This window comes from Salarias fasciatus, chromosome 16 (assembly GCF_902148845.1).
Source record: "Salarias fasciatus chromosome 16, fSalaFa1.1, whole genome shotgun sequence".
NCBI lineage: Eukaryota > Metazoa > Chordata > Actinopteri > Blenniiformes > Blenniidae > Salarias > Salarias fasciatus.
The window spans coordinates 3,175,039-3,319,217 of NC_043760.1; the positions used below are offsets into that span (position 1 = coordinate 3,175,039).

The 144,179-nt window shown below is 46.4% G+C and overlaps 3 protein-coding genes across 4 annotated transcripts; all 3 read left to right on the forward strand.

Moving 5' to 3' along the window:
* The first annotated feature begins 6,785 nt into the window (after positions 1-6,785).
* dusp19a (dual specificity phosphatase 19a) lies at positions 6,786-12,754 on the forward strand. The gene is made up of 4 exons (XM_030112480.1): positions 6,786-7,008; positions 8,093-8,139; positions 8,842-8,994; positions 12,548-12,754. The coding sequence occupies exons 1-4, from the start codon at positions 6,786-6,788 to the stop codon at positions 12,752-12,754; spliced, it is 630 nt and encodes a 209-aa protein (XP_029968340.1).
* Positions 12,755-29,269: 16,515 nt separating this feature from the next.
* Positions 29,270-61,727, forward strand: pde1a (phosphodiesterase 1A, calmodulin-dependent). The gene is made up of 16 exons (XM_030112149.1): positions 29,270-29,742; positions 44,934-44,960; positions 51,679-51,792; positions 51,875-52,057; positions 54,653-54,719; positions 56,633-56,749; positions 56,975-57,115; positions 57,751-57,851; positions 58,508-58,633; positions 58,706-58,807; positions 59,427-59,547; positions 59,755-59,836; positions 60,144-60,264; positions 61,052-61,236; positions 61,378-61,536; positions 61,660-61,727. The coding sequence occupies exons 1-16, from the start codon at positions 29,270-29,272 to the stop codon at positions 61,725-61,727; spliced, it is 2,187 nt and encodes a 728-aa protein (XP_029968009.1).
* A 24,380-nt stretch (positions 61,728-86,107) lies between these two features.
* LOC115403507 (SH3 domain-binding protein 4) lies at positions 86,108-119,727 on the forward strand. Of its 2 annotated transcripts, none has more exons than XM_030112414.1 (5): positions 86,108-86,252; positions 103,499-103,700; positions 105,112-107,474; positions 117,121-117,309; positions 117,406-119,727. In XM_030112414.1, the coding sequence occupies exons 2-5, from the start codon at positions 103,577-103,579 to the stop codon at positions 117,628-117,630; spliced, it is 2,901 nt and encodes a 966-aa protein (XP_029968274.1). In that variant the 5' UTR covers positions 86,108-86,252; positions 103,499-103,576; the 3' UTR covers positions 117,631-119,727. The 2 variants fall into 2 exon arrangements, with proteins under 2 accessions (XP_029968274.1, XP_029968275.1); XM_030112415.1 differs by lacking the exon at positions 86,108-86,252 and adding an exon at positions 90,140-90,206.
* The last annotated feature ends 24,452 nt before the right edge of the window (positions 119,728-144,179 follow it).

A 144,179-nucleotide genomic window follows, 5' to 3' on the forward strand; every position in this document is an offset into this window, starting at 1 on the left:
AGCCAGACCCAGACCCAGACCCAGACCCAGAGCCAGACCCAGAAGGCAGACCTCCTTCAAGGCTTCCAGCTGCTTCCTTGAGTGTCATGACTCCCAGTCCACCAACTTGTGGCCCAACATGCCAACTGCATCATTTTCAGTGTTTCTCCTGTTGCCGTGGAAACCGGCACTGTTTTCACAATATTGTTGTGTAAATACAAACCAAAACTGATCTGAAAGTAAAATTTTCACTTGAAACGTCATGAACATGGGTTTGAGACAATTCAATGAGCCAGGTTCCAGGCGAGCCCTGACCAGGTGTATGTCAGTAGATATCTGTGCTTCCATTTAATCGCTCCCTTTGAATGCTCAGGGCTCTGTGGCGGTATCTGTGTCATACAGTTCTTTTTGTCTGAATGATGATGTCATTTAGAACTTTCCTGACTGAGGAGTTGCAACAATGTATTAGTTTTAAATGACATCATCATCTAATCAGACCTAGATATGCAAATGAGCAGCTATGGAAGTTAGATGATGTCATTTAGAACTTTCCTGACAACTTTCCTGACTTGGCAACAGTGTATCGGCTTCAAAGCAACATTTTTTCTTTTTTTGACAAGTGAATCATATTTAATGTCATTTAAACATTCTCATTCATTCTCCAGGAGACCCTTTGTGAGCCTGTCGGTGGGGAGCCCATGTTGAACACCCCTTGTCGTGGAAGATGAGCTGGAAAACCTGCAAGACGCTCCAATCCGGCTCGTCGAAGCTGCTGCCATGAAACCAGGACACCAGGCTGCTGGCAGGGTCGTCATAGTAACAGTTTGTTTTTGTGACAATATAGACAAACTTCAAGGTTATTACGACATTAATTTACCAGTCCAACTGAAATGATTATTTTAATCCATTTTAGAATTAAGAGCACTTTAATGACTTGGAATGATTATTAATCAACGGCAGTTCCACGCTAGCTTGGCTCTTGGTGTTCTGCAGAGTTTATAAAGTTAAATGAGGTGATTTTTTTTTTCTTCCTCATCTTTTACACCTTTGGAAAGCACTTTAAATATAGCTGATGAAATGGCTGAATAAAGATGGTGCTCTTGGTCTTAATGGTGTGGTGAGGCTGCCTGGCAGTCAGGAAACTGAGGACAACGCCAACATTCCGGATATTTTCAGAAATGTAAAGTAAAAGCATTTCTCAAATTCTAGAAATCCCACATTTTTTTGTCATCACTCTACAACAGCTATGTTTGCAATGACAGAAAAGTTAAAAAAAAATCCACATTTTAAAAAAGTTTTGGAACAAATTCAAGTGGAAAGTTTTTCATTTCAATTCACATTTTGGGCCCTAAGTGAAGCAAATGCAGCTATTAGAGAGTAGAAGATGCAGAATCTCGGCTGTATGTCGTGTGTGTGTACTGAGTGCTTGTTGCTGGATGGACCGACACGTTCAGTGGTTCAGCATTTCCCACATTCACCTTTGACCTCTGCATGCTCAGTGCATTAACAACTCTGTTATTGGGCCAGCTGAATATGACGCAGCAAACCCTGTGTGTGCGTGTGTGTGCGTGTGTGTGTGTGTGTGTGTGTGTGTGTGTGTTGGCTGTAACTCAATCCGAACATGGGAAGCTCCTCCAACATCTGACAACCATTACCGCCCATTACCGCTATCAACACACACACACACACACACACACACACACACACACACACACACACACACACACACACACACACACACACACACACACACACACACACACACACACACGCACGCCCAGGTCTCTCTGGGTTTTGTGACTCATGGATCAACAGGCAGAGAGCTGAGTCAGCGCTCTCCCCTCTCCTTTGTTGCTTCCCTCTCTCCTCTCCTCTCTCCTCCTCTGGGTTGTTTCCTCTCCGGTTCTCATGATTTCATCTCACGTCGTGTGTTTGTGTTTCTCCTGACGTAAAGACCTCCTCACCACTGGCACTAAAATCTGATCTGCACAAACTCAGAGAACACATCTTTGTCTCCCCGTGTCCTCGTCTCCTCCTCCAACATCTGCCAGCTTCTTCTCTTCTACCCCAAATGTACTTATGGACATTTCCTTTCTTTCCTTGTCTTTCGTTGAATTCACACATTTTCATTACCAGACAAACTCCAGCCTGTGATGCTCTCAGTCTGAGCTTTACAGTGAAATCACTGCGTCTCCTCTGCAGACATTGGCAGCTATTTTGCATCTCTGTTGCCATCTTTTGACTGTGATCATCTCGTCTGCTGGTGTGTGTGTGTGTGTGTGTGTGTGTTTGTGTGTGTGTGTGTGTGTGTGCCTTTCTGAGGCCGCTTTAGGCCTTTTCTTAGGTATTTATTGTCTTTCTGTTTCCATTTCTGACATGTTTGTGATCAATTCATTTTTGTTGTTGTTGTTGTTTTCTGCCTCTTTGTAGCCGTCTTGAACCTTGACTCTGTTGATGGTTGTTTATTTCATTATTTTTTTTTTTTTTTTTTTTTTTGTAAAGCTCATCTGATGTGTAAATGACTGGGTGAAAATGAAATGAGTGCAAGTTTTCTCCTCTTCAGGTATTGATGAACTGAAACAGCTGCTATATTTCAGTCGACTGAATGGTGTGGCTCCCTCTAGTGGAGCTCTCAGGAAATACATCTCCACTCAACAGGTTTTTTCACATTTCATCATTTTTGAGTCATAATTTTTGAGTCATTACTCTTTACTTAAACTTTATTTTCCCTTAAGATCTTCTCAGGATGTGTGTGTGATGAATCCTCAGATCACACAAAGAACACACGACTTTAAAATGCACCACAGATCATTTTTTAATACAGCACAGCATGTGAAAAAGAAAATAAAAGGAAGATGTACATGCAGGAGGCGGTGTGTGTTTTACTCGAGATGAAGTGGAGCTGGAGCTGTCTTTGGTTGCAGCCCAGGTGAAACTCAGACAGGCCTCAGGTTTCAGGTTACACACCTCCAGCAGAGCTTCACACTTCACCCCGCTACCGTCAGAGGGGCTCTGGGACCCGGTTCAGACCCGGTCTCACCTGGACCCGGTTGAGTCTGCAGGCAGGAGGAGGATGCTGAAGGCAGGAGTGTGTCCCTCTTCCCCCTCAGCCTGAGCGGGATCCTCTTTCCTCTCTGGTTTCCAGGGTTTAAAGTGGCAGCAGTGGAGAAAAGAGGCCATTCCGAGCCGGACGACTGAGGAAACAGGTACGACTCCAGCTTCTATCCACTGCACACAGCTGCTGGCATCCACTCTGCTTCTTTTATCTGACTGACTGTGAACATAGCTAAAAAGTACACATTCTGCAGTCTGTTACATTAAATTTGTCTCATCCATATTATTAAAGCCACCTTTAATGAGTTGCAGGCTATTCTCTAACTCCCTTTGTGAGTCACCTTTATTTTTTCTTCTTCTTAAATGGTAACAAAATATATGTTAAAGAAAAGCTAAGCGTAAAAGTTGTAAAAATTTTTTATTATTATTGCGACAATTTAAGTTTTTCCACACAGCCTGAAGACAATCAGAGATATTAACACATAGTCAGGCATGTGTTTTTTAAGGTCATTTTACAACATATTTTTTTGAAGTGCTTTGATTAAAAAACAGTGTCATAACAAGCAGTATCAACAATTACATAAAATATTATTAGTAATAATGGATTTATTGAATTTATTTAGAATAATAAACCAAAATGTGACAAATGAAAACATTTGGAGTTAATCTGGAATCAAGCTTTCTTGTGACCTGTGGCTGATAAAAACAGAATTTTTTTCTGTATTTCTGGTGAAGGATGTAGTGACAAACCAATAAAATTTCACATTCACATCACGTGAAAAAGAAGGATCAACAGAAATCCAACAAAAATAAAGACGTTTCATCATTTTTCCTCATTTGGGAATGTTCTGAACCACAATCATTGAACTGAATTGAGTAAAAACTAACAGGACTGAAATCTCACTCAAGCTAATACATTAAAAAACTCCTAAATGTAAGTACTTATTGATCCTTTATTGTTTCTGTATCAATGATTGATTGCTTGTTGATAGTAAATTGAAGTTAGTGGTATAGATACAACATATTTTATACATATTTAAATTTTTCGGAGGAACTTTTGAACCAATGACGGCAGTCTAGGCAGTCTGTTTTTTTAGGAGATCTCCAAAGTTTTGACTTCACTCTCTTATAGATGTGAATTGTAGAACCACGTTTACTGATGTTTCTCTCAATATCAACAACCAACCCAGGAGTATGAGTCAGTACTGTGATTAAGATTAATAGAAGTAGGAAAAAGGACGAAATGAACAAAAAACAGATAAAACCAAGAACAATCCAACTCAGATCAAGTCTGAACTGATGGCACCTCGTTATATATGTATGTATGTATGTGTGTGTGTATATATATATATATATATATATATATATATATATATATATATATATATACTATATATATACTGTATATACTATATATATATATATATATTAGGGGTGGGACTCGATTAAAAAAATTAATCTAATTAATTAGGGCCTTTGTAATTAATTAATCTCAATTAATCGCATATCGATATTTGACCCGAGATCAGTGAGCACCTTTCTTTTTCTAATGGATTTTGGTATAGTGAATCAATATAGTGATACATAAGCTTAAGCAACAAAACACTGTTCATTTTTTCAGCAGGGAAGGAGGAATTTAACCAACACAAATAAACCAATACACACTGATTAGTGCAACTTTTGTTGGGCTGGGCGAGGGTCCTTGAAGTAGTCGGAGTGACGTCCTCTTCCACTCTAGCTGTATGCCAGGCTTGCGTGTTGGCCGCCGCTGCGACAGGCTTAGCATTCAGATGATATAGCAGGCTCGATGTGCTGCGATGGTATGCAAATTCTTTGCTGCACAATATGCATACAGCTTTGGTTTTATCCACGCTGCCATCCGCTGGCTTTTTAAATCTAAATTTTCTGTGCACGAGACCAAGTAGTGCGCTGTAGTCGGGAGCAGTGTTGCCAACTCCCCAGTAAGGAAAGTCCCTATTGGCTGTCCTAAAAGTCGCCAGAAGTCGCTAGATGAGGTCGTTACCTAATTTGCAATTTGCATGTAATTGTAATGGACGCTGTAGGAGAGAGGAATAACGTCATGGGAGAAGCAAAATGTGAGTTAAAAAAACACCCTAAATATGTTTAGAACTACAAATGAATTTTCTTCTGTTGATTCTTGGTTTGTCAGCGAGTGAGCAGTGGCGTATTTGCGCACACGCGATTCATTTGAAGTGTGGAGGAGTGGTGTGGGTCTGCTCTCTGCTCTGCCTGCAGCAGGGGGCGCTGCTGAGACTGGCCGTCTGTGAGTGCTTTGGGACGGGGGAGGGGCTCACGCAGCACCGCAGCTCATTGAGGACAGCAGCTGCAGAACGAGACGTCCTGTCACGTCTCCAGAGCACCAGAAAAAGTCGCTAAATTTGTTGCTAGTCGCTTTTGACAAAAAAAAGTCGGCAGGAGGCTTTGGAAAGTCGCCAGATTTAACGAGAAAGTCACCAAGTCGGGAGCTGTTTCGTTGTGGTGTCACAGCGAAATATGTCCGGGTGAAACTCGTCCGGTGACAAACGTTCCGCGACAATTTGCGATAATTTTTTTATCGCGTTAAAATTTCTGTAATTAATTAATCGTAACTAACGCGTTAAAGTCACAGCCTTAATATATATATATATATATATATATATATATATATATATATATATATATATATATATATATATATTTATGTATATATACATATATATATATATATATATATATATATATATATATATATATATATATATACTGTATATATGTAATGGTTTTCACCAGCAACAAGGTCCTTTTTACATCAGCTGTGATTTCAAGGGAAAACTTTGATTGCGTTATGTTGGTTTACCAGACAACGCTGCACGGAGACCTCACAATCTCTTTGACTTTTTGTGTTTGGAGTTTTCAGAGAATCAGACACACATTGAAACTCTCTGTCACTGAGAATCCAAATTCACCAAGTATTGGATTGCTCACCCACTGAATATGAGCTGTGATGAGGCCATTAAATGTTTTTTATCCATCTGATGATGTGATCAGCAGAACCATAATTCAGACCATCTGTGAATCATTTACTGCTCTAAGTATAGTATTTTTTTTAAGTGAAAATAGAGAAAACAAAGACTTAGCATTCATTGAGGATTCAGCAGATTATATAAATTACATGGATTACGCCATCACACAGCTGAATTAATTACCTGATTTGATTAATTGATTAATCAAATCAAACCTTACATTATTTTATATTTATGAAACTTCAGACGTTAGAAGAAGTAGAACTGAATGTCATCTGCATAGAGGTGGAAGTATGTGTGTGCTTATGGGGAAGTCAATGAAGCCCCAGAACAAAACCTAGTGGAATACCACAGACTGATTTAAAAAATTAGCAAGTCTGCAGAGAAGCCTAACCACAACCTACAACAACCAGCACAAAGGTAATAAGCCTGCTGTAGAGGAGTCACCAGACCTGTGTGAAGCTGCACTGAGCTCTCTTATTGGGATTTCAGCCAAATTCTGAACCTCAGCAGAGCAATAATCTCCACTGAAAGCGTCAGAAACTTCATTTCAAGACGGGTCAAAACGATCAAGAGCCAAATGTATATCAATGACATTTTCGGTATGGCAATGAATTCAGTGTATTGGAGTTTATTTTACTTGTGTTTCCTGATAATTCTCCTCAGGAGGGACTTCCCATTGTGCTCATTCGTCTCAGCCTTTTCATTTGTTTTCAGGTCATTGCCGTCATGCAGTCCCTGACGGAGGAGATCCAGAGTTTCTCTCGGACTCGCCTGAGGAAGCAGTGCACCCGGGTGACGTCTCTGAGCGGCCGCCGGATTATCGAGACTTGGAAGGGATCCACAATCACGGTGGTGGAGGAGGCGGTCCCCCCAGAGAAGATGCTGGGCTACGTCCCGGACACTTCCTGGGATCTGCAGGTCGGCGTCGTCAAGCCCTTCTTGCTGCTGGGTGAGTCAGAGTGAAATGTAGACAGAGCAGAAAAACCAAAGACATCCACAATTTAATGTGTATTTCAAGGTAGCCACTATTGAACTGACGGCACTGACATTAAGGTTATTATTTCACTAATGTCCTTTTTCCAGGGGAAAGAGAGCTTCATTAAATCTGAATTAACTCACTTCTCCAGGTTGGAACACGAAAGATGTCCTACGACAGCTAGCATTAGCATTAGCCTGTATCCACAGCAGCTGTCATCAGCATTAGCATGCTAGATAATGGTTAGTTTCTAAGAACTACATGCTGGGATTTTATCTCAGTTGTTTTTTTTCTGCTTCATCCCCTTGTCATTATTTCATAAATCTGTTTCTTTTAAGAAACCAGATAATAGAGCATCTTCCTCCTCTAACATCCAGATTATAGAGCATCTTCCTCCCACTAACCGATGTAACTGTATCTGAGGTTAATTAGTGAATCAGCCATTAGTCTGAACCACACAGTGCTGACAGCTCAGCTAATGTAACACAGCTACACTACAATTCTATTAAGATGGTTGTCAGTGAGGGGAACTATTAAAAGTAACACAACACTACACGTAAGCAGTTGCTATTCCTCTTCAGTAAACAAGAAAGGCTTCATGCGATTAGCATTAGCGATAAGCTGTTATTAGAGTAGAGTTCATCAACATCTTGAATTCAGTCAGATTACTAGAAAGAATTGAAAGTAAAGACAAGATGCCACAAGCCCAGACACTGCCGAAGTACTGCGGAAAACAAATGACTTTAAGATGAGAAACCAAAGGGTCAGGCTCTCCCTTCGTTCCCTCCACGCCGGCTCGCCTGCATCAGATAAGCTGGAGTAACTGGAGCTGCCCGGTGGGGGAGGAGAGGGGGAGACGTGACCCATCAGGCCGGGCTGGTTCACCGCTGCTTCGACCCCGTGACCTGAGGTGGATGCTCAGCCTGTGCACAATGGCTTCCTGGGTTCCCTCGGCCTCCCCCGGAAGGGTCCCTGTGTGACCCTGGACAGTTAAAACCAACATGGGCGGAGTCACAGACGCCCGATCATCCTGTTCCGTCTTGTTCCGTGTCTGCAGGTTCTCAAGACGCGGCGCACGACTTCAGCACTCTGAGAAAACACAAGGTGAGCGTCTTTCACACTGAAGTGAAGACATGAGACACATCTGAGCAGAACGAGCCAGTCAGCCACAGCATTATGACCACCGCCGGGTGGAGGGGATTATACCAACGGCTCTTTAGCAGGGCTCCTGTTAATCTGTGGGAGAAATCAGACGGCAAGTGAACATGTCTTCATCAAGGTTGATGTTAAAAGCTGTAAAATGGTCAAAGTGTGAAGGTGTGACCGTGAGTTGCAGCTCTTGAGAGATGTTCCCATTCTGCAGCGGTCAGTGTGGATCAAACGTGGTTGAATGATGGTGTTTTATCTGAAGGACACGCGGAACAATGATGCCTTGTTGTAAGACAGTGTTCCTGAGAGGGAAGTGGACTTTACACCGGGTTCTGCTGTGAAGCGTCGGGTTCTGCCATCGGTGCAGCACATGTAGACTGTTTCTGGAAACAGTATTCGTCGATGACCTTTTTGAGACTAATACTGCGACTTTGACCTTTTATGAGAACCTTGAGAACTTCTTCTCTTTCTGAGGAGTTCGCTATTCCCTGTGTGGTGAAAAGTTTGAGACAAATGAAGACCGTTTCCCAATAATATCAAGGCTGCCAAGAAACTCACACGTCTCTTTATAGCAGATTCCTGAGTTTTGTACAGAACCTGTTTTGAGAACACACCTTTAAAAAGTTGCATTTCTTCTCTTCTCGCCGTCCCCCTCAGGTGTCTCACATCCTGAACGTGGCCTTCGGGGTGGAGAATGTGTTCCCGGACCTGTTCATCTATAAGACCGTCAGTATTCTGGATCATCCCGACGCCGACCTGCTGCTTCACATCCAGGACTGTTGTGATTTCATCCAGCAGGCTCGCAGTGAGGTAACTCAGCCACAGACGGAGGTGTCATCGGTTCATTCATTCATTTAGAAACTTTATCATTCCTACGAAAATGGATTACAATGAGCGGAAATCTGAAAGAGGAAATCTGTGACAATAAGCAGGAGAGAAGCTGAAACCAGCAGGTGTGTTTGGAGGTAGATAACTGAAAGTGACTTTTTCAACTGTCCAGTCTGCATGACAGGCCTGAAATATCTCGCTGAGTCGGTAGAGACTATATTACTTCCATATTTTGAACATCCCAGGAAGGTAGCCTGATTGGCAGTAGATGACAATAAAGTAAGGTGACTGTTTGCCTTTTGGTGGCAGTAGTGAGTCCACACTGTTTGTCTCAGATCAGCTCTTTTTAAATCTGTTTTTCAGTCTTTCTTGTGTTGATCATTAAAAGGAAAGACTAGATTATGCATTTGAGAGGCTGGACTGACTGAAGCTAGCAGGTTAGCATGCTAAATTCAGAAACTCCTAAATGTCATTGGGGACGACTTCCTCCATTGACTGAATAAATGTTTCAATGATGAACGCTCGTAAAACACTCAACAGTTGAGTATATCAGTCGTTGTTTTGGAAAGTTGTGTTTGTTCAGAGCAGTTTGAAGCCTTTACTGAAACCGTGTGAAGGTGCTGTGCAGAGTTAGCATTCAGTTGACCATCCAGTGGAACGGAGAGGCTAATTCATGTCGCTAAATGTGATTTATTGATGAGTCTTTAAAGGTTAGTCATGATGAACTCCAGACAGAGATGGAGTTTTCAGAAAGTTGTGTTTTCAGTGACTCGGTGCACCGTTGTCGTGTGGCGGGCGTCAAAAACACAACCGAGGTTTTGGGTTAGAAAGGTTGGATTGTAGGTTTCCTCCTTAATGAAATGTGACTGGACGGCATGGTCAGCTTCAGTTTGAGTCCGACTGCTCATTAGTTCCTCATCTGCAAAGAAAACTTTACTCACACAGCTCATTTAACTCACTAAGACAGAGAAACTGTAACATCACACTTTATACAATGAGAAATGAGTGGACGTAAGTTTGGTCTCTGACTCTTTAACTCTGGAAATCTGACTGAGAGATTATCAGAGTGAGGAGAAGTAAAGGCTCAAAAGAAGCATGGACGTCCAACACGTTTGAATCTTTTCTCCCCTTGTTTCCTCCCCTCGTTTCCTTGTTTCCTCTCCTTTTTCCTCAGTTTTGAATAATAGATGTGTAGTTTTGTTCATGTTTTATTAAACTGCAAACAGATCAGATCTCAGTGTCATACAAGCTTTTAGCAGCGAAACCTGGAGCTCACCTTAACATGACACCGTACACACACACACACACACACACACACACACACACACACACACACACACACTCGCAGTCGGTCATTAGGGAGTCATTAAAGGTGTTTGATTACAGGAAGTGTGTGTGCACTCATTATGATATGTTTCTCTGTGTGTATGTGGTAATTCCAGCCTCCATAATGATGCTTTTACGTAGAAATGCGGGGTCAGATTACCCAGCAGGCCATCTGGCTGGAGGTGACCATCAGATATTGGCCCCGTCATGACACCGACACGGGCCGCATCGTGTGGCGGCGGTCATGGCGGCGGCACAGAAACATAAATTACAGCACTGCACACAGAGGGGACGCACCGATACCTCTGTAAAGGAAGAATACAAGTACGAGTACTAACCTGTAGCTGATACAGAGGAGTACCGAGTAGTGAGTGTGTGTGTGTGTGTGTGTGTGTGTGTCACACAGCTGATTAAATGGCCTGTAGACTTGTAGTAGGTGCAGCAGGTGTCAGAGGTGCTGCAGTTGTAGGAAGTGCAGCAGGTGGTTGAGGTATAGCAGGTGTAGGAGGTGGTGGACGTGCAACAGGTAGTGGAGGTACAGTAGATGCAGCAGGTGGTGGAGGTGCAGCAGGTGCAGCAGGTGGTGGAGGTGCAGCAGGTGGTGGAGGTGCAGCAGGTGGTGGAGGTGGAGCAGGTGGTGGGTGTGCAACAGGTGCAGGGGGTCCAGTAGATGCAGCAGGTGGTGGAGGTGCAGGAGGTGGAGCAGGTGGTGGAGGTGGAGCAGGTGGTGGGGGTGCAACAGGTACAGCAGTGCGGCTCTGAGGTAAAGCCGTAGTGGAAAGTGGGACACAGCCGGTGGTGAGGAACGCTTCCAGCAGGCTGTAATGGAGAGGCTAATGTCCATCCCAGCAGGTAATAAACAAGACGTCTATTTGCTAAATAGCTTGTTGTGGTGTGAAATAAAAGCTGGATGGTGCCGCAGCCTGAAGCTCCATCGTGTTGGTGTACAGCTCCACTCAGTGGTGAGAGAGCCACACTGCAGGCTTGGTTCCTGTCTGGTTTAAAGCGTGCGTTACTGAAACGCTTTCCAGAGGAACTCTTCTGTTGTTACACCACACATCTAAAAGTTCTCCTTTATTACATAATCAGACTACTCTGAGGTCTCCATCAGCTCCAGATCCAACATCCTTTATGCATTACATCTTCAACACATTCTAAATCACTGAGATTCGAAAGTTAGAAAAGGACACCAAGTTGGATTGTTACTATGGCGACTGTCAACTCTAAAACTACCAAGTCCAGGAGAACATAGACCTGGACTAGGACCAGGAGAATGTGGACTATCAGTCATGACACTCTCAGGGAGGAAAACCTTGTCATCGTCCATCTACTCACCATGTGCAGAAAAGTTGCATTTTCTTGTTTCCATGGAGATGGAGTCTCAGTGTTTTCAGAATGTTGGCCATTGTCAACCTGCACCATTGTTTTCCTTCTCTACTTGAAAATGTCATGTATGGGGGCGTAATTCTGAACTCCCATGAAACAAATGCTTCCTGACACAGAAAGTGCTCATTCTTGGTTTAATGCCAGATTTCCAAAGGAATTCTACACATGAAAAGATAACAAGACCTGCTGTGACTGATGAGCAAATTATAGGCTTTTTCCTTAAAAGACATGATCTCTATTTCTATTTTCATAACTCCAGATAGTCTTGTTATTTTGTCAGTATGTTCCTTCTTCTTTTCAGGCATAGATTTTTTTATCATGTGTCTTTGACATGTTGTGATGAGCTTAATCTTAAATATCATCTGAGATGAGATTCTGTAACTTTCATCAACGGTGTGCTTCACAACAGAACACCGTCCAAACGTGTCAAAGGTACGTTGTAAAAACCGACTTGTCCGAAAACAAACGACCTGCCATTGACGTTGTTCTTCCATCTTCATCAGAAAGAGGAGCATCGTCTGTAAATTTTGAAATTTGCAAAAATATTTTGCCTGAAAAGAAGAAAACACATTTTTTAAGAACAAACTGAACTGAAGGCATCATGAACATAATAGAACTATTAAACAACTTTTTGTACAGTGGTAAAAGCAAGCAGCAGGGCCCCCTGTGGTTTTTTTTCATGTACTGCAGCCTTGTTTGAATTCAACAGAGACTTGACAATTAGCGTTGGTGTTGGTGAGGATGTTTGGTATCGTTTGTACTCAGTCAGTTTTATCAGTTTGAACATAACTCTAAGCCGACCTCTGTCTCCTTCTCCCTCCAGAAAGGCATTGTGTTGGTCCACTGCAACGCCGGCGTGTCGCGAGCTCCCGCCGTGGTTATCGGCTACCTGATGTCATGTGATGGACAGTCCTTCGAGGATGCGCTCTCGTTGGTCCGATCGGCTCGTCCCGCCTCCTCGCCCAATCCTGGCTTTGTGGAGCAACTGAGGAACTACAAAACATCAAGCATGAATGGCTCCAAACACTGAAGTGAGACACCAGTGGACAGTCGAATGGTTTAGAAATCATAGGGTGGTCTGATGGATAAGAAACCATAGAACAGTCCGATAGTTTAGAAACCCTAATTTAGTCCGAAGGTTTAGAAACCATAGGGTGGCCCAATGGTTTAGAAACAATGGGGCGTTCCAATTGTTTAGAAACCATAGGGCAGTCTAATGGTTTAAACTCCATAGGGTGGTCTAATTGTTTAGAAACCAGAAGACGGTTCAGTGATGTAGAAAACATAGGGTGGTACAAACGTTTAGAAACCATAGAGTGGTCTGATGGATTAGACGCCATCGGACGGTCCAAAGGTTTAGAAACCATGGGGTGGTCAGACAGACTAGTGACAGATTTTGGATTTAATGAGAACATCTGAAACATCGATAGGGTTGATCACTGAGTAAGATCCCGTTTTAATCAGAAAATAAAAATATTTTCAATGATCCTGAATCCAAGAAACAAACAGAAACAATCTGAATGAGTTCTTCGAGACATTGTCTCCTCCATTTATTGGTATTTAATTGTGCGGACTTCCAAAGCGGCTCTGACTCTACGAGGCATGATTTTGTATTTTTTGTTTGTGTGTTTGTCGTCCTCTTTGTGTTCTGAGGCTGTCGTCACTGGTTTCTCTTTTGTCTTTTGACTGGTAGAAAACTACAAACTCCATTGTGTCATTTTTAAAGATTGAAAATCAAATAAAGAAGTGGAAATAATTACTGCAAATGTTTGATATTATTATGTTTCTTTGGTTTCTTTGGCCATTTCACTTTTTTTTTTAATTTTGTATTCACATTACCATTTTAAAACTCCTTTTCTTTGGACAGTTTTAGTGATTTTGAGGTATCTTTTTGAAACAGTTTTAGCTTTTTGTTTTTTTGGTTGTTTCAGCAGTTCCATTTTTAAACAGCTTTTTGTCTCTTGTAAGATGCTATTTATGGCTTTTTCTCTTATCTTAGTTACCAGATTATATTTGAGTACATGTCTCTACAGTAATGCCCTGACCAGATCGATGAATATCAGATCGGTACTGATATTAGTGATTTTTTGTTGTGATTGATTGATCGGGTATGGGCAGATCCACTTGATTCTCTGTCCACTGAGCTAAAAAGGCTGCACAATGGAGGAAAAAAGGGACGGAGTTCACCACGGGGATAAAGACCTGACAGAGGTGAAGCGTTTTGTCAAAATAAAAGCCAACGCAGACAAAGCGAAATTGAAATGTAGATTTTCAAAATAATTTTTTGAATTTTCTCCATGGAATTCTGTGTTCACAATGTTATGTCAGCAATAGCAATGTTAGAATCAAAAATCAGATCAGGAAAGTCTCAGGACCCAGCGATGCTCAAATCTGAAAAGTCCGTAGTAACAAAAAGCGTGATCTGGATCTGGAGACCCCTGATCACAAGTGCTCTGGTGAGCAGGCCTTTGAAACAGGGCGAGAGACCACATCACCCCATGGAGGGAGAGAGGGAGGGAGAGAGAGAGAGAGAGAGAGAGAGAGATGGAAGATGACAGGAAGCTCAGGAGGAGAGAGCAGAGCTGCCTCTGTGCAGTATGTGGATAAACACCCGGGGAAGATGTCGGAGCTACAGGTAGGAGAAAACACAGAGCCTCCTTCCTCCTTCTCCTCCTCCTCCTCTTCCTCCACCGCCTCCTCCTGCTGACGATGGGCTCCTTCTGCACGGTGCTGGACAGCAGGATGTCGGTGGTGACGGTCACGCCGCGTGAGGACTCACCGATTCCACCAGGTCAGAAAGAGTTATCCCTCCTCCTCCTCCTCCTCCTCTTCCTCCTCCTCTTCCTCCTCTCAGGTGTGTGTAGGAGTATCTGTGGGACGTGTGTTTGTGAGAGATGTGATCAGTGTTTGTCCACAGAGGACAGTTGAATGTCTCTGTCTCCGGCTCCTCTTCAGGGCCTCCAGAGAGGAACTTTCTCAAGTGGGACGATACAAAGTGTCTCAGGTCAGACTCAGTCTGTCCTCTTATAGACTCAGTCTGTCCTCTTATGGAGTTTTTGCATAATTCCCCTCCTTTAAAAGGAGGGGTATTATGCAAAATCCCCTTTTTTTAGCTTTGTATAATGCTATAGTGTCATTTCCCCATTTAAAAGAGGCATGGAGTTGTTTCCTGAACCATTCACGCATATTTGAGCAATCCCTGAATCTCCCCCTGGCAGCCATGTTGAGCTCTGAAACTCTTGGTGCTGCACAGCTCCGCCCATAATGCATAGCTCCGCCCCAGCTCTGACGTATCTGCACAGCTCGCGCTCCCCCGCCCCTCTCCACGCTCGGAGAATGTGCATGGAGATGGACTCTGAGGGGGGCGTGTCACTAAGCTGAGGAGATTCTGAAAGAGACGGGGACTCATTTCCAGTCGTTTGAGGCAGCCTGATGCAGAGGCAAATTTGATTTAAGTTGTTTTTGACACATGCAGCTTTCACCATCCAACTTTGGGCAAAGTCGCGGGTGCTGGAGCGGCGTGTTCGGGTGTCCCTTTCTCACCAGCTCGGTGTGTGTGAGCAGGTTGTCCGCGGCAATGGGCTACTAAAGCCCTGTCTTCACTCAATCAACCTCCTCATATAAATAACTGAATCGTGTTCTCAAAACAAAACAGCTCTGACCGGAGTGGCTTTGTGTTGCCAGATTGGGTGGGGTTTCCGCCATAGCAAGTTTCTTTTTGAACACGTCGGATGGGTTGATTAAATGATTATTTGTTTATGACGTGTTTTTTAATCATACAAATACGGTTTTAACGTGCATTTTCAACCGAGATGGAGGTTTGGGCTGCTTTCTACGAGTTTCAGATTTTTTTACGGGCTAGATCGACAGATCTGGCAACCTCCTCCAGTGGACTGCACAGGCACCGCAGACGGTGCTGCGGTGATCCCGTTCTGTAGACAGAACACAGACAGAAAGGTTGTTCTGTTGTAAGTGATTTTTCTGCAGGCCATACAAATCGCCGACTTTCAGAGGGAAGCATGTGCGGTGTGTGCGCTCAGAATAACAGTTTGCATCGTGCGTTACGGACACGGACACACGAGGAAAGTGGGGAGGGAGCGACCGTTTTCTCACCGCATCTAGATGGAGCCGGGGTCGACCGCAGACACACTCTCCAAGCGGCCCCGGCTCGATCCCAAAAATCGGTCGACCCAACTGTTTTCAATGGGACCCCGTTCCCCGCGCGTGGAGTGTGAAAGGACTGATCTGTTTGCATGCAGTTCTGACTTTTCCGCACAGAAACCGTGCAAACCCGGACAGATCCGCGCCCGCACAGCCGCGTATGTGTGAATGAGGCCTTAGTGTGCTGTAGATTCTTACTAAAGGGCTAAAAAATGCACAATACCCCCCTTTAAGTCTCACATTGTAATCTTCTTTTGTTTCTTTTTTTTAAAATTTAGGGTTTTTTTTTTTGCAAAATTTTGGCTCATTGAACTATTTTTACTTCTTTTAGTTGTTTTAACTTATTTCAAATTTTTTACAATCATAGTTTTTAGTTTGTTTGTTTTTTCACTTAGCTGCTTTTTTCAACTTTTTTTAACAAACTTTTTTTTTGGCTGTTTTAATTGTCTGAGCTTCTTTTTTGCCTTTTGGTAATTTTGTAGCTGTTTAACAGCTTTGACATTTTTTTGTTGTTTTCGTTGTTTTAAACAGTTTCAGCTTTTTATTTATTATTTTAGCCATTTTTATAGTTTTAGCAGTTTTTTGGCTCGTTCAACAGTTTTAGCCATTCAGCTTTTATAGTTGTTTCAGTTAAAAAAAAAAAAAAAAAAAAGATACAAAAAAACCCTTAAAGCTGCATTAAGGAGTTTGCACGTTTTATGCGAAACAGCGCCCCCTGCAGGCCTTGGGCGTAATGCAGCTTAGTGAAAAACTCGTCCCTGTGGCTCGCGTGCACGGAAGAGGGGGACTCCGTCTTCGCTCGTTTAGAAGCGCTCAAATAAGATTTAAGTTTCTTTTCCCTGGTGGAGTCTGTGTGGAGCTGTGGCAGTGCTAGAAGCCAGTCTGTTCTTACTGTCTGGAAGATCCTGCTCAGTTGTTGCTCACTAAGCATCTGGCGGAGTAATGGAGGACAAAACGAAACCTAACCAGCCGGAGCGCTCATTACGTCATTCCTTTCAAATTCTCCCCCAAAAAATTCTGGTGCCGGACCGGCACTGTGACTTTCAAGTGACAATTTAGCGCTGTTAGAGGTACTTGTAATGAATATGTCAGGGCACATTGTACACATCATTAAAAATGTGTAACATATTTATGGTGGAAAATAAGTATTTTTAAGGTTGTAAAACTCCTTAATGCACCTTTAATACATGATTTAAGCTGTTTTACTGAGTTTTTTATGTTCTTAGTGATTTAGACAGCTTATCTATTCTCAAATGCAATGAAGCGTTTAATGAAATGAAATACACTGATCATAACTAATATGAACACAAAATCAGTAACTGATCTCTGAATCGGTCAGATAAAATTGAAACAATTTTAATTACTGAGCCTTCTTTCTCTTGTGTGCCTCCTCTCATTTTATTGCCGCTCTTCACTGATTCTGTCCAACCAGAAGATGCACACACATTTTTAATCTGTTAATTTTGATTAATTAATAAATGCCAATTTGACTTAGAATTCAAATATTGTTAAAAAAGTAATACAAAGCAAAACACGTTTTTAAAACTTTTCTTCTCATTTACTACCATAATGACAAATGAGTGATATGTGGAGAGAATCTCAACTCATGAATTTGAAATCGTGTGTTTTCATCATGTTATTGTTGAGTCCTCGAAGGTCTAAAAATAATTAGCAGAGCTCTCAGCTCTGCTGCTGTTTAGAAAGCTCTCCTGCTAACAAAGACTTGAATATATTACCACAGCACACCACACACACACTCCTGCAGTCCTCTGCATGATCAGCTTTAATTGTGTCCTCAGTGTTAATGCTGATTATGAAGAACCAATTAACAGTCAATTAGCCAGCTGGCCAATCAGATGCCCCTCTCTCACCGTGAGGGTTTTTTTTCCCCCTTGTTTCCTGATAAGAGGAGCGCCTTATTTAGTCAACATGGAGACACATGTGACTGTCTGAAGCATCAGCGCAGAGATAATCACACAGTTCGGCTCCTTCATGAGCATCATTAGAAAGGAAACAATGGGCAGCTGGATACTCACGGATGAAAGGTCGAAACATGTCGGTTTCACAACACAAGCATCAGGACTTTTCTGATTTCGGATTAAAAAAAGATTATCCTTTCCTGTTGAAGTAGTTAGCATGCCAGGCCACTAGGCGGTGCTGCTGTTTGTTTCTGTAATGAAACCACACACACCAGAGAACCATACACTAAACACCCAAAATGCTGCACGAAATCTTTCCTTTTTTACTCCTGAAAGATGCTTCAGTGGTTTGGACTCTGGATCTGAGAGCCTTTAGTGCGAGGTTAGTATGTTTCTGCAGGTGGAAAAATAGTTAAACGACTGAAAACTGGGAATGTCAAAAGATTAATTTTTAAAATCACAGTTAATCACAATATTTCCATAGCTGATCACGCTTTGAATTGCATTGTTTACATTCTGTTGTTTTGCATTTGAAGGCAGTTTTAAGCCCATAACGTAAAGCACCCATCAGTCCAAACAATCACTTCAAAAGCTGAATTTAAAGTCATTGTTGAAGCTTCAGCATGTTGACTTCCTGCACTGCCACTGACTTCTGGCCAGAACATCCTGATCGGGAATCAAACACAGGGAAAGAATTTCCTTTGGGAAGTTTTTGGATTCTCTTTCAAAATAAAGTGCGATGTAGATCAACTTAATACAATGTCTGTGTTAAAAATATAGTTTTCAAACAAAAAAGCCTTAATAAGCCTAAAGATGCAATTAATCGCTATTAGATATTTATCTTTTGTCATCCCTCCATTAAATAATCATGATTAATGTGATTAACTCTGACAGCTCTACTTAGAAGAAAACATGCAGAAAAATCATCAAACCATACTTTAAAAACGCTGACTGTGTCACAACTAACAAAAAAACAATCCTCAGCCTATCTCCGGAATTCATTCAAAAGAAAGCTTCCCTTTCTTTCCCCTCCACCAGGTGAGTCTTCACAGCTGGTTAAAGCCGCCCGGGAGCCGCAGAATGCAGTCAGGAATGGGTGCAGCAGCATCAGGCGGCGAGTCCACCGCTCATCCAACCTCTGTGCCTTCAAACGCCACAAGATCTGGTAAGAAGTGTGTTTCAGCTGCTGGTCAGCATCACCTTTAGTGGACAAGAAATGGAGCTTCCACTTCTCATTTTCAGTTCTTCAGAAATACGAGGCAGAATTTGTGGAAAGTTGGTTCGCTTTGGTCCGGTTCTGGCAGCGTTGGCTGGTACTGTAGAAGATGCTACAGGAAAACAAAGGCAATTGGTCGAGTGACCTTGAGATATTTGGTGTAAAACTCAGGCCTCATTTACAAGACAAGCTTTCAAGTGAAAATGTCTGTTTCCATGGAAACATCAGAAACTCTGAAAAATGATGCAGATTCATGTTGGGCCACCAGTTGGTGCTGTTGGATGTTTCTCTGATAAAACCTCACAGTCAGAGGCAGAGAATAATACACCATAACCGTTAACAACGGGAGAACACCGAGAACAGTACTCCATAAACATTAACAATGGGAGGACGTGGACATTCGAGTGGACAGACGATGAACTGGGTGCTGTTATGGACCGTCAACTATAAAACCACCAATCTGTCACGGTGAAACCAAAAGCAGACTGCAGCCATTCACACTTTATTCAGGCAGACAATCCAAAAGGGGGATCCAAGATGGAGTCAAGGTCCAGGCAGAGTCCAATCGTCCAGATCAGTCAGGCTGACTCTCTGATCATACAGAAAACATAGACGGAACATTAGACCCCCTAACCGATCAGATGACCCTGACCCTGACCCTAACCCTGACCCCAACCCAGACGGACAGGAGAGACAAGAGCAAACACACCGGCGAGGGGGAGGAGCCGAGACACGAAAGGTCAACTGGATAACAGGAAGAGTTAGGTGAGAGACGAGAGACGAGGGAAGCAGGGAGGGACACGGACAGGGTCGTGTGGACTGGGAGTCATGCCACTCTGCAGGCAGCCATGTTTGTTACTGCAATTCAGCTTTATTTATAAAGTGCCAATCACAGCATAGTCATCTCTAGACACTTCAACAGAAAAAAACCCAACAGATCTACATGAGCAAGGATAAGTGACTGTGGAAAGGAAGAACCCTGCAGAACCAGGCTCAGAGGAGGAGAACCCTGCAGAACCAGGCTCAGAGGTGGCGGCTTTCTGCTGTTCCAGTTGGGATGAGGGGACAGAAAGAGAAGGAGATAGGACAGACAAGAACATTTCTTGTATCTACATACATTTCATGTATAAACAGAGAGTTCAGACTAGAAGAGAAACAATGGTCCATGGTCATGACATGTAGTTATGAAACATTGCATGCAAGAAAGGAGAGAATTGAGGCAGAACTGGGAGCCAGTTCCACATGGTAGGAGACCGGGGTTAAAGGGCAACTCTGGTTTTTTTGACACCTGAACCTTATTTATAGGTGTGTGCATGCTCATACTCTACTCATAGGGGCTTTTGAACTGCTCTCAGTCTGGCCCGTCACCCAGGACCTGTTTGCCATGGGAGACCCTACTAGGGGACATAAAGCCCCCCAACAGTAGAGTAGAGTAGAAAAAGAACAAAGGTAGTTACGTCGCCCAATATGGCGCAGCCGAGGCCCCATCCTGGAGCCAGGCCTGGGGTTGGGGCTCGTAAGCCCACGGGGCCCGGCCGGACTCAGCCCGAAGGGGCGACGTGGGCCTGACCTCTGGGCTCACCACCCACCGAGGGAACCGTAGGGGCCGGGTGCAATGTGGATTGAGTGGTAGCCGACGGCAGGGTGCCCGGCGACCTGATCCCTGGATACAGAGACTAGCCCTAGGGACATGGAATGTCACCTCATTGAGGGGAAAGGAGCTCGAGCTTGTGAGGGAGGTTGAGAGGTACCGGCTAGATATAGTCGGGCTCACATCTACACATAGCCGGGGCTCTGGAACCCAATCTCTTGAGAAGGACTGGACTCTCCACTTTTCTGGCGTTGCCCGCGGTGAGAGGCAGCGGGCTGGTGTGGCTTTGCTTATAGCCCCACAGCTCAGCCACCATGTGTTGGAGTTCACCCCAGTGAACAAGAGGGTCGCATCCCTGCGCCTTTGGGTCGGGGACAGGTGCCTCACTGTTGTTTCGGCTTACGGGCTGAACAGCAGTGCAGAGTACCCGGCCTTCTTGGAGTCCATGGGAGAGGTGCTGGACAGTGCTCCGACTGGGGACTCCATTGTTCTACTGGGGGACTTCAACGCTCATGTGGGCAGCGACAGTGGGACCTGGAAGGGGGTGATTGGATCGCACGGCCTCCCTGATCTGAACCCGAGTGTTGTTTTGTTATTGGACTTCTGTGCTAGTCACAGTCTGTCCATAACAAACACCATGTTCGAGCACAGGGGTGTCCATAAGTGCACTTGGCACCAGGACACCCTAGGTCGGAGGTCGATGATCGACTTTGTTGTCGTGTCATCTGACCTCTGATCTTGTGTCTTGGACACTCGGGTGAAGAGAGGGGCAGAGCTGTCGACCGATCACCACCTGGTGGTGAGTTGGCGGAGGAGGAAACCGGACAGACTTGGCAGACCCAAACGAGTTGTGAGGGTCTGCTGGGAACGTCTGGTGGAACCCTCTGTCAGCAGGGTTTTCAACTCCCACCTCCAGGAGAGCTTCGCTCATGTCCCGAGGGAGACTGGGGACATTGAGTCCGAGTGGACCATGTTCTCCACCTCTATTGTCGAAGCAGCTGCCCGGAGCTGTGGTCGTAAGTTCTCCGGTGCCTGTCGTGGCGGCAACCCCCAAACCCGGTGGTGGACACCGGAAGTAAGGCCTGCCGTCAAGCTGAAGAAGGAGTCCTATCGAGCCTTGTTGGCTCATGGGACTCCAGAAGCAGCTGACAGGTATCGGCAGGCCAAGCGAACTGCAGCCCGAGTGGTCGTGGAGGCAAAAACTCGGGACTGGGAGGAGTTTGGGGAGGCCATGCAGGAGGACTAGCGGTCGGCCTCGAAGAAATTCTGGCAAACCGTCCGGCACCTCAGGAGGGGAAAGCAGGTCTCCACTAACACTGTTTATAGTGGAGGTGGGGAGCTGCTGACCTCAACTGGGGATATTGTTGGACGGTGGAAGGAATACTCCGAGGAACTCCTCAATCCCGTCTCCACATCTTCCGTAGAGGAAGCAGAGGCTGAGGTCTCAGAGGTGGACTCGTCCATCACCCAAGCTGAAGTTACCGAGGTGGATGGTAAGCTCCTCGGTGGCAAGGCACCGGGGGTGGACGAGATTCGTCCCAAGTACCTTAAGGCTTTGAATGTGTAGGGACTGTCTTGGTTGACAAGTCTGTGCAACATCGCGTGGTGGTCGGGGACAGTGCCTCTGGGTTGGCAGACCGGGGTGGTGGTCCCCCTGTTTAAAAAGGGGGGCCGGAGGGTGTGCTCCAACTATAGGGGGATCACACTCCTCAGCCTCCCCGGGAAAGTCTATGCCAGGGTACTGGAGAGGAGGATCCAACCGATAGTCGAACCTCGGATTCTGAAGGAACAATGCGGTTTCCGTCCTGGTCGTGGAACACTGGACCAGCTCTATACCCTCCATAGGGTGCTCGAGGGCTCATGGGAGTTTGCCCAACCAGTCCACATGTGTTTTGTGGATTTGGAGAAGGCATTCGACCACGTCCCTCGTGGTGTCTTGTGGGGGGTGCTCCGAGAATACGGAGTCCGGGGTCCCTTGTTAAGGGCCGTCCGGCCTAGGAGTCTGGTCCGCATCACCGGCAGTAAGTCGGACCTGTTCCCGGTGCATGTTGGACTCCGGCAGGGCTGCCCTTTGTCACCGGTTCTGGTCATAATCAGCGTTAACTCATAAAAATGTTGCATGTAGCGCCTCCTCCAGGTTGACAGTCCTTCAAAGCAGGAAGTCGACCTTTCCATCTTTTCCTTAGAATTGTCGATTGAGTTGTATTACTTTTTTTGCAAGATATCATGCGCATTGTTCGTAGTGTGTGTGTGTGTGTGTGTGTGTGTGTGTGTGTGTGTGTGTGTGTGTGTGTGGTTTCATTACAGACCCCCCATTGCACCAACTCCTGGCCTAGCATGCCAACTACATCATGTTTCTGCCGTTTCTGTGGAAACAGGCGTCATTTTCGCAATGTTGCCGTGGAAATGGGAAACTTTCCTGAAATGATCATGCAGAAAAGGAGGTTCTTACTGCTTTTGATTTGCAAATGTGCACATCACAGCCATTTGAACGTATTGGATGAATGTTCTAATAGTTTAACAGCCGTTTGATTAACTATTTTTGTCATCTTTATTTATTTGTTGTGTTTTTGTATTTTTGGCGGCGGGGCTTATTTTCCGAAGCCTGCTGAACGTTAGCATGTCCTGGAACATTGTGTTAGGACTCCTGTGGGTGTTTTCATATCTGATGCCTGAATGGATTCTCAGTGTTCCAATAGGCATGTTCAGGTGTGACAAAACTAAAAAAAAAAAAAGAATGGCTGTGCTTCAAAAACTGTTTTTTGTTTTGTTTTGTTTTTTTTTTTCAATCGTCGTAACAAGCTCCATCCATTCTCATCACTGGGACGTTTGTGGCATCCGGCCACAGGAAAGGCAGCTTGGACCTGTTTGGTTCACTGTGTAGTGGTGAATATGGCGAATGTGCGGAGCGCCACATGTTTCACGCTGGATTAGAAACGACAGGCTGACTCTGTACAAACAGCCATTGTGTCGTCTGAATGCACAGATCTCTGTGGGTGAATGAACTCTGATTGGATGAATTCTCAGTGCAGCTGAGCTCTCCGTCGTTTACGAGCACATGTGCAGGAATACGAGCAGATTACCTCCCTGGGAGGGAACGATGTTCCTTCAACAAATGTACCGAACAGTGAAATTGAGCCCTCGGTCAAGTGGTGCAAAATGACCCAAATCAGGCCCGACAAGACCACGAAGCATTGCTCAGACCTTTTCAACCATCAGTGCTGTTAATTTAAGGTGCACTTCGTATACCTGCTTGGGTCTGATATTTCCAGGTTTAGTAGGTTTGAAATCCTGCATGTGAGTCTTTTGTCTCTTTGGTTCGTTTCCCCCAAATACATGTGTTGTCTTTAAGAAACTGTTCATGTATTTATGCAGCAGCAAACTGAATCTGTGATCAAGAAGGATGTGATTCATGGTGCAACTTAATTTTTAACACTTTACGGAACAAGTCAGCAGATCGGGTTTCTTATCATCCTTTTCTTCGAAAAAGACCATAACAGTTCAGTAACATTCCCAGAACAGCCATGTTTCTGATAAAAACACATTCAATGAGAATTTCATTCAGTTCAGAGACTTCTGGTAAGTTTCACACTTTCCATCAGAGTTAGTTACAAATAAATAACTTAGTTTTTTAAGATTCACTCATAATATCAAAAGTAAAAAACTCATGAAGTGTTGTTAAACAATAACTGAGAGTTTAAATGCCGAAAGATTTCAGTGAGTGTCTGATGAAAGGTTACACTAAGAAGCTGCATCCAGAGCTGCTTAATCAGTGTTTCTGAACAAGTCCAAGAGGGTGATGGATAATGGATGGATGTATTGGTGGATGGAGAGATTCTACTCTAATAGGATGGATGGATGCGTGGCTGAACTTCAATAAGGTGGATGGATGGATGGATGGATGGATGGATGGATTAATGGATGGATTCTACTGTAATTGGATGGATGGAAGGACTCCAATACGGTGGATGGATAGATTGATGGGTGTATGGATGGTGGATGGACTCCAAGAGGATGGATCGACTGATGGATGGATGGATGAATGAATGAATGAATGAATGACCACCATCCCTCTGGGTTATGACAGTCAAGACTCTGGATAAAAATGAATCTCGATGAAGCACTAAAGATGAAGAAGCGCTCCAGGTGTTGGTTGAGTGAACAGCAGCCCCGGGCCGGGCTCCTGGACTGTGGACGGGGTATAACTCAAGCCAGGAGCCAGGATGAAGGAGGCCTGGAGCCCGGCCCGGGACCTGGCGGAGGGATCGTATCTCTGGAGGAGGCTGTGGGGAACAGTGCTGTCTGCAGCTCTCTGCTGCTTCGCCGCCATGTGGACAGAAGATGGAGAGAAGGTGGGGTGTAGTGTGACTGCTCCACGCCTCAGACCGTCAGTCCAGCTGACGGAGACGCTGCCTGGGTGGGAGCAGATGTTGTTGTGAGGGCTCGCTGTGTTTCTCAGCATTGATGGGGCTTTTCCAGATGTGTGAGCTGCCCACGTCATGGACACTTATGTAACTGCGTCCCGTCAGAGACGCAGGCTTTTGAACTGCGAGTGGGACGGTCCTTTTCCTCCTCGCTTGATTCAGCTTCACGTTGTATTGAGTGAACTGTGTTCACGTACAGTGGTTCACGGAAGCCTTTCTGAGCCCATGCAGTGGTTTTCAGTCCAGCAACTTCTCTGTTTTTAATGCATTACTGCCTGAGAAGAAGAAAATCACCTGCATCCATCACCGGTCTTCAGTCTTTAAATTTTACAGCAACAAACATTATTCTGAATTTGTTTTCCAGCTTCCAGATTTTGTATTTTCCCATTTTCACTTCTGAGTGACTCTTTAAAATAACAAAATACAATTCTTGGGATATTTTCTTGACCATGTTTTTCCGTTCTTTTCATTTCCTCGTCCCAAAACCTCCTCCTTCCCGTGAAATCCAAAAGAGTTGATAAAAGAGGAAAACCGGTCACAGTGTTTGATACGTATGTTTTTATGGTCTTTTCGAGGGAAAAAGATGAAATTAAAAGTAGGCGACAGGAACATCCTGGAATGTGAACTGACGACCACGGCTCCAGAAAAACACCAGCAGCGAGTCTCTGCAGAATCAAACGTGGTTTGAAAGTTTCTCTGGATTCTCTGATCTCCTCCAAAATCTTGACATTGACAGACGTGTGTGTGTGTGTGTGTGTGTGTGATAAATTTGTTTCGTGACCAGGGAGACAGCGAAGACGTCTCCAAGGCCTGCTGGAGGGCAAGGTCTGCTGGAGGGCTAGGAGACTGAATAACCTGAGTGGAGTTCATCCATGAGTTATTATCAATGTAAAGAATCTTCACCAATTAACCAGAATTTATGAACCAAAATAAAATTCCAGCACCGCTGTGGATTCCTCATTGAACTGCAGTCTGTCTAATTTTATGAGCATAAATGTCAGTGATGTTATATTCTGGATAACAGACGTTTCACAGATTTGACTCCTCGTCCGTCTTTCTTGGAGTTTGGATCGTACTGTATTTCTGTGCAGATCAGGGTTTTGGTCACACTTGCAGAATCTGTTGATGCAGAGTCAAATACAGTTAATTCAGCCTCAGTCTGTGGTTTTATATAATTTACAAAACTAATTCACATGTTTGATAATCTGAAATAAAACAAGCAGAAAAGGAAGAAAGAAAAGGTTGTTTTCAAACACATAAACCCAGCAGATGTTTTCTGTCGTCACTCTTTAATCCTGACATCAGGATCGTTCACTGGCAGGAGATGAAGCTGTGGCTGGTTTCATACATTAGGAGCTTCGTTTCATGACGATCGTTTCCACGCAGCGTCAGTTGCTCCAAGACTCCATTTCTGAATAGTTTCCCAAACGAACGCGACACTGCAGCCAACACGCTCCTGAAGATTCACTCATTTCAGCCAAATCCCAGACATTTTAGCTCATCGTTTGAATTTCAAGTTGAGTTATTCTCCTGCTGAGTGAAGAAAAATGAGTTCCCTCTTTGTAAACATCTAATAATAATATCTAATTAGCTCAAATGGATCTTTATGAGCTGTAAAATTGCTTCACTGTAGAGACTTTTCCATTTCCACAACGTTTACTTGTTGTCCTGTTGCTCAAATAGTTTTATCTTTTTAGGGGAAAACAAAGAGAATCGAAGAACCAATAGTTTGATAACTTGTCAATAGTGTAACAGGATATTTTAGCTCTCATCGACATGAATGAATGAATGAATGAATGAATGAATGAATGAATGAATGAAGGCATTTATTTCGAGACACAAAAGTAACATAAAAAAAAAAAATATATATATATATAGATACTGTACAATTCCAATATGTTTGGTGAACAAAAACAACATTGTACAAAATAGTATAAATAAAAAACATAAGAGAAAAAAGGAAAAAAAGAAAAAAAATGGACATTTCTTGGATGCATCTCGAAAAGGAGTGGGAAGAAGACGACTTATTAATTCCCACCCCGAGTCATCCTATACATCTCTAGTTAGTTACAGTGAATGAATTCAGTGCATTTAGAGTAGACATATATTATGGTGATAGATGTAGCAATCCCAAGTGATGGAACATCAGGAAAAAGGAGCAGAGAAGCTGGAGAAATACCAAGGGTTGAGGGAAGTGATAGAGAGAGTGTGAGGCGTGAAGGCAACAGTGATACCAGTAGTGATCGGGACACTGGGAGCAGGAACCCCCAAGCTGGGAGGATGGCTCCAGCAGATACAGGAACAACATCTGAGAGCTCTGTTCAAAAGAGCACAATCCTAGGAACAGCTAAGACCCTGCAGAACCCTCCAGCTCCAGGACTCTGGTAGAGGACCCGAGTTTGAAGGAGACAGACACAATACCGCCGGGGTGGCGAGAACACAGTTTTTTTTTTTTATATTTATACATATACATATATAAATTTTAATTCAACATTAACATTTGAACATAACATTTTATCAGTGATGTAGTCATTTTTTTTAAGTAAAGAGCATCACTTTTTTATTTTTATTGCACTAAAACTAAAACTGTGATCTTAAAGCGCTTTACAGAGAAAACAACACTTTCACATCAGCAAGTAGTGGAAAGAAAAACATGTTTTAACAGGAACAAACCTGCAGAACCAGACTCAGAGGAGACTTTCTGCAGAACCAGACCCAGAGGAGACTTACTTTGAAGCAAACAGACGTAAATCCACTCACTGTAAACGTCATGCGATTATTTCAGCGTGTCAGATCTTGAGTAAATTGTAAACTGTAACGACACATCAACATGACGGCACCTCTGAGAAATAAAAACTGGTTTTTGTACAGATTGCTGATCAAAAATATTTATAGTGATGGAATAGTAATCGTATTGATTCATTGAGTATTCGTGTGACGAAGCCACTGCTGTCAGCTGATTGTGTCACATCTCAGATATGTTGATTTTTTTCTTTTTTTTTTTTTTTTTAAACTATTGGCAGGTTATTGCTCTGTTGGCAGTATTAAAATCAGAATGGGCTAAATTTTTTACATTACTGGCTATTATTACATCAGTCGTTGTTCCAGGAATCCTATTGGGAAATTGGCCTTTGGGAACCACTTCTGAACCCAGATTTCAATCCCAGCCTTTTCATTCTAGTGTTTCTGTGGATTTTATTTAATAAAAAGAACAACAAGAACAACAAACAACTCCTTTTTATATTGAATTGGAGTTCTGTTATTGATTGATTCTGAACATGATCTACATTTGGCAGCGGTGTTAGAGTGGGCGACCTCATCAGAAACGTTCCCTCGGGGCTCTAATCTGTCTAATCCGTCCATCTCTTTGATTTGGTGGCTGTAATGAAGCGCTGCGCCTGACGGGGGCGCTCCGCACACTGCTAATGGCTGCGCGGTGGAGCCTCTTGAGTGGAGAGGATCTGTGACTCTCATTTTCAGGAACATTACATCATCATGGTCTAAAGACCACACACACACACACACACACACACACACACACACACACATACACAGGCTTGTGTTGGGCGCAGCGTGCGAGCGTAAAGTTATGTGTGTTTGAATTGGGGAGAAGAAGACGAGGAGGAAGAGGAGGGAGGTCTGTCAGCTGCAGGATTCCATCACTCTTGGCAACCGTTGTTGAGTTACCACGGAAACGCTCTCCTTTGTCCTCCTCCATCACTCCTCTCTCTCTCTCTCTCTCTCTCTCTCTCTCTCTCTCTCTCACTCCATCCCGTCTCTGCTGGTTGAGCAGGATGGTTTCAGCTGCCGCAGTGTCGGCGCGCAGAGCCCAGCTCGGAGTCAGCTGAGTTCTCTGTTTTGGTTTCCACTTTCCTCTGACCTTTAACCCCTGCGCTTCCCCTCACGGATCGGACCGGACGCCGCGGCTCGCGATTGGCCGGGCCCGCCTGGTGACATCACAGGAAGTTGGATGAAGTTTGGTGGAACTCGAGTGCTCCCGGGCTGCGATTGATGTTTTCACGACTCCGTCGTCCTGAGAGACGTCCGGACTCCAACAACTCTGCTCCGTGAGCGCTTCCACCGCCGGCCGAGCCAGATGAACGAGGAGGTGGAGGAGCCGTGGCTGCAGGAGGAGGAGGAGGAGGAGGAGGTGCAGCAACAGGAGGGAGACAAGGTGCGGCTGCAGGAAGAGGCTGCTCTGCAGCAGTGTGAGATGCAACAGGAGGTCGAGGAGATGCATGAAGGAGGGGAGCTGCAGCAGCCGCAGGAGCAGGAGGAGGTGCAGCAACAGGAGAGCGTGCACCAGGAAGAGGAGGAGGTGCAGCAACAGGAGAGCGTGCACCAGGAAGAGGAGGAGGTGCAGCAACAGTTTGATGAGGTGCTAAACGGAGATGAGGTGCAGGAGCTGCAGGAGAAGGAAGAGGAGGAGGAGGAGGGGTTGAGAGCTGAGGAGATGCATCGGGAAGAGGAGGTGCAGCGATGTGAGGTGGAGGAGGAGGAGCAGCAGCAGGAGGAGGAGGAGGAGGAGGAGGAGGAGATGCCACAGACTGAGGACGAGCAGACGGAGGTGCAGCAGCAGACTGAGCAGCAGCAGCAGAGACAGAAGGAGGAGCAGGAGGAGGCGCAACAGACGGAGGAGACACAGGACTTCGAAGACGCTCTGGAGCAGAACCAAAACAACCAGGTCCTGATCCGACTGAGAGGAATGTGAGTAAACACACACACACACACACACACACACACACACACACACACACACACACACACACACACACACACACTCACACACACACACACACACACCGATGTTTCACACGATGATGTAATAGCTGCGATGATGAGAGGTGATCATGTTGTGTGATGGACAGAAAACGAGCAAGCGTGTGTGTGTGTGTGTGTGTGTGTGTGTGTGTGTGTGTGTGTGTGTGAGAGAGAGAGAGAGAGCCATCTGATGTTTTCTCGCTGCAGAAACGGCATCGCCGCATCTGTGTGAATTTGAGGCTACGGCAGCAGAATTGAGAAAAAAAAAGAGAAAAGAAACAGAGAGAGAGAGAGAGAGAGAGAGAGAGAGAGAGAGAGAGAGAAATCAAGCGTGCTTTTTTTGTTCTTCATTGTTGCCATGGTTACGGCAGAGCGTTGCGATGCAGCAAAACTCTCTTCAAAGACGAATGAAGGGATCGGCAGCGAGACGGAGGGAACGACAGGGATGAAAAGGAGGAGAAGACAAACGTGTCTGATTTAACGTCCCGTCGATGCTTCAGTTCGGCAGCTTCACCTCCGCTCCTGCCGTTTCCCGTTTCCTCCCCATCACAGCGTTTCCGACGTGATTCCGTCCACCAGTGAGGCGGACGCCGATGGGACTCTGACACGCAGTCAGCAGCCGTGCCTTCATGACCGCTGTCAGCTCGATAACCAATCCCGTCTCCATCATGAGTCCTGCTGGGCAGGAAGTGAAGATTTGATCCTCAGAGTTGATGTCCACAGCAGAAAAATGGACAAGTGTGAGGGTTTGAGTCAGTCTGACAACAGCTGAGTCAGAGCATCTTCAGACGTGCTGAGGTGGTGAGGTCTTGGTTTCAAATGGTTCATGTCTGTTAGAAGGGGAAGAGATGATGGACGCCGTGACCCCTGACCCGCCAGACGAGCTCCTGGAGTTCAGATAGGAAACTCAGAGCAGCAGAGCTGCAGTGTGTGACCTCTGTCCACCACCAGGGAGCTTCAACCACTGACCTGAACTGGTTTTTGGTTTGGAGTCACATTTTCCAGATCATGGTCTTGACTGGGACTTGAGTCCTGAAGGTTTTGGTCTTGTCTTGGTCTTTCCGAAGCTCTGACCTTGATATTGACTTGGACTTGACTTTTCCTTGCTCCTCAAATCTTGGTCCTCCTAAAGCCTTGGTCTTGTCCTGGTTTCTTTAAATGTTGGTCTTGACTCTTTAAGGTCTTGGTTTAGTCTTGGCCTTGATTCTTCAGAGGCTTGCTCTTGTCTTGGAAATCAAGTTCTTGTCTGGGTCTTGTGATGCTCTGGTCTTGGTCTTGACTCAGTATAGACCCCAAAAATCTTGGTCTTATCTTTATCTTGGGTTCTTAAAGTCTTGGTTTTGGCTCCTTGAAGTTTTGTTACTTGTTGGTCATGTGGTACGCTGGTCTGGGTCTGAACTCGGTCTTAGCTCCTTAAAGTTGTGTTCTTGCCTCTTTAAAGTCTTGGTCTTGGGATGTTCTGGTCTTGGTCTTGACTCTGTCCTGGGTTAGGTGGTCTTGATGATATCATTAGGTGTGTGAGCTTGGCTTTCCTGGGGAACACCAAGGTGCAATATGGGAAGAGGGTCAGCTGGTGCAGCGGCGTGAGGCTTGGGGAAATGCTCACCGTGTTTCTGAGAGATGCTCCACCTCTTAAAGTACTGCTACAGACCATGTCCACAGATTCATGTGAACATTTTTCACTGTTTCGTGTCTTTCAGCAGCCAGACATTTAGCTAGCGTCCTTCAGGAGTGGACACGTGTTTCATTGGCCTTCAGCGTCCTCAGATTCCAAGCTAGCTGCTACAAGTCACCTCCAGACGTGGATTCATGTCTGGGTTCTACTTTAAGACCCACCGAGACCATATTAGGCAGGCGGTCATAATGTTCTGGCTGATCACGTGTGTATTATAGCTCAGAGGCACACACCTTTCCTCATCCTAATTTCAATCATTTTAAGGTTACAATAATAATGTCTCAATAATGAAAGAATTATTGAGTATTTGACGCTAAATTTAAATAAACTGTGAAAGTAGAAATCCAGCCTTCAAATATCTGAACTTAAATGTTGTCCTCTGGTTTGTCTCCTTAGGATTGTTCCTGTTTTTAGTCTCATGAATAATTGTTGTTCTTTTGGATCTTATCATTTTGCTCCAGCATTTTGAACCCTAGTCATGAATTATACATTATATAAATTAAAAAAAAAGAAAAATAAAGATGAAGCGGAGGCTTGCCGTGTTCCAGTCGTATGACTCTTTGCTCTAATGAGTCTCAAATGAGGGTTTTTTTCTTCATTAGGTCCCTGCAGAGCTTTATGGCGACTCTTTTCATTAGATTTGTGTGTTGGAGCAGGAAACTGCAGGAAACATGCTGGAGTGCAGCTCACCCACAGCTGGGTCGGGGAACTGTCTTTCAGTCGCTCTGAGGAGGAAAGAGGCAGGTTCTCCTCCTTTAACTGAACAGAAAGAGAACATGCTTGGACTGTGTGAGAACCCCCGTGTATGCACATGCAGGACACGCAAACATGTACTGCTCTGCTGAGCCTCTTCGTTTCTTCAGTTTGCTCCGTCTGAGGCTCTACATGAGGCTCTACTCACAGGGGTTGGAGGATTTGGTCCAAAGTTAAGTAGAAAAGACTGTGGTTGTCAAAAATATGGATCTTTACACTTTTCCACCTCCCCGAGACCGAGTCAAGACCAAGACCAAAGCAGAACAAGACCAAGACAAGACCAAGACTTAAACTAGAATCCCAAGACCATCATGTTAAGGGCCAAAGACCACGACCAGAGTCTGCCAAGAGCAAGACTAGTCCAAGACTTTAAGGGGCCAAGACTCAGTCAACCAAGACCAAGACTAGACTAAGAGTTTCAGCAGCCAGGAACTAAGCCAAGACCATGAAAATGTAGTCCTGAGACCAGCCAACCTTCAGAGCTGCAGAAAGTGAAGCAGATGCGGTTACAGAGTGGAGAGGTGTTTGGGGAGTCTTGGTTGTGGTGTGCTTGCTCTTCTTCGGCTTTCAGACGGCAGTCAAACGTCTTCATCGCCTCCCAGGTTTTCTCCACAGCACAGCGTCTGCCTCCATTACGGTGAATCTATTAAAGTCAGCGCCGCTTTCAGCCTACAACAAGCTGCTGTGACAGCTCTTTGTTTCTGACAGGTCCCCATTTAAACTGAACCATGTTGAAGTGTGATGTCTCCTGTGTTTACAGCCGCTCTTTAATGTCAATCTGTTCAGCTGCGACAAAGACAAACCTGCAGTCCTTGGGGGCGGCGCCCTGCATGTTTTCGGTCTCTCTCGGTTGTAACAGCTGATTGCAGTGATCGGCCGCTGATTGGGCTTTTTTACAAGCTTGAGGACGACATCAACATGAGATTCAGGTGTGTTGAAGCAGAGAAACTGAAGCAACGTGCAGGGTGCCGGCCCATTTCGGAGTCAGTTATTCAGTTAGACGAAACTTTATCTGCAGATCACTACACAGGCCAAAGAAAACCAGTAATGAAACATTTTCTCGGATTTGGAAACTGTCTCGTGCTCCTGGAATCTTCTGATTTTGTGTAACATAAGAGTGGATGTGTTTTTATGTTTTGTCAAACTGGTGATCGGACAGAAGTTCTACAGCTCCTGTTTTTAAAGGCAAAGGGAAATCTAGATAATTGTAGTGGCTAATTCAACGACACGGGGCTGAACTCAGTGACGCAGCGATTCAGACAAGTTGAAAACTGATATCCAGGGTTTTTCCGCTTAAAATGACCTTGATGCTAACATGACCCGGGGCAGGAATGAGGGACGAGGACCAGGATGTTTAAGCTAAAGATGCATTTATGAGCTAACATGAAAGTCTTTGCCAGTTTATAACAGCCACGTGTTTTAATGTGTGCAGTAATGCAGTGCAGTGAGAGAATCTAAATGACTGTGACTGGTTTGTGCGTGTGTGTGTGTGTGTGTGTGTGTTTTGCATCGTGGATAATGCCGTCCTCACAGGAGGAAGAATAAACAGAGGGGAGAAACAGACCTCTGGTTGTGCTGCATTGATTTTTGCTTCATATTTTTCTGACCTGTCCCCAGTGACGATCCGGAGCCTCCAGCCTTTTGGCAGCAGTTTGTGTTTGTTCCTTTCCTGTTTCAACATGACAGTGCCCTCCTCCACATGAAAAACGAGCCAGGCGTCCCCTCGCTGTCAGGCCTCACCGATTCAACACCTGGGCCGAACACTGAGAGCTCGTCCTCGATGAGCTGCCTTCATTTCTCTCCCGGTCACACATCCTTTGATTTATTAGCGAAAGCTTTGTCTTCATGGTCACTTTACTCCCGATCAGAAGGAATTCTTTCAGTTTGAGAGATCAGATTGTTCCATTTACATGAACGCTGAATAGAGTAATCAGACTGATGTGCAGGTTCAACAAAATCATCCCATTCAATCAGTGGATCTATCCCATAATGCTTTGCACTCTGGGGTTTGGGGCTTTTCCCCAGAGACCTGTCAGGATTAACGGTAGGTTTGTTCCCTCCAGGTAGCTTCTCATGAACTTGATCTAATGAGTCCTTTTTGTGAATCTTATGTCCACTGAGAGTTTTAACCTTTTTTTTTAAATTTTGAGAGCAACTAACATCACATGGCAGCTCTGGACAGAAAGCTTAGAGACTGGGGACTGATCCCGTGTGCCGTTTACATGGATTCTGATCAGATCAGGAGTAGTTCTGTTCTTAAGACAGTCTTGGCTGCTCTCGTCTTGGTCTTGACTTGATCTCAGGCTCTTAAAGGTTTCGGCTGGGCCGACACCAAAAGGTTTTCACAGTCTCAAAACTGAACATCTTTTGGAATCTAGACTGGAGTCTCAGTGCCCTCCCTGCCTCTCCATCGTTTAGTTTAAGCTTGTAATCTGAGCTGTTTCATCGTTTCCTCGTCTTGGCTTTGCGATAATACCAAACATGTTTGGTATTGAGTCTTTGTGAAATCTCCGTCTGAGACTGGGCCGTGACTAAAAACTCTAAACACTTGTCTTTAGAAGTGAGCTGATCATTTTCCAGGAGTCTTTTCAGAGTCGCCTGATGTTTGGGTGGCAGTCGCTTTGAGACGTTCTGGTCTTGCTGTTGAGTCGGTCTTGAATAAGGTGGTTTTGACTACAGCACTGATCTTACACAGAGCTGCACCACCTGATCCGATCCATCTCCTTTTCACTGGTCGGATAGGATCTGATCAGGTTCATGTGTCTTTAACGTTGCATCTGTTGGAGTCAATCCCTGCTAAGTTTGGGTTGAAAGCAGGTTCCAGCCTGGACTGGTCACCTGCCCGTCACTGTACAGGCGGAGACACTGATCCAGGACACCTATAGGCCATTTACAGTCATGGATTAGTCTAATAAGCTTGTTTTGAGATTGTGGGAGAAACTGGAGTCCCCTCAGAAAACCCAAATATCAACAGATGGAGCATGAAAACTCATCAGTCATTCTAAAGACCTAGAATCTAACGCAGGTCTTTTTGCTGTGTGGCGAGAATTCCACCCAGTAAACAACCAGATCAACTGTCCAAGTAGAGGAACCCAGAAACGAGTCTGTGTGAATCCATTTCCGCTGTATTTGGCTGCACTGCATCGCAGTGACCACGAACAGGTGGCGATTCTGCAGATTGACCAGCTCATTAGCTGAATTTTGAACGTCAATAAATCCGGTGATAAAACCCGATGAGGGAGGTTTGGATTGTCTGTTTTTTTTTTGTTTTTTTTTTTTTTTCTGTGATGCACTTCTGTTGTTTGCCAAGTGAAGAAAAAAACAAAAGCATAAAAACAGTTGTTGTGCAAGGAGATCTGGGAGAAACACACATGGCTGGACTGCTGGGCGGCCAACTGGTGTCTTCTGTTTCTGATGTGCTAAAAATCAGTGGTGGGAATATCCAGTTTTACATGTGCTGCCTCAGTAACTTTGATCCCGTTTGGTTCAAATATCTGGAAAATGGTTCGAAACACCATAAAGAACAACAGGCTTTTCCCATGATTCAGCTTTAACTCCACATTTTGAGTAACTCAAACTACAGAAACCAAAAGCAAAAACACTGACACATTAGTCACTGCCTCTGTCGGACACTAGGTGGCAGTGTTGCCGTCGATCCCCACTCATTTAGCACGCCTGGTTTGCGAGCATTATCGGAATGGAAAACATTGCACTATAAAGTTAATGAATCAATATAAGAAAATGAATCAATGTAAAGTTTGTAAATAAGAGTTGTGGCGAGCCAGCTGAGGAAACGCCTCCCCACAGTGACAGCAGCGTCAGGTTTACTCCTCCTTTTAAACACTGAACAGAGGGAATAATAAACCTTGCAAAATGCGTTCAATCACATTGTCACTTTTCGTGATTTTGGTGATGTCCACTGATCCATATTCATGAAGGCAAACACGCTGAAATGCAGTCATCATTTCTGCCAGTTTTTTGAATGCAAAAGTCAAGATTAGAACTTTCAATTCAAAATTCATGGCCGGACATTTAATTGAGCTTCATGTGTGTGATGCAAATCCCACTGGAATCCTCTCCACAATTGTTTGAAAAAAGAAAAAAAAAAACCCATGAAATCGTCCAAGAACAAGCGTAGGTGACAGTGGAGAAAACAAAAGTAGCTTTCAACAGGCAGAAGCCTCCAGCAGAGCCAGACTCAGGGGTGGAGAACGTCTGCCTCCATCAGGTTTGGAGCAACAATCAAATGAAAGAGTGCAGGACGATTCCCATTAAAGTCGCACGCTGCGGTCGATACCGCTTGGCAACCCTCGCGACTCTTCTTAACAGGCGCTGCTTGCTGTACAGCATCTTGTATTAGTAAGTAACTGGCAGCAGAGCAAAAACAATCGCGGAGAAAAAAAGCACAGAAGTGTACCAGCAGAAGTTGGTGTGTTGGTTGAAAGGGCTGACGCCAAGACAAGTGTTCAGTTTTTGCCAGATCCTGTAATAAACATTGGCAAGTGAGCGCGTTCGCTGTCAGCAGTGATTCAATGAGAGAGAAACACTGGAGGTGTCAGAGATAAAGATTCAACACGCTCGTGCTCGTCGAGTAACCTGAAAAGACTGAAGCGGGGGGGTCAGAGGAACTCCGTGATTGGGGGTGAACGCTGTCCAAGGTTTGTTTTATCAGAGGAGCCGTCTGCTCGGCGAGAAAAGAAAGTGTTAGTATCCCGGCTGAGCTCTTTATTACCATCCGACTGGTGAGTAAATGAACTGTTTGAGGTATGCAAACACGGGTCCCTGTGTGTGCAGAAGCTGTGAGCGCCCGAGGCCACTCCCGTGTGAAAAAAGCGGGATAATCGGCCGGCGCCTCTGAGCTCCGCCGCTGTCGGCAGCCTCTGACCTGCCAACCTGTGAGGCCAAGCTGAAAAGAGAATAGCCAAACAGGAGCAGGCGTCAGCTCTGCAGGAGTAAACAGGGAGAGAGGAGTCAACTGACGGAGGCACAAAGTCTGTCTGGACTGAAATATCTGAATTAGCCTTGAAGACTACCTTCAGGATCACCAAGAGGTTTCTAAAAGTCAGAGAGACAGAGTGTGGTAGATTATGGTCGGTTTACCTCTGAAATGGAGCCATAATAAGCAGCTTCATTGGTAATTCACCGTGAAGCATTCTTTTCAAGACCTTCGAAGAAGCATCCAACCATCTGCTTCCCATCTTTTCCCATTGAAGGCCCGATGTGCTGGACTGTAAACGCACAGACGGATAAAACCTGTCTGGGTTCTGGGTTCTTTACACCAGTGTTTCAGGTGAAAACGCTTCGTTTTTACATCTTGGATTCAGAAACGATTCATAAAGACAAGAAACAAAACGTCTTAAAAACGATTTCAGTACTGAGCACCTGCAGAACAACTATTTACGACCTCTGTCTCTTGGTCTTGACTCGGTCTCGGTTCCTCACAGTCCCGTCTTGATCTTGGGACGCTGTGGTCTTGGTCCAGACCTGGTCCCGGTCGGGTGGTCTTGACGACCCTCATCGCTGGTCGCTGCGGTTCCTGTGGAGGCGGGGCTGGTGTTGGCCTGGCCGCGCTGCGGCAGGTATTTGTATGAACGGCACAGCCGAGCTGTGATATCCCTCCTGCCATCCGTGACCTTGCCAACTTCTGTCCTCCGTGAATTATGGGACGCCGTCCTGTTCTTTAATGAGAAAAGCTTAGCGACAAAGCCTCCCGTGTTAACATTCATTCCACCTGCAGGCGAGCGGCGCCGGCGGCTGCAATTACAACTTTTCCTGAATGTTAATTGGTAATTTGAGTGTACGGCGTCGGCGGTTCACCTGCCAAGTTTCACTCCAATTAATGAAAGTGCAGCGTCCATACAGCTTTACCCACAAATAAATCTCACACACGGAAAGACGATCCGCTCGGCTCCTCTGTCCCCTCGTCACATCGTGTGTGTGTGTGTGTGTGTGTGTGTGTGTGTGTTTGGTGATTGTGGCTTGAGCCACTAAGTGCCTTCTTGTGGCTTTATTTTTATCTGGATTGGTCGAATTAATTCTCCCTGACAGATGAAAACCTCAGATGAACCCGAGATCAACACACAGCAAAGGTCTGCGCTGTTTGGAGGGAAAACAAATAAGTGTAGAGGTTTTCTTTTTTTTTGTCATCCTCCCTAGTTTCCGTGGTAACGGCAGAGCATTTTGATGCAGCAAACTCTCCTCCGAGGAGCGAGGCAGAAAGAGAATAGCACAGCTTCTTCTTTATTTCTTCATTTTTTATACATACCGTGCAGCAAATTTGAGCAATTTCTTTTTTTTTTTCCTTCTTTTTTTTGTTAAATTACTATTTTCATTGGTTAGATTTTGGTAAGATGTAACACTTGGAGAGAAATCCTATACAAAGTGAAGCAGAAAGATGGAAAATAGGCTCCAGAGAGGTAATCAAACGGGTTCTTGAAGCGTAAAATTGAGCAGAAATCAGCCGCAGAGGTTGAGTTACTCCAGGAAAATAAAAGCTGAAGACGCCCTGGAATAAAAAACCCTCCACACACATTCTAGTCCCTCATCCAGATGTCAAAGATCAGGATTTTCTACATCAGATATCCTCCAGTCTGATGACTCACCTGTGGTTTTGGGGCGTGGCCTCGTCCTTCAGCCAATAAGAATCTCTGCTTGAAATTGGAGAGAAAATCAGAGTTTCAGTGACTCTGAGCGCTGTTGTCGTGTAAATGATGCCCCAAAACGCTGCTCAAGTTTTCTTGGCTCCAGGCTGAGCAACAACTGATGGCTCAACAGCGTGGATCAGTCGTTTGACTAAAAAGCAGCTGACAGATGAATGGATTATGTTCAGCTGAAGGCGGAGGAGCAGCTCATGACTGAATCCTGCAACACAGCAATGGATCGGAGTAACGGCAGATAAACTAAATCAGCTTTTTAAAACCTTTGTTATAGATAAAGCGGACGTTTCCATGCTGCAGCAGGAACTGATTAGATTTATGGAGTAACTTTAAGAACGATACACTGGAATGCTAACAGTTTATACATGAATAATTTATAAGAACATGATTATTTTCATCATAATTTAAATGAGTTTCACCATAAATCATCAAATTTTCTGTTATTTCTTAATTTCTTCTGTAAAAAATTAAATATGTGCCTCTGAAAAACAATCCTTTTTAGTAGAAATCTGTAGATTGATGTAATTGAGATAACACTCGGCAGGTTTTTACGTCGCAGTAGTGCGTCCAGTCTCTTCAAAATGTGTCAAAATGAGCAGAATAGGAGCTCAGAGCGTGAGGACGGTTTATTAAAGACCGACTTTTCATATCCGCGCTCGTTGTTCCGCTGCAGAATCAAACCGGGAGCCATCAAACGGCGTGCCGGATCAGACTCCGGAGCCCAGAGACACTGCAGGGGTTGCTTTATTATCAAACTGCTCCGTCTTTATCGGCGGTTCAGCTGTTTCTTCAGGTCAGGACGCCGGGCCTGCACGTGGGCGCTTCAGATGGCGTTAACCATTAAAACCAGAAAGCACTAAACGCACCCCGCGGCGCCGCGGCGCAAACAGAGCTGGATAAATCACATTTCAGGCTCGGTGGCAAAAAGAGGTGAGGATGAACGAAGAGGAGGAGGAGACGGAGGGAAGTTGATGAGGAAACATGCAGATTTCCTCCTGGAGAAGTCATGACTCATTCTGCACAAACCGCCGCGTCCGTCCTCACCTGTCGCCGCCGCCGCCGCCGCTCCACCAGAAAAGACAAAAAAAAAAAAAACTCACAATGCAGGAAGAGGAAGCCGCGGCAATTCAGCCCACGCAGGCCGGCGTGCAATTACCATCCGACCATGAAATAACAGGTTCCCGCCGTCGCTTTTCAGAGCCGAGACGTGTCGCAGCCGTGATTAGCTGTTGGGGTCACATTCGACAGCTGCCGCCGGCTAATTTGGGACCAAATGAGGCGTTGAGATAACTGTGGTTTACTGGTGGGGTTGATGTCTGCGGTAAAGACCGACTCCGCCGGGGACTTTCAGCTCCTCGTCCTCCGATACGTCGCTCCCTGCAGTTTATCAGAGGAATAACCGCAGATGTCCTGATCCGCTCGCCGCCGCCCCGTCCTCGTTTCAACCTGATGAAGCAGGAGTGATGAAGCTGTGACCCTTCACTTCGCTCCAGATTGGATTAGCACGTTTAATGAACTAGAAAAATATGGAAATTACCATTAAGTCTCGTTACTACAACCATTTCTTCTTTAATCAACCCTCTAACTCCTCGGCCCTGACTGGAAAGGGTTATTTTATGCACTGACAACACCAAATCCGCGTTTTAAAGCCTCACATTCCCAGTTTTTATAACTTTTCGTCACAAGTTTCTTGTTAAATAATAATATATATTTTTAAAAAGACATAAAATGTCAAAAAAAGATCTCCAAATGACCACAAACGAACCCAAAAAACACAAAATCAATATTTAATGGAACACAAAATTAAACTTTTAAACTATGAAGAGACACAAAATCAGTAAAAACGGATTGAAAAATGTCCATAAAATGTCTTAAAAATTATTTAAAATGACAAGACACTAACACAAAAACGGCACAAAATAAGTAGAAAGGCAGTCAGAAGAATTTCAAGCTCCAATAAAATGGCTACAAACGGACCTGACATGACTTTTAAAGGACACAACATGAATGCAGTCACTGCAAAAAGAGTGAAAATGACAACATGAACCTTACATGACACAAACACACATCAGCGCATCTTGACAAAATGTTCACAGACTGTCAGAAAAGTCTGGCAAAATTAGAGAAATTGATTCCAACAGGACAAAATAACTAGAAAGAAACCCAAAATTACATAAATGACATAAAATGAAGTTTAAAAGACAGAAAACAAACAGAAACAGCAGTTTAATGAGCGCAGAGGCTGAAAACGGCGCAAACTCCCCAAATACTGTCACAACATGGCGAATGAAAAGAGACAGAAAACAAGTCGCAATGAAAGAAAAATAGTAAAATTGACTCACAAAAATTAACATTCTGACACAAAATGCATGCACACACAAGGTGAATGCATAGAAAAATACTGTAAAGGGAAATTAAATTACTATAAAATCACATAAAACTAATACAAAAAACCATGTGAATGATAAGAAACCAAGTGTAAAGAGGAGCCAGGTGTTTTGAGCAGAGACAAAACGTTTGAGAAAATAAGACAAAAAGTTAAAACAGTTGTGAAAAGACTCAAAAACACACAAAAAAAATTAAAAGTACTGAACTTGAAGAGAAACGCCAGAAGAGACCCAAACTGACCAGAGGAGACAGAAAGCGACTATTACAATAAAATGACACAAAACTGAGTTGAATAGCTTTAAAATAACACAATATTATTAAATGACACAAAACATGTACATAAAGGAGCCAAGTGATTAAAAAGTCACATGGTTACGATAACATGACTCAAAGTAAGTGTGAGCTAAATTACTCAAACTGATAAGAAAGTGAGATTAAAGCTACAAAAAGGCACAAAAACTGCAAAAAAAAAAAAAAAAAAAAAATTGCCGCCTGACAACAGGAATGATCAGAAAATGAGACAATGGAAACCAATGCATCAAGAATTGATCAATCCAGAGAAAGTGAGGGACACGTTGGAGTCGGTGCAGACCGACGTGATGGAGACATCCGCTCCGTCCGCTCGGCTTTCAGCCAGAAGACGTCCTATTTAGAGCCGCCGCTCATTAGTTGGTCCTCCATCTCTGTGCAGCAGTTTTGCCGCCGCTGGCAGAGTCTCGCCGAGACGATCTGTCTCCGCTCGGCTTCACGCTCACTGCGGGAGGGAAGACGACCCGAGAGCGCAACGGCTTCGTAGCGCCGTGAAATGAACAGACTGCACGACGTGGATTCTGCTCCGCCGCACGGGAAACACGAGATAAAGAAATCTTTCCCTTTGACTTTTCAGCTTTTCACAAACACCGATACCAGTATGAGGTCTCCAGTCCATGACTGAAGTCCGATACCTGTGATGCTACATGCTATAAGCTACATGCTAAAGAGTTCCAGGGCTCACCCCCCAGCATGCACTGCTCTGTCCTGTAGGCTGCGAGGCTGTCGGAGGCGGTGTAGCGTCCCTGCAGAGGCTATACGGAGGTGTTTCACAGCAATGCATCATGGTTCTCTGCATATGGTGTTTGTTACGTTCTCGTATCGGTCTGTAGCTTCAGACTCGTCCTTTAAAAACACGAAGCCGTTTTGTTTCTTTACTGAAGTAGCTTTGAGCCGTCGGCTCGGGCCGGAGGCGGAGAGCCTAAAGTCAGCCGTGCTGCTGACAGGAGGCAGGAGCAGAGTTCAGTTCTGTGATGCAGTGAAGAGAAGCAGGTGAGCAGGGCGCGCCGTCCTTTCTTCCAGTCTCCGAGCTGGTTTTTCTTTTTTAATCTTCCCAAACTCTGCCTGTTTACTGAACGAGCTCATCCAGCCTCCCATTACTTCACATGTCTGTTATTTCTTGTTTTACCACTGCTGGGGGGATAATAAGCTGTGGAGCCACCGCTCCCATTATTCGGGGGCTTTGAGGGACATAAAGAGGAATCATGGCGTCTCGGCGGAGCCGGCTAATGAACTTCAGCTCCTCTGCTTCCCTCCGCTGTGGCAAATTAAAAGTATGCTGAATTAGCTATTAGCAGTGCGTCTTTGTAACGCTCCTCTGAATCGAACACGTGCACCGCTGGAAAACTGCAGGAACTCTGCTATTAAGACCTCATGCAGCAGTCGTCCAGAACATTATGACCACTGACTGGAGGGGATAACAGGGTGAGGCACAGCGGACGAGTGGAAATATCTGATCAGGCTGCAGCGTCTTGGTCTCTCTGACAAAATTTATTGTCCTTCAAGTTGCCTTTTTCTCGTTTCCACTGATTCTGAGTGTCTTTATTGTGTAAACGGGTTCTCGCTCTCTTCTTGTTTCAGAGAACTGCTGGTTTCCTTCTGGTTTCCTGCTGGTTTCCTGCTTGTTTTCGGCTGGTTTGATTGTTTCCACCTCTCCTTATCCCCTCATGTGTTGATAAAATCCGTCACACTTGGTCCACAGCTCATTTGTGCTAACATGCGTGCCAGAGGACTCCCGTTTGTCATGTCATGATCTGTAAAGTTGACTGCTTTAATCAGAGGATTGACTTTAACACTTTGTTCAGTCCAGAGAGAAGCAGGACCGTCTGCTGCTGGAGGTTTGATTGAAGGCGATCCGGTGGAGCGGTGCGATGGTTTACACACAGTTCTGTTGGGAAATCTTTGGTCCTCAGGTCCACGTGGACGCTCTTTTGACACATTGCAGTTATTATTAAAGGCCATGCTCCTGCTTTCATGTATTCCCTGATGGGCTTGTTTCAGCTGGATAATTCACTCTGACGCGGTTTGAAGAACAAAGCTCCAGGATTCTGCTTTAATCTTTTCTGGAAAAGAAGGTTTTTACAGCGTCGGTTTGACTCGACGATGTATTCCCGTCTTCATTGGAAGCGAGGTCTGGTGGTGTGTGACGTGTTATTTCATCAGCTGCCGTGTGACCGATCTGTCAGAGGCGGCCGGTCGGTCACGCCCCGATGAAGAAGACGGAAAAACGCTCTGGAAACGCGTGAAAGGTGAAGTCTGATCCATGGAAGCTCCAGGACGGCGGCGATGCTCACTGCAGCAGGTCTCTCAGTGGTCATAATGATGTGGCTGATCGCTGATTGATGTGGGAGATAACGCCGTCCTGGTGATGATCACACTGAATTTGACAGCAGGTCTATAATATCTGTGTGTTCATGTGGCGCTTCGCTGTGACTCAGACAGGAAGCAGGAATTTTCATGCAAATTGCAGCAATCAGGCGGTGAAGTGTTGGAAGGATCCGGACTGTCGCCGTGAGCCGTGACGGCCTCTGACCGGCCGGTAGAGCCGCCGTCCTGCACCGCCTGCCACCTCCACCTCCACCTCCTCCTCCTCCACAGCCTGCTTCCCTTCCCGTCTCGGCTGGAGGAGTCAGTCTGGACGGGTGCTGACGATACAGGCGACACAGGACGAGACGAAAACAAACCAACAGCGACACAGCCGGTGCAAAATGACATTTTAGGCTTTATGTGAGTCTCTGAAGGAAGATCATGTAATTCTGCAGCTTTCTGAGCACGTTCAGTAAATACGCAGATGACTCAGTCCTTTTTTCATATTAATTCATGTAAATTGAATTAGGATTTCTTGGTCTGTTTTGCTCTTGCCTTGTTTTAGTTTTTGCTTCAAACACATCATGTGAGTCGATCCTAAAAATACCACAGAAGGCTTGATGTCTTTGGGACAGATATAATTTAGGCGGAGAGATCTCCAACTCTGCCGTACCACGCAGGGTTGATTTTACCCTCATATCTTAGGCTTTTGGTCTTTTATCTGGTGACGACTTGGTTTTAGATCAAACAGGAAGTCAGTCGTATCACACATCGCTGTTCACTAACGCCAGCTCTCAGTGATACCCGCCTGGAGAAAGTGGGTGTAGACGGATGGATGGATGGATTGTTTGATGATGGATGGGTGGATTGGTGGATGGGCTGTTCTGTGAATGGATGGTTGATGGATGGTTGGATGGAGCCAGTATCCATCATGGTACCTCATGTCTCATTTGTACCAAAGTGTTCGAATCACTCTTGTTGTCAAAATTGAATGAGGACGATCGGTCCGTTTGAATAATTCCTGTTTTTCTGTTGTTTTTCTTTTACAGGCAGAAATACAAAAGTACATCGCAGAGGTAAAACACACACACACACACACACACACACACACACACACACACACACACACACACACACACACACACGGTGATGCATGAAAATCTGCAACGACAAAACAGAAAACCAGCTTTGAGAACTTACAGTTTCCATCTGTTTTTCATTGGACTAAAAGTCACATTTTCAGCGTTGAGCCTTCCTGCTGTCGGTGGTAACCATGTTTTCATGACCAGATGATTTCTGTCAATCTTTCACCACTAAATTACCAGATGTCTGAGTAACTGATTCAAGGCCTGTTGATGACTTTAACTGTTAAAGAATGAGGGTCTCCCAGTTTGAGCGGGAGCTGATGTATCAGCCAGTCCCGCTCCCAGCCCGACCAAGCTGGACCGTTTCATCTGCTCCTCCGCTGTCAGGACGCTCAGGTTCTGCCTCTTTAGGGCCATCGTGACGGGAAAATAAACCCTACCAATGAGATTCAAGCGGCTTCGTGACCGCTTCTCCAGCACCCCCCAACGTTCCCCTTCGCAGCACACTCACACACCTGGACGCAGAAGTTCCAGGACGCCACACACTGCCCTCTGCGTTCGGTCGACGCTGTCGACTGGCTGCTCCTCTGGACGTCCTGACTCTGAAATGTAATACATTATGCAGAAGAAAGGAGAGTCCCGACAGTGTGTGTAAACACATTTAGGTCTCCACAGTATGAGTAATTCTAACACACACACACACACACACACACACACACACAGGAAGCCCTCAGTCTGAAGTATGGCCCTAAAGAGGCTCTCGCACCACCTACACACACCTGTCTGTCTCTTCACCTGCCGCTCTCTATTTCAGTCCCATCTGACTGGGGATGTTTGTGCTGCAGCTCGGCTCTGCAGCATTTGCTGGATGTTCTTCTTCTCTCCCATCGATCGCCCGTTTCAAGCGTCTCTCAAACACGCCGTGCGGAGCGCACGGGCCGTCCTCCGCCCGGTCCTCCGCTCTCCGGCTCCTTATTTTTCTTTCTAATTGCACGACTTTGTGTTTACAAGTGAAGAAAATATTCTTGAGCGTTGTGTAGGTGTCAGCAACAAAAGAGGAGAAGTCCGGCCTCCCGTCGCCCACACTGCTTTCAAACAGCGGCGGCGTGACGGGCTGCCAATCACTCCCAGCCCAATCTTCAAATAACATTGTTGTGCTGCCAGAAGAGAACATTTTCTTTGGTACAAATGTGAGGTACATTTCTTTCATTTTCCAAGCCTCTTTCTTCTCTGCGGTGCTTTTACTCTTCTATAATTATGTGGCCCATTTAGTCAGTGATCACATTACAAATGAAGGGTTTTTTTGCAAACAAAGCTCACAATTAGACTGTGAGCATAACGACCCGTCGTTAAAAAAAAAACACCTTAGAGCTGCGTTTTCCTCCCGCTTTCAAAGAGTTGGAGCATTTTCAAAAAGTTCCACGTTGGGAGACGTTTTCAGCACCATTGTCGTGTTGTCAGCCGATCCTCAACGCTCAGTCTATTTCTTTTTCTTGATTTACAAATGAAGTCATTTCCATCGCTATCAACGAGCAAATTATCTTCACTTGAAAAGTGTCCGTTTTGTAAGTTGAACTCCACATACTGTATTAAATTAAAGCTCTACTGATTGAGAAACATGACTTAAACTTGCTGTTTGTCACGTTTGAACCCGTCACTCAAAGCAAGCTCGATCAACATCAAAAATAGGTCCCTGTGTTTCTGTACAACTTTCTGAGCGAGCCTGGACTTGGCGAGCGCCGACGCCGAGAATTCAGCGACACAACATGTTTATTTTCCGCCGCGGGCTCGCGGTGGGTGGGGGTTGATTGACAGCAGGCGGAGTGTTGCGGGTCCATCTGGAGGAAACAGATTTTCATGTTCTGGTTGTGAGGTGTGAACAGGACAGCAGCTGTGTGGGTGAAAAGTACGAAGATCAGTCAGTCGGCAGGTGTGTGGAGAGGAGACTGCAGAGAGGAATTCTGAGGACTGCCGTCGCTCCCCGGAGCTGCAGAGGAACATCACAACGCATTACATGAATTATGGGAGGATCGCTTCAGCCGAGTGATGCTCAGAAAATAAAAGGCCATTTATTGAGAGACCAGAACAATTAAAGGGGCCCCACCAGGAAAAATGGACTTTTATGACCTTTTAACATTGTTAGTGTGTGATTCGCTCATAAAAACTTCAGTTCAGTCGCTGTTTCTCTTCATTCATGCATATTTGAGTAATCTATATGAACATTCAGTCCGAGCTCTATTTGGGAAACACTGCTTCAGGAGAAACTCTGACCTCCATAGACTTTCATGCACTGCTGCTTCACCGACAACTTCAACAAAGCTGTGTAGGCACCACAGATATACACAATGTTGACTTGTTAGGCAGTCCCTCATCTGTCAGCGAGGGGTCTATGCTTCATATGTCTATACTCATCATGCCCATGCAGTTATGCTGGTTCCGGGGTAACGTGAAGTTGAGTTGTTGAAAACACAGCGGATAGAATTACTAACATTTTGTAATGTAGAAGTACTCGGTAGTACTGTTGGTGATAAAACAACTTATTATAGACTGTAGATGACTTTAGCAGGCTGGGAAAAGCATGAAACAGCCCCTTTAAAATCAGTGGCAAAACAAAATTAAAAAGACGTTAAACACAGGAAAAACACTCTTTAAAAGGAAATAGTGGCTGCACGGCAGACAAGGACAAAGAAACAACAAACAAACAAACTTGTTGACATCAAGCAGACGTCAGAAGGTTGAGATCATGAACTTCTAGATCCACAGTCTGAGATTCTGCAGGGAAGGACAGAGAAAGAGGACAGACTGGAGAGCAAAGACAAACCGCAGGAGGGAACGACGTCGTGTCAACACCAAACTTTTCTCAACCAATAACGATGCATTTGGTTGTAAATAGAGCCTGAGTTGATTCAAGGCTTTTTTTTTTTTTATATCCGTGAAGTTTCTATTTCAACCCTAACCCTCCAGTGAAGTTCCTAAACCCTGAGTGGTCACTAACATTTGGACTAATCTCCGTTCATTTCATCACGCAGAAAGAGATACTGAGGCAGTGACGAGTCCTTCGTACAAAAGGCCAAAGCTCCCTGACGGCAGCGAGGAAGGTTTGATCTGCTCATCAGTGGCAGAAATCACCTTCTGTCAACATGGCCGTACCTCATGTTCCCTCCGTTGGCATCAGACTAAGTGGAAGTGTCAGAAGTCAGATTGTTATTCCGAGCAAAGCGGGGCTTTTTCAGCGGCGAATCACGGCTCCCGTTAGGGCTTCTGAGGTAACCGAGCCGCGTACATCTGAGGCACGATCACGCAGACCGAAAGTGAAAACACCATCAGGAGATCAATACATCACGGCGTTGTTCACTCAGAGGTGCGTTTTTTTTTCTTCTTTTTTCCATGAAAGAAAAGCAGCTTTACCACAGATTCAGAGTTTTCTAAATAAAGAACACGAACCTCCAAACAGCAAAGGTCCTGTCAAATGAAGGCTGACTGGTAGTGGCCTCAGAGGACAGAGTATCTTCAAACCACTCCTGCAGAGGTGAAACAAGGACAAAACACACACACACACACGCACACACACACACACACACACACACACACACACACACACACACTTCACTGTGGATGATGGAAAAACGCACTCTTTACTGATTGGATTGGTGATAGGGATTATAGGTACGGGTTTGTGTGTGTGTGTGTGTGTGTGTGTGTGTGTGTGTGTGTGTGTGTGTGTGTGTGTGTGTGTGTTAGAGAAGATAGTACCACAGTGAAACATGCTGCTGGGAAGCTTCTCTGTAGGATCGAATCTTCAGTTCATTAAATCTGCGAACCTGAATGGCCTCTACCTGGAGTGATTGTTAAAATCCGGACCGGCCTCCCCCAGGGGGAGAGATGACCTTTATGAGTTGCAGGAACACCCCTGAAAAAAACACTATATTCCGGAAACTTTGGCTTCAGTACTTCCATTGAATCTAGATGAAAATACAAATATCTGGTAACTTCTCTCCAGATGTGACCTTGGTGAGTCAGAGCCACCCATTCAATGCTCTTCCAGTTCAGGGTCTTCTGGGGGCTTCAGCCAAAGCCGGTTGACTATAGGTGAAGATAATCAATCAATGAATCAATGACCTAGAGGAAACCCACACATGCATGAGGAAAAGACGAAAACCACATAAAAGAAAGACCGTTCAAGCTACTGATTGTCTCACCATCCATCCATCCATCTTCCACCGCTTATCCGGGACCGGGTCACGGGGGCAGCAGTCTGAGCAGAGATAATAATAATAATAATAATGCACTGGTTTTATATAGCACTTTTCAGGACACTCAAAGACGCTTGACATTGCATTGCCTAGACTTCCTGTCCCCAGACACTTCCAGCTCTTCCAGGAGGATCCCAATGTGTTTCCAGGCCAGCCGAGAGACATAGTCTCTCCAGTGTGTCCTGGGTCTTCCAAGGGGTCTCCTCCCGGTGGGACATGCCCGGAACACCTCCCCAGGGAGGCGTCCAGGAGGCATCCTAACCAGATGCCCGAGCCACCTCAGCTGGCCCCTCTGGATGTGGAGGAGTAGCGGCTCTACTCCGAGCTCCTCCCTGGTGACTGAGCTCCTCAACCTATCTCTAAGGGAGTCCACCCACCCTACGGAGGAAGCTCATTTCAGCCGCTTGTATCCGCGATCTTGTCCTTTTGGTCATGACCCAAAGTTCATGACCATAGGTGAGGGTGGGATCGTAGATTGACCGGTAAATCAAGAGCTTCGCCTTTGCTTAGCCTCCTCTTCACCATGACAGACCGAAACAGCCTGACAATCTCACGCTCCATCCGTCCCCCACTCATGAACAAGACCCCAAGATACCTGAACTCCTCCACTTGGTACAGGATCTGACCCGGAGAGGGAAGACCACCTTCCTCCAGTCGAGGACCATGAGGAATCTAACAGGGCCCCATCCTGTTCATGACTACACTGAAAAATTCTGTCTGTTCATAAAAATTACAAACAGAACCGGTGACCAAAGGCAGCCCTGCCGGAATCATCGGGAACAGGTCCGACTTTCTGTTGGCAATGAGGACCAAACTCCTGCTTAAACTCCGTCATACAGAGACCAGACGGCCCTTAAGAGGGGACCCTGGACCCTGGACTCTGTATTCCCAAAGCACCCACCTTGAGGGACTCCAAATCTACAAAACACGTGTGGTCTGGATAGGCGAACTCCAGGCGGTCCAGGGTTCTACGGCCAGAATGGAAACAACCTGGATCCGAGGTTCGACTATCGGGCGAATCCTCCTCTCCAGTACCCTGGAATAGACTTTCCTGGGCGGCTGAGGAGTGTGATCCCTCTGTCGTTGGAGCACATCCTCCAGTCCCCCTTTTTTAAGAAGGGGAACCACCACCCCGGTCTGCCAGTCCAGAGGCACCGTCCCCGACCGCCACGTGATGTTACACAGATGTCTCAACCAAAACAATCCTTGCATATCCAGAGACCTCAGCTGCTTCTGGAGTCCCACGAGCCAACAAGACTCGATAGGATTCCTTCAGCTTGACGGCAGCCCTTACTTCCAGTGTCCACCACCGGGTTCGGGGTTGCCGCCACGTCAGGCACTGGAGACCTTGAACCACAGCTCTGAGCAGCTGCTTCAACAATGGAGGTAGAGAACATGGTCCACTCGGACTCAGTGTCTCCAGCCTGTTTCAGGAACTGAGAGAAGCTCTCCCGGAGGTGGGAGTTGTCAAGCCCGGCTGGGCCAAAAGGGCAAAGGCCCGATCACCAGGCGCTCCCATTCAAGCCCCGACCCCGGGCCTGGCTCCGGGATGGGGCTCTGGCTGCGCCATACCGGGTCCTTTTTATCGCTTTTCATAGGGGCTTTGAGAATAGAATAGAATAGAATAGAATAACTTTATTAAGCCCTTGGGGAAATTCTTGAAAATTTTTGATTTGAAGAAATGGGTGCACCTGAAACTATTTGGATCTCTTCGTCATGTAGCAATAAAAGCGATCAGCTCCTCTCAGCAGCTTGTTAAAATGAAGATTTACTGAGCTAAAAAAAACTGTTGTTTGAATAAGACACCTTGTGTTTTGATGGGATGTAATATCTCTCTTCATGTTAATTTGATCTTTTTAACCAAACACGAGTCAGTCCTGACTTTACTGTGTGCAGCATTATCAGACATGTTGTGTTTTTGATGGTTAGAAAGGTGATGGTTGTGGAACATGTCAGCGCTTCCTCGCAGCTTCAGGCTTCATTTTTCATAAATCTTTGGTCATTGATGTCAGTTTTTTTCCTTTCCAAGTTTCTTTTGACCCTGTTGACTTGTTGTGATACTTCTGTGATCACGATGCAATAACTTTGTAAAATATTTTCTTTTCTTTTCAACTTTTCAGAGTCAGTCAGATCTCCTTTTCGGCCCATTTTATCTGAAGAAAAGAATCAGCATAATAAAAGTGCAGACCTGCACACCTCCTCTGGACCCCCCATCACACATCAGCTGATATGCTCACATCCAATCAGCACTCACGCTTTTACAGTTTGGTGTTAGAAAATATAGGAAATATGTATATAAATGATGATATGGTTCAAATATGACAGACCGTTTGTAAGATGACTCTCTGACTAGGCTTTTATTTTGAAAGTTTTCCTGACCAACTCTGGCCTTGAAACAGTTTCTGGTGGAAGCGAAGCGCTGCTCTGATGGAGTGACTGTGTGTTGTTGGTGTCAGGCTGAAGGGGGTCCTGGACCAGATGGACCGGGGCGTGGTGGACCTCCAGGAGCTCCGCAGGAACCTGGAGCTGGCTGCGGCCATGCTGGACTCGGTCTACACGGACGAGACCAAGTGAGTCAAGAGCCTCTGGATCGGTTCGTCAAAAGGCGGACATCTTGGAAATGAACGTTTTGTGTCTGTTTTAACTCCGCAGGCGCCTGTTGGACACCGAGGACGAGCTCAGCGACCTGCAGGCGGAGTCGGTGCCCAGCGAGGTCCGTGATTGGCTGGCATGCACCTTCAGCAGTAAGATGGGCGTGGCCAAGCGGCGTCCGGAGGAGAAGCCGAGATTCAGGAGCATCGTCCACGCAGTGCAGGCTGGGATATTTGTCGAGAGGTAAGGGTCACTCTGATCAGTTCTAAAACCAGCGTCTTCACTGACTTCAGTGTTTTCTGCTTTTCATTAAACTCCATGAAATTCATTTAATGCTTCATTAAAAGTTTTTCCAAAACTGTAGATTATTTTTATAGCATTTAGAAAACTCCCAAGAAACTTATTTTTACCTGCTACATAATATTTATATATAGAACTGTAAATTCTAAGGTCTTGATTGTGTTTTATCAGTGTGACTATTTTACTTTTACATGATTTAGGTTGTTTATTCAAAAATATGACAGTTTAAGACACCAGATTTAACCACATGCGTTTTGGAACTGTGTTTAAATTGAGGAGGATTTGCTGAAGACACCACAGTCCCGTGCAGGACAGCAGCTGTCGGGGTTTGCTGGAAGGACTCGGTTCCACCACTGATGTGGTTTTTGTTCATTTTATTGAAATGGACCAAAATTCCCAAAACATAAAACCTGGAGATCACCTGAGAAAACGCTGAGAGACAGGAGCACGACTCACACACAGACACGCATGACGAAGCAACCATCCAATCAGAACCCTCAGAACATCCTTCAGCCACCAGGTGGAGACGATCAGAGTCCCAGACAGGTGAAACTCCTCAGAGCAGCCGTCAGAGAGGAGGACGGGACGTCAGGAGCCTGAAACCAGAGACACAAGGCATGAAGCAGCCTGACAGTGACACTTCCCATAATGCATCCACCATCAAAGCCTGCCTCATGCTTGTATCAGCCTCCACCCGGTCGCCGGATGCTGCAGGTTAAAACTGTTTTCATGTGTTTGATCGACGCTCCTGCATTTCATCTTCGAAAGTTCTAACTCAAAAATCTGGAGCAATGTTGAAAAAAAAAGAAAAAAAGATGTCGCATTATCAGTGTGACGTCAATATTTTCAGTGTATTTATCTGAGCTGCCCTCATCATCTGCACAGACTTTAGAAGGGCCTCAGGTGGCTGCAGTCCGGCTGCCGCTGGAACAGAGGGGGGGGGGGGCAGGACGGGGGGTCAGGGGTCGCTTCAGCACAGAGGGAACTCAGACAGACACACAACCGGTCACACATCAGCTCTGTGAGAGCAGGAGGTCGTCTCGTCCACATCCTCTGTCCCCGAACTGAGCTGCATGTTCACAGCTCTGTGCTGCTTCCACATCGAATACTGGATTAAGTAAATACATCAAAGATTAAAATAGTTGAGATGGTCAGACTGAGACAGAAGACTGACATGTACCATGAGAGAGGAAATCCAAAAAGTCACTCAAGACAGAACCCAAGGTCTAAAACTGATTCACTCACAACACATGAGCTTAAAGAGATAATTAACCACACGGAGATAAACACTGATCTGATAAGAAGAAGAAGACGCGTCAGAGAGGACGAGGCACCGACAACATGAGCGAAGCGTAGAGGAGCGAAGAGAGGCTGAACTCAACACGGACCAGACCTGCTCTCCTCCTGCTGCTAACAGGAAAATCTGTTCGGACAGTAAAAGGCTCCAACTATACAATGTTGCACGCCCCAGCTGCCGAACAGGACAAGGGAAAAGAAAAAAAAAGACTGTAGTAAAGTCCACTGAGCCCGGGACCGAGTCAAGTCGTTTGTCATGGTTTCAGACCAAAGGTCATTTTATGTCTTTAGGTTGTTTAAATTATATTCTCCCCAGTGGGAATCAGGTTCAGTCCAGATCTTGAGTGTGTTTGGGTCTTGTTTAGGGGAGGAAGAGCATTTCTTTAAAAAAAAAACAACCAGGAGTCGAATAAATTCACTTCTTGAAATGGGTTGTAATAAACAAGTGAAACCTTTACTCAGCTGTCAGACATGCGTTCAAGGCAGAGGTGTGTGTAGAAGCTCAGGGAGAACATGTAAACCCTCCTTTGATTCAGATGTGGAGGCTGTAATCACGCTGGAAGGCCAATTTGTCTGTGTGGCTGTTCGGTTTAAAGACCTGGAGACGATTTAAAGCGTTTTACTAATGAACAGCTTCTCCTCAAAGCCCTGACAGATGGCGGCGCGAAGCTGGAGTTACTTTGAAACGTTCAGTTATTTTTATCTCGGACGGGAATCTGGAGCACCTGCACGCTGACAGCAGAACAGCCAGGGCTTCTTTCTTCTTCTTCTTCTTCTTCTTCTTCTTCTTCTTCTTCTTCTTCTTCAAAATCAACAGCGAGAAAACATCCGGCCACCTTCGGCGCAGATGTGATTACGAGGTCGAACATGAAGTGTAACGACGTTAGCGTGGCGGCGAGCGGGAGATGGAGATCATATAGAGAAAGCATGAGGTCCGACATCATTAGAGTGTAAACGAGTGGCGCTGATAGAAGGCTATCAGTTTATCTGCCGCAGCTTAATGACGCATGAAATCAAAAAATATCTGCTGCGCCCAGACAGCGCCGCTTCTTCCTGTGTGTGTTTGGACCGCGGTTACCGTGGCAACAAACAATCCATCCTGGTGGCAAACTGTGGAGGAGGGCGGAGGGAGGCGGGGTGGGTGGGGGCTACGTGCACGCCACTGTGTGTAGCTACGTGTGAGGTCTTATATTTGTATTTATTTGTGTGTGTGTGTGTGTGTGTGTGTGTGTGTGCCAACAGGATGTACAGACGGACGTCCAACATGGCGGGTTTGACCTACCCACCCACAGCTTTGGCGGCTCTCAAGGTAAAAACTGAAAAAAAAAGCCCTGCAGCTGTTCCCGTCAGACAAAGTGACATTTTATCACAATTTATTGGAATTTGAAAGAAAGAAATCAAAGCGAACCTTTTCAGCCGCTGCTCAGTTTCAAACACGAGAGAAAATGAAAAAGATTTTTTTTTGCGAAGAATGCAATTAAAGTGAACAAAGAGAAGAAATACGTTTAAAAAAAGATGCAGGTGAAGAAGTGTTGGAAAATATAAACTGCAGATTATTGGGGATACAGGATGAGATAAGACATATAAGACAGATAAGACAGAGAGAGCTGGAGTTGAAAAGAGGAAATTGAAGAGAACAGGGAGGTAAAAGGAAAGAAAATGTAAGAAACGGACAGAAAGCTGGAGGGTGAGGACCGGGGGATGAAGGTGGACGTCTGACCCTTCATGTGGCTCCTTCTGCCTCTGAGGTGATAAACTGCAGCTGTTCTCTCCGGAGGAAGTGACGTTCAGTCATGGAACCTTCATTTATTGGAAACAAATCAAACCAAACCTTCCAGTCAGAGTTCAGCTCTGTTTTAAAACCCAAACTGCTCAGAAAAGGAGGACGGCAAAAAGAAGTGGGGAACGAGAAGAAACGGTAGAGGCAAGCTCGAGGCGTCAGGGAACAACGGAGGGAAGAAACTTCAGGGATAAAAGAAAGAAAAAAATACAGAATAAGAAAAAAGGAAAGGAAAAGAGACGAGGCAATAAAAATGAAAGGAAGTCTTCAAGGATGAAAAAGGGACAGGAAGGAGAACGATAAGAGGAAAGGAAGGTTACATGTAGAAAAGGAATGCTTTCAGTGAGAATGAAGGAGAAGGAAAATAGAAATGAGAGGGTGAAGGTAGGACTAGAGTAAATGGAAAGAGAAACTATGAGGCAGGGCTGCTGAAGAAGAGCGAAAGATGAACGAAAAGATGAGAAGAAAAAGGACAACCGAAACCCAGCTTTAACAGTCAACTAAAACACTCACATCTGGACAGGAGGGAAGAAAGGGAATCGAACCAGCAACCCTCCATTTGAGAGACAACCTGCTCCACCAACCGAGACAGGAACAGAAAAACAGAGAATAGAAATGGAAAAGAAGCATTTTGGTCAGAAAACAGGAGTGAAGTGAAGCAGGGGAAGAAAAACGAGAGAACAGGAGGAAGGATGGGTGAGGATGGAGGTGAAGGAGGGATGGGAGTGGAAAGAGATGGAGCAGAGCCTCTTCTTCTTGGTTTTATATATGAGAAGAAGAAATGCAGAGAGAAAGAAAGCTGAGAAATAAAGTTAAAGAAAGGAGGAGGCGGAATGAGAGAGGTGAGAGATAAATTGGTGATGAAGTGTGGGAGATAGTGTAAAGAGCAGAGAAACCACTGAAAGCGTAAACACATTTTATTCAGAGGTATAGATGTGAAGACGTGAGCGTAAATAAAAGAGAAGTGAAAAACAGATGGGAGAAAAGATGAAGAAATGGAGGAAAAACAATAGAAAAGATAGATGAGAATGGTGGGAATAAGAAAAAAAAAGTCTGAGAAGGAAGAGAAGAAACCAAAGAAAACAAGGAGGCAGAGAAGCTTGAACCCAAAATCAGAACGACAATAAAGAAAAAAAAGGGATGAAAATCATAAAAGAGTGGAAATGGAGGGATTGAACAAGTCTGAACGTGAAGAAAAGTGACAGGAAGATGATCCTGGACCGTCCGCTGATCTTTGGTTCAGAGAAAACCGCTAAATCAGGTCTTTCATGACTCTGAGGACAGAAACAGAGACGACCGCCTCTCCTGAATAATCCCCGTTGTTAATCCAGTCAGGTCGCTGTCCTCAGGTCGCTGTCCTCAGGTCCCTGTCCTCAGAACGCTGCCCCCGAGTGGCCCCGGGCCACAGCGGGTTCAGCCGGTGTCTGGTCTTGTGTTTCCAGGAGGTGGATCAGTGGTCCTTCGATGTCTTCTCCTTCCACGAGGCCACGTTAGACCACGCCCTCAAGTTCCTGGTCTACGACCTGCTGACCCGATATGACCTCATCAACAGGTTCAGGGTACACACAGCTCCCTTCACTCTATCAGCTTCAGTCTGTCCGTGCTTCAACAGGCTCTTTCAGGTCTTCTCCATATTCAGTGATGTCTGATTGCCTGCACAGGCTCAGTATAGCTGCAGTACCTGCAGTGCCTGTCCTCCCTGGTGTCCCCGTCCTCCCTGCAGTGCCTGTCCTCCCTGGTGTCCCCGTCCTCCCTGCAGTACCTGTCCTCCCTGCTGTCTCCAGATCCCGGTCCAGGCGTTGGTGCAGTTCGTTGAGGCGTTGGAGAACGGCTACAGCAAACACAGGAACCCGTACCACAACCTGACTCACGCCGCCGACGTGACACAGACCGCCCACTTCCTCATGCTGCACACCGGACTCATGGTAACACACACACACACACACACACTTCACTCTCTCTGAGTCTAGACTGAGGGGAGCCTCCAGTCTGAGTCCAACATGGAAACTGTCAACATTTATTCTGAGACCCTCCGTCATGCAGTCCTCAGCAGAACAGGAGAAAACACTCAACGCTGTTTGACTTTAATTAACTTCCTCCAACCTTAATATGAAAATCATCAAAATACTTTTTTAACATCCAGTGTTCAATCTGCAGAATCTGAAACTCATCTGATCGATTTAACGTCAGGCCGTAATACCACGGAGCACCACAGGGGGCAGAACTGAGTCTCTCCGATCTTCAGACAGTCCTGTGTCCAGCAGCAGCTTTCTCTCCACAGACGGAGGGTTTCTGTTGGGTTTACCGCGCATCGATTTTTAGATGGGGTGAGGCGGGGAATTGAACCACCAACCCTGACTGGCCGATGACCTGCCCTCCACTGCCTTGCATCCTCAGATCATTTCTACCAGAAATGTCCTAAAAGCCACTGATTCCGTTAGATTTTAATTCCCGTACTTTCTGTTGTCTCATGACTGTGATTCTGATCCTCGAACCCCTCACACGTGTGTGTGTGTGTGTGTGTGTGTGTGTGTGTGTGTGTGTGTGTGTGCGTGTGCAGCACTGGCTGAGCGAGCTGGAGATCCTTGCGATGGTGTTTGCTGCAGCGATTCATGACTTCGAACACACAGGAACCACCAACAACTTTCACATCCACACCAGGTAACACACACACACACACACACACACACACACACATACACACACACACACACACACACACACACACACACACTGCAGAATAAACGCTCTGGTTCATGGCGTTGCGGTGACGTCTCCATCACGCCCCTGAACGTGGCCTGGGAGGCTCATTAGCGCGGCGGTGCGGTCTGGTGTGTGTGTGTGTGATGTGTGTGTGGTGTGTGTGTTCACACACTGAACATGAGCTGTTTATCTCTAAATATGTCTCTGTGTTTAAATTTGCATGCAGATGAATAATTAAAGAGAGCGCTTTAAAGAAATCCTTCATGTTAAGAATGTAAAAGAATCATTGATCCAGATGTATTTTAAATATGTGAATAAAACTGAAACAAACTGTTAAAAGTGCTTAAATCATGCAAATCTTCTGGATACAGAATGTTAAACTTTAAAAAAAAAAAACCTTGAATAATAAAAAATGAACTAATTCTATCTTCATACATTTGGGGAAAAGAGTTAAAAAAAAAAGTTCCCACAGATTTAATTCTAAACTTTTTCTCGACTTGCATCATGAAAGTTGGCGTCTTGTCGGCCAGCGTCGTCCTCGTTCAGGATCCAGGGCCTGGTTTACAGGCCAGCGCTGCTCGGAGTCAGTGACGGCGTCTCGTCTGCCCTCTCAGGTCGGAGGTCGCCATCCTGTACAACGACCGCTCGGTGCTGGAGAACCACCACGTCAGCGCCGCCTACAAGCTGATGGCGGAGGACGACATGAACATCCTGGTCAACCTGAACAAAGACGACTGGAGGTGGGTTCCGTCTGGCTGCGGCAGGTCGGCGAGGAGCCGGGAGCTTTTCCAGACCTGTGCTCTGGTTTGCAGGGAGCTGAGGACCCTGGTGATCGAGATGGTGATGTCCACAGACATGTCCTGCCACTTCCAGCAGATCAAGACCATGAGGAACACCCTGACGCAGACGCACAGGTCAGTGCTGCAGCCGGGGCTTGACCTCCGACCCCGAACCTCACACAGCAGGTGACTTTATGAACATGAGCCGCTGGTTCTTCAGCCGTGATTCTCAGAGGAGCCGCGACTCTTAACTGTTCTCAGAATCTTCGTTTTGAGTCAAATCTCAACGGTATTGAAATTTGCAGCCGTTAGCTGTGAATGAGCCGGTGTCCTGGTCATCGGAGTGAATTCAAACGCTTTGGGCGCCCGGGTGGGATCAGGCGGTTTGGCTCCATCAGGGCTGCAGCGTGACGCTCAGACAGGCGGTCTGGGTCCGGTCCAGCTGACGGAGACCAGCAGACCATCAGTGGGAGTCTGGTGAAGTGGCACAACATAAGGTCCCGCAGGCTGCCGGGCCAGATTGCCCTCTGCGGCGTCAGAGTGAGCCCGGGCTCCCTCCTCCACCCCGGTCCCGCCGGAGGTGTGTGTTCTCACCTCTCGCTCGCGCTCGGCGTCACTGGCCTGTCCGCTCGCTGCTCTGCTGAAGCAGCCTGGGAGCTGCAGCTCGTCTTCATTCTCACGCCGTCAAACGCCGCTGCGTCCGATCAACCTGTGAAGACATCGAGTGTGTTGTGTGTTGTGTTTGTCTCTCCAGTATAGACAAAGTGAAGGTTCTGTCTCTGATGCTGCACGCGGCGGACATCAGCCACCCGGCCAAGGCCTGGCCGCTGCACTACCGCTGGACCCACAGTCTGATGGAGGAGTTCTTCAGACAGGTACCCGCTAGCAGCAGGCATTCCTGAGCTGGCGAGCTGAGCGAGCAGGAGCCCGGAGCCGCTGTTTGCTTTCTGTGTCTGCTCGGCTCAAGAGGGGGAAGTGGATGTAATTACCTCTGAGGGCTGATTTAAGTACTTCGGCAGAGACACACAGGGGTCACGTTGCCCTGGTGATGATTCCTGCTTTTTGTTTTTTTTTTTTTTCAGGGAGATAAAGAGGTGGAACTGGGCCTTCCGTTTTCTCCTCTCTGCGACCGTAAAGCCACCATGATCGCCCAGTCGCAGATCGGTAAGAACAGCCGGCATGTCGGGACTGAGTGAAGCTGATCTCCGGGGATCCGACGCTTCGCACTGAGAACAGGAAGTGATCAGACCCCCCCCCTGGTCTGACTCCTCTTTCCTACCTTCAGCCCGTCGAAACAAGCTCTCCGCAGAGCGCACATCCTGATCTGAATTCAGACTGTTTGCTCGTCGTTAATCCGTCCCCCAGAGGCCCGGTCCTCAGAAGTGGAACTGGGTTACTCCCGCGTCGTACTTCTCTCTCTCAGTCCTCTGAGATATATGTGAGATATATCTCTCTGTCTCCGTGGTAACAGGCTTCATCGACTTCATCGTGGAGCCGACGTTCAGCGTTCTGATCGACACCACGGAGAAGGTGATTGGTCCTCTGATAGAGGAGGACAGGAAGGCGAAAGAGACTGGAAACCGGAGATCGAGGTACTAGAGGCAGTATTATCACTGTCGTCAAATCAAAGGTTTGTCTTGAATGGAAAAATGAACGTCCGACCAGGAAATGTTGGTTTTATAAGATTCTACCACTGAGATGAAGTCAAAGATTACTGCGATTAAAGGGAGACGGGAGACGAGAGGCTATAATCTGCCAGGCTGTTCAGGTATTTCTCACCAGCAGTGTTGGGATAGTTTTTAGTAGAAACAAGCTTTTAACTGATTTCTGATTTCTTAAGTGTAGATCAGATTCTCGTGGCCTTTCACGGTCGTCTCATCCATGGTTTCTCTAAAAAGAAAGTTTGAGTTTCTTTGTAGAGGGAGGAGACAACAGTAACCACTATTTTCTTTCTTCCATGCTTCGTTGTAAAAAACTTTATCAAAGAGAACACAGGTAAAGTGCAGCACATGAAGATGAAAGCAGACGCTTCCATCAACATCCAAATTCAGAATCAGGCACTACTTCACATGAGGATTTAAGAAACGAAAATGAATTCATATGTTTAAAAAACAAAGTTAATCCAGCAGAGGGGAGAGAAATACGGGGATGAGGAGGAAGGCAACCAACGACTTTGTTTTAAAATCTTTAATTTGTAATTTTTTTCCAGTGGTGACTTCTGGTATTGCAGTAAAAAAAAAGTTTAGTCTTGAAGTATTTCTCTTCAGATAAATAAGGCAGTTCAACTGAGGATGACGATACATTTCATCAGCAGAACGGGCGTCTTCTACTGCGTCATCTCAGTTTGAAAAACCCAAATGAAACTCCGCTCTGCTCCAGCCTCACAGGAAGTGGGACGGTCACCGTGGAGTCGGTGCAGAGACACAGCAGCAACCGCCACGGGAAGAACGACGAAGGACAGACCGACTTCTCTCTGGCGGCCATCGACCTGCCGGCGCTGAGGGCCCACCTGTCCGGCGTCATCGCCAGCAACAAGGACCGGTGGAAGGAGCTGTCTGTGCACGGTACACACACACACACACACACACACACACACACACACACAGGTCCGCTCTGCTCTGAGTTCTGACTTTCTGACTCGTCTGGAGTCGCACCCCAGACCTCAGAATTTTCTTTTGACAGCACTGCTTGTCTGTCTCGTGCAGAGCTGGCCGATAAGGAACAGGAGGAAAACAAGAGTGCGGAGAGCAAGGTCGACGCCGACATCCAATCAGAAGCCTCGCCCAGCCGCAGCGTCCCGGACAAGCACACCTCCGACCAATCACAGAGCGAGGACAAATCACCTGACCACAGCACTTGGAACGGTACGTCGACACAAACCCAGACCAGCAGGGACTTTCCTCAGATTCACAAAAACAAACTTTCAGAAACAAAAAAGTTCATGTGAACGCACTGCGGATCAGCTCACCCGTTGCTCACGGTTACAGGGGAGGGGCCAGAGGACGGGGAGGAGGAGGAAGCGGCGGGCGAAGACGAAGTGCCTGAAAACGCCTGATGTCGCGCGGCGGCGGACCCCCTCCCCGGATCTGACTGTGGCCTCCACCACAGCAGCAGGCAGCTCAGCACCGACCCCTCAGACTCTTCTGTTTCAACACAGCGGCCCCTCGGCGGCCCCCAAAGGGCCACCAGACCTTATGTTTACATCAAAGTGACAACATGTTGCAGATCACAGCTTCTTAGCAGCTTCAGCGGCGGTGGTCGGCGTGTTTCGTGATCGTGTTAGAGACTCAGAGGATCCCTGTCTGTCGAACCATGAGCATCACCATCACAATCAGAGCAGGCAGCCGGAAACCAAAGACATGAAAATATATTGAAAAAATAAAACTAAAGAGACTGTGGGACGAATGGAGCTGCTAAGAAGCAGTCGAGGAGGTTCTGTGGAGCACAGATGTGCTCGGAGGGATCACTGCTCGTCTCGCTGTGCTGACGTCTAAACTTCATCCATGCTGCTCTGCGATCATCTCGACCTGAGCCGGGAAGGTCCGACAACTTCACACAAGTTTTCATGCACTTCTTTTCAAAAAAACAAACAAACAAACAAAAAACCTTCTTTGGGACAGGAACTTTAAAATACAGAAAGATTTATGTTGTTGATAGTATCCAGCAAAACAACAAAGGTGAACCAACATTAACATGCTAACATGCTAATATGCTAAAGCCAACATTGTACATAGGAACAGGAAGTGACGTTTTCCTTCAGCTCTTTACTTTTGATTCACTCTTGATATATTAATGAATGTTTGTGGGAGGAAGATGCTCTATAATCTGGGGTTTTATCAGTTCCACACAGTGCGCAGCTGATCTGAGTGGGTCTTTCAGTTTGTAAATCTAATCAAATATGACTATTTAAAGGTGCATTAAGAAGTTTGCACGTTTTATGCGAAACAGCGCCCCCTGCAGGCCTTGAGCGTAACGCACCTTAGTGAAACACTCGTGCCTGTGGCTTCCGTGCACAGAAGAGGGGGACTTCTTCCTCGCTCGTTTAGTAGCGCTCAAGTAAAATGTAAGTTTCTTCTCCCTGGTGGAGTCTGTGTGGAGCTGTGGCAGTGCTAGAAGCCAGTCTGTTCTGACTTTCTGGAAGATCCTGCTCAGTTGTTGCTCACTAAGCATCTGGCGGAGTAATGGTGGACAAAACGAAACTTAAGGAAATCAGGTCAGTGGGAGAGCGCATTACGTCACATCATCTCAAATTCTCCCAAAAAAGTTCTGGTGCCGGACCGGCACTGCGACTTTTAAGTGGGAATTTAGCCTGTTAGAGGTACTTGTAATGAATATATCAGGGCACATTGTACACATCATTAAAAATGTGTAACATATTTATGGTGGAAAATAAGTATTTTTAAGGTTGAAAAACTCCTTAATGCACCTTTAATCACAGTATCATCAATAAATGAGAATAAAGTAATTTTTTTAACCCTGTTGCTGAAAAGTCGTGACAGTGAAAAACACACTAAATCTATTTCTGCTCATTTTAAACGATCATCTTGGACTGTGTGTGAAACGGGAGGCTTTTGGTCAGTTTGTGGAATAAGACAGAGAAATGGCGTCGAATGGTGAATTAATGACTCCATGAATATTAAATAGTTTGGGGTTAAAAGTGACAATGGTAATATCGTCTTCATGTTTTTTGGTTTTTTTAATTCAATCAGAAGCCAATCCAATTTGGAAAAATTCAATAGAAAGTGTCGGTCCTGCGCGGCTTCCAGGGATTAGCAGTGGATTTGATGCAGAGCAGCTGGATTTAATCTGCACAGAGAGCGGCGGCATGCCGACACTTCACGGCTTCCTCTCTCACTACATGGGCCGTCTCGTCGTGCTTTGGGCCGATATATCCATAGGATAGCGTCACATTGTACTCTCCATCACTGTAGAAAAGCAGCAGAACAACAGGTCAAAGGTCAAAAGAAAATCTTCAGAAAAAAAAAGCAGAATTATCCTTTAAAACGACGGGCGCTCGGAGTGCTTCTCCCACTCTGCGACTGTCACTTCTCCTGACTGTGAATACCAGAACAACGCCCGCCGTGCTGTCGCCGCGGTGACCAGGGCCACGGCAACACCGGTTTCTATAGCAACGGGGAGGGGGGGGGCGGAGCCAGCAAGGATGGGCGAAGGTGAAAACTCTTTAGATCCTCTGAGCACTGTGTTCGTTAATGCAACGTGTGCTGTAGTCATCGTGTGCTCTCTGGCTCTGTGTGTGAGTGTGAGGGTGTGTGCGTGCGTGCGTGTGTGTGTGCGTGTGTGTGTGTTTGCACTGCATACTGTACAGCTGTTTTCTGTATTACTGTATTAAACATGCAGAACTCCTCCAGGCTCTCTGGTTTGATTTTGATGGTTTCAGCTCAGCGTTCATTATTTCACCATGAATTCTGCTGAAATACGACTCGTCACAAAACCACATGGAAGAAGCTTCTTTTCTTCTTTTCTACTGTTACTTTTCAAGCGTTTGTTCTGTTCCTCACAGCTCGTTTTCCAGGCAATTAAAGACACGTTTTCTGATCTCAGCCATCAGTCATAAATCTCACCAAAAGTGGAAAAATGAGCCAAATACAAGAAAATACATGTTTATTTCTAATAGTTTGTAACAAAGTTCTTCACAATGAGACAATTAAACACAAGACGATGTTGAAGGTGCAATAAGTAAGAAATTTACTTGTATTTATTGAAGAAACGTTCCCTTTAAACATTCCGTCTTCTCCATCAACAAAGTCTTGGTCTAGTTTTTTTCTTTCAAACTGACAGGCCTGGTGGGCGGGGCTAGACGTCACTACTTCCTGGTTCCAGAGCCAATCATCTGTGAGTTCCTAAGGTTGCCAAACAAGCAGCATTCTGTATTTTATGTCTGCGATGCTGACCGTGCACGTGTGTGTTGTGCGTGCACGTGTGGAAGAAGGGTTTTTGCGCGCCGTCTTTGACCCTCCTCCAGCGACGGACGTCAGGATCCGCCTGAACAGAGCAGCTGAGCCGTCCGCTGCGCCACACTCGGTCTGCAGGACCGACGGTTCTGGTCTCATGTTTCCAGGAGCTTCTTCTCCCGGTGTGTGACGGCCGCTCGTAGTCCTGATGTGTTTCAGCTGTGTGTGTGTGTGTGTGTGTGTGTGTGTGTGTGTGTGTGTGTTTCAGCTCTCCAGCCTCTCAGTCAGTGAAACACTCAGTTGAAGTCTGAATGTTCGACTCGTCTGTACATAAAGACGGTTCCAAACGTTCTAAACTGACATTCAGTCTGCTTCTGAAAGACTTTAAAAGAAGATTTTCTTGTGGTGAATAAAAGAGAAACAGACGTTTATTTTCATTTTAATATCAGTTACCAGGAACAAAAAATGGGAAAAAATGATTTGAGCTGTATTGAAAGTTTCTTTCTCAAGAAAACTTCAATTCTATATCTTATTATTAGAGCTGGGCAACGATTACATTTTTTAATCACGATAATTGGCACCCCAATCCTGGACTTAATCGTGATTAATCACGATTAAAATGGCTCATTTGAAGTCTGCCGATTCCATTCAAATGTGTGTGTTCCATGAATAATTTTACAATTCATCAAATATGATTTATAACAGCTTAAAATACCAAGTCTTTACCAAGATTGCCCACCAACACACACACACACACACACACACACACACACACACCACCAATAATAGAGTGATGAAAAATAGAAGTTTCTTATGAGCGGTCACTTCCTCAAACTTCATTTTATCTCCAAGACAGCCGAAATTCAGTCACGCCGAATTGTGCCTCATCCTTACCTTTATTAAACCAGGTTGTGTGTTGAAGGGAAATGTACTTTTTGTGTGTGTGTGTGTGTGTGTTTTCAGCGCCTGAAAAACGCCGAGCTGGACGAAACGCTGCACCGACAAAACACGCGATTTACGTTTCACTTTCATTTTCTTCATATTTGCGCTCCTTGTTTCAGTTTGTGCCTCATACCAGCATTTTCCTCCTGATTTTTCTGATAATTCGGCCGAGTTCAATATGGCAAGTAAAAAGGAATGGACCGTGTTTCACCGCTAAAAGCGCGTGTGTGTTTTTTCGACGCTCCGCTGGAGCGCGGTGTGACTCTTCGGCTCCGGGCACAGGACAGATTAGATTAACGGCGACATTGTTTTTCTCGCGCGATAAGACTCTCGCGATAACGCAGCACGTTATCGCCGTTAACGGATTTTATTGTATAAAATCTAATTTTATCTTCTTTTTTTTTTTTAAAGAAACAATATATTCATCATTGCAGCTTCTTAAAGTTTATTGAAACTTTATTTCAAACATGTAATAAACTAAAACCTGCTACAAACGGAGACAAAACCCTTTCAAACTCTCAGTTTTAAACTGCAGCTCTCGTCTCACATCGTAGCGGTTTCCTCTGTTACTGAGTCAGGTTAATCTAACTCTGAACAATAAGTTGTTTTTAGCTTTGTGAATCATTTCAGTAGTTTTAAATTCCACTAGATCCCTGAATTTAAAAGTTTTTGATTGCGAGATGAGTGGATTGGTCTTTTCGCAGCAGAAAATGAATGAATGAATGAATGAATGAATGAATGAATGAATGAATGAATGAAAGAATGAATGAATGAGCTTCTTTTGCTGTCACTTTTTCTTCACTCTCTTGTCTCACAATCATAATTACATTTAATAAATAATAAAATAAGCAAATAAGTAAATTCAAAACTATTGTTTCCAATATATTTTCCACAAGTCTTTGCCCTCAAGTCCTGAGTCAAGGCTCAAGTCTGCTTTGAGTTTCGAGTCATTTGAAGTCGTTTTAGCAATGAAGTAGTGAGAAATTTAATTTATCCAGATAAGTTCACATCTGGAACAAGTAAAGAACACATCGGTTTAGTGTGTGTGTGTGTGTGTGTGTGTGTGTGTTTCCCAGTGGGAACTTCCCCACTTGTTTGTTGCCTTATGGTCAGTTCATCGAGCTGCCAGCAGGGGGCAGTCTGGCTAAAGCCCACGTGCTCTCACTGGTTGGTGTTGTCATGCTGCAGATGAGCCAGCAGGGGGCAGCAGAGTCCCGGCTGAGGGCAGAGGAGCCAGTGAGGGCGGGAAATGATGAGAAGTGAGTGATGAGGACATTTACTTCTCTCAGGTCTTTATTCTAATGAGTCGTAATGATTAAACAGTAACCGCAGAGAGGAAAAGAGGGTTCTGGTGTTCAAACGAGCTTCAACCAGCCATGAAATCTGGAGGAATCAGACAAACATAATGAAGAAAGTCTGAGACTGATTGTGTTGTAAAGTCTTTTGTCGGATCCAGTTTGTTTTCGCAGAAACAGTCTGTCAGAGCCGCTTGTTCGCTGATTGATCTCATTTAGAGCCACTTAAAGCATCAGTGAGGACGATCAATGAGCTCCTGATTACCAGCAGCAGCCTCAGCGCTGCTTCCTCTCTGATCCGGAGTTTTACTGCAGATTAGGAAGATTTTATATCATGTTGGTATTAATGTCACGGCCGGAAAACACAGAGTTTCTCTTCTGAAACCTGAAGGGAGAAACGAGGGGCTTCTGAGTGTCAATCCAAGATGAGGAACTCCAGATTATAGAGCATCTTCCTCCTCCAACATCCAGATTATAGAGCATCTTCCTCCCACTTAAACTGCCTTGTCGTCAGTAATGAAACAACTTTTGCTGCTGAAGAGAATGCAGAATTAAAAACCATTTATTGTACTGAAGCTCATTAGTAGTTCCTGATAGTTTATTTTAAACCCAATATTGTTTATATCATCCAAACAGATTAGCAGGAATCCAAGTTCAACTCATAAAGTCTGTTAATAATTTAGTATTTTTAAAGCTGTGCAGCTTCCAGCTCAGTTCAGACTTTAATCTCTCAGAGCTGCAGTATTTTAATATTATCTAAAGATTTGAACATTCTGTCACGTCAGGCTCGTTTCTTCCCTCAAACTTCAATATTTGCTGCAAATCTTTTGTAGCTAATTTCAGGACCATCACTGTCCCTCTATCCCTGTACTCATCTCCCTGACGTCCTGACTTTATGCCGATAATCGGCCCGTTTATGAGATTAAACCTCATTTATCTCACTGTCAGCGGCCGTCAGTCGTCTAGCTGACAGTCCGCTGACTCAGCAAAACGTCTCCTGATCAACATCTGTGGATGAGTTTGTTTCTGTGCTCAGACTGATGAGTGGCAGCCGTGAATTCTGCCTTATAACGAGGGCGGTAACTCTGAGTGACGTGGACGGGCCTGTGTCAGCAGCGGCAGGAAGCTGCAGCTCAGCCAGATTCAAACAATCAATCAGTGTTACAATCGGAAATGTTTCCTGCATGTAAGATGTGACGAGCTGGGGCGAGGTTTCTATTAGAGCTGTGCAGACTGACCTCATGTTCCACTGGTTAGAAGCTTAAACTTTGAAAATGGCAGCGGTGAAGTCTTCGTATGAACCACGGAGCCATTCTTTCCGTTTCCATGGCGACGTGCAAACTGAAAACTTCCGAATGGAGTTTCAAGAAGCTGAAAACAGTCTGAACTTTCTGTTGAGGGGAACTACAGACAAAAAATGAGAATACATGAAACAGTGCTGCTGGTTTGAATGTCAGAGATAAAGAGAGTCGAAGTTTTAACAAATCGTCTCCTAAAGGTTTAATGTTTCCACTTCAGATCTGATGGTAAACATGAACACTGATGTTCTGCTGTTAATGTTCACCGTGTATTGTTCTCTGCAGTGTGTGTGTGTGTGTGTGTGTGTGCATGGTTTCATTTCAAAAACTAGCAGCATCTCCATCTAGTGGCCACACACGCTACTACACCATTTTCAAAACGTTTCAATGTGAACGTGAACATTTTTTGAAACGTTTGGGTGCAGATTTCTATTAAAAGTTGTAATTGTGCCTGTAACAAGATTAAATGCCGGGATGTACGATATGTCTTGTTTAGAGCATCGGTAGCCGTAGGAGTGATAACCTGCAGCTACTGACTGACACTCAGCACCAATACGAGCTCCTGTTAAACACCATCGAGCCTGATTCATTTTCTGAATGCAGACGATGTGTGGAGGCGATGCTGTGAACCAGCGTCCATGTCGACGCTACGTCACTTCCTCCATACACACAGCGCAGAGCGTAGCGTCTGTCCACACTCTGCGCCGTGTATCGGACCCGGTGTCGGTATCGGTGTGGATCCATTTAAATGTTATTCCTCCACCCTGCTGGTTACTTGTTAGAATGAAGCAGGAAGCAGGACGGCGCCCGGTGCTGCCGCTCACCTGAGGTCACCTCCTGAGGTAAACATCGATCCAAACGCCGCGAACACGAAGCCCCCGACCTCTGCTGTCTGTAAATTCCATCAGTGCTGAACGTGTGCGGAGAGAGAAACAGGAATATGGATTTCCTTCATCCCGTCTGACACCGAAGACCGTTCCTCTGTAAATAAAGACGTGTGTGAAGGAAAATCAATCCAGCGATGATACATTTACTGTTTTATTTCACTGGTTCACACGAGGCTCTGGACTGCGTCGCAGCTTTACTTTAAATGAAAGGATTTTCATTTTTAAACTCCTGGATCTGTTAAACCTCAGACTGGAGGACGAACTGTTCTCACAGGAGAGATGTTTGCTCGGCGGAGCTGAACGAGCTGCAGCGCTCCGAGTTTTCTCTTTCCTCGGCGTCTTCTCAGGCTGCTCGGAAACGAGCAGTGGACGGCGTTTCGCTTTGATCCAGTTCACTTTTAGACTTTCCTGCTTTTCCTCTAAATAGAAAGATTTAAGGTTTACTGCAGGATCATGAAGCTGTGGCCTTTCTGTTTCTTTTCTTTCTTTTCTTTCCTTTCTGTTTTTTTTTTGGGCACTTGAATCGCAGCCTTCTGCAGCCCGACGGGCCGAGGTTCCATTAGTGCCTCTAATGTGGGGAGCTGGAAAGGCATGAAGGGTTCAGATCATGTGACCCGGATCCCATCACACCCTTCAGAGTGACCTGGAAGCTGAACCACGTCTTGCCTCCATCACAGGACTTCTGTAGCTGCACTCATTAAAAAGCTGCTGCGTGAGACTGTTGGGGTCCAGAAGAACAACGTATAAGAATGAGGTGGGCTGAGAGCAGAAAGTCATTCATCACAACAATTCTATTTACATAGAGCAAGTTATCCATCACTGCAAATAAGCAAAGGAGGAGATGCAGCGAATTCACAGCCTCAAAAACTTCAGTCTGGGCCAAAAGCCAAAGCAAAACACAGAACAGGCTTCTGAAGAAAACCAACCGACCCTGAGAGGAAAGGCTCTGAATGAACACTGAAACAAGACAACGAGCTGACAGCTCAAACTAAAGCCAAAAGAAACTATTGATCAGTCAGAAACTCACCAACAACACACTGAGGATCCAAACAAAGTCCAGAGGTGAATGTCTGTGTGCTGCTGGACCGAAGTGAAGCTCCTCACTCACCCTGCAGAACGACTGAGAGACCACCAGACGACCCCGACCCACCTCAGTCCTGCTGTGAGTTCCACCTTCATAAAGAAGGCGCTGCTTCGGTGTTCTGGTGATTCCAACCGGGACGGGAGTTAATCAGCTCCTCCGGTCGGCCTTCCAGCTGCAGCCGGTGGCGTCGTGTTGCACCGACAGCCATTTCTGCTTCTTCTCCACCCAAACAAACATCTGATCCCCGGCGGTCGTCAACCGACCGTTCGGGACTCGGCTCCGTTTGTTAACCTCCTTTTTCACGGCGCCGCTGCAGGGCGGGAATTCTGTAATGAGCTTGTATGGAAAACAGTTGATGACAGACACATTATGGGAAAAGAAGCCTTTGAACAGAAAGCCATCAAAGCGGCGGGAGAGGCGGCCGCCCGCCGGTCATTTGTCCGTCTGCTCTGATGCGCCCGTCAAACAATGAGGCGGCCGCTTCGCTCAGTGTCTGTTCTGTATTTGGGCCAACGGCGTGACTAATGCCATCAAACTGAGAGGGAGGAAGAGGCCCGCCACACTCAGGGTCCTGGTAATTGGATTGTGAATACAGTCATTTAGTTTTGCAGCTGAAAGGGAAACGTGATGAACTGTGTTCGTTTCAAGGGTGATCAGAGAGGCAGCGCATCAAAACAGGCTGGAATGCATCAAGAGCAAAACCAGACGGAGGAACCGTTTCCATGACAACGGGTCCAGTGAAAACGCATCCTGTTTGCTTTTTCGTTTGGAAAAGGTTTCACGTTTACACGGCCACGTTTTGGGAATGCTGCCTGTTTCCATGGAAACAGTGTAGTTAGCATGTCGGGCCACAAGGTGGCGCTGTTGGTTGTTTTCGTGACGATCTGACGTGCAAGCTTCCAATCACAAGTCACGCCACTGCTCCAGGAACTCAATAAAAATACATGAAATGTTTAAAAAAAACAAAAAACAAAAAAAACCATATCAACTCGAATCATCTGCAGAGAACCGTGAGGAACCATGAATGGACACATCAGGATCCATCATCCAGGTTTTGGGTTTATTTTGTAGCCAAAATACCACTTTGGTATCCAAAATTTCTCCATTTCAGTCCTTTTTAATTCCATTTACATGCAGTTTTGTGGGTTTTTGTGTACTTGTATGTATTAAAACAATACTCTGTCTTCTTGCATGTTCCAGGCTCCTGCTTTGTGTCAGGCAGTGAACAGAATGTCTTTTCAAGCTTCCTGTCACCAGAACTCGTCACCTTTTGGCCAAGCGCCCCTTCAGCCTCGATTAAAGAGAAAGTCATTCCGTCTATATGTAGAGAGTCGCTTCTTCAACCAGGCTGCATGGTTTGAATTGGAACTTTGAAGACTTGGTGTTTGGTGCCAACAGATGTATGATAACTGTCTGGTGGAGGATCGAACTGGTTAAATCAATGTGTTAAAGGAGCTATCCGTGATTCTCTGACAGGTTCGTCACGTTGAGAAAACCCTCCCACTGCCCCCTCCGCTCTGCTCCCACTCAGCGTGCACGACGCTACATGAACATGCCATGCGTGCACAATCCTCCGGAGGAAACACAGCAGAAGCCACTTCGACTCTATTTTGTTCAAAATAAATGGCCACTTCGTCTCAGGTAAACCATATTTCACCCTGTCACTACATGTTCAATGCAGAAAGTATAGCTTGCAAAAATGAATTTGTCATGTTGGCTCCGCCCCCCTGCTGCTGCTGCTGCTGCTGCTGCCAGTGGAGCAGAGAGGTCGTCACGCTAAATCCTCAGGCAGCGCTTTGCGGGGCCAGATATCCAAAACACGCTGATCAATGTGTGATTTTTTTTTTTTTTTCACAGAAATATAGCACGGACTTCGTAGTACGTGATGTAAAAAGCATTTTTCTCGTCCTGGTTGAACTAAAATCGCGGACAGCTCCTTTAAGCCTCAATGTTTTGCACTGAAACTTTTGTGTACAGAGCTCAATCCATCAAAAAAAAAAAAAAAAAAGGAAAAAGATTGGAATAAGAATTGGTGTTCCCTTTTTGCAGTGCACTGCAGTGCATGACAGCAGTATGATTCTCGGCAGCAGCTTCATGTTTGGATCACTGAGTGAGGAACTTGTGCTTCGTTCTTTGTTATTTGTTGTAATCGCTCCACTAGAAGTTCTGTTCTGGCCTAAAATTGGATGCAGATAAAGACAAATGTGGTCCCAGCCTCTAAATTTCAACAATGGAGTTCAGGCATGGCGATGATTCAGAGCTGAGTGTTCTGGCAGCTGTCTTGTGACTCGTCCATCCATGTCTGATAGCTGCTTCATTAAACAGTGCTCCAGGAGGACTGGATCGGTTCTGGATCAGCAGAGTACATCCTGTACCAGCACCCAGTCGATCCCACAGCCAACACACTGAAACGCGCCATCACCCAAAGAAACGAGTCAGACCGACCCAAACCGTGGGAGGAGGACAGAAGAAAGACCGCCGCTCTGAGCCAGGAACATTCCAGATCAATACAAAGATGCCCTGGACTTCAGCACTTCACAGACTGTCAGCTGGTCTGTCGTGAGATGGAGCGTTAGCCACGGCAGCTCCGATTAGCTTTAGCAGCCAAAGACACGGAGGGTTTTTTTAATCAGGTGTTTAGAACAACTTCCTGTTGCTGCTTCTCATCATGTTACTTCATCATTACCAGGTTTATTGTTTTATTACAGCCTTGTTTTTATTTATTGTTCTTTCTTTTAAAGTACAGCACTGTGGAGATGATTTTCGTTGTGTAAATGTGCAATAAAAATAAGAGTGGACTGGATTCTATCAGAGAAAGCAAAAAAGCCTGATTGGGAGAAAATACAACTTTCTGAAAACACTCTGACTCTGTGTGTAAACGGGGTAAAACACAACGCCAGCACCTTCTCCTTGATAATGAAGAAGAATTATGTCACTAGAAACACAAACGACAGCACCACCTAGTGGTCCAGCGTGAAGACGACATCGTCTTCAGCCTCTGTCTTCACTGTGGAAACAGAAATCGTATTGTAAATGTGAAACTTTGTGATTTCACTGGAAACGTCGTGTTAACAGGGTTTTCAGGTTTAAAACGGCTGAAAATATGTTTCAGCAGCTTCTGGGTTGAGATCCAGGTTTCCTCTCTCCGGTTGGCTCGGCCAGAAGACTCTTATCCTTCAAGAGAATCATGTCAGTGGAATGTTGCCGATCAGGGAGGATTGATGAGGAGTGAAGCAGCAGGAACGTTACGTCTGGAGGAGTGAAGCAGAACAGAACACAGCCCTTCATCCAGCCATCTGCTGCATGTCGTTCGTTCGCTCCGATGGACCGAGTCGGATTAAATCACACGACCACATCAGGACGGGAAACCCGCCAAAGGTCAACGCTCACGAGACGCCGTCTGTCCTGCAGAAATACACCCTGAAGCTTCTTAAACATCTGAGAACAGATCTGCTGCAAGGCGTGAAATGATGCCGGCATGTTTAGGGTCTAAGTGACGACCTGGACGCATCCAGCACATAATGAAACATCAGAAACCAGCAATTGATGGGCTCAGAGCCACTGCCGAGAGGCCAGATAAGAGTGTGGGCGTGGGGTTTGAAAAACACTGATATGAGTCTGAAAGGTGGTGAAACCACCGAGTTTCTCCCAAAGAACATTTCAACCCGTCTGGAACCCGCTGCTCTCAGACGAGGCCTCAAACACTCCCTGAGCCTCTGTCAAAGGTTTCCTTTTAATTTACCGACTGATTGACCTAATGTATGTAAAAAAAAAATACCTGCTTACTCAACCAACTTTCATGTTTTAAACTTCTCCAATGAGAAGAGTATATATAATATAAACACTGAAACCTTTTCCTTTTCTGTGTGGATTTGCTCAAACTGAAGCAGCTGTTGGAACAAACACTTCATTCATGTTACTTGTAACTTTGTTTCCTTTGTTTTCAACAGTGATGAAACATCAAGAGGCTCCAGTGTTTCTCAGCTGTTTTTCCAGTGGATTTCAGATGAAATACAGTGGAGGTGATAGAAATGCGTCAGGCTTTGAGATTACTGTTTGTTTGTTTGCTCTGGTTTCAGGTTTTCTCTCTTCCTCCCCGCCTGCCGTCCTGATGTGTGTCACCTGTGCTGAGTGTGTGATGGTCGTCACCTGGTGTGTCGGGTACTTGATGGGCTGTCCTGAAGCGCTCTGGTTGTTAGTCAGAGTGTGTTACGGTGTGTGTGTCTCTGTCCTCCTGAGCTGCAGCTTCTCACAGCCCTTTCTGAACCGCAGACTGTTGTTTCTGTTTCTCCTTAACTGAACGACGGCTCCACAGCTATGAAGTATTTTAAATTGTAACCATTTGTCAGATATTGAAGTTCACTTGAAGGCCCTGTTTACACAATGTTTCAAGTGAAAACTCATCATTTAGATGCTTCTGAAGGTTTCATGTTTACCCAACATCCTTTGAAAAGATCTCTCATTATTCTGAAAGTGATGAAGTTAGCGTGTTGGGCCACTAGGTGGTGAATGAATATTATAAAAGCAATTAATAATTTTGTTTTGTGAGAAAACTTTTTTTTTTTTGGCATAATATCCATTAAACCAGGTTTTTGTTCAGGTTTCCACCTGGTAGTTTTTGAAATTCAGTTCTGTTAGCTGAGCTTTGACACATGCATCGGAGTAGTGGGTGTTCCAGGAAATCGAGCACTAAACGTTCCGCCCTGTTCAGAACCCAAACTGTGATTCATTTTGTTAACTCATGAACGGGTTTGTTAATTATAATTAGCACATTGAAGTCCCACCTCTAATAAAGTCAATCAAACATCCCCCCCACCTCTGTATTTTCAATCAGGCAGTCTTACTAAACGTTCCTGCTTCAGCTTTACTGCGATCCTAAAGACTGAACACACTTCCTGAATTTATTTCTCTTGCTTTTGACATCGTTTTTCTAGATTGACTCCTATTATTTCTCTTCATCTCAAACATAAAATGTGCCCCGACCCGGACTGTCGGCTTATTGAACACGCCGCTTCGCCTCTCAGCAGGATGATTGATATTCTCTCTCCGCCGTCAGACAGAGAACAGCCGCCGCCAACGAGCAAACATCCACCTGAAGAGGCAGCAAACATTTCTCCGGTTGAAGCTCTTGCCTCTCAGCCGGGACTCGGCTCGGCTCAGACGGCCGGAGGAGGCCTCATTATTTCATTCCTTCAGAGCAGGAGACTCTCTGCCTCCGCCGAGGTTCACTCTTTTCACCCAGCACTGCTGAGAGAAATCCAAGGCTTCCGACTGTGCCTCTTCACTCTGCCACATGACGAAATACTGATGTCTCCTGAATGTTTCTGCAGACGTCGACACGGATGGAGCAGAACATTCTGACCTCCTGCTCAGGATTCAGACCGTCCATCCTCTGACCTGGTGGTGTGGATATTGCAGATCTTCTTCTGCTGTTCAGGTCCAGACAGCCCGATGCTTTGAGCTGCTGGAAGCTGCTGTTTCAGAATGTTTGTAAGAAACCAAGGTTTGACTTCACTGTAATGTTTCAAGAAGCAGATCAGAAAGGTCAGAAAGGTCTACAGCCTTTCTGAGGGGAATTATGGGAGCCTTGAGGGTGGAAAAAAAGGGCTGAAGCACTGAAAAGTTAGTTAAACATCCAGCATCACTTTTGAAAAGCTGGAGCGCTTTCACAACTTGTGGCTCTGAGAAATGTTGTCATGTAAACAGACATCTGAAATGCAGTGAAAGTTTTTGGATTTACCTTGAAAACATCATGTTAATGGGGCCTTCAACCTGACACCTTCTTTATTTTCTACTATCTATCTATCTATCTATCTATCTATCTATCTATCTATCTATCTATCTAGATTCCTGCAGAATGTATACTTTGTGTTGTGTGTTGGGCACAGTAAGTTTTCAGATTTGAAATGTGAAGAAGTCAGAACGTCATTTTGCTGATTCCCTCCTAACGAAATAAAGATCATTTATTTTGAAGAAAACTGAAACGCTGAAGCCGATCTGCATTTTCACTTTAGCTCGTCGAAGCTACGAGACGGAGAGGAAATCTCAGTCCATCATCTGCACTCGTGGCTCGTTTGGGACGGAGCGTCGAGGGGAGAGAGAGAGAGAGAGAGAATAAATATTTGATGGAGGGGAGATTAATTAGAGCTCACTGTATTCTGGGAGTTTGAACTGGATGCATCAGCAGCATGTTAATGTCACGGCGGCGTGCTCGGTCGTCGCCTCCGCTCATCAGAAATGTTTGATCTGTGGGATGATTTTTTCCCAGAGAAGCTCTCGGCTGGCGCGATGCAGCTCACCGGAGGAGGAGAGTCTGAGCGAACGTGAGCCAGCAGACTCAGATCCGTGGGTTTATCTGCGGCTCGGGAGGATTTCTGCTGACACACTGACACCGATCAATAGGAACACATCAATACTCCCACTGCGTCTGGCAACGATCAATGATAACGATCGGATATGAATTGAGTGTAAACGTGTTTTTAAGTCCCCACAGAGGAAGATGTTAGACGCCTTTAAACGACATACATGACTCAGGTGTTTAAATGAGAGGTGGAATCAGTCAATCAAGGGCAGGTTGATGCTCATCCAGAGGAAGTTGACTCCTTTCATCAACTCTTCTGATGCAAACATGTCTGCTAACATCAGCGCACCATAACACAGCTAATTACTGTATGCTATTTCAAAACTCCTTGGGATGAAACTGGTTTGTCACAAGTTCGTTGTAGAAGTCTGTTATTAGTACTAGTTCTATGCTTCTTGTCTGTTTTCTACTCTATGAAAGTTAACATTAAAGTTTGATCCAACTCAGGCCTGTAATCTGGATACTGTTGGTTCGACTCCGTTCTCCTGCTGTCCACAACGTGCCCATGGGCAAGACTCTGAACCCGGAACGGCCCCCAGTGGACAGATTGAGCGCCTTGCATGGCAGCTGCCTCCACTGGTGTGTGAATGTGTGTGAGAATGGGTGAATGTGATGATACAGTGTAAAGTGTTTTAGGCTCTGCTGGAGCAGCGTGGAAAGCACTATAGGTGTAAAACATCGACCATTAGAGTAAACTGAAGTGAAACTTTAACTAAATGTCTGATAAATACATGAACAGTAAAATCTTAATTTCAGTTTAGAAGCATACTGGATAAACTTCTTTTTCATAAAGAAACCATAACATGAACTGTATATAAACAGTTTTTTCTCTCCTTTGTCATCTAACTGACAGTAGATATTTGTGGAATAAGAGACTCAGTTTATTTTTTATGAGAATAAATTAGTGTAATTTGAAATCCTTCCCATTTTTTCAATTGATTTTTTTCTTTTTATCTGTCATTATATGTCAGCGGTCTGCAACTGTTTTTGCCACTTTCAACTACATGAAATTCTTAATTGTTCCACAAAACATCTTGAAGACACTGATATCACATTTTTTTAAAGAATGAGTGAAGTACGAGTGCTAACTTTCAGCTACTCGCCGGTATCGAGTAACTAAACAAGAACTTATTAAAGATCATAAAGCCTCATTTATGCTCTATATGCAAACGAGCACTGGCGCCCGTCAGGACGTGGCGGTTACCTGACGTGGTTCTTCCAGGCTGTTCAGAGCGATCTGCAGTGTTTACCCTCCTTCCTCTTCCTCAACAGCAGCACCAGTGATTTCTGAGGGGCGGCTCGTTAAATATTTAACGCTGTTTTCAGCACATTTCCTTTCATGCAGACGCGCCGGCTGCTCCCGCTGCTGGAATGAGAAGTTTGTCAGTGTCAGCTTCTCTCCACCACGAAGTTCTGACAGAGGAAGCGTTTCCTCTCAGGAATCGGCACTTTCATGAGGAATGTTTACTTCCACTCGCCCGTCCTGCAGCGACGAGACTCCGTCTGATTCTAAACTCAGATTTCTGGAGCTTTTTCGACTTAGCAGAATGCAGAAGACATTAATGTGTTTGTGCTTGAAGATGTATTCCTCCAGGTAACAGTTTTATCATGCAAGGTTTCTGACTGACTCTGGTTCTGCAGGTTCCTTCCTGTTAAATGAGTTGTTCTGGTCACTATATAGTATAGTATAACAGTCTGGTTCCTCTGATTGGTGAAATGTGTCGAGCATGTGAAGCCGCCAGCCCAAACTAAGCCCCAGAAGAATTACTAACCCGTCCATCAAACGTTCCAGTTTTCATTTCCTCCCCAAACACTGACCGACTTCAGAGCAAATACAAGCTGAAGCGTTTGGATCAGCGCTGCACACAGGCTGACTTCCACTCACACTATTTCATCTAAATGAGCTTTTAAAGGGCGGTTCAGGCAAACAAAGAGTTTGCTGGACGTCAATAGCAGCTCGGAGGTTGCTTTTCCTCCCTTTGTTCGGCCGCTTCCAGCCTTTCTTCAGCGGGAACAGCTGGGAGCGACATCTGCAGCCCCGGAGCCGAGGCCGGCCTCATTCTGCTGGACCGGGCTCCGGCTGCTGACGGAGGCAGTGTGTCAGTACCGCCACCATCACACACTGTTCGCTCTGACTCTGCATATTTTACACCCGGACAGTTTTCATTTGCAGAGATAAGAGTGGAATTATCCGGATCTTAATTCATTTTTTATCAGCTGTTGCTCTGCTGCAGTTCAAATGAAGCACGAAGCTCTGAGATCTCACATTTCAACGCAAAATCATGAGCTTAACGGCTGAGGCTTTGTTCAACAGTTCAACATGCAATCTGTTCTTCAAACAGTGAAAAACGTGGGAAGCAATTTGTGCTGGTCGGTGAAGGTCAAAGGTCTTGGACTCCTCGAGTCACATTGTGACTTCTACAGATAATTATTTGTGTTTCTCCAAACGGACACACGAGGGGAATAAATGGTGTCTGGATTCTCCTCATCCCTCGAAGAAACAGCCTGAATAAATCAGATGAAATGTGGAGATCCTCCAAAAGCTCATCTTGAGAAAATGAACCTGACTTCACGGGAAATGAAGCCGTACATCACGTGAGCAGACGGACGTTTCAGCTGCTGAATCATCTCGATCTGGCAGTGCTTTAGTGATGAACAAGTCCAGCAAAGTCAGAGGACAAACTGTCCTTACAATCAAATAAAACCTATTTTTTCCAAAACAAACCTCTGATGAATATCATATGAGTGTACTGAAATGAATGTTACACTCCACACAGAGAGAGAACCAACGCTTCACTTTAGAAGAGCTGTGTTTTGAGCTATGTGAAAATTTTCTGTGTTCTCTGTTGTCGCTGCCATCGATGTTCTTCCACTGTTACCGTTTGTTTCATGTTTTTCTTGAATCGCCGTGACCAGGCCCGGCCTTAACCAATCTGGCGCCCTTAGCATCTGCCTATACTGCCTATGCCACGGGCCGGCTCTGGCGGTGACTGATCACTTTCAGTAACTGTGAGCAGAAGAAATCTCTCAAAGGTCTCATCAGGCACATTTACATCCCACAATAGAGAAACAGAGGAAAACCAGCAACAGGAAGTCAGTCGATCAGTTATCTTTTAACAAGGTGAGCGTAGCAGAGACGGCGGAGGAGGAGCAAAGTGTCTGTTCATGTTTGAACATGCTGCTGTTACTGATCTGCTCCTCCAGATACTCACACTGTCATCTGTCTTCGTGCTCCAGCGTCGTCCCATGAAGCCGGAACCAGAACTCCTCTAACCGAACCACATATTGGACTTTTAGAATGAGATTTCAGATCAACAAGGTGTGTTTAATGTTCCTGAAACTAAAGTGAAGAGACAGAAAACGTCTGTGAGGCTCAGAGACCAGCAGCATAAAGAACGGCGTCGTCGGCGTAGAGGTGAAAGAAACAATCTGCAGCACTGCATGGAGAAACGGTGGGACCTAGAATAGAGCCCAGGGGCACACCCTCCATGACAGAGTGAGGTTAAGACAGGAACCCGTATGATTTCCCACAATGCACTGTCAGTGATTTTATTTATTTATTTAAGAGAACCTGATACACCTAAGTTGATTAATGCTGTCCATGTCTGGAAATCTGAAAACTTTATTTTAAATTGGAACATTAGAGGAAATGTCACGTGACAATCGCAGCCTGAACACAGAAATCAGAGATTTTAGAGAATGGAATTCACTTGTTTCCAAGTTCCTCTAACAGCTCTTCGTCACAGGACAGAACTGAAATAGGGCAACAATAATAACCATCTCCTCACTTAATAAGGAAACAACGACCCTTGTATTCATGCTGAGGGGATTTCTGCTGTGTGGAGTTTTAGGTTTAAAGAGGTCTAGGTGAGTGTGGTTCTACCTGCAGACTGAGGGGCGGAGCTTCACGCTGTCACTCAAACTCCAGAAGACAGACTCCATGCTGACCTGCCTCTGAATGTGCTGGCTGGGGCCGAATGTTGCCCTCTGACCTGACAGTTCCCTCCTCTGGTTTACTGCAAAGCTTTTTAGGAAGGCAAACATTAATCCGAAGACAAACAAAGTGTGCAGCTCGAGGGAGAGTGTTCGTTTAGACACAACTGCGTCTGGAGAGCAGGCAGCTCCACTTCAGATCGAAATGACTTCATTTGATGTGATTAATCTGATCTGAAACTGAAGTAGATTTAATCACTGAGCCGGGCCGGGTTTCACCCCCTCCGCTGAAAGCATGAAGAAAGACAAGGATGTGTTGACTGAAGGTGGAGTGCACACAGTTTGTAATACAAACTCGACACGTCTGGTTTGCATGCGGTGTGTTGTTGAAGATGAATTACTGCAGAAGCATGAGAGGAGCAGATGGACGCAGCGTTTCCCGCTGCTGCTCGGCGATCGCTCTACATTGTGGTTTGATTCGTTTCTACCGCCTCAGCAGAGAAGTGCATCGAGCAGGACGGCAGATTGAAACATGTGGTGTGATTTAACGCATTATGCAAGATCCATAAACATCACAGAGTGCTGACAGCCAGGAATACGGCGGCGTGCCGCGGCGCCGGCCGCGTTTACACACCGTGTTTCAGGTGAAAAGGCTTCGCTTTTGTTTACACATCAGCATTTTGAAAGTGTAAGAATGTATTTAGAATGGCAGCGCATGAATTGGTTTGTTTTGTTTTTGTAATGAAACCACACACACGCGCTCGTAAAGAGAAACACACTATACACATTAACAATGGTGTTTCCCCCCGTTTCCATGGAGACAGATTCAGAGTGTTTTGAAAAAAGTGTATTTTCAGTGGCTCCAAGCACCGTTGCCGTGGAAACGGACAGGTGAATGGCGCCTTGGTGGCGCCCGCTCTGGGCTCCAGGAGTTCTTTTGGCGACTGTCAGTGATCAGATCCTTCGTCTGGTTTGAAGGTGTTGAAAAAGGGAAATTTAGAGATTTTAGAGTAGAACTGCTCGGTACCGTCTCGGTGTGTCGGTGACAGTGGGCGTGTCCGCCAGTGATTGGCTTCACTGTTTACATGGGTCCCAAAATCCTCTTTATAATGGGATGGAGAGGCCGAACGGAGTGTAAATGTCTCACAAACACTGATTGTCAAATGCAGTCTGATCCGCTTGTGCCTCATATAAACAGTCTGCTCATGCGCTCCCTCGTACGTAGAGTCACGTAATGACGTCCGCCCAAAAAAGGAATTCTAAACTTCAAAACCAAAACAAGCAGAAGAACTGGATGGTGGCTGGGAAAAACTTTTTCAATAGATACTCTGAGAGAGAAAAACATCTTGTGTTTAGAGGCGAGATGACTGCAAATCAGGTAACAGCGAGTTCAAACGGCTCCATGATGGAGGATCAGCGGCGAATCACAGAGCTGTCTGAACGACTGAGCAGATAAAAACACACTGATGGGCGCTGAAGACTGCATGAAGCTACAGATCAGGACCTTTAGATCACATCACAGATACTGAATAATCGGTTTCATCCGGGGTCCGTGGAGATGAGGCCTGAATATGGATCACTTTATTTAGCGTTCATGTATACAGATCTTTATAACTCAATTGCTTTCAATCAGACTGAAAAAGCAAACAGCCATGTAAACAGGGCCAGTGTCAGCTTTTGGCAAAATGAAGAGAAGGTGCATCGAGTACTTTCAGAAATCTGGAGGAGGCTCAAGGAAAAAGGTTGGTAAGCTCAGCAGACTTCATGTTCCAGGTACATTGACCATACACAGGTCAGTATCGGTGGAGAATACCTTAATATTTCTGTTTGACTCCTGACAGCTGCTGTCAGACCTTCTTGTTCTGGTTCCAAACGATAATGTACTGCGACTGCAGTGAGATGTTTGGGGTCGTTGACCTGCTTCAGGATGATTTGAGGGCAATGTTGTGACAAATGATAGTTATAAAAACACAGAGAGAGCCTGGAATTCTTCCACATCTCTTCTTATACTGTGACAAAAGCCAATGCATATTATCAGGGAGATGTTTTCACTGAATATAAATGAAGGTATATCCGTCCTGGTTGCTTGCGGTGGGAATGGAAGACGTCGGAGTTGGCGTTCGCAGTGTTTATTGGCTGTCCGATCTGCTGTGGCTGCTTGTTTCTCCTGTCGGGATGCGGTGCCAGATATGAACCCAGACTGCAATATATCACAACCAGCAGCCGGAGGCGAACAATGCTTACATCTGTACGCCGTCATTTATCACACGGCCCGAAAGGCTTGAGATGACAGTGCATAAGCAGAAATCACTCATGCACAGAGGATTGATCTTTCTGTGCGGAGGTTTGTTTTCCAGAGTCAGTGTTGGTCAGTCAGCTCGCCGTGACCAACGATTTCTCTGACGGTCCGTGTCTTTGGAGGAATCTATTCGGCTGCTGTCTTTTATTGAGATCACCACAGTTCTGGACGGTGTTTCTGCTGCGACTGGGGTTCGAACTCGGGTCTTTCCACAAAAGCCATGCGAGGTTAATCAATAGACATCATTTTGAGTGCATTATCAGCAACATAGAGTTACCTCGGACTGGCTGCAGTGGCCTGCCGCTCTGGACTGGATACAGCTGTCTGATGGATGGATGTGGATGGGTATATCTTTATCAATCATTTTTCAATAGCATGCTTTAAATGTCACAGTCACTGTCCCCTTTAAACCCAGAGCTAAACTGAACTTCCTCTCATGTCCAGTTTTCAAGTGAAAATGCATCCTTTTATCTTTTCCTTTCAGAAAAGTTTCATGTTTGAACTGCAATGTTTTGAAAATGATGTCCGTTTCTATGGAAACAGCAGAAATGCTGAAAACGATGCAGCTCGCATGTTGGGGGATGAGTTGTGTTTTCAGTGGCTCTGAGCAACGATGTCATTTAAACGGACGCTCAAAATGCAATGAAAGTTCAGTGTTTTCAGATGAAAACGTTGCATCATCTGGGTCTAAATCTGATTTGTCCACGTCCTGGGGACCAACTTTTCTCAGATGTCTCGTTTCCCTCATCATGCCCTCTTGAAGATGTCCCTTTGTCTCGTCTCGTCAGGAGTCTTTTCGTCCTGTTCTGACTTTCCCTGCTGTTCTCTTCCTCACTGAAACCGACCCAAACAGCTATGAATGAACCTGAATCATTCATTCATTCTGGTCTCCATCGTGCCTGACTCATGTCCTTTAAGCTCTACTAACATCGACTTCACTCTCCTACGTTCACTGCAGGTCAGATCTATTTCTGACTAATGTTACCATCAAGGCGAGTGTTCTGGCATCGAACAGTTCACTGGGTAAAAGTGCAGCACAGATTATCAAACTTGCAATTTTAAATTGAAACAATTATGAAAAGCATAACGTAGAATTAAAGGCTGTTAAAGCCAGAGGAGAAAGGCCTCACTTTATTCTAATGGAGCTGAAGCATGAGGCTGCAGGACGGCTCTGACGAAGCTAATGTGCAGAATTATGACTCATTTCATGAACAAATCTCTGAACTCTGAGATGCTCGAAAGGTTTAATGCCTACGCAGAGCGGATGATTCAACAAAACAAGAAAATCACTTATAGAAAGTAAGAATGACAGGAGAGACTTATCAGGTGAGGAAACAAAGAACCTTTGATTTGAAGGAAAAATGTCATGAATCTCTCTAAAGCAGCATGTCAGGACTGGCTTCGCAGAGAAATTACAATGTTTTTGGTAAACCCATAGTGAAAACTGACAAATGCAAGTTTTTGAAAATGTTCCGACACTGTGGAAAAGAGGAGAATGCAAACTGAGGAAAATGCTCATTTTTAAGAACGCCTGGACTCCGCCGGCGGCCATGCTGCTGCTGGTCCTGCCTCCACAGCTGTTCTGCACATGCTCAGTAGAGACAATTAGAACCATGTTCTCCTCCAGAGTGTCAAGACTCCCAGTCCAGATTCTCCTGGTCCTGGACCTGGTCCTGGTCTCAGTTCATACTGTCCTGGACTTGACAGTCTCCATAATAACAACTTGGTCATCTGTTTACAACACATGGTTCTCTATGAACAAACAGCACCAACTAGTGGTCCAACATGCTAACGCCATCATTTTTCATCTTTTCTGTGTTTCCATGGAAACGGACATCATTTTTGAAGCGCTACCCTGTAAATCCAAATCTTTTCTGAAACGAAAAGGCAAAAATGATTTTTTCCCTTAAGATGTTTCGTAAACGAGGCTGAATTCTGCTTCCACCTGTGTCTCTTCAGGCCCTCCTGTTGTGTAAACGGGTCCATACGAGGCGTTCAGGGTCAACGCTGCCCAGCCTGTGCAGGAAGCCAGATTATTTCTACACTCCACTCACAGACAGGCTGCACAGGGGATTTTTTTTCTGTGCAGCAAATTGAATGTCTGCAACAAATCAGTGCTGACTTCCTCACACTTCAGGAAACAGTGGCAACGCCACATGAGACGATATTAGCAGCATTGTTCAAGCGGGGCAGGCTTCTGAAAGTGTACAAACACAGAGCGCTCTGAAAACACAGCACAGCGTCCTGAGAGGACGCCGCCGGTGAACCGCAGTGCCGCACGACGGCGGTTCTGGAGAGACAACCGAGTGCCGTGTTTTTCAGAAGAAGCTCTGATGGAGGAACGTCTCGTGGCAGAGCGAAGCGATTGAACTGCCACTCATCGCTGGTGATCCACAGCTTCATGGCAGACTGTCTGCAAGCCTCAAAATGCTCGTCACGAATTGGTAGTTTCACTTATCAGAGAAATTATTTGACATTTCACCAGAAGAATTTTATGTTTTTAAGCACAGATCATAGCTATTTCAATCTTTTAGCCTGAAAATGGTCAAACTGTCTTAATAAACCTTGGAATCCTTTTCAATCAGAATGTAAATGAGTGTGTTGTGTTTGTAAATGTTGGTGCTGGTTTGATTTCTGGGACAACTTTGAACCATTAAAGTAACATTATGTTCCACATTTAGGGGAATTTCTCCCCAACAGAACGTCATAACACAGTATTTATCTGAATTAAGCAGTATCTGTGGGTATTGTTGCTTTGAGCTCTGAAAGATTAGTTTTACAGCAGATAGGTTTCATGAATTTGTCAAAATGTGTCCAACGTTCTACTGGGACATAATTTATCACAGTTAGAGGAAGATATTCTTGTTGCTGTCAACTGGTAACTTTCCCAGTTTAGTGAATGCACCGAATGGATTGTTTCTTTTTATTCCCAAATCTCACTAGCTGTGTATTTCAGTGGATTTGTATGAGCTGTGACAGTTGATTTGAGATCTGGGTCCAGTGCTGTGACTTTATTTTCTTTCTGGGAATGTGTAAAAAAATCCAATGACAGCAGCTGTCAACTGCTAACTTTCCCAGTTTCGATAGGTCACATGAATTAGTTCCATTTCTTCCCCAATTCTCTAAATTCTACATTAAATTAAAATCTGTATGAGGCCTTATAAAAGAGCTCCGGGTCCGGTGGAGCACTATCTGATGGAAATGTGTCTGATTCCCGGTGACAGCCTGTCAGCTGGAAACTTTCCCAGTTTCATGAATATGTCAGGAATTGTTCCCTTTTTCGTGTGTTTTGTATTTGAATGTGTTTTATAAGTGATGGTGGAGCTGCGGATCCATGGATCCAGTGGATCCAGTGGATCCAGATCCGTGACGACACGTGCTGACGGCCGGGCCAGGCCCCTCCCTGCCCGCTGACATCAGCCGGAGCTCGGCTGTTTCCTCCAGGAGCCCTCGGCGGCTCACACACGGACATCCAGCCGGAGAGGGAGGGAGCTCCCGGGGAACGGACCCGCTCGGACGGCTTCATCTCCTCTTGTTCACGGGACGAACCGGGACCGGATCGGCGCCAGGTAAGCCGCCTGCCGCCGGTGCCTCCTCCGCCCCCCGGTGCTCCGAGCGGCCGTCCTCCCCCGGATCCCCGCCGCTCCACCTGGGAGCCACAGTTTCTCCGGGCTGCAACTTTTCGCTCCTGGGATCGGGGCAGATTTTCTCGGCTCGGCTTGCTGAGGAGCGTCGGGTCGGTCCGGTTCGGGTGGCGCCCCGCCGGGCTGCACGGTCTCGGTTCGGACCCCGGCGGCCGGCCGGGCTTTTATTCGGCACCGCTCCGCTGCTCGTTGGACCGGAGCTCCGCTGTGGGTGGAACGGAACCGAACCTGCCGTGAAACTACGGGAAAGCTTGTTTAGTGGGTCCAGGTGTGGAGAAAAGTCCGGACGGGAAACAGTCCGCCGGTACTAACGGACGAAATGACGAGTAACGGTTCATAGAGCCGGAATTTATTCCGACTGTATGCTAATGCTGTTAGCTGGAGTGTGTGTGTGTGTGTGTGTGTGTGTGTGTGTGTGTGTGTGTGTGTGTGTGTGTGTGTGTGTGTGTGTGTGTGTGTGTGTTTGGGGGCTTTGGTTGCCTTGACATCACATTTAAACAGCCTGATTTCACGTCAACATGGTTTTCATGGTTACATGAAGCCCCTCCGCAGCTGCTGGGCCCTTCAGGGGCCCCTGATCCTCCTTCAGGGGCCGCTGGCCCCCCCTCAGGGGCCGCTGACCCCCTTCAGGGACCCCGAGGGCCCTGCAGGGGCCCCTGAGTTCCTGTCAGGGGCCCCTGATCCTCCTTCCAGGGTCTCAGTGACACAATATTTCTTATTCTGTGAGGTTTTGGCTCAGTTTACATCACACTGTGTTTATGTAAAAACATGAAACTTTCTTTGGTTTTGGGGTCGGTTTACAAAACAGCGCTCGGTGCCGGGTTTTGGAAATGCTCTGATGCCGTGTAAACGAGGGGAAAACACTCAGACTCCGTCTCTGTGGAAATGGGAACGTGCAACTTTTTGAAAACGCTCCAGCGCCATGGAAACGCGATGAACTCCGTCTCCTTAGAAACGAGGCAAAACGCTCCGACTGTGCAAATTCGTAAAAACAACTTTTCACAAACACTCCGACTTCACGTGAATTTCTGAAACAAGTTTTAGAAAATGCTCAAACTCTGCATTTATTGAAACAACAAAAAAGCAAAAGTGCTTCAGAGTGAAATAAAGGCTGAGTTGTGTGAAGGGTTCCTCTCTGTGGACGTCAGACTATCTGCTCCCTGGAAACGGTGTTTACTGTGTTTCTGTTGTTTTCATCCTTTCTCTGCTTACATTAGTCACCGTGAATTCTCGTTCATTGTTTTTAAAATTTACCCACTTGATTTTAATCTGCCTTACTTGGTATTCGGCTTTCTCTCTGTGTTCAGCGATGTGTTTCTGTTCTATTAAAAAAGTCAAAACTGTGTGAAAAGTTGTAGAAAAGAAGGATAAAACGGCTCAAATCAGGAACAAAACCTGCAAAATGTAACTGAAGGTTTATAAATGCAACATAAGCTGAGGCTCCGCCCCTCTGGAGGGAGAAACCCGTCAGAACATGACGGCGGATGGTCGCTTCCCATTTGGACACTTTCGAGACGTGCCGTCTCTCAGTATTTGCGGATCCACATGAGGAATACTTCTGAAACAGGAAGGATAAACCGTCACGTGCCGACGAGTCACTGGGACGTGGGAGAGTTCGGAGGCGGACGGCGGACGGGCAGGTCGCTGCAGCAGGAGCGCTGATGACTGTAATCACGGGCTGAGATCACTTCAGCTGTTGTGGCATCAGTTTTTAGTGTCGACACTCAGAGAAGAGCCGCCTGGAATTATGGGTGATTACGCGTTGGATTTGGGAGAAAAGGACTCGCAACAAGTTTCTTTTACACGATGATCTGAACTTCTTATGGAAGGAAAACCCGTCTCACACGCAGAGCCGTGGAGGTGTGTATTTCTGGCAGTGTGTCGTGGGACTGCTGTAGAAATACAGAAATAGAAGAAGAAGAAGAAGGAGGCAGGATGCAGACGGATGAAGACGATTTGAGTCAGAAAGCTGACAGTTCAAAACAGGCTGTGTGGACTCAATTTAAAACACAATAAAATGATTCAAATCTTTTATTTTATGAACTTTGATTTTTTTTTAGAACATTAACTTTCAGACATTGTTGATGTGAAACCTTGACTCTCAGATGACTGCTGCCCGAAACCAAAACAGACACACGTCTTCACATCGAGTAAGAAAGTCCAGAAATGTAAACTGTTTCCAGCCAAACTGCAGAGGAGACCGTTGGATTGTGGGTCGTGTCGGACTGCAGGAACAGGCGAGGAGGAGGAAGATGAAGCGCTGGACTGTAATGGCTGGAGGATGGAGGACGATGACTAATTCCTGAGAGCAGAAGCACATCTATCAGCGCTGGAGTGAGATCGGAGAGGATCTGGTCTGGACCGGGTCCAGGAGGGTTTCTGTCCTGATGAGACTCCAGGCCTCCTGCTTCCTCATCGCTCCTCCTCTGCTTGTTGTCCTGGCAGGACAGAAGGAACGGTGGCTGTGAACCAACCAGCGGCTTTATTCAGCTTATTAGAGGATAATTCCAGTTTGTTTCAACACAGTTCCTCCTCTCTACAGCAGCTTTATTCAGGAGGAAACGGAAGAAAACACGTCTATTTCTACGATGAACATTGAAAACGGTTTTCTGGAAGCAAACCCAGCTTTGAGCTGCTTGCTGGCGTCTGTCGTGGAAGTGGAGCAGAGTGGATCGCCGGCTGCAGGTTTCCTGTGTTTTCTCCGAGGTGGAGGATCACTGGAGACGTTTCATCACTGAACTCCATCCCCCGTTAATCTACAGCTGAGTTCTATCAACAGATGAAGCGTGACGCAGGGCGGCGGCGAGGCTTCACGGCTTTATGACTGCTCTGCTCGGACGCCACGCTCGGCGCCGCTGCGTGGAGTTTGCATGTTCCGCTGTTGGTCAGCTGCTGGCATCACCTCAGGAAGAAAAAGAAGTTTAATTTGACACAGAGGTGAAAAGACCAGAAGATAGCGACTCGGTCAGAACTGAAGACTGGACGACCTTTGAGCCACTGTCAGCTGCGATGGTCTCCGGCTCCCTGCAGCTCCAGGAAGCCAGTCCTGAGGAAGATGACGGAGCGACTGCCGCCGGCTCACACTCGTCCCACATCTCAGCCCGTCGTGACCGCCGACTGGTTTTCGTGATGATTTCTGAGCTGAATAATAGATGAAGGCGTCTCGTCAGGATGTGAGCGAACGGCGGCCGTCCCTCACTCAGCGGCACAGATTCACAAGATCAGAACGTCTCAAGTTTCAAACTACAGGCTGGCTGAGGTTCCGCCGGGTAACGGCAGGCGCCGCTCTGAACAGAACGCCTGGCTGCCGGTCCAGAAACCTGCCGACGTGTGGAGGTAAAACTCAAACGAGGCTGAAGGCGGGAATGAAGTGTGTATCCAGTCACACCTTTCCAGAGAGTTCTTTACTGCGAGCCTTCAGCAGAGGAAGCTTTGAGATGTGAGTCCTGAACGCTGTCGGCTTCTCTTCAGCCTCTCATCTTCTCATCGTTCACTCTTTCATCTGCATTTAAGAAGCCGCCGTTACCTTTTAGTAATTGGAGCTTAAATAAATGGTTTATAACTGCGGGAATGAACACAGACTGTATGAATGCACCGTGTGACCGTGTGTGTGTGTGTGTGTGTGTGTGTGTGTGTGTGTGTGTGTGTGTGTGTGTGTGTGTGTGTGTGTGTGTGTGTGTGTAAATATTTAGCTTTGCGAGCAGATGGTGTAACCACACCTGGTGCGCACACACACACACCCACACACACACTTTTTTGGCCTTGTTTACATGACGGCTTTTCAAGTGTGTTGCTTTTCGTTTTCGTTTCAGAAAAGTTTTGCGTTCACACAGAAACATTTGGAAAACCCCGACAGTTTCTACAGAAATGACAGAAACGGTGAGAATGACGTGGTTATCGTGTTGGGTCACGAGTTGGTGTGTTTGTTTTTATAATGAAACACACACACAAACACACACTCTCTCACACAAACACACACTCATACACACACTGCAGAGAACAATACACTGTTAACATCAACACTGGGAGAACACAGACATTCATGTGGACAAACGACCACGTTGTATTGCAGTGACTGTCAACCCCAAAACCACCTAGACCAGGAGAATCTGGACTGGGATCAAGACCAGATCCAGGAGGATCACACACATGACACTAGTGCCATTAAAGCTCGGGCTGGTCTCAGTGGTTTTGGTAGTTTCTGGTGGTCTCAGGTGGTCTCAGGTGGTCTTGGTGGTCTCTGGTGGTCTCAGGCGGTCTCAGTGGTCTTGGTGGTCTCGGTGGTCTCTGGTGGTCTGGAGTGGTCAGGGTCTGTTGTATTTGTCTCTTTTTCAATATGTGGGTTTTCGACTCTGTGATTCTTCCTCCAGCAGCCCAAGGAAGGTCGTGTTAGGTTAATGTGTGACTCCAGATTTTCCACAGATGAATGTGTGTGTGTGTGTGTGTGTGTGTGTGTGTGTGTGTGTGTGTGTCCCCTTCTCTCACAGTACAAAAACCGACCAAACCCTCCAATCAGCTCCGGCCGTCTCCGTCTTCTTGCCGTCTCGTCAGTGATTGCTTGCAGAGTTTCTCCCTGTCAGTTGGTTCTGCCCTCATTTTCCTGACTCTTCCCCCGAATTCCCCCCCCCCCCCCCCCCCTCCCGTCCCGGACTCTGGCTGCTGCTGGCCTGTCGCTGCAGGTCTGTGGGTCTCTGGATGCTCCGTCCCTCCATCACCGCGGCCCGGTCTTGTGTTTCAGCTCGACCTGAATGGACTTCATTGTTTGAACCGACGCATGTGATTCCAGATAAGCGCGCCCCCCCCATCCCCCCTCCTCCCATCCCCCCTCCTCCTCCTGAACGTACGAGTCTTGGTGTCGCTCGGTTCCAGCTGATTACAGCGTGATTCATCCCGTATGGCTGCGGTGGACGTGAGACGGACCGGGACCCGGCGGAGCGGCACTGAGCCATCCTCCGACCAGGGAGCAAACAGAGCGTGGCTTTCTGAGCCTCGCCAGGGCGAGAGAGAGGGAGAGAGAGAGAGAGAGAGAGAGGGAGAGAGAGAGAGAGAGAGAGAGAGAGAGAGAGAGTCTGGCTTCACACTGTGAGCAGAAGGACCAGAGGTTTTCTTGATGCTGGACTTTCGAGGAAATGTCAAACCTTAGCTTGAACTTTTCTAATAAACGTCCATACTCCCTCCTCTTTTCACTCTTCTTATGTTAACTTAAGTTATTCGCACTTTTAGAAATGATAAAACAGCAAAAAATATCAAAACGTTTGCTGCCCAAAATACATATATGAGATTCTTAGTCCATTAATGACATTATTCATAGTTCACACATTCACTTGATTCCACAACAGCTGGGAGGAGGCTCCGCTGGAGAGACCGTTGCCATGGTTACATGGTGGTTTTTAATTCCGAATTACTTTATTCTGAATTAAGTAATTCAGAATTACATTTGGCATGGGAAGCACATTTATTCATCTCCATTTGATTGCACGTCAACTCTGGGGGTTGTGAAGGGTTCTGATTGGACAGCAGGAGGAAGTGACGTTCTCACGTTGACCAGAAGTGGACAAACTCCGGTTCCTGCGTTCGGTAATCGGTATCAGTCAGGATTTTCATATCGGCGCGTCTCTAGTTGTGACGGTTTTATTTCTCTGCTCCAGTCGTCTCAAGATGAAGCTGCTGTTCGTGACTCCTGAACTGAAACGCTCCTGATTCAGTTCCTTTGAGCCAATCCGCCGCCGGCTCAGTCGTCCTCCAGTGTCTCAGTGCGCGGCATTAAAAAGAGTGTGTTAGTTCATTCAGTGAATCCATTAGAGTGAAGCGAAGAGCTGCTGGCAGCCGGACGCTGCGGTGGAGGCGGGCGAGCGGCCTTCGCTTCAGGATGGAACCCTCCACAGCGCGACGGAGGCTGAGGAGGGCCGGACAGAGACGCATCCTGACGGTCTGAGGCCTGGATCAGAGCTGTAGAACTGAAATGCTTCCAGGCGACCGTTCCGGGACGTGGAGGAGTTTGTGGAGCGAGACGGAGGCAGCGCCGTCATAAAGCGCCGCCTGGACTTGGCCGACAGACTCCAACCGCTTGTCTCGTGATTGATGGCGACTTTGGCGCAGAGGCACCAGGGACCGAAAACAAGAATGTAAATAAACGCTGACGGATAATCTTATGTAATATTCCTAATAACGACTCCATAAACTCTGACAGATTTACGCCCTGAAGTGAGAGATTCCTCCCGCCTGAAAATAAACTCGTCCGAGACGTTCGGCGAACAAATTACGCAGCGGAGACATTGTTGTTAAATGACTCATATATTTGCATCGACTCGCCTGCAGACATGAAAATATATCTGCATAACCTGATAGCTGGCGCCTTTATCAGGTTGGCTGGAAAATATGGCAACAACATCCAAAAGGAGAGATTCGTCTTCCGTTTGAGACCAGATGGAACAGAATGACTGAGCTGCGCTGCGACTGAACCTGCAGGCCGGACTCAGGACTCCATGTCTCGGTCTCGGGTCTTCAGGAGCTTTATCTGGTTCAGTCGGCCACGACTTTGAAGGTGACGGATCAAACCCGTCCCCAGTGTGTTCCTGTTGGTAGATTCAGTCTGTGGGTTTGGAGTTTCACCTCACAGTGAAGGAAAGGAATTGTTTTCACCTCTTCTTAGTGAACCAAATGAGTGTGTGTGCTGGGTTATAATAAAACTCTGTCCTGAACGACCAGGGCGGATCTCTGGTCCGTCAGCGGTTGTGTAATCCAGACGGAGGTTTATCACCTCGCTGCCAGAAAGGCTGAAAGATTGTGGAGTGTTCCTGCTGGAAAAGCAGCAGAAGGTGTCGTCCCGTCGGATCGGGGTGTGTGTTTGTGCGTCGCCACCATTGTTTTCGGGTTCGTGACAAGACTCTCAAGGTTGGGAAGAATTTCCCGATTAAAGCGCAGAATGACAGTCCGACCTGATCTCTACCCTCGGCTTTGTGAGCAGAAGAATGATGAACTTTTCCGTTTCCCTCTCTCCTCCTTCACTTGAATAATGCATGGTTTCATTTGGAGCTCGGGGCATTCCTCACATTCCTCTTCTTTTTTTCCCCGCAGCCTCATTCCACCTTGGTGTTTATATTGCGGAGTAACAGATTCAGCACCGACTGCAGAAATAAGAAATAGTAGGAAAACGCCGGTAAATCCACCGGGTTGAAGCTGTGACTGACAGAAGCAGAGGTGAGCTGCTGCAGCATTCACAGTTTTGCCCCCGGGGCAAAAAAGCCCAGCTGTTTGAGAAGAGTGGCAGGCAGCAAACAAAGCCCGAGTGGACTGGTTTGTGGGTTTGTTCAGACCCGAGGGGTGGACTTCAGGCGGTGCTGGCGGCCAGAACAAGTCAACAGTTGGAGACGGACGGGGAAAACGAGCTGCTCTGGTCTGAATGAGCGGGAAACTGGTACTTTACCTCCGTCTGTGTTCAGCCGTCACTCAGGGCATCAACCAGCACCCACTCCAATGACGGGTTCAGTCATTTAACAGGATCAACACCTGAAATCTCCCCTCTGGTTTTTATCTGAACGACAAAAACGAAAACAGGATTTGGAGCCGACTTTTATATTCTGGTCTACTGAGAACCAGTGAAAAATACGACTTTAATTCCTGGTTCAGGCACATTTTATTCATGACTTTTATATCATACTAACATAGTTATAGTTTCCCCGGAGGTACGCTGACTTTCTTTTTAATAGAATTAATAAATTATTACGAGACAATAAGAAGAAAAACTGTGAAACTATTTACGCGGCGGTGAAATCAGGGTTTTTTCTCGCTCCAAGAAATGAAGATTATGAAGCATCGGAGTGTGAGATTAAACGCCCTGCCTGGGTTCTGACCAGCTGAAAGTCAAGCCAAGCTAAAACCAAGACTTTAACACTGGATAAATTCACATTAATCTGTGTTTGCTGTTTGGACGTGTCGCTGGCCGGGACCCGGGCGGCGGCTGGGTCGGAGGAGCGGCTCGGCCTCGCCGTGGGCCCTGAGATTCTGCTGCGTCGACTCCGTTTGTGTTCCCAACGTCTCTCCTGGGCCGCCGCCTGAGAACCCGGCATCTGGCTTTCCCTCATTATCTCTCAAACTCCGCCGCTAACTCAAGGTCTGCGCGCCCGTTTGGCCGCCCACGCTCATCCCGGCCCGGTCCTCGCTCGCCGGAGACAAACACAACATGTTTGTACGATTCAGAGGCAGCGTTCGACTCAGATACTGCTCACTTCTTGTTTGCTTGGAAAATAATTACCAAATGTTCATTTAAAAACTCTAAACTGCCAAACAAGAGCAGCGGCGCTGCTGTCTGCAGCCTGGACGCAGCTACAGGTGGCCGTTTACCCTCGTGTTCCGGCTTTCAGAAAAGTAGATACAAACAAACATTCTTGTCTCGTTTTGTTTTATTTGACTCCAGAGTATCTTTCCAAAAAGCTCATATCTGGCCGTTAAAGCCCAAATTGTTACTTTGAACTGCAGAGTTCGGTCGTGAAGAAATGAGGATAACCTTTTTTTTTTTTTTTTTTTTTAGGTTTTTTTTTTTGTAGTCAGAACTTATAAAACTAAAGCCTGTAAGTTGAGAGGTTTGGGAAATTCAACCCCAACAAGTTTTGTAAAGTACAACTTAAAAGTTTCATAAACTGAAATCTAAAGGTTTCTCTTATTGACCTGAAAGTCTTTTATACAATGTAAAAAGTGTCCCCCAGTCCCCCCAGTCCCCCCGGTCCCCCCGGTCCCCCCGGTCTCCCGGGTCCTCGGCATCGTCTGCCCGGACTCGCCGGGGCCGGGTAGCGCGTCCGAGGCGTTGCTGTGGAGGAAATGCAGCAGGCGTGGAGGGCCGGCACAGATCTGCCTGCCTCTCATCACAAAGGCATTTCCTCCTCCTCGGCCACTTCCTGCTCAGAAGCGCTCGTCCTGAAAGCCTCGGCAGAGGTCCGGCCCACGCTCACAACTCGTCCTCCGGTCATCTGGATGCTGTTACTGCTGCAGGGAGCGCTCTCACATGTCCTCCACCTTCTGCTGCAGGGCAGTTTATAGTTCCAGCTTCATTCATGTCATCTGCTGCGTCTCCTCGACTGGACAGACTTTAGCTGAGCTGCATGAGGACGAACAAAGGAGGAGGTGGCGAGAAATAAGTCTGATCACAGATGGACAAAGAAAACATCTGCTCTGACAGCCAGCCGTAAAGACACTTTTCTATCTAATTTTGAACTATGGAGAACATGGAAACCCCACATTTCACTGTGTTCTTAATTCAGTCAATCCTCCTGCTTGACTCAGTTTCATATAAGCACTAAGATGGTATGGATGGACAGACGAATGGACGGGTAGATGGATGGATGGGTGGATGAACGGATGAGTGGATGGATGGATGGATGGATGAGTGGATGGATGGATGGATGGCTGATGGACGATGGATAATGTATGGGTGGATAGATGGATGATGGGCTGATAGTAAATGACAGAGCTGTTGAATTATCTCAGATGGAACTCAGTGAAGAAAACACACACATGAACACACGTTTCAGTCGGTTGTGTATTTGCAGGCTGATCAGCTGGGATTTGCTTTGTGACCTTTGACCTTTGACTGCATTTAAAACCCTTGTTCCTGGATTCCTCCGAGGTCTGTTTAGCCTCCGGGTTGTTCAGTTAGATGTCGACATTAAACACCTCTGAGCATGTTTGGACTGATTCCAGTCGGAACTTTCCAGGCAGTCATTTCGACTCTCCTGCGGTGTTTGCAGCTAATTGTTCTCTCACGTCAGTTAGTTTTTGTTGTGGCTTTTCTCATGTTTGTGCTGTGATCTGTGGGTTTGTTTAGAAGTATACAGTCTGTTATGTGGCTCCCTGTGTTTACTGGGCTGAACTCAGCCTGAGGTTTTCGGACTGTCTCGACCAAAAGCAGCGAGTGAGGCAGATTCAGGATGGACGGATGTTTCCTGAACGTTCAGATCAGGTTCAGGCCTGTTAAACCTTCATGTGGCTCTTTGAAAGCTTCTCAAACTGAGTCACTTCACTGTTTTTGAGGACAGTGAGATCATGTGATCGCTGCAGCTCCTGACTGAAGTTGAATCCTATTGGTTCGTATGCGTTTGGGGGCGGGGCAGCAGGGTGGACCATGAAACTTTACTGTGCACTGTGAACATGGCACTGAAATTTTATTTGAAGAAATATCGCAGATCAAATGGAAGTCGCAGTATTTCCAAAAAAAAAAAAAAGTTGTTTTGGAATATTATAAAGTCAGTCTCAACGTGGTTGGATTCCCCCTTAGACGTATTGAAAAAGCTTTTTTTTTTTTTTTTTTTTTTAATTTCATTCATTTCAGGCGATTAACACTGCAAAACAAAAACAAAAGCTTGATTCATCCTGTTTTCTCTTCCTCTACACTGTGTAACACTGTGTAACGGTCTAGAATCGGAAAGCATTTTGAAAAATTTTGTTTTCAGCGGCTCTGATCACCGTTGTCATGGAAACAGACGCTGGAAACACAGCAAGAGTTTTCCTTTTTCACCTGAAAACGTGTAAAGGTGGATTTAATAAAAAACAAAGTAAATCTGTTGACTCATGATTGGGGGCGTGTCCTGACCATGCAGCCAATAGAAATGCATGTTGACCCATGAAGCCCCACCCCCTCCATGCTGACGTTTTCAGAGCAGGACTGTGATTGGCTACTCATGTCAGTCACCCGCTGGCCCCGCCTCCTCCTGACCTGGTGGATGTGCAGTGGAGCTTTTCCTCAGCGGAGCCCAGAATGAGACGTCAGACTGAAGCTCTGGGCCTGTCTGGGGGGTCGAGGACCCCGCCGTGTCCTCTGAGGCGGGGATGCTCCGTCCTCAGCCGCCGCCGTCCATTCGAGTGTGGAAATATTCTCACGGCGCCTCAGTGAGGTCAATCCCCCGACAGGAAACCAGCGCAGACTGTGGACAGGGACAGACTCATTCTGATTTCATATTCAGGGCTGGACAGTGCTGTGGGTGTGACGGCGGGGCGTCCGTCCTGTTCTTTTGTCCTGCTGCAGACACCGAGGGACGGAGACGGAGACGCAGCCCGAAGCCGGCTGAATCTTAACTGAGCCGTATTGAAAACACCTCTGCAGAGAATGGCAGCAAACAAAGGAGACGAGCGAATTATCTGCCAGCTCCGCTCGGCACAGCACTTCAATCAGGAGCCTGCTAAATGCTCTGTGTAAATAATTCAAGGTTTAATGCTTCTTCTGTGAAGATGCATCTGATATGTGACTCTTAAAACCAAGCAGTCGTTAAATGGAAGATTAGACTTATTTAAACATGCTTACAAAGCTTTTATAAAGTTATTAATCCTCCAAGCTTCATTATGATTCTGCTCCTTATTTGCGTTTAAACCAACCTACATAATGTGAAACATTCACAAAGCACAAGACTCCTTTTTTTATTCCTGCACCGTTCCAAAAAAAGGAAATAATGGAAATAATCCACACGTATTGTGCAACGTTTGAGACACAGCTCGTCAGCGAGCTCTGCAGCGGCCTGATAACGACTCATTCATGAGAATCAGGTGTTACGAAGCAGGAAGACCTACTGAGCCTCTTTACAACGCCTGTTTCTCCTCTTCAACCAGCGACTTAAAACTTCTGTTACATCCTGATAAAACTGTAATACAGAGTGTTGTCGGTGGTCATTATGTTGTGGCTGGTTGGTTTCCTGGAAGCTATCTGATGGGTTTGTGGCTGACCTCTGGTTTTGATGGGTTTGTGGCTGACATCTGGTTTTGATGGGTTTGTGGCTGACCTCTGGTTTTGATGGGTTTGTGGCTGACCTCTGGTTTTGATGGGTTTGTGGCTGACCTCTGGTTTTGATGGGTTTGTGGCTGACCTTTGGTGACTTTATCCCCTTACCGATCGGCTTTTTTGACTCCTTTCCCACCGCCTGCAGACGCGGGTCTAACCGCCTGCTGGCGAGCCGCATCGCTGCATTTTTCCCGCGCTGATGGTGTCCCACGTTGATGACATCATCAGCGCGACGGAGCAAAATGCAGCAGAACACAGTCCCTGTTAGCTGTAGACGAATCTTCTCCTCCCCACGGATCAGGAGAAGCTCTCTGGTCTCGCTATCTTGCCACTGCTGGGTCATCTTGATGAAGGAAATCTCACGCTGTGTCCAGAAACAACAACTAGTGTGCTAACGTAGCCGCGCTGCCTCGACGTCATCATTTAAGTTCCCGGATGTGTCCCTCCCACTAAAAGCCGGTAGAAAGCTGACCCGGTAAATTCCGGGGTCGATTGCAGCGTCGATTGACCCGGGTTGAAATGCCGGTTAAACCCTTTCCCACTGCCACGAGGAGCCGATTGTTAGCGGGTTTAAACAGGTTTTCTGGCCAGTGGGAAAGGGGTACTAGTCTGCAGTTGTCTTGTTTCTGTGAGAACTAAAGTGGGTGACGTTCCCTCTTCCCCCCTTGAGGAAGTGTGACCCACGCTCACAGCTGAACGCCCAAACTGCAGAAACGTCATTAAAGAAGTCCAGAGGGAGAGTTCTGGCACGCCGTGACGCCAGGCGCCTTATTACCAGGCAACATGTGGCACGATTTGCATGGCGGAGGTTCCTCCCGGTTGTGCCTCCTCACACGCCGGCGGGCCTCCTCCCACTGCTGTTTCTGTTTTGGATTGGTCAGATGGAGTCAACGCTGCAGGTTCTGCTGCTGGTTCTGCTGGTTCTGCTACCGCTGCAGACCACCCAGAGTTTCCCCGTGACCCCGCCTCACCTCCTCCTCCTCCTCACTCTGCTTCAGAGGGATGAGATCCAGGCCCGCTGCTGTCACTGAGCCCAACGCTAACAGTGTTATCACTGCTGGATTACAGTCAGCAGCATTTCTCATTTTTATGGATGCTACCGTTAACTAGGGCTGGGTTTAAAAAATCAATTAATCGATTTTGAATCGATTCTCCTTTTAATAGCCCTATATCGATTCATAAAACCCTTGAATCGATCTATTTAATGCGTCTTCTCCCCCCGTAGTGTCATGTGACTTCTCGCGTGACACGAGATCTCGCGCGACTGGTCCATAGTGGTACAAAACATCATGGCGGAGGCGCTGAAAGCACCAGACCTGCCAACCTGTACACATTTTGCGTAGCAGGTACGTAATTTGACATCAAAATACTCTGGTACGCTCCGCCTCATTAAAGCTAGGGTTGGCGATCTGAATGAGATACATCTTTTTAAATACTGGTTAAAATTATCTTTATGACCCGATGGGGAGCAATTCATAGCATGTTTTTAAAGTAGTCTGGAAAATATCCGCTATCTACAGCAGGAGTAAAACAGGAAAAACAGCAACCAATAGTCTTGAGGGGACACCTTTTTTTAAACCAATCAGATCCCTTCGCCGTTCTACCTGCCCCCTGCACGTACATGTCAATGGCGTGCACTGACCTTGGTTCAGTGCACGCGTAGAAGGACGGAGCGTCGTGGCAGAATGGCGGAGACGAACGTTTGGGGGTTTACTTACCGTTGAGTACGCCATAACTTGGCGTAGTGCAAATAAAGAAAAACGAAGAAACGAAGCGCTGAGGGCGCTGTAACAGCTGAGCTAGCTAAGTGGTACTCTAAAAATTTCACCAAAGTTGGCAGGTCTGAAGCACCAACAAAAAACTTACAGGCAGATTTCTGGAAATACTTTAGATTTCATTTTGACCCCACAGGTAATGTGCGTGCAAAATTAAAGGGGCGTGGCTTGGTAGGTCACGAAAGCAGAGGGAGGGTGGAACCTTGAGACGTTGGATTAAAAAAAAAACTCTTTCTTTCAAAACTCTGGACACGAGCTTTAACTGAAAAAAAAAATCTGACAAAAGTGAATCGAATCGAAAATTGTGAATCGAATTGAATCAGGCCCTTTTGAATCGAATTGAATCGTTTTCGGAAATTCAAATCGATACCCAGCCCTACCAATCCATACGGTAGCTTGAGTGCCGGTACCAGGACCTGGTGCCTGGGAATTGGTACCGGTGTTAGATTGTAAATTGACCCCCATAGAATATGGACCCGGGATCCATGGGGGGGGGGCCATATCCCGCTGCGGAATCTGGACCCCCGGGTCTATATTCCATACTACACCGGCACTCAACGGTACAAATTTTCGGTACTTTTGTGTGTGTTTATGTGATCATAAATGTTAATTTGTTGATGGGTGCAGGTGAGTCGCTAATGGATGGTAGCATGCTAACAGAGGCTAGCGTGCTGACGGATGGCGGGGTGCTAATGGTGCTAAATGAACGAGTAGCTGTAGATCTGAAGCCATTGAAATTACTGCACTCCTTAACCTTTAGAAAAATCTTGGGCTGAACCAGGAGCTTCCTAATATTAAAAGTATTATTTGGAGTATTTGGAGCGCTTTCCAGTCCCACTTCCTTTGTTGACATGCTAGCTAGTCATTACGCTCTAGTACGTGCGACGCTGCATTCAGGTACGTCATGGAAAATTCTCTACTCTTCCACTCAATCAGTCACAAGGATGTTCAGGTACTGAAACATGGTGCCTTTCAATTTTACATGAATCAGTACTTGGCAGTGCCGACGGAATTCAGTTGGTACCATAAAAGTACCGAGTTCTGTGCCATCCCTGCTCATTTTAGGTCCTTCAACTGAGAGAATTGAATTTATTTTGTCTTTCAAAATGACTACAGTCCCTACTTTACATTCTACTGATAATGTTGTTTCTTGCTTCTTGTTTGCCTGTTTTCATGCTGATTTTGTGGAATATTGGATGTTTTGTTGTTGATGTTCATCAATCAGCTCTGCCCAGAACGAGCCATGTCTCAGTAGCAGCGTATCATTGATGACAAGAATAAAACTTGAAGAAACTCTTAATGGCTTGAATTTGAACGGACCTGCTTTGTGACGAAGTCTGGATACATTTTGCTCTGATCGTCTGATCCATCCCAGGTTTTTGTGGCCCGGCTTCATGCTGAGGCCCTCCTGAAGTCTGCAGCTAATCACCACACAGGATTCAGATCAAAACCTCCATCAACAGTCCTGTAAAAGTTCTCCACATGCTGACAGCCAGCTGGAGTAAAGCTGTGAGCTGCTTTTAGGAGACAAACACCATCAAACTGTGTGTTGGTAATGAGAAACCTGCCTCGGTGGTGTTGTTTTCATCAATCTGCTGGTGTCAGAGTCTTTTATTCTGCTTTCACCACTCAGTTTCTAAAACACGTCAGCATGCAGGGATCGCTTTCACAGTGAGATTGATGGATTCATTTATTTTCTGGAATATTTTTCATTTTGTTGAGCTATTTTCTATGGAAATAAGAAGACCAGGAAGTATAATAGATTGAGAAATTAAACCATTTTAATTTTAACTATTTCAAAGCTGGTGATGACAGGAAAGAAGTCAGAGGCATAAAAATAAAGGGAATTGTCACCAATTCAGGGGCAAGAAAAGAGCACTGGTATTTTGAAGGTGAATCTCAAAGCTTGCTTCATGTTGGCTCAGCTGATCATCTGCAGCTGGACTGGTTAAATCCATTTCCGACGCAGGTTGGAGTCGGTTAAGTATCCTCATACGTGAAAGTTTGGTCTTTCTGTTTTAAGGCTTTGTGTTTGACACGGAGCAGAGTTTAGCAGCGCAGCATATCTCCGCAGGAGGAGACATCTCCCTTTTATTGTGAGATTCATCTTTAATGGATTTTCCAGCCTAATTCAGCTCAGACACTTCACTCACTCGTGCATCTGTAACGTCGCTCCCCTGCAGCTTTTATGTTCCAGCTTCAAAATTCATCTCCAGTGTGTTATCATCTTTTAAAGGAGAAGTCCTAAATGTCAGCGGGAAGCTGTAACGAGGAGACTTCTCCATTCTGAAGCCCTTCTTTGTTCATATTTACTGCAGCATCTCTTTGTTCTGTGTAGTTAGTGGTTCGTTAGGAGAAGTGAGAAACACTTCCCGTGTTGGACACGCAGTTCATTTGAACCTGGAACTGAGTGAGAGCTTCTGTTTCTGTTGGTATAGCTTCTAGATGGAAATATGAACATAACCTCAGATTTTCTCTTTCTTCTTTGAATTTCTGAATCCTGTCCATCTGTTCAGACAAAATCCTCCATTTTTGATTTGCTGAAACACACAAATCTGTAAAAACTGCTGCAGAAGTGTAAAAACCCGACATGACTGAGCATAGCCTGTGAGCTTTTCTGCACAGCTGGTCACTGTGGCCTCGACACGTCTCAAACAAGGCCACACTTCAGTTCTGAGGCTATTATTAGCTGTGAATTAATCCATGTTCGGTCCTATTCAAGGGTACTTGAGAGAGAAGTCTTTTCAAAAGGCTGATTTATAGCCTGTAGTAGTTCTGACTAGAAAAATGTCTTTCACCATTTAAATGGCTGAATCATTCCTGCAGAACTGAAACCTCCCAGTAAAATAAACCTTCATCTGCGTACGATAAGATCCTGTTAAAACGATAAAAATGGAAGAAGCTTCGTGTGTCTTTGTGCTCTACCTCCAGTTTCTGCTGCTCCGAGGCGTTTAGCTTCACTGTAATATTCTGGGGAATGTTTTATTGGATAATTTCAGTTTCTTGGTCTGAGCCGTTGTTCTTAAGTCGATGAAAATAGACTGAAAAAGAAAATGTGTGTTTAGAAACCCTCAAACCTCAGTGTGTGGACTTCTTTTCCTGATTCTCATGTTTTTGTAAAGTTCCGACAAGAAATCATCATGAAGCAAATATTTGTTCTTTTGAAATACACATTTTAGAAGTGAATGGAACATAAAAAAGCAGCAAATATTTGGAACAGACTTGAAAACAGCCTCTTTTGAGACCAGGCTGAAGAGCTTTCTGCCTCTTTCATGTCGCAGTACTTCTCCTTTTTAATCGTTTCTTTCCCATTGACTCTGCTCGCATCAGATGTTCATCTTTGTTCATGTGAAGCACTTTTAATACAGAAATTGTCTTTGAAAATAAAGCCTCCGTGCTCAACAAATGTTTTCACCACATGAAGCATTTATTTAAGAAGATAAACAAAGGCTGGATGATCAGCCTCTCACCTTGTCTTTGTTTTTCTGGCTTTGATAACTCTCCAGACGAGGGACTGAGACTTTCATCCGGCTTATACATGTATACATCGCTGCTCAGAGGCTCGTTTAATGTTGATCAAACAGGTTGAAAGGTGTGTTTCATCTTGTGACCTGATATTTCCTGTCTTTCAGAGATGACGGGCGCATGTTGACGGTCTGGTAGCTGAAGACGACGCCGAGCAGCCGGAACCCAGCCAGACGAGCCCCAGCATGGCGGCTCACCGGATCAGAGCCACCACCAACAACAACGCGTCTCTCCCCCGCTGCAAGTCCGAGGGGACGCTCATCGACCTGAGCGAGGGGGTGTCGGAGGCCACGCTCACAGACGTCAAAGGTGAACAGCTCACGCTCTTCTCCATGCATCCGCAGAGCCGATTTGAATTTCTTCTCAGAGGACTGGTTCCTCAAATCGTCGGTTCAGTTCTCTGTGAACGCCAGCTTTGTGTGGACGGACTGCATCAACGCTAACTGCCTGGCAGCTGGGAAGAGGATCCTGGGTGGGCCAGGGACCTTCTGAAGACGGCGTCTCTCAGTTGGTCTCTCAGTTGCTTGATGTCTCCCAGAAGACTTTGATTAGGTTCTTAGAGAGATCTGTAATTTTTTTTTTCAATCAAAATGAGCCCAAACATGAGGAACTATAAGTGTCCTCTAACAGAAGTCTCCTGTACTTCCTGTGTCGGGGTCAGGCACAGGTTACCGTGTGATGTGTCATGGATGTCGCGTACGTCTTATCTACACCTGTGATTTTATTTCCTTTCATCTGTAAGCAGCTTTTTGTAACAGCATTGACGTCTCTGAGGAGGGAATCAAGTGATTTTATCTTATTGTAATTCGAACATGTGATTTACCAAGTCCCAGCTTTGAGTCTGGCCTTGGGGGTCTTCCTATGTGGAGTTTGTTCTTAGAGACTGCAGCTATGAAATTGAACCAGGGGACTGTGTTTTATTTGTTCATGTGTGAAACAGAGCAGAATGTGTTTGTGCAGAAACACGGTGGGCGGACGGTCGTGCTCTGCTCAGTTCAAACATGTGGTGGTGACGGCTCAGAGCTGCCTGTTTCTAAGATACAGTCAAGACGCTGTGATTTAATTACTGGAAGCACGGCAGGAATTTTTCTGAGCTCAGCTGTGTTACATCCGTCGGCCTTTATTTGAATCAATGTGAAATGGATTTGGTCAGAAATTAATACATACTGTAGTGATTTTGAGGTCCGTCTTTATCTGCTAAAACTGCTCTGATCGAATGAACTTCGTCTCCAGTCACAAAGTTCTTCATACTGTTGACCACAAATGATTTTCCTGATCAATAATATCTTTATTGACTGAATGGAAATTTTAATTAGGATCCATTTGAAGCCTTTTAATCGGAATCTTCAGCAACTGCAGGAATCTGAATGTTAGCATTCAGTCCCGACACTGGATTCAGGCTAAACATCTTCCATGGAAGCAGGTCCTGTGAAATGAGGTGTAACTGGCTCAGACTGGACAGAAAAAAAATTTAAACAATGACAAACTGGGCGCAGGGACTATATTGTGGTGCAGCTTGATATGCAGGAGCTTGAGTTGATACGATCTCCTTAAACCCAAAGCAGTTTAACTCAGAAAAATCCAACAAGACTGTGAACCACATCAAGCTACAGGTTTCATTCCATCATGACAAGAATTGTGTTTTCTTTAAAATAATCAAAGATATGATGACGACTCCTCATTGACCACCTGTGCCTGATCGCGTTTCTGTCTTTTGCAGTGCCTTCCCCCAGTGCCTTACGCCTGGATGCGACCGCCTCTTTCGGCACAGCCCGGGAAGTCGTCGCCATCAAGGACTACTGCCCGTCCAGCTTCACCACCCTGAAGTTCTCCAAAGGGGACCGCCTCTACGTTCTGGACTCCTCCGGAGGGGAGTGGTGGTACGCGCACAACAACACCGAAATGGGGTACATCCCCGCTGCCTACGTACAGCCCGTCAACTACAGAGACTCGTCTTTCAGCGACAGCGGGATGATCGACACGGTGGGAGACTGCAACGAGGAGGCGGCCAAAGAAATGGACCTTCTGGGCGAGTGGGCCGGAGTGATTCTGAAACCCACCACCTTCCAAAACGGAAATCCCTTTGCAACAAATCATACCTCGACAAACCCGTTCCTCAGCAGAGGTCCTCAGAGCTCTTTTGACCAGAACACTTCAGAGAAATCAGTCGACCTGCTTCTGTTTGATACAATCACTGAAACGGCGCCCGACTCCACCAGCAGCACTGCCGACGTCAACGGTTTTGGCAGCAGCAGTTTTAACTTGAATCCTCTCAGTCCCGGCGTTGGGGTGGGGCAGACGCTGCGCAGGGACAACCCGTTTTTCAGAAGCAAACGTTCCTACAGTCTGTCTGAGCTCTCCATCTTGCAGGCTCAGTCGGACATGCCTCAGGCTTCCAGTGGTTTCTTTGGAGGCCTTAAAGCGCCGGCGCCAGAACAGTTCCAGAGCAGGGAGGATTTCAGGACTGCGTGGCTTACTCACCGCAAGCTGGCCAGGTCGTGCCACGATCTGGATTCACTGGGCCAGAACCCGGGCTGGGGCCAGACGCAGCCGGTGGAGACCAACATCGTCTGTCGGCTGGACAGCTCAGGAGGCGCTGTGCAGCTTCCAGACACCAACATCAGCATTCACATCCCCGAGGGCCACGTGGCTCCTGGGGACACCCAGCAGATCTCAATCAAAGCGCTGCTCGACCCGCCGCTGGAGCTCAACAATGACCGCTGCACCACCGTCAGCCCCGTGGTGGAGATTAAACTCAGCAACATGGAGACCAAAACCACTGTTACTCTGGAAATGAAAGTGTCTGTAGTGGTGAAGATGGAAAGCAGAGGGACGACCGAAGTCCTGTGTGTCAGGAGTGATTGTAAAGAGGGACCTTACTCTCCCGTTCCTCAGGCGTACATGTATGGAGACACAGTCCAGGTGTGTCTGGATAACCTGGAGCCCTGTATGTATGTGTGTGTGGTGGCTCAGGCCCAGTCCATATCTCCAGACTCCACAGTCTGGGAGCATGTAGTGAAAAAGATCACCTTGGGCGTGTACGGCCCCAAACACATTCACCCGTCCTTCAAGACCGTGGTGGCCATGTTCGGTCACGACTGTGCCCCTAAAACCCTGCTGGTGAGCGAAGTCAGTAAGCAGGTGCAGTGTGCTCCAGCAGTGGCGCTGCAGCTTTGGGGAAAGCATCAGTTTGTGTTGTCCAGACCGCAAGACCTTCGCATGGGAGTTTACTCCAACATGGCCAACTACGAGGTGAAGGCCAGCGAGCAGGCCAGAGTGGTGCGAGGCTTCCAGGTTAAACTCGGCAAAGTCAGCAGACTGGTCTACATCATCGCCTCACGCAACCCCGACGACGTTTCGGATTTTACCTTGAGAATCCAAGTCAAAGACGACCAGGATTGTATTCTGGCTCAGTTCTGTGTCCAGACGCCGACGCCGCCTCCCAAAGCAGGACCGAAGGCGTCGGTGCAGCGGCGATTCCTCAAGAAGAAAGAGGTGGGCAAAATCGTTCTGTCTCCGCTTGCCATCGCCACCAAGTACCCGGTTTTCCAGGACAGAAAGATAAACAACCTGAAGTTTGGAAAATTAATCAAAACGGTCATCCGGCAAACCAAAAATCAGTACTTACTGGAGTACAAGAAAGGAGATTTTGTGGCTCTTCTGAGCGAGGAGAAAATCAAGCTGAAGGGTCAGTTATGGACGAAGGAATGGTACATTGGATATTATCAGGGCAAAATGGGCCTGGTTCATGCTAAAAACGTGCTGGTGGTGGGAAAAGTGAAGCCCATTTACTTCAGTGGGCCCGACCTCACAACCGTATCGCTGCTGGAGCAGATACTGAAGCCCTGCAAGTTCCTCACCTACATCTACGCCTCCGTGAGGACGATACTGATGGAGAACATCGGCAACTGGCGAGCCTTTGCCGACGCCCTCGGATACGTCAACCTCCCCTTGACACACTTCTGCCGTGCCGAGCTGGACAGCGAGCCGGAGCGAGTGGCGTCGGTGCTGGAGAAGCTGAAGGAGGACTGCAACAACGCAGACAGCAAAGACAGGAAGTCTTTCCAGAAGGAGCTCCTGACGGTAAGTTGCGGCGTTGGCATCAACTCTCTGTCGCAGTGACTCAGCGTTTTCTACAGGCCATATATTTTAAAGAAATGCTAATTGTTCCTTCCTGTGTGAACCTCGGCGCCTCACTTGTGGTGCGGGTGTGCTTTGTCGAATGTTAAAGCCATATGTTTCTGTCTCCTCTTCATTTTTTTTTCACTGAATACAATAGTTTCCTGCGATTCTTCTCTTTCTGGGGCGTTAATTTGGAGGCTTTCAGCTGATTTCTGTTGTGCTCCTTCTGCTGGGAGTTCAGTCGATTGCTGCTGCGTAGGCATTGAGTTCTAATCAGGAGCTGAGGAACTCTTTGTCCTCCAGTTAGTGCCTCTTCCTCCAGTTACAGTGGGCAGTGTGAGCACGGCTCTTGTGAATGGCTGTTGTGGTCAGTTTTGAGTAAATAAGTAGAGGTAATAAAAGAGTAAAATGTACTGTATGTACCTTTATTTTTTACAATATACCACAGACAAATTTAAAACAAGTCCAAACTAAAAGTCTTCATGGATAGTGTGTTTGGGTTTTGAGAAGCCAAAATGCTGAGCTGTCTTCACTGTCAGTGTAAAATCCACCTGGTTGTGCATGGAATTGTGAATTTTTTGGTTTGAGTCTCGATAAGTCCCACGACTTTCTCTCTCTGATCTGAACTGATCGAAACACCAAACAACCAGCGTCTTGTGCAGAGCCGGGCAGTTGATTTGAGAAATTGGGGCTACTATTGAGGGCTGAGGAAAGATTTGACTTGAGTTTTGCTGTCTTGAGAAAATGCCATTTTTATATGGTACTTTGCTCCATGTTACTTTTTCTCCAAGTCCCAGTCTGTGTCTGGAAATCATGATTCCATTTTCCTAAATTTCAAGCTGTTTTTTGTCAATTGGGTGCTTTTATAGCCAAGGTGCTAAACACAACACATAATCTAATAATATCCAATAACGTGAAGGATTTGACGGGTTTAGATGTAATAAAGCCAATAATGACAGTAAATTTCATTTGATCCAGGGTTTCCCTGGACCACCTTGAGGGTTGTACAAGCAGAGCTAAAGGCCCACACATGGCCCCCGGGCCTTATAGTGTCCAGGTCTGGTCTCGTGGGGCGGTGCATCAGTAACAGAAGATATTGACTGAAGTTATCGATACCTCTGTGTGTGTCAGGACTATGAGTCCCCGGTCCTGGGGCCGGTGCAGAAACTTTTGGGGTGATGATTTGCAGCGCTGAACATACAGTATGTGACTGGATGGTTGTTTATCGCCTTACGTTCATTACCTCAGCTTTCTTTGCATAATCCTCCCGAGGCTTCAGGAACCTGTTTAGCACCTTGATCTGATGCGCACTTTGGTCCACGCGTGCTTCAAAACATAACATTTTCATTTATTTTACAAGCCCGTGTCTTTTTTTAGAGTCCTACTCTGGCCTTTAACCACCATTTATGTGTTTTCTGTCGGTGCATCATCCAGCTGAGACGTTGTGTCCAGAGGTCATGAACGCAGCTCCAGACCGGACTAACAGCAGCGCAAACACTGTCATTTACACCGGGTTGTAAACACTAGTTAGAAGCACTTATAGCTGGAAAAAAACCGCTGCATGAAAAAGAAGGCAGTGAATGAAAATATGCTGCGCTGCAGTGGGAGTTCAGGCCTGCTGTTATTTTTGTCTGGATTACACTGAAACTGCCGGTTACTGCAGGACAAGCAAAGCAAACAAATGTGAGCTGGAGCAGTTTCTGCTGCGTGCAAACATCGCTGGAAAGTCCATTTCGAAGGCCTCAGAATGAACCCAGCCGCCGTAAAAGCCGTCAGATGGAATCATCCCCTCCTAAAAATGCCGTTTTGTGTGTCTGGGAGGAACCGTCTCAAACAATTTACCCGCGTGGCGTTTGACATGAGCGCAACTCTATTTATAGAGGGAAGACGACCGAATCAAAAGAAGCGAAGAGACGCCTTTGTCGAGGCGTTTGAACCCACACTGCTCTGCTTTTATTGTTCCAGAGGAGGAGGAGCATCAGCGCTCCGGATTCACTCGCTTATTTTATTCTACAACTTCCCAGAGTCCAGTTACATGAAGAAGACACGAAACTTTAATTGCATTTTAGTTTTATCATCAGTGACATCTGGACATGGACAAAGAAATGTTCTGATACTCCAGTAACATAGAGTTAAGTTATTTAACAGAAAATAAATGTAATAAATAATTAATAAATGTTTATTTTAGAAACAGCTGAAGCGGATTCTGCCTTTGGTTGATTTTTAGCCTTATTTCCTGTAACATTGAAGCAATATAGCTTCATGTATTTATGTCATATCACTGCATTCCCATCAAACACAGCTGTTACATGAGTTTTAATCAGTGTTACAGGAAGTTTCCTTCCAGCAGCAGCAGGCATGCAGGGACAGGTCCCAGGCTTCAGGTGGAAACGCTGCTCTCCATCCCGACATTTCCCTTCATGTGTCACCGCCTCCTCCGCTCCTATACTGTAACACAGAAAAAAATTAAATTTCAAGGTTATTTAGACTGTATTTTACCAGTCTGGCCCACTCAAGATTACATAATAATAATGATAATAATACCACAGTTTTTGATTTTCATCAGTTATCATCCATCCGGTTCATGACCACAGGTGAGGATGAAGCTATGGAGAGTTTTTCCTTCCTTCCAGCTCCTCCACCCCAGCAGCCCGGTACAGACTGCATCACCACAACCGTCTGTCTCAATATGTGGACCATCTCATGGTCCGTCCTCCATCAGTCGTGACGAAGACCCTGAGATACTAACCCGGATATTCTAACCCTCCACACTCACCCTGATACACTAAGCCTCATAACCCTAACCCTGATACACTAACCCTGATACACTAACCCTGATACACTAACCCTGGACGCTAGCCCTGCAGGCCCTCATGAGATGATACCAAGAGAACATCTTCTGTAAAAATCAGAGCTCACAAACCATTACTGTCATTCGCTTTTGTTCAGATTTTCTAGATGATTCTAAGAAACATTTATTTTCTGATGTTAATTAAATGGTTTTTCTGGCATTAGTTCATAAGTTTGAGGAAGTTTCTCCTTTCCACTTGCAGACTTTCCGACAGAAAGTTGAATTCTTGCCCTGTTTTGCTCTGGAAGTCTCCTCGGATCACCTGTCTGCATCCCGGTGTGTGTGTGTGTGTGTGTGTGTGTGTGTGTGTGTGTGTGTACAGGGCTGCTTCGTCAGGACGTCTGACTTGTCAGCGGCTGGAGGAATGGCTCCGGTGTGTTTGTTGGTTTCAGGCCTGCAGATGTTTCCTGTCTCATTGTTCAGCAGCTAAACAGAAGCTGCGGTCGGTGGACCTCCAGGCGCCTGCTCGCCGGACCACCTCTTTGTCCTTCCCATAATCCTCCTTGACCCAGACCCCTCTGGCTCAGCCCCCCTGATGTCAGCAGGTGGATTATTTTCCCCGATATTTCCAGTACGTGTGGGGAAGAGTCCCTCCTCCTGCGCCGACCCGTCTGTCTTCTCCAGCGCTTCATTCGGAGCGTCTGTTAATTAGAAACTGTCTGCAGGGTTATCAGCATGTCCTGTTTTATCAGGCTGTTTGAGAAAACATCCAGCGAGGAGTTTCGATGACCTGAGTGGAAGTTTTCCTCCTCCCAGCTGCGATTTCGCTGCTGCTCTGCCAGTATTCTGATTTCAACACTGTTTCAGTCGGAGCTGTTTACATGATGAAGGAATTTCTGGACAAGTCTTTACAGGTCCTCCAGCGTCTGACTTTCAATCTAAATGAAAGTAACTCACCTCCAGAGATCCTGTTTTCCTCTCTTTACCAACCACACCGTTGCTTGTCGGGGTCATCAGTCAGGCTTCGTTTCCAAAGGTCTGTTTACATGACAACAGTGCCGAAGAGTCACTGAAAAAGCAGCTTTTTAAAACAGTCTGACTCCATGGAAAGGGGAAATGTCACTTCTCTGAAACACTCCTAAAGTGTTTTCAGAACCGTGAAACCGACAGGTTTTCCTGGACTCAGAGTCCAGAATATACTGATCCTGGAGTCAGGACTCTGGTACCTTCCTCTATTAGAACCATGAATCCTGAAGGAGGCCCGACACGGTGGGGCAGCGGCCTGCCCTGTCACATCACTTCTTAAAGATCGTGTTTGAATGTTATCCTGAGGCCCTTCACAGTGAAGTCTACATGTTCTCCCTGTGCTTTACGCCTTCTTTCTGGTCTGTGACTGATCGATGGCCTTGCTTCAGTCCTGCTCCTGTAGACCGGAGCAGCTGTAGGCTGCAGGTTAAACGTCTGGGGCGTCACGGGACCACCGATGGGGGGGTCTGGCTGCATCGGAGCTCTAAAGCGAGGACTTTATTCTCACCGCGCTCTGACCCTGCTGAATTATTTGCGGAGAGATGAGTGTGGCAGATAGAGCCTGGGAATAATAACATCCTATTTCTGGAGGACGGCTCTGAATACTGGAGATGTGATTAGCTCGCTGCCTTACCATTTTTGTACACAGATGTCTTTTATTTTTATTCAGCGTGTGCAGCCTCCGCTCCCCCCTCTCTGCTCGCTTCCTGCCCTCCCCTCCTTCATCCTTCAGTGGTTGGGTGTGGTGAGCTGCTGCTTTTGGAATAATTGACTGAACAACAGATCGCTCCCTCCCTGGAGAGCCGGCCCTCTCGGGCAGCCGCTTTTTGAAGATTGAGGAGAGTTTGTGTCCAGGTTCAACCCTTTGCAGCGGCGCTCGCCGATCTCCCACGGATTTGGTTTTGAGGTCGAGGTCAGGAGGCAGTGCCGACGCCAGGAGGGAGCATTTAATGTAAAACCGGGGAAAGGAATGAAGCTGCGAAGCCACAGCACGGCGAGCACGGAGAGGTGGAGGAAGTGAGATGGAAAATGAAGATGAGATAGAAAAATAATAAAAAGGAGATTGAAGTGGAGAGATTGAGTGTCAGGTCCGTTGCTGATGGAAAAACAGAACGACACAAACAAGTCATTCATCACAACCTTCACGATGGGTCTGACAAAGGTTCCCCTCACCCATTTTCTACTAATGTGAAAATGCTGGTACTGTGTGTGTGTGTGTTTGTGTGTGTGTGTGTGTGTGTGTGTGTGTGTGTGGCCTGGTATTCCTGCCTCTGTGGGGCCTGTCAGCTGGGATCATGCTACATGTGGGGTCCAGCCTACCTGGAGGAGCCACACAGACTCACAGTTACTTCAGGGTTGGGCTGGATTACTGCTGCTGGGATCTGGGCTGGGAGGAAGTCAGTGTGTCAAAGTGAACGGCTCACCGAGGCTTCAGGGCTGAGGGTGAGCTACGAGGATGACTCTAATGACTGTGGGCCAGCTCTCACGACCCACCTCTCTTTCCGGTGATGCACCGATCCAGATTCCCCAGTTTCTAACCGGAGCTGCGACTTTGAGCATCATCCGGTACCGATCCGATACTCGGGTTGTATATCTTTACACGGAGAGAAGAACCGTTTTACTACCACCACCCCATGACATTACAAACTGCCGTCGGGGTCGTCGGAGTGTCCAGTGTGAAAAACTTCCTCTCAGCAGATTCTGTCCTTCGCTCCACAACAGAAGACGTCGTCACAACAGATTTCAGGGGAAAGGAACAACTTAGGTACAAGATTCATTTTATGATACCTGATCCATATTTTGATGATATCGGGCCGATATTTGATCTGAGTCGTGACAGATAAGGTGAAGAAAAGGATGCAGGATGCCAGAGGAAACAGCTTCAAGACTTCTAGGATCCGACCGACCCTGTAGAACCTCAACACCTGACAGCAGTGACAGTCAGCAGGGGAAAAACAGGCATTCTTTCTTCAGTCTGTGTCTTTCGCCTTTTCCAGTGACTGCATTTCAAACTGCAAAGTCTGGACTGAGGGACGGGCAAAAACACAGCTCAACACTCTCTGGGTTCAGGGTGGAAATTAGCCAGGAAATGCATTCTGTCAGCGGGAAGTCCCTGCACAGATCCTGTGTGTGTGTGTGTGTGTGTGTGTGTGTGTGTGTGTGTGTGTGTGTGTGTGTGTGTGTGTGTGTGTGCGTGTGTGTGTGTGTGCGCCATATTTTGGTCCGTTAAGCTTTTAGGGGATTGGATTACATCAATGAGAAGGAAGCACAAAGACGTCGCTGCAGATGTTTAAGAAGTCCAGTTAGAACCCGGTTCACCCTGTGAAGGCCCCCACAGTCTGCATGTTTTGTTTTCAGGGTTGATATATATTGTTTCAGAGACCAGGTCACAATCCGGTCAGGTTTAGATTGGGGATTAGAAGGTAATCCGGTTGAAGCTTGGAGTCCAGTGACTGGACGGTGTGTGGTGGAGACTGAGAGGAAATGAAGACCGCCGCCGGTCCAGACCGCCGGGGACTCGGTGGACAGTGACGTCCGCTCAGCGGGAGCCGCGTGACGACGACGGACTGAAACATCAGGATCCAGGCACTTCGTCTGGAGTTCAGGTTTCAGTCATCAGGTGAGATTTCAGTCTGGACCCAGAGGAAGTCAGAGCTTCGGGTCTGTCTGAGGACAAAACGTCAACGTGAGCAGAGCTTCAGACATGGATTCATCCAACGGCGCACTTCCTGCAGCCTTTTTTATTCTGCACCAATGCACTGAACAGCCTGTATTTTGAAAATGCAGGAAGTGTGGTGAAGGAAGAGCAGTGTGGAGGTCCAGCGTTGGCTGTCCTGCTTTGCTCAGGACATTTGATGGAATTTTTCTGGAAAAATACGTTCTATAACTTCAGACACACAAATAGTTTACACCATTTTTATGACGGATGAACCGATTCCTCTTTATTAAAGAACGAAGTCAGTCAGACTTTAGCATGTAGCATGTAGCATGTAGCACAGCTCTGGGTAAAATCTTCCTGGATCCAGTGAGGACTGAAGTGGCGGCTTCACTCGTTTCCAGTCTGCAGGAATTTTCTCCTGGTTTTGACAGCAGATGATTTATGAAGGGGGGGGGGGGGGGGCACAGCTTATTGCTGAGCTGCTGAAACAAACTGTGACATTTAACTAACACACACACACACATAGACAGACACACACTCTCCCTCTGACCAGCTGACATTTTGGAAAGCGCAGCGCGGCGTCTGGTTCCCCCGCTGAGACTCGGAGCTTCGCCGCGTCTCGCAGAAGCCGTTGAAACGGCGGTAATGACGGCGCGGCCGGCTCCGTCTGCTGCAGCGCAATTATTAGTTTAAAAATCAGACTGGGAGACTCGCCCGGCACGGCGCGCTGCGATAAATACTTTACAAGATGCCATCAAAGATTTACAGCAGCCAGAATCTTTCCGACCGCCGAGGCGTGCCAGGAAGGGACCGGAGTCTCCGCTCACACGAGGAAGTAAACCCCGTGACTCCAGCCAGCGCCGTCCGCCGTCTCCAACCGGCTTCACTGCTGTGATATGATCAGGAGTTCCCAACCGGTCGTCCTGAAGGCCTCCGATCAGCTTCAGGCTGCCTGGAGGGATGTCCTGATCAAACTTCATGACAGTACTCAACCGATCCAACACGTACTCTGCTATGTTGTGAAAATATTAAAGTTGCTCCTAAGTTTCATTGGAAGAAGCCTCGCTAGTATTGTAAACGTCACTTGTAGATTGAAAATTCTTCTCAAAATGATGAAAAAAATCTGTTTTTACTTCATTCAGTTACAACAAAAAACATCCCAGTTCTACTCTGAAGAAGAGAACGATCCGCCTAGAAACTGGTACAAACTGCTTCACCTGAATCGTGTCGACAAATTAAAGTTCCTCAACATGAATCCAACTTAAAGGTGAAACCGTTCAACTGAAATAAAAAGTGTAATAAACTACAACATGAGTAGGATTCAGGAGGTCCTGATTCCACATGAGAAGTTGTCCGTGAGCCTCTTCTTTAGCGAATGTTTAGCTTCAACACGTCTGATCAGATGCGTTGTGTTGAACATCCTGAGACTGACTGTCAAACATTCCAGCTGGGTGCCGAACTTTTTTCGTCGACACGCTCGCCGCCGCTAACAGGCCAGGGACGGGGCTCAGTGGGCGGGGCTCCATATCCCAGCTGGTGTCTGATTTGGTGAAGCAGTGAAGGCGCCGGACGCAGGAGTGGACACACCAGTGGTCATAATGTTATGGCTGATCAGCTGTTCCCTCAGCTTCCAGAAGGTAGTATTAAAGTTTGAAAGTTGGGTCAGACAGGAAGTGCTGTCCTTTATCGCAGCAGGGACTTCCTGCCGGAGGAAACAGGTGTGGGTTTTCTTCATGAGACGTGGCGTTCTGGCAGCTCCGCTATCTGGTCCTCCGGTCTGAATCTGGGCGTCGGGGGCTGCTGGAGCACGGCATCCGCATTCTTCACCCCCCCTCGTATCCTGCCGTTCCACACATTCCTGCTCCTGCGAGCTGAGGCCCGGTCACCTCCACCCCGCCGGCTCAGCGCACGTTAGCAAGTTAGCAAGTTAGCAAGTTAGCACTTCAGCAGCAGCTCCTGCAGAGACAGTTACTGTTTCACTAAACTCCAGTTCACTGAAGGGGTTATTAACCCTGAACTCGCTCAGTCCTCCAGGCAGCAACATGACAGACGTCTGGTATCTTCTCTTGATCCAGAGTAGCTGTTGGAATTGTTAGCATGAGTAAATAGCAGTTAGCTTCATTTACTAAGGGTCAGTTTACTGAACAACATCACTTTCTTTTAAGAAGAGTGAGCGTCCAGATGATGGAGCATCTTCCTCCCACTAACTTGTGTAAATGAATCTGCTCTTTGATGAAAATGTTTTTTCATCTTTTTCATTTTTTTAAACCGACGACTTCATGAGGAAAATTAAATGAATCCACTTTTCTGCAACACTGCACCTTTAAAGAGAAACACCTCAGTGTGTGTGTGTGTGTGTGTGTGTGTGTGTGTGTGTGTGTGTGTGTGTGTGTGAACCCTTGAGAGCGCAGGCCGTCGGTTTTTCAAACGAGGCTCCCTGAGACTCCTTGGCAGCTCTCAGTTCCCACAATCAGCCCTGGCGGAGCAGAATGGAGGCAGACAGGGAGGCAGCAGGGGCTGATGGGAGGAGCCGGGCGCCCATCCAGACCAGTTAGACCCAAACATCGAGACGCCCTGGCAGCGGAGACGTGGAGCTGCTCTTCAGATGGAGCTGGACTGTCAGTGAGGAGACGTTAGAGGCAGCAGGGAGAGCAGGACCACAGGATGAAGCTCTTTCAGGAAAATCCGGAGGAACCGTTGATAAAACACTCGGTGTTGCTCCTAACGACTCCTCTCTACCAGAAATCTTTGGCCTGTTGGGCTCCTGGTTCAGGATTCAGCTGCAGGAGACCAGTCTGGATGTTTTTGGTAGACTGAAACAGTTTGACTGGTAATTCTGATCAGTAAACTGCGTGTTTCATGATTTGCTGAAATGAGGCACTTCTGCTTTTTGGAGGAAGGAATGAAGGAATTATTTCTGAATATCAGCGAAGCCGCTCCTGTCGAGTCTTTTTCCTGCTTCCAGTCGGCTGTGAAGCAGCTCCGACTTCTGGCTCCAGCACAAAACATCTGAAAAATGCACAAAGCTGAGATTTGCAGGATTGAGGAGGCAGGCGGTGGAAACCGAGGCGGGACTCTCCTCAGCCTCCATGTGAGCCGCTGACAGGCCTCCTCTGGTCTCTTTCCCTCAGGCTCTGCTGAAGATGGACTGTCAGGGCCTGGTGGCCCGGCTGGTCATGGACTTCGTGCTCCTCACCACGGCCGTGGAGGTGGCCGGGCGCTGGAGGGAGCTCGCCGAGCGGCTGGTCAAAGTGTCCCGGCAGCAGATGGACGCCTACGAGGCGCCGCACCGCGACAAGAACGGGGTCGTGGACAGCGAGGTTCGTTCTCGACTCACACGGGCTTCGGTTAAATGTGACATAAATGCCCCTGTAAACAGTCTCAGTGTGTGTGTGTGTGTGTGTGTGTGTGTGCAGGCCATGTGGAAGCCTGCGTACGACTTCCTGGTGACGTGGGCGGCCCAGATCGGGGACAGCTACCGGGACGTGATCCAGGAGCTGCACATGGGCCTGGACAAGATGAAGAGTCCCATCACCAAGCGCTGGAAGCACCTGACGGGGACGCTCATCCTGGTCAACTGCCTGGACGCCCTGCGGGGCTCCGCCTTCAGCGCCGCCGCTCAGGACGACTACGCCATCTGAACAGATGTCGTACTTGTCCGTCTTCTTCTCAAACGTCTCTTCCCCAGAAGCGTCTCCTCCCAACTGCCCCAAAGATCTGCCCCCGAAGCAGCCCTTCACACTCTTCCTCCCCAAGCATCTGCCCCCAAACCCCTCTCCCCAGCCGCCCCCCTCAGGTGTCCCCGCCCAGCCGTCCCCCAGCCGTCCCCCTGCCGTCCCCCTGCAGCGTGCCCAGTATTCACAGAGACTCTTTCTTAGCTCACAGTCTGTATTTTTGTACTCTTTCTTACGGCTCAGCCTTTTCCTCAGAGCAACACTTTAAAGCGTTTGGTTACGAACTGTGGATTTAATCCTCACAAAGACACTTTTCTAAAACACGGCAGATATTTTATCCTGGTTATCGTAGCCTCGTGTGTCAAATCTATTTATTTATAAAGCTGAGAGGAGCGTTTTCACGTCTTCTCCTTCGCTGTCGTCCTTCAGATATTTTCAGGTCAGTCTGTTTTTTAAGATTTCAGACTGAAGGAAACAGAACTTGTTGATCTTTAACACCAACAGTTAATCCCACACTTGCTGGAGGAGTTTTTATTCATGAACAGATTCAGGAATTTAATTTCAATCTGCTGTTTTTCTCACTTTTGGACCATCATGAAATGAGGATTTTAGTTGATAACCAGAAAAAAAATGTAATTTGGAATTATGATGAACATTTTTTCTATTTTATGTTATATTCTTATGTTCTATTCTTTTTAATTTCGACTTTATGAGCAACTGTTGGCAAAATTCCATCAAATTTCCTGCTGATGAAGTTAATCTGGATTTTATTTCACACATGAACAGTTTGATCCGTTTGTCTCGAAGCTGGGGATTCCTGGCAGGAAGATGTTGCTTCCTCCTGGAGTTTCCAGGCAGGAAACAAGGAAGCTCATCCAGTCGTCTTTACAAATTATGACAGCATATTAAACTTGGAACTTCTCACCCAAAACTACGACAGAGCTACATGTACGAGTCGTTAAGGCGATTCAGAAAACCCTAAAGTGCCACCGACGTCCTGGAATCCAGGAGGCGGGGCTTATAGATGATCGATGATATGATACAGATGATTTTTGAGTTTCAGCCTTTAAAAATGATCAAATCTGGAATCCAGAGTTTCTGGAGGTGTGGATTTCATAAATTTACACCTCGACCATTTCTCAAGCCGCTGTGAACTCCCAGTTCCCAGTCAACGGAGCTTTGAGAACTGTTGGTCTAAAACTGCAAACAGCAACCAAGTGAAAGCTTTTGGAACTACCTGTGAAAACTAGGAATTCCCAGTTTGAGAGACAACTGGAACGCTCCGGTTAATGAGTGTGACGATGTGGTCAGTGCCGCTTCTGAAAGGTTTCTACAGGAAGTGAGTCAAGTCACTTCCAGCTGAGTTTGTTTGGTTTACGGTTCTTTGTGGCGACTTTCAGGCCCCGTTTACACGACGACGTTTCACAACTTTCGTATTTACTCAGCAATGCTTTGGAAATGATGTCCGTCTCCACGGAAACGTTAGCGCGCACACACACACACACACACACACACACACACACACACACACACACACAGGCTGCAGAGAACAATACACTTTGAACATGGACAATGGGAGAACACCGACATTCATACGGACACAACACCACGTTGGATTGTTTTACGGTGACTGTCAACTCGAAAAGAAAGTGTTTCAGAAAAGTTGCATTTCCGCCGTTTCCACGGAGACAAGTCAGCGCATTTTCAAACACTTGCACCTTGGTTCTCACAAGGCTGTGCTTTCAGAGACTCAGAGCACCGACGTCTCATGAACGGACTCACGGAACGCTACGGAACGTTGTGTAAACGGGGTTTCAGTCGTCCCTCCACCTCTCACACTGTCACGTCTCATTTATCCACTTTTTCTTCAGTTCTTCTTCTCTGTTTAGCCAAAGTTTGCCAAAAGGAGGCGATCTCTCCACAGCTGACCGTAATGAAACCACTGCTGTTCCGACACTGTCCGTCGAAGCTTCTGCTCGGCTGTTTGACTCTCAGAGCCTTTCTGATGGTCGCTGCGTACTTTTTGTGGAAAAGTAAATAAATTGTAAATATTTGTACACACTGGATGTGAGAGTCGGCCTGCTGTCGCCTGCACAAACACAAACACTGGCTGAGCACAGCGTCACGGCCGGGTGGGCGTTTCTTATCGGAGGCCGGCATGTTTCGTGTGCGATATCAGAGCTTCGATTGTGGCGCAACAAAAAAGAAAAACTGGGGCTGCATATCTGTGTGTGTGTGTGTGTGGGGGGGGGGGGAGACTGATCCGAGTCCAGCTCGTGGATACAGACACCAAGGTCAGAGGAAATGAAGAAGATTAGAGAAAGAGACGGATCCTGGAGGGCGGATTAGTCTCGATGACCTCCAGGACTTCGTCCACTTATCTGCTCGCTCCGTCTCTCGTCTGCCGGGTTTGAAGGGTTCGACTCACACGGCCGGTAACACGAACTGACGGACACGTTTCACAGCTCAGATGGAAACGTCACCTTTAGATTAGCGGTCAGGGAATCAGTCGCCAGTCTGAAAACAGCGAAGAATCATGTTATTAAAGGTCACATGTCCATATTTTAACCTGCTACTGTGACTCATTACACTGATTAGTGGAGGAAGATGCTCTATAATCTGGATGTTAGAGGAGGAAGATGTTGATGACTTTCTTCTCCACAAAGCTCCAGGTTTTAGAAGCTGTTTTGTGAAGGTGTGTTTGAGCAGACAGAAAACTGAAGCCTTGTGTAGAAATGAGGATCTTTCCTGATCCCTGCAGGTGTTAATGAAGCTCAGTCTGTGTTCTGCTCTTTCCCATGAGTCCTCATCTAAACCTCCATCAGCACAGGGGACGTTGTCTCCACCACCAGCAATGGACCTGTCAGCTGGACTGCTGGCCCCCCACGGTCTGCTGGTCCTGGGTCTGCTGGTCCTGGGTCTGCTGGTCCTGGTTCTCCTGGTCCTGGGTCTGCTGGTCCTGGGTCTGCTGGTCCTGGGTCTGCTGGTCCTGGGTCTGCTGGTCCTGGGTCTGCTCTGTGAGCAGCTCTTTAGGGATCTGAAGCCTGTCTGCCTCTGACTAATGGACTCCTCCAGGCTCGTCTTCTCCTCCACTAATCAGCCTTTTGATTAAAGTCTGGTTTTAACTGACGCTGTTCAGACGCCGCTGGAGGGAAACGTTAGCTTCAGAGGACTGATAGTGAGGAACGTTTCAGTGGACTGACGGCGACACACTCCTTCAAACACAGACACTGGGATGTCGTACAATAAGGAAGAGATCATGAAATACCGACGACTAAATTAAGTACAAGGATTCTCACACCTTCAAAACGAACCCTGACCAGACAGGCAAAGGAAGAAATCCAGTTCATCTGATTGGTGCAGACCAAAACCAGAAGTCCCGCCTCAGCAGCCGGATAGCAGCTAGCGGCTAATGGCTAATTACAAACAGTCACGATTTGTAGTCCATCTTTCAATGAGCCTCCAGACAGTTCCTAACTCTTTCTTCTGACTCACTTCATTCATTTTGATCTGAAATGCACTGAGCTTCACGCGGCGTGCGCTCACTGCAGCCGCTGGATGGTCTGTTCAGAGACCGGCAAATTCAGGAGGTCCAGAAAGGTCTGGATGTTTGATCAGGGGAGCTCCAAACTGCATAAATGACGAGGATTTCCCCAGAAAGTCCAGATTTAGTCTAAAATCAGGATTTTGCAGGGCTGGTGTGAAGGGGCCCCCAGTCTCTACTCGAGATCCTGTCATCTCCATGACTTTGTCCTTTTGTTTGATTCCATTTTGGTTTTGGAATGAAAACAGGGTCCTGTTCCAGTTATGATGGAGTCTGGTGTCCTCTGTCAACTTTAATACTGCCAGGACCAGGAGGATATGGACCAGGACCAGGAGGATATGGACTAGGACCAGGAGGATATGGACCAGGACCAGGAGGATATGGACCAGGACCAGGAGGATATGGACCAGGACCAGGAGGATATGGACCAGGACCAGGAGGATATGGACCAGGACCAGGAGGATATGGACTAGGACCAGGAGGATATGGACCAGGACCAGGAGGATATGGACCAGGACCAGGAGGATATGGACTAGGACCAGGAGGATATGGACCAGGACCAGGAGGATATGGACCAGGACCAGGAGGATATGGACCAGGACCAGGAGGATATGGACCAGGACCAGGAGGATATGGACTAGGACCAGGAGGATATGGACCAGGACCAGGAGGATATGGACTAGGACCAGGAGGATATGGACCAGGACCAGGAGGATATGGACCAGGACCAGGAGGATATGGACCAGGACCAGGAGGATATGGACCAGGACCAGGAGGATATGGACCAGGACCAGGAGGATATGGACCAGGACAGCTCTGCTCAGACTGATTCTAGAAGGACTCCGGGTTTCTCTGACTGTTTCTTCTCTACAAACACAATGACTTTGTTTTCTCTCTCAGAAGAGACGTTTGAATAAATTCATGAAGGTTCAACAACTGCTTCAGCGAATGGAGACAGAGACGTGACGGACGAGGCGGAGAGAGACAGCAGCTCTGTCAACAGGAAGCTCACCATGATAAGAAGCTTCTATGAATGTGGAAACATGCTAATGCTAATGCTAGTGCTAACGTCTCTTCATAACATGCTGAAACATGTTGACGTGTTTCATGCTGCTGCTTCAGGTTTGGACCCTGTTCACTGCTTCACTTTTGTTGCACGTTCCATTTACACCACAGCAGTGATATTCTGACTCTGTTTCCATGGAGACAAGGGAAAACGCAATGTTATGAAAACACTGACTATCTCCCTGGAGACAGGGGAAAACGCAAGTTTTTGAAAATGGTCAAACTTTGTGGAGACACGGGAAGTCACTGCTTTGAAAAACACTGACTTCTCATAGAGAAAGCTGAAAACGCAATTTTTTAAAAATTGCTTTGACCATGGAAATAGGAGTCAAAGTTTTTTTTTTTTTTAAACTTTCCACCATTGTCAAAATGGGAGAAAATGCAATTTTTTGAAAACACTCCAACTTTGTCTCCATAGAAATGAGGGAAAACGTAACTTTTTGAAAACGCCGTGACTCTGTATCCATGGAACCAGGAGGTAATGCGGTTTATTTAAAACGTTCCCCCATCATGGAAAGAGAAGAAAACACAACTTTTAGAAAACTCTGATTGTGTCTGTGGACATTTTTTTTGAAATGCTGCGTATGAGTGATTGTGTGACTGTTAGTTTTAAGGCTTTTGTTCGATCTAAAATGAGCCTGTCACTGTCCCTCTCTGGCGTTGCTCAGCCGTCCTGCTGACTGGGCGATCAGAGCGGATTCAGAAGCATGCAGCAGCGTCTGGCAGCAGCTCGGTGGAACTTCAGCGCAGGAGCGTCACCGGGACAGCCCTTGGCGCTCTGTGTGCCGCCTGAAACCTCGGCTCTGAGGTGGCGGAGGCGGCGAGGAGCGACGCCTCCTCTCGCCGCTGTAATTCCAGTCATTTGCCGTGATTGTGCCGCCGGCTGAGTGCGGCCGCCGTCGACAGAGGCCATCGGGTTCACGAGGCACTCAGACGCTCAACAGAGCGATTTTCCTGTCTGTGGAAACAACGGCGACGCAAGAGGAGCCTTCGACTGAGGATCTCCACCGTTTACGCTTCACAAACACAAACTGTGCTCAAGAATAAGGAAGGTAGTTAGTTTGTTAGTTTTTTCGGATAATTTGCTGGTTTCATGCATTTGTGGGATGAACAGATTCTGTTCAGGTTTCTTCACCCTTCAGTCATGCATCAGACTGAGAAAAGCTGTTCTGGTTTGTCAGATTTTTCAATACTTCTCCTCTGCTGCTAATCCCACAGATGCTCGTTCCTCATATTTAAAGAAGAACCAATCACTGCATCGCAGCAACAGAGCATCGTGAAGCCCGCAGACCAGGAGCAGCGGAGGTCTCGTTCAAGGACCTTCCTTAAGGGTCTCACTCCAGGAACCCCATTCAGTTCCGTTTCCACGGAAACCACAGCTTCAGCTCTGGGCTCATGGTGTCAGTGACGTCTGGGATCTTCTCAGATCAGACGGGATTACAGCGTCTCTGGGTGACGGACGCCAGGTGAGCTCCAGTGCGGCGAACGCAGCCGGTTTCTGTCCAGATACTGGAGCTATATTAGTTTTTGTGAAACTGAACATCATCACAAAACACTGAACCGTTTCCTCTGTTCATATGAAACCCAAACTCAGTGTTTTCACAACAAAACAGTTTCTGCAAGGATAATGTATTTTAATAGTAAAATGCTTTGAGGCACACGTTTGAACGTGTGAGGAGAACATGTCTGAGAACACGTGTGAATAAAGCATGCTTGAGAACATGTGGGGAGAATGTGTGTGTGTGTGTGTGTGTGTGTGTGTGTGTGTGTGTGTGTGTGTGTGTGTGTGTGTGCTGCAGTATGTATCTGCTGACTCCAGCAGATCAGAGCAGAACAGCAGAACAGTCTCTTTGTTCTCTGAAAGGTGAAGAAGATCGAAACCTGGCAGAGAGGCCCAGGCTTTCTGTTTACTCTGCAGCCTGTGTGTGTGTGTGTGTGTGTGTGTGTGTGTGTGTGTGTGTGTGTGTGTGTGTGTGTGTGTGTGTGTGTGTGTGTGTGTGTGTGTGTGTGTGTGTGCGCACAAACCACGTTCAGGTATGAGAGTTCATGAAGAGATAAGAAGGAGCTGAAGCTAAAAGAAAAATGCTGACCAAAACACACACACACACACACACACACACTCTCGCCAGTGCATGGTGTGGATCCGGGCCCCGGTTCGGCCCTGGTTCTGTCAGGACTCTGTTCCCGCAGCGTTGTGTTGGCTCCTCCTGGTCTCAGGCTGGATTCAGTCTTCAGACGGTTGATGGGTTTATTGTTGATGACTCAGTCAGTGAATATTAAAGATGAGCGTTTGACATTCTGAGAGTCTGGAGTCAGGGGTGAGAGAGAGAGAGCAGAGTGCAGGAGTGAGAGAGCAGACTTCAGCAGAGAGAGAACACACTTCAGGTGGTGTGTGAAGTGGAACCAGAGGCTTCAGCTCTGTCAGAGAGACGCCATGACACCTCGACTCAGCTTTATCTCTTTCCTCTCTGCTTGTTTCTTTCCTCGGCTGTGAGGAGAATCTGTCTCCAGGAAACCTCGTCGGCTGGAGTCGACTGTTTCCGGAGGAACGGTTTGGAGGAGATAAGAACATTTCATCAGCGTTCCAGTGGAGAGCCTCGCTAAAGCAGCGCCGCCTCTTTATCGCCGCCGTGCAACCCAAGCCGACGGTTCTCCATCAGTCCTGATGCATCGCTCTGACTCTCCCAGCAGCGGCCATGTTTTTAGAACCGATTCTTCTTCCTGACTGAGTCTGGGAGCAGCGAACACGTGAACGATGTGCGCCATCCTCATGGTTCTCCTGGTTCTCCTCATTTGCTTTCCCTTCTCTGAATGCTTCTTGTGTCACGTTCGTGCTTCACTTGTTTCGTCTGCACGTTTCCTGTTGTTCATGGTACTTTGATCAGCTACACACACTAAAGATTTGAAGATTTGATATGAGAATGAATCTGATTATGGCACAGTGGAGTAGCGGTTGGCTCTGCGAGCTCCACCGTCCAGGGTTCAAGTCCGGGTGTGTTCAGGAGGTGTGTTCTCCCCACGGTTCCCCACTGGAACCAGGACCAGGAGAATAGGGACTGGGACCAGGACCAGGGCCAGGGAAATAGGGACTGGGACCAGGACCAGGACCAGGACCAGGGGAATAAAGAGAATAAAAAGTTCCACTTTGGGAGATATTTCCAAAAAGTTGCATTTTCAAGTAACTCCAAGCACGGTTGCCATGGAAACGGGCCCTTAATTATTGTGATTGAGACAAATTTGGTTTTGAAACTTGAGTGAAAGTAGAAGAACATGGTCGCTCTCCGGTTCATACTTGTAAAAAAAAGAAAGATCAGAACAGATTCAGATGAACTGCAGACGATCAAATGGCCGTCATGCTTTTCTTCCTGTGTGTCTGTCCGGGACATGCTGGACATGCTGGACATGCTGGACATGCTGGACTTGCTGGACTCCTTGGACCGCTTCAGGGACGTTTCCCCTCCGAGGACGAGGACGGACGTGACCTCCTCCCCCTCCTCTGTACGATCCCCCTCTGCCTCCAGCTCAACAGAAACACTTTAATTCATGTGAGCCTCTGGAGGAGGAAGGGATGCAGGTAAACAGCGGCGCCATGGCAACCGCCGCAGCACGGTGTGCTGGTCTCCATGGCAACGTGCATGTGTGTGAGGGGGGAAGAGAGATGATTGCGAGTCATGAAGACGTATGTTTGGCGAATCGTTTGACTGATGTGAGAGCTGCAGGACGACAACGCAAACAAACAGCAGCAGGATTTCCTCCCAGCAAAAATACAAAAACAAAAAACCTAAAAACTTCATTTTTCATCCTGTGCTTCGATTTTTACCAGGACATGACGGAGGGCGTCGCACAAATCACAAAACTCCGCTTCTTCAGGATTCTTCTCAGGAACTTTATGTGCTTTTTTAATTAAGATCACAGCCGAGCCTCGAAGATAAAAACACATAAATCACCGAAAATAGACGACTTTGGGAGTAAACATGGTGAAAAGTGAAACAAGAAGTTCTTTGAGCTGGAGACGTCTTGTAAAGTCTGAGGATATTTAACAAAAAAAAATTGCAGGACAAAAGGTACCCAGTTTAATGTGGAGGTTTGCGCTAGTTTAATCAATTTCTCTTGGAAGATGATCTGTCATGAATGTTAGTGAGGAAGATGCTCTATAATCTGGATATTAGGAGGAAGATGCTCTATAATCTGGATGGAGAAGCTCAACATTTGTTTTTTTCACCAGCAGGTTTCTAAAAGTCAGTAAAAGGCGATGCCATAAGATCTCCTACCTGATTATCATCTGCAGGAGACGGGGCATGTGGACATGCTAACGCTAATGCTAACATTGTCGTCTACGTCACACTCAGGATTTCTTTATGGGAGCGAGAGACGACCGGCAGAGGACACTACTGAAGAACTCCATCCTTCCTGAGTGAGAAGGGACACCGCTGCTCCTCGGATCACGTCTCTGGCTTCTTGTTTCTTATTCACATTTAGCTTCAGTTTCGTATTTTTCACAGTAACTGTGCGAACGCCACACAGGTCAAACCAAACAACGGCGCTTTGATTAGCTTCATCTCCCTGCTTCACTGACTGAAAGATGTTCTATAAAACTTCTTCTGCTCCTTATTTAACTGCTGCGCTGCGTCGTTCCTGCGCTCAGCGCTGTCCTGCTTTATCTCCTGCAGCCATTATCTTCTGTTTGTTTTGAAATCACACGTGGCGTCTTTCAGATTAGCGCTAAATGTTTCAACAGGCCAGCGGAGTTTCGCAGGTTTGACTGTGAGGCAAAGGGAATTCAAACAAGTCGTTAAACCTGGATTGAGTAACTGCAGCTGTAGTTTCTACTTCAGTTAGTAACAAAGACTCTCCGAACCGCAGACAAACTGTTCCGTATCTGCAGGCGATGTCCTCACACCCTCGACCTGGGAGACGAGCTGAACGCCACATGTTGACTGCTTCGTGTGAAGCAGTCAGACAAACATCTGCCCACATCTGCCTCTCGGAGCAGGAATTCATCACCTGCGTGAGGAGAGAGCCGCCGGGTCCAGACCGTCTGCTGGGGCGGAGCCCGGCCCGGCGCCTTGCTCATTAACGCCTCCGCATGCGGCAGCAGGTAGCGCTGTGTCAGAGAGCAGCGTCCCGTCACCGCAGGAAACACACCACTCACACTCACCTCAGCTCTCTCAAACAATCAACCGCGCTTCAGGTGGAAACACTTTAAACTGCAACAAAGTCCGTTTCCATGGAAACAGCAGAAAGCATGGAGTTTCATGTTGCTCCACTAGTTGGTGCTGTTTGTTGTTTCTGTACACTGCAGAGAACAATACCTACCAGGACCAGGACCAGGACCAGGACCAGGACCAGGAGGATCTGGACTGGGAGTCATGACTGTCTGGAGGAAAACGTGGTTCTTGTCGTCCGTCCACTCAGCACGAGCTGAACTCCTGGTGGTTACCACAGTTGTAGTTTGCAGGAACAGTAACAGTGTTTTCAGAAAAGTTGTGTTTTCAGCGTCCCTGACCACCGTTGGTTGGAAACGTTTTTCAAAAACCAACTCCTCTTTTCTGATGTTTTAGTTGTTTGTGAAAACGAGATGAGTTTGAACAATATTTTGCTGTCTTCTCCTCACACGTGTAGCTTTTACTGCACCTTTGACATGTTCGGTTCAGTTCAATCAACTTTCCTTGATTTTCTTGAAGTTATTGTCCTCACACTGTGATGCCAGATGTTGCAGCTCAGTCCTGCATGATGGTTCGTTATTACTGCAGTCCTTCAGTACGACTGTACTAAAACAGAGAACCACCTGTGAAGTGCAAAAACTACACCAGTAATACTGCATCAATTAGTAGGAGGAAGATGCTCTATAATTTAGATTACATCGGTTAGAGGGGGCAGATCCTCTTGTAAACTTGATTACATCAATTAGAAGGATTAAGATGCTCTATAATCTGGGCTCCATCAGTCAGAGGAAGGAGAATGTTCTAATCCAGATGTTCTATGATCCAATGAGGAGAAGAAGCAGAGACCAAACAGCTGAGATAGCCTGGTGTAATTCTGGTCGATAACCTTCATCACAGCTAGTTTGAGTAAAGGCCGATGTTACTGATGATCACTGCTGTGAAACCTTTGATATTATTTGCATCACTTCGCCACTGAGGGTAAAACAGACTTTAATGAGACTTTCCTTTACTGCTGAGCGTGTACAGTCATTCGTTCTGCTCTCAGGACTTTGTTGGTTCAGAATAAGTAAAACAGGAAACAGTTTAAAGACAATGCAGAAAGAGACAGCAGCTTTGCAGCTTCTCCAGAACATGAGAAGGCTGAGCGGTGTTGGTTCTGGACGCCGCAGCGCTGCTCCTTGTGGACGTCTGGCTCTCAGTCTGTGTTCGTTCTCCTCCTCGCCATCCTGCTGACAGTGAATCAACGGAACCGTCTGTGGCCTAAAATGACACATTTGAAGTGAAACTGCGAGAACCCACCGCCGCCGAAAGAGATGAAATTCACTTTAAAGCTCCTTGAAGCCACGGGGAGCTGACACTAACCCGGCTCCTTTCCCCCTTTCTGGTGCATTCTGGGAAAGCGCAGCGTGGAGACGGCCCCTCCCGGTGTCTTTCACCGGCTGAAATGTGGAGTGAAGCCGACTTGCCCACGAGCCATTGAGCGTGATTTCACCGTTGCGTCAGCCGTCCTTGGCGGCTGCTGCAGTCTGAGCTCGCTCTGTGTCTGCGGCCGCCGGTTCCTCTCCGTCCCTGACAGAACCACCAGCAGGTTCACCTTTCACGGCTATGGAAGTGAAGCGCAGCCGTCGGTCCTCCGGTGGCGGTCCAGGCTGATGCGACCCACTTCCAGGGTTAACGTCGGCAGACGGGTCGGAGTTCTGAGGCGTCACTTTTACATCAGTCTGCACGGAGGAAGCGGGACGCGCCGGGGAGCCGCCGATAAACACGCTGGCACGGATACAAGCCCCCCCACCAGCAGATCACAGCCCCCCCGCCGAGAAACACGCCGATCACCCTGAATAAAACATCTGCTTCTCTCACACGGGGCCACCGGGACTTTTATCTCTCATCACAGACCCTTTCAAATGTGCTGTTCTGACAGATTCGCTAACGAGAAGCAGTTAGCAACGTTTAGCAGGAGCTTTCGTGCTTCTGTTAGCATGAAAGCTCATTTACTCACACAGAGGTCTGGGATGTAAACATGCTAATGTTAGCATGTTTACATAGCAAATGTACGCTGAGTTGTAACTTGTAGTTTAGTCCCTGAATACTGTTGTAGTCAAGACTACATAACCTGGGACCAAATTAAGACCAAGACTAGAGCGTCCCAAGACCAAGACAAGACCAAAACTAGACCAAGACATTGAGGGACTGAGAAAAAGTCAAGACCAAGACCAGAGCATCCCAAGACCAAGACAAGACAAAGTCAACACCAAGACTGCACCGAGACATTATGGGACTGAGAAGAAGTCAAGAACAAGACAAGACCGGGACTTTAAGGGGGTGAGACAGAACCACGACCACAACCAGAGCATCCTAGACAGAGTAAAGACCAAGACATTAAGGGACCAAGAACAAGTCAAGACCAAGACCATGAACATATGGCCTGGAGACCAAGACCGGTTTTGAGTAATATAACAATACCCTCAATCTTTGTGATTCCAGTTTCATCAACATTACAGAAACATATTATGGGATGTTGTCACAGTATAACTTTCATTTCTTGTGTTTAAATGTCAAAGAACATGATTTATTTCTGATCCTCTCTGGTTCCAAGCTCCATGTTCTCCACCCGGGTGTGTTTCACCTTCATGTGTTCCACCCCGATGTGTTCCACCTGTACCTGAGTGAGGGGTTGTCTTCACCCGGTGACAGCGATTTCTAGACATTGTGTTGTGATTCCTGGGGTCTGTAGCACGAAACAATCCTCTTTGAATCTTCATTAAAACAGGATTTAAAAAAGCAAATGAACTAATGCCTTTAAAGTGTCTAAGACCCCAAAAATGCCAAGACGTGTTAAAATGAGTAAATATATACAGCATATGGGTGAAATAGAGATAAATGAGATGAGATTTCTGATGCTTGAAGCTAAACCCAGTTTGCTGAAGGAGGACAGTCGAGGTAAGGAGCAGGTTCATCTTCATATCAGTCTGTGAAGAGGAGAAGAGCAGGATGTGATATTTATCAGTGTGCAGGGATCAGCCGGCGGTCGGGGGGTCGTTCAGTCTCTGCCTCCACCTCTCAGGTGTGGGCGCGGGGTTAATGGATCCTCTGAGCTGTGAGGAGATGAACAATATCCAGCGTGATGAGAGCAGATCGGCTCTGAAAGCTGCCGCTGCTCCTCGGAGGAGACGGAGACGAGTTTGTTTACCCACAGTGCTCTCTGGGTAATGACGTCCCTGGAAATGAATCAGGCTTCAGGGAGCAGACAGTTAGCAGGGGGCTCACACACACACACACACACACACACACACACACACACACACACACACACACCAATCAGCGTGTGGGGAAGACTGAGGTTTATGTGTGAGAGGAGTGTGTGTGCATCTATATGGAGGGAAGAAAGAGGAGGAGGAGGGTGGAGGAAGGTGGAGTGCTGCTGCAGGTATCCTCTCTGGAATAGTGATGAAGGAGCGACAGAAGAGGCTGGTAGTGTGTGTGTGTGTGTGTGTGTGTGTGTGTGTGTGTGTGTGTGTGTGTGTGTGTGTGTGTGCTGTGCTTGGATTGTGTTTATATGGCTGCTTTGACGCCTGTTTCCACACTGACTGTATTTCTTCTGCTGATTCCATCAGAATCTCAATAGTCTCACAACATCAGGACCGCTGCCTCCAGGGGCCCCGCTCCACCAGGGGCCCCGCTGCCCCCAGGGGCCCCGCTGCCCCCAGGGGCCCCGCTGCCTCCAGGGGCCTCTCCACCTCGTACCTCAGGACCTCTCCACCCGGGGGCCTCTCCACCTTCCAACACAGTATGAAGTTGTTCTGTAGGTAAAATCCTCAAACAGCTGAATGTTGTGAAAACCAGGAACACTTCAGTCGGGAACACTGCTCCACCTAGTGGAGCACAGTGAAAGTACAGACAGACACTGAGAGCCTTGAGGAAACAACCTCACTGTTCTCTGTGTGCAGACTGAGGAGGTTTATTACATGGAAACAGCCCCCTCTAGTGGCCCGTCATGAAAACTACACTGTCTTCACTGTTTCGATTCCAAAACTTCAAACTCGAACCTTTCCTGAAACGAAAACAAAACAATTAAGTACTGTTGTTAGGAGTTAGAAGAAATTTTATTCAAAAATCCTTTGACAACGAATTTTAAAGCCTTTAGAGGGTTTGAAACGGATATGTATGCGTTGAACTGGCAAATGACTGCAACTGCCCATCCATCATCCCAAAGCTGACGACCCTGGACCACAGCTCAGAGTCCTACAGGTGATTATATTACGTTTATACAGCCTATTTATGTGCACTTTTTATTTTTTTGGTAAATTGTGATTAGAACAAACTGAAACAACTTTTTCAACTTACTGCATAAACTACATAAATCTTAAACTAATGTCTACAAACTGACCACTGATCGTTCCATCAGCACACCAGCCAAGGGCTTGATGTCACCTTCATTTATCTTTCCAGTGACCGAAACATAGTGCTGCTGTGCTCCAGATGTTTGTAGAGAAAAGTTAAGCAGATATTACATAAAACAATGATTATGCTTTTTGTTCAAGCAGAAAAACCAATGGTGACGGAAAAGAAAAAGGAAAGGACAATGCCAGAGACGACACAGCAGAGCAGAAACCCGAATGCCCACACTGTAAAGTGTTGCAAAAACATAAGAAGACACATTAGAGATGTCTATAACCTGGAAAGCACCCCGATTGTGTGTGTAGACATGAATGCTGGAATATATGTGACTGCTAAAAATGACCACAGCCCCATGATGTTTTTTTTTTTTTTTTTTTAGATTATACTGGTCTTTCAGTTGTTGAAAGCTTTTAATTTTAACTCCTTGCAATGTTCATAAGAAATGTAAGTCAAACCAGAACTCCGTAGTGATTTTCTTACAGGTCAGCAAAAGCAACTGAGGCAGAGCAATGCACCGAAAACCCAGATGTAAGAACTGAATGGTTTTTGTTATAATTACAACTGTTAATATTGTTGTTGTTATTGTGATTTGTGGGCTCCTGTGTCATTGAACTACTCAAAAAAGGATATCGCACTTGTCACACAGTGGTAGCATTCGAGACATTGGACTGGATAAGTTTTTCTGTCACTACTGGAGTCAAACTCAGCTGCATGTATACAAGACATTGTCCAAGACAGCTCACCCTACAGTGTGTTTTGATGCAACTGGCTCAGTAGTGAGAAAACTGGTGAGATCAAATGGTACAAGTGGCCACATCTTCCTTTATCAAGGCGTTCTGACAGCAAACAACTGCACCAGCGTCCCAGTGGTGCAAATGCTGTCAGAGAGGCATGATGTTGACGCCATTGCAAACTGGCTGACAGAATGGATACGTGCAGGTGCAGCTGTTCCAAAGGAAGCTGAGAGTGATTTTTCTCTGGCCATTCTTGGAGCTCTGGTCAAGGCTTTCACTCCTCATCCTGATCTTAAGGCCTACATTAATGAGTCCTTTAGCATCTTAAAGTGGGAACCAGTCTGCAAAACTCCCCCCTTGTTTTGCCAGGGTTGATGTTGCACACTGCATTAAGATGATCTGCCAGTGGGACTGCCTGAAAACCAAAGCACATCGTGTCAAAGACTTCTTTGTCAGGTCATCAGCACAGCTTCTTCAGTCGTACTCCTTGAACCACGCAAAACAGATCTTACATGCCATCAGTGTTGTGGCACTCAGTGAGGCAGAGGGCAACGACAGTTCCGGAGTCCCTCTTGCATCAGAAAGGTGCAAGAAATATCTGAAAGCCCAAATTGCAGAAGACTCCATTGTCATTTCAGAAGAAGGGAGAGAAGAAATGAAAACAGTGGACCCATGTGATGAGATCCAGACTGACCTTCGACAGTGGGTAACAGAAATATGCGAAGAGAGCTGGTCACTTGCTGCAGCTAATGGGGATCGAGACAATATTCACTTCCTCCCTGAGATTTTTCCACATATAATACGGCTTGGAAGCTGTTTACCACTCTGGACAGGAATAATGGTCCCTCTCTTCCAAAGCACCAGCATCACAGCAAGCTCAGCCACTGCTGAGGCAGAGTTCAGAAATATGAAACATGGCCTTTTCAAACACGAAAACTTGCCTGTTCGAGTTGATCACTTCATTGCTCACCGTCTTTCCTTCATTGAAGGAAATATGCGGATTTGTTCCGCAAAAGACAAACGCAAAGATGAGGAAACAGTGGGATCAGCGATAGTCACAGAATCCAAGCCAGAATCCATGACTACCCACAGTGCAGAGGGCAAGATGCAAACGGATGCCCACCCTTTTGTGGATCTGATGCTGCCACAAACATTCCTCCAGCAGATGAAGCAGTTGAAAACTGGAGAGGCCTCGTGGTTCCACCCAAAAAAAGGAAGAGGACTTCCTACCTCTCTCCTTGCACTGAATGGCTCCACATAGATCCATCCTTTGGGGGCAAAAGAGTGAAGGTGGGATTATTTAAAAAATGGAAACCTTCATCGGCCTATTAGACTTGGCAAATCAACAATCTCTGTGTTGAACACCTGCGCATTTGATGCGTTTTGTCAATCCTTTCTGTGACAGCTCTGCATTTCAAAATGCTGTAATGCTGCGTTCACACTGAACGCGATTTTGCGTCAAAAACGCGAGAAGCTGAACGCGCGTCAATTCTGAGGTCCGACGCTGGACAACGCGGGGCCAAAAGCCGCGTTCACACCGAACGCGTCAAGCGCATCGCGTCTGGTGGGAAGCCAGCCGGCCAGCCGTATTTCCTGTGTTAGCTTAGCATCGTGGCTAACCCTGTTGAGCGAGTGGCTTGGCTTTATTTGCTTAATAAAGCCAGACAACGACGCCGTCGGCGCACAATACGCCGTGCCTGGGTGCACGATAATATCCACAGACGAGTTTGGCGAGTTTCACTATTTGCTCCCGGCGCTGTGCCAGGATGAGTCCCCGCCCCCTGACCTACGTCACCATAGACACGCTCTCTGATTGGTTTGTCGCAAAATCGCGACGCGTCAGAGTTCAGATTTCCCAACTTTAGCGTCGGACGCAAAATCGCGGCGCGTCAGGGCATTGACGCGCCGCGCCGTGAAAACGTGTCTGACGCGTCGCCACAACGCGCCGTGTCCAACGCGTCGTGTGTCATTGCGGCTGGAATGCGCGTTCCCATTTGTTTTCAATTGCCTTTTGACGCAAAATCGCAGAAAGCACTTGGCGGTGTGAACGCAGCTTAAGGAGAGACAGTGACAACCCAGTCTTGCAGCTGGTGAAAGCTGTTGTCACAGATGGGGTCACCAAAGAGACATACTCACAGAGGGCAGAGCTGCTTAGTGCAATGTTTGAAGCAGTCCAGTTGAGGTCTGGTGCCCTACAAGTTGATGCACAGTGCAGCATCTCTACTCTCATTGCAAAGACAATGAGGAATGTATCCAGTGTGTATCTCACAAAACGCTGCTCTTCACAGTACTGCTACCTCAGCAAAGGAATGACAAGGGAAGTGCCGCTTGTTTCTCCTGCCATTTCTGTCCTGATGGACTCTGGTATGGCTCAGCTTGACACTGCTGTCGAAGACGGACTTGGCCTTCCTGACTCTCCCTGCCTCAGACCAATCCTGGAACATTCTCAGTGTCCATCAGAACTGAAAACGGCAAACAGCACCTCAGGAAAAATGCTCTGTGCAGGGACAGGTACTCACAACTACAGCATTGAAGAGGTAACGTGGATTGATAAAGACCTCGCAAACCAAACACAATTTTGCTTGAGTGAATTTCCCTCCAATATGGTTCTCCAAAGGATGGTCTGGGGCACTACACTGCATACTGCACTATGATGACTTGACCAGTGGAGTCAAAGCAGTATCTGAGAAGGAAAGACTTCAAGCACATGCTGTGTTATACACAGTAAACTGAGCAGTGTTCAAACTTGGCCCATTCAAGCCATTAATCAATGTGCTATTCCTGCCAGGTTACTCGTGACTTGTGGCTATATTGTAATTGATAATTCGGTTTATTATAGTAACATGTGTTCGATGTAGCTATTTTAAACATTCCATAGTTTGGGTTGTCAGTGTGTTAATTTTTTCACATAAAGTTAATTTTTCGAATCAAAAGTCTTTTTTCAGTCTTTCCTTTTTTAGTGTAATGCACAGGTGTCAAACTCGTGCCAGAAAGGGCCGAGTGGCTGCAGGTTTTAGTTCCAACCAAGCAGGAGCACAGCAGACTCCACTCATGTCATCAGGTCTTCAGTGTAGCTTGAATATGAATATGAGTGAATATATATATATATATACATATATATATATATATATATATATATATATATATATATATATATATATATATATATATATGTATGTGTATATATATATATATATATATATATATATATATATATATATATATATGTGTGTGTGTGTGTGTGTGTGTGTGTGTGTATATATATGTATATATATAATTAAACAAAACTCCATATCGAAAAACCATGCTCTCAAAAGAACAATATAAGTATACATCAATCACTTCACCGGTAATGACAGTTTTTATGCAGAAAAAAATTAGGTATTTAACTTTCATTCCTTCCTGCATTGGAAATGTCTGACAACTCCACTTTGTCGCTGATAGAATAAAAGTTAATTATTACAACATTCTGTAAAAAGCTCACACTGCTGGTGCGGTGAAAGCCATTGCTAAAGACGGTGGTGTTGACGTCTATGGCGCCGACCACAGACATCAACAACTCGGGTCATGTGATCGTCTGTAAATAAAATCATATCTCTGAAACTGTAGCAGCACAAATGAATATTTCAGCGGCAAAAATCAGCACAAAGCACTATAAAAGTAGATTGTCCCTTGAGGACAAATAAAGGCTACGTTCACACTGCAGGCTGAAGTCACCAAAATCCGATTTTTTTGCCCCTATGCAACCTGTATCGGATCTTTTCATGATAGTCTGAACAACACTGATCCAATTTTTTCAAATGCGACCCAGGCCACTTGGATATGTGGTCCTAAATCCGATACAAATCTGATCTTTTGCCATGCGACTTCAGTCTGTACGGCCAGGTCGCATTTTTCCGACCTACACGTCAGAATGCGCGACAAACGCCATCAATCTGCGTCCAAGTTGGCAGGGGAAAAAATAACCATGGCAGATGAAAATGTCGAGTCGAGTCAATGGAGGGAAAGCGAGGTTTTGGAGTTAATTAATATTTGGGGGGACAGCTCTATGCAGGCCAAGCTCGAGGGGGCTTTATCGCAACCGGGCAGTTTTTGAGAAAATTTCCGAAGAAATGGCCGAGCGAGGGTACAGACGGTCCCGGCTCCAATGCCAACGAAAAATAAAAAGCCTCCGAGCCAAATACAAAGAGGCTAAAGATTTAAATAAACGAAGCGGCCGTGGACATTTCACCTGTCCATTTTATGAACTGCTGGACAGCAGCTTTCCGCAAGAGGAGCCCGAGGAGACGAGCCCAGGTCCTGCAGCTAGCGCGGCCAGCCCAGCTAGCGCGGCCAGCCCAGCTAGCGCAGCCAGCCCAGCTAGCGCAGCCAGCCCAGCTAGCAGCTGTAACAGTGAAACAGGTGGGTTATTTACACATCGCTCATCTGTGACATCACTTGTTAACGTTGAAATACGATGTATGACAGCATTATGCTGAATGCGTACACAGGTGACGGGACCCTTTCCACCTCTACCTCAGAAGCAAGTTCTGCACCAAGAGAAGATGCATCACTAAACAGCAGAGCAGCTTCCACATCCACTGGCTGTAAGACATCCTCTGCTGTTTATTGTGAAATTACACATCTACTAGTGTCTAAAACATGTGATCATGGCATCATATTTTCATCGTACTTATTTCAGCGCTCAGTATATTGACTCTTTGGCTCAAAGCGTTTATGGACTTTTTCAATTTGTACTTCACTTCGGGCCTTAATTATCTTTAACTAATTATCCCTAAGACCTTAGAAAACATTTTAAAATGTCCAGGAAGTTGTTAGCTGTGGTTTTCTAATTAAAATATGTGAAGTTTATTTTTCGCTTTGTTTTCTTTCACTTTATGAGTCTATAGGTTTTTTTTTTTGTTTTTTTTACATTCACATGACACAAAAATAAAATGGATTTATGAAAATTCAGGTTGTTCTGAACAAAAGGATGTGGATTACTGGATATCGACTTACAAAATGTCTATTTTATGAGCAAAAATACACAAACATTTCCAGGCACAGACAATTCCAAAAAATACCCTAAGACATTGATGGGTTAATATATGGAATTAATTTTGAATTCTTTTTGATATTTCAGCTTGTGTCCTCACCTCAAAATCTCAAAGGTCCATAAATTATATTTGACATTACTGTATATACACTGAATTGCTTGATGCTACTCCAGTTTTAGTAACTGTACTACAAAAAAAAACCAACACAGACATGATGTAATGTATAACTTTGAGCTATTCGTTTTCCTTTATACAGCTGCGTCTGCCAAAACCAGAAAAAGGAAATAAAGATGGAGGCAACGCTGGAGATCTTTGCTGAAAAAATGATCTGTGCCTTCAGAAATGAAGACGACCTTCTGTTGAAAATGCAGGCAGCTCAACATGAGCCTGATCAGAAAATGTTTGCCATGCTGTCGCAGTTCTTGGAGAGGTCAAACCACCCTCCACAGCCACCGTTTTACCAGGCACCAATGCCGCCCTCTCAGCTTTACCACCCTCGACAGCCTCCCACTCACCACTCCTCACTGTTTCCTGTGGCTTCAGCTCCATCTGCGACCCAGCCTCTGTCCTTTCTGCAAGATTTAAGTCAACCACTGCCCTTCAACAATGCTCGACCAAATCCTCAAAGTCTCTACCTGCCCCTTTTCCAGGCACCGGTAAATACACAAGATCAGCATGCTTTCATCAGCCAGGATCATCATCCACCTGTCCAGCCTCAAGACGAAGACGAAATCTAAACCAGCCATGAAACCGAGGTTCTGAACAGTTCTGAAATGTGTTTTGAATGATGCAGATTTGCACAATGTTGAGGTTTATTTGTTTGTGTAATGGCTATGGACTATGACTTTATTGTTAAAAAGTACTTGACAATGTTTTTTTGTAAGTGCACTATGGCAGTATAGTATTTTCTGTGAAAACTTTGTGAAAATATTTTTGTTTTGTAAAAACAGTTGCCTTTTTTTTGGTTTAGCAGTTGTTCCGCAGTGTTGAAAGCAAACGAATTTCACTGCTATATAGTGCCACACTATTTTCTGTTAAATAAAGGAAAAAACAAATAACAGTGTTGAAGATTTTATTTTGTACATACTTTTTTTGGAAAGCTAACAGTCTTTATTATTTTTTAATGCACAAAACAGCATTACATCCAAAGCACCATGTGACACCAGAACATTGCTGTCGTCTACTGATTTTTCAGATAGCAAACTATATCCTTCAAACTCCCTCCCAGGATTGAATTGTGTGTTCTTTATGTTTGAAAGTTAACTGTACAGATCTTTTCTTTGTTTTGCTTTTTTGATTTGTGGTTCAACATTGACTGTTGAAAAGTTGAGTCGGTGCTTCTCAGACCCTTGTTGGCTGCCCGTCTGCTGAGGTCGCTCCTTCAGCACATCTCTCAACATGAGGAACAGCTCCACCAGATTCTTGATAGGCCTCACCATGCATTTCACACACATTGTGGAGTGTGCAACATGCACTTATGATGGTGGGGACAGTGGAGATGTCCACATCCAGGCGTTTACCAAGGCACCTCCAACGACCCTTCAGTCGGCCGAATGCGCACTCCGCGGTCCTCCTGGCTCTGCTGTGGTGCTCATTGAAGAACCTTTGCCCAGCTGTCCGGAGTCAGAATATCCTTTTAACAGCCAGCTTTGGAGGGGATAGGCAGGGTCACCGAGTAGCATGATTGGCACTTGAACACCCATGATCTCTTCAGTGTCCTTAAGATTTTAAAGTACAAAAACAAAGTCAGTAAGACAGAATGTGGAAATCTTACATCACAATTACTGGAATGTTCAGCACTCACAGGTGGAAAAAGCTTCCCTCTCTGCCAATGAGTAGACATTGGAATTCTTCAGAACCCTGGTGTCATGGACGCTTCCTGGCCATCCAGCATAAATGTTGGTGAAGCTGTTGGAAGACAGTGATAAATTGTTTATTCTACCATGGTATTTTTAATCAATTTTCAAGGGTGGTCTTTAAGTAGATGTAAGCAAGGCAAAAAGTCTGAACCACAGTAATTATCAAATGGTGAAATATCAGTATTTCTTACCAGAACCGATGATCCAGGACACCCTGCAGGATAACCGAGTGCCATCCTTTGCGGTTGAAATAGTCCGCATGGTTCTCCTCTGGAGCAATGATGGGGATATGACTCCCATCTGCTGCTCCTCCGCACTGCGGGAAACCCCATCTGTGTTTGAAGCCTTCAATCACCTCTTGCAGATCATCTCCCTGTGGTAGCTTTATGTACTCAGGCATGAGAACATGACGAACTGCTCTGCAGAACTCGTGGACGATGGAGCAGACAGTGGAGTTGGCTATGCCAAAGAGGTTGGCTGTAGTGCGGTAACAAGCACCCGTTGCCAGCCAATACAGCCTAATGGCAACGCGTTTGCTCACCGATATGGGGCGCCAAAGACGTGTGTCTTGCCGTGAGAGAGTTAAATAAAGGCGCTCGCATATGTGCATGAAGGTAGTTGTTGTCATCCGAAAACTGTCGATGAACTCTGTATCATTGAAGCCTCTCACGTCGCCCTCCCACCACTCCTGGCTGCGACCCCGCACCCATGCGTTTCTCTCGATGGATGTTGCTGCCACTGCCCCACAAAACGCGATGGCCAAAACCTTGGTTCTCTTCTTTCTTAACCTTCTTCTTGAAATCAGGTTGTAAATTTGCTTGCTCCGGTTGGACAACAATGTCAGAATTGCAAAATACGCTGCACCGTTGTCGTCCAGGTTTACTTCCGCAAACACTGAAGCTTCTTCTTCTTCTTTGGCGGGTGGCGACCAACAGGGTGCATACCGCCACCTACTGTATCTCTTGGTGAATGCAAATGTCCTCTTCTGCGCATGCGGGACACTTTTGGGTGGTATTCCGTTCAGACGGGAGATCACATACAAGTCGCATTTAAAATGTCAACGTGAATGAACTCGCAAAAAAATCGGATTTCACAAAAAAAGTCCAAATTGAGCATTAAGCCCTGCAGTGTGAACGTAGCCAAAGTTTGAAAACAACACAAAAAAACCACTGGTGTAGATAATTTTTTTTTTTTTTTTTTGGGGGGGGGCGGGGGTTAAGTGACGACATCCCTGAGCAAAAATATAAGTTGTAATATCTCCAAAACTGAAGCAGCACAAACGAAAATTTCACCTGCAGTAGATCGGTCTGGTTCATTTTGGAGAAAGCTGGGGGGATGGTGAACTCTGAATGACCTAAAAAATAATCTTTAATATCTCAGAAACGAAAGCAGCACAAACGAAAATTTCAACTGCACAAATCTGCACAAACGAAGCACTAACCACTCAGAGTGTTTCAATGTTTTTTGTCGGTGGGGGGTCAGCTTCACTGAGCTCGCTCTTCTTCGTTCTATTTGTCACTCGAGCCGACAGCGCCTTGGCAACACGCACTGAACCAGGGCCAGTGCACGCCATTGAAAGGTACGCACAGGGGGCTGGTAGAACGGCGAAGGGATTTGATTGGTTTACAACCAAGGTGTCCCGGCAAGACTGTTGGTTGCTGTTTTTCCTGTTTTACTCCTGCTGTAGATAGCGGATATTTTCTCCTCTACTTTAAGAACACGCTATGAATTGCTTCCCATCGAGTCATAAAGATCATTTTAACCAGTATTTAAAAAAATGTATCCAATTCAGATCGCCAACCCGAGCTTTAAGTTAATTGTTAGGGAGGAATAATTTCATTTATGTAATGTTCTTAAAATGTCACAAACTAATGAGTCAAACTAATGTTGGGGTTTACGATTGGTAATTGGGAATAAATTACTAAAGTATTGATTACTGAGAGTAATGGATTACTTTAGGTAATTTAGTTACTTATTAATTTGGGTAAATTTTGATTTACCAATTAATAATTGCAGGTCATTAACAGTGGATCACCAATAACAATCAATTATGGCGTAATAAACTGTTTAAGGTGAAGCACCAAGTAATTTAACCCAACATCAATTATTATTAATCAGAATAAATGGTTATTTATTCGTTAATAATGTTAAATAATCAGCTATTTGGGAATGGAGTAGACCACAGAGTGATTTAACCATTAACTTATTGATTAACAAGGTGTTATTAATTAATCAATAATGCCGCAAATTACCAATTACTGGAAATGGGTAAATTACAGAAAATGAGCTGAGGGAAGTTGTGAATTATGCGTTAAATGAACCTGTGGGTTATTTAATTAATAATTCCGGGGCACCACCTCGTCAGAGGAACATTCATTACCAATTTTCAGTCTCAAAGATGGAAAGATAATTTAAGATGGATGTTAATCTTTGGATAAACAACCGTTAAATTATCAGAGAAGGTGTGAGATCGAGCATAGACTGTCCAACCATGGGCATTTGTCACAAGACATCCAAAAAGAAGCATGAATCGTTCAGTTCAGTTAATGAGCGTTTATTAACAATGTCTATTACTAATTAACACATGATCAACAAAACAAAACATTCAAACTTGCAAGTCGTGTGTGTGTGTGTGTGTGTGTGTGTGTGTGTGTGTGTGTGTGTGTGTGTGTGCGTGCGTGCGTGCGTGCGTGCGTGCGTGCGTGCGTGTGAGCGTCCGGAGACGCACAGGAAGGGGCGTTAACCCGTTCGGAGCGTGGCCCGATGGGGTCGGCTGTGTGGTCCTTCTTCCTGGAGGAAGAGGAGGTGTGTGTGATTGTGGGCGTGAGCGTGGGTGTGTGTGTGTGGCGGAGCGGCCACCCGAAGCGACAGGAGTCGATCCTGAGTCACTCACGAAGTAGTCGTGACTCGGGTCACGCTCGGGTGTTCGTGAATGTCCGGATCGCTGAGGAGTCTGCACGTGGGTGTCCGCATGCGCGGTAGAGAGAGAGAGAGAGAGAGGATGAGGGAACGCCCGACGGGCGGCGCATCTGTGGACCCCGCGATCCACGCTTGCGTAGATGAGAGAGAGAGAGGGAGAGAGGGGGAGAGAGCGGGGGAGTCTCTCTGGGGCCCAGGTCTGGGCTCCGCGAACTGAGTGAGAGCGGAGCGACGGTCCCTGTCCGGCTACCACGGGAGGGGTAGCGGGGAGGGGCGGAGTGAGAGAGAGTGCGAGCGGCGCGCGTGCGTGCTCTCGACTCGAGGTCTACCGCGCGGTTCAATTCCCTACTCTCGGGTTAGTAAAGAGGCAAGGCGGAGGAAGATGAGCCTGTCTTCCTACCTCACACGCACAGATGCAGGGCTAGCCGGCATCTTGCGGGTCTGATCTGTGAGGAGGAAGCGCGTGCTCGTGAACGTGCGCACGGGAGCGCACGAGGAGAGAGAGAGATGGAGAAAGATGAAGAAAGGAAACAAAGGAAACAACAATGCATATATCATGAACGGCTTCAGTCCTGGTTCACAATAAAAACACACAAGCATTGAATCATCACCACTAATTAAGCTGCCTAAAGCCTGCCCAGGTCTCAAACCTTGTGTGGTGGGGCTTTAACGAGCGGCTCTCCGCCGCTGTGGGTCCTGTGGCTGATGAGGTGTTCGGTGGGGAGATCAAAGCCGTCGCTCTGATCTCGATCGGGTTCTGTTGCGTCCAACAGAACCTCAGGCTCTTGGAGAGGTCCACGTGGAGGAAGAGGTCCCGGTTCCTCTGTCCAGGTCCTCAGTTGGGTTTTGGTCGGCTGCAGGGGGAGGAGAACGGAGGAGAGCTGAGCTCTAGCGGTGCGGTCCGGCTGGTGTCCTCGGTCCGCTCCAGGGGAGTCCCTGCCGTTCTGCTCCGCTGGGAGAAGGGGCTTCACCGGTGAAGAGAAACTGGTCCCAAAAGTCCCGGCCAGCGGGTCCGTTAGGTACCGGGTATAATCCGTTGGAGAGACGGCTGTGCGTCCTTCCTGGATAAAATTCTTTTAGAACTCTGAAGATGGAGGGCGGGATCTCAACTTTTGAGTGGCGGTCGCTCAGCCAATCAGAAGGCGATCCGAGTCCTCCCTCCTCTGCTCTGGGGAGGAGCCTCCCGAGCGCCCTCGTGAGGTTGGCAGTGGTATTGCACCCTTATCTGGCTTCTTTGTTCTGTGAGGACAGATAAGCGGCCATTACATGTGGGTTTCTTTGTTCTGAGCACATGGTGGAGGACATGGGCAGCCATCTCAGGTTCTGGGGAACAAGATGGCTGTGGCCTCCTGCTGAGAGGAAGAAGTTTCTCTCTTTGTTCTAGAGAGCTTCAAAGTCTGCTGCGTCTCCACCACAGTGGGGGTCATGTCTCCTTCATGACGGGGGACAGTATTCGCAGACAACATGACTTCGGGTCATGCCTTAGCTGGGTCTGTCCATCAGTGCGTCCCCAACATCCCCCCTTTGGTCCGAAGAGTGGGATTCAGTTCACAGTCTTTGGAGCAACGTACGGGACGAATAATCCACAGATCCTGTGAAGCATAATGTCCATAAACAGTCCAGAGTTCAAACAGTTCAAGGTTGAGAGGTGAGCACCTGGGCGGTAAGGCAGAGGGGAACCTGGGCAGGGCTCTCAGTTCTTGTTCTAACTGGCTACATACACATACTCGCTTCATTTCAGACAGTTGGATCACATGTTCAAAATGGAGGAGTGAAGGTGTAGAGCAAAGAAAAGA

Coding starts and splice junctions, on each gene's coding strand:
- dusp19a (XM_030112480.1), top strand. CDS start 6,786: ATGCAGTCCCTGACGGAGGAGATCCAGAGTTTCTCTCGGACTCGCCTG. Junction 7,009..8,092: donor CAAGCCCTTCTTGCTGCTGG/GTGAGTCAGAGT, acceptor CCGTGTCTGCAG/GTTCTCAAGACGCGGCGCAC. Junction 8,140..8,841: donor GCACTCTGAGAAAACACAAG/GTGAGCGTCTTT, acceptor CGTCCCCCTCAG/GTGTCTCACATCCTGAACGT.
- pde1a (XM_030112149.1), top strand. CDS start 29,270: ATGCATGAAGGAGGGGAGCTGCAGCAGCCGCAGGAGCAGGAGGAGGTG. Junction 29,743..44,933: donor CTGATCCGACTGAGAGGAAT/GTGAGTAAACAC, acceptor TTTCTTTTACAG/GCAGAAATACAAAAGTACAT. Junction 59,548..59,754: donor TGGAGGAGTTCTTCAGACAG/GTACCCGCTAGC, acceptor TTTTTTTTTCAG/GGAGATAAAGAGGTGGAACT.
- LOC115403507 (XM_030112414.1), top strand. CDS start 103,577: ATGGCGGCTCACCGGATCAGAGCCACCACCAACAACAACGCGTCTCTC. Junction 103,701..105,111: donor CACGCTCACAGACGTCAAAG/GTGAACAGCTCA, acceptor TGTCTTTTGCAG/TGCCTTCCCCCAGTGCCTTA. Junction 117,310..117,405: donor ACGGGGTCGTGGACAGCGAG/GTTCGTTCTCGA, acceptor GTGTGTGTGCAG/GCCATGTGGAAGCCTGCGTA.